This window comes from Musca domestica, unplaced genomic scaffold (assembly GCF_030504385.1).
Source record: "Musca domestica strain aabys unplaced genomic scaffold, Musca_domestica.polishedcontigs.V.1.1 309, whole genome shotgun sequence".
In the NCBI taxonomy this organism is placed as follows: Eukaryota; Metazoa; Arthropoda; class Insecta; order Diptera; family Muscidae; genus Musca; species Musca domestica.
The window spans coordinates 162192-286752 of record NW_026712308.1 but is presented as its reverse complement, the minus strand read 5'-3'; the positions used below and the strand labels follow the sequence as shown (position 1 = coordinate 286752).

Here is a 124561-nt window from a genome sequence, read left to right as displayed (position 1 = left end):
GATTATGGATGTGAAGGAGGCAGGAGCGTACGCAGAATGGTGGTACTGTCCCTCTAAAATGACCGACTTTTCTGACTAAATTTTGAAATTTTTGACAAAGGGAACAGGGAACAATAGAACGGAGGATATATTAAGTTTGTCATTCTAGCTTCCGAACGAAATGAAGTAGGTTAATAAAATTATACTCAAATGTATATTATGTGTTCAGGACTTTTGGTATTGAAAATGGACCATGTGGGTCCACATTTTGGTATAGCCCCCATATAATGGACATTATTCACAGAAAATGTTTCAAATTTGGTGTTTGAAGTTCGTAATGCATACTACAGCCTATGACAGAAAATTGTCTGTTCAGGTCCATGTTTTGGTGTAGCCCATATATAATAGTACCTCCTTATATTCAGATTTGATGATTTTAGCTACATTATTCACCGATTTTTTTAAGTTCCGCATTTTAATATTGTAATGACTTATGACAAGAGTTGCCTATGCAGGTCCACTTTGTCTTATAGACCCTAAAATAATGGCTTCATTCGGTATTTCAAGGGAATTTTTAACGGATTTTTTTTTTTTTGAAAATTGCCAAATTCGTTCCAAATGGTGGAGGGTATTAAAAGTTCGGCCCGGCCGAACTCACAGCTTTCTTACTTGTTTTTTGTTATAATTATAAGTACGCCTTCATAACATGTGCTTTACAAACAAACAATTGGTCATAATTATTCTCTTCAAATTAATGAAAGGGACTTCAAGAAATGCTGGTATTCTAAATATACAAGCAATTGTCCTATAAAATGATGTATAAAATAACATAACGTTTTTTCACACCTGTCTCAGAGTTCACGTGTCTGCATGTCTTGCATAATACCACATTGGAAACTCAACTTCCATTTCGTATATATATATTTTTTTTTGTTTTACGACCAGATGTGGAGCTACATAACACAACAGGGGTTATATCAGAAGTATTGCAACCTTCAGAGTTTCTTTTTGTTTGCAAATGAACAGAAAAAAATCTTATTCAGGGCTGATTGGCCCAACTAAAGGTTGAATGAATGAAATATTAAATTAAAAATGGTCTGCTTTTTATTATTTTTGTAGTGGCTATGTTTTGCAAAGAATATTTTCATTTAGTTTAACATAAATGTACAAGAGCAAGGACAAGTTAGCATTTCAAATATCTGGAGAAATACTTTAAATTCTTAAGAAGTACTTTATTCATGTAAAGTATTAATTGCTAAGGATAAATTAGTTTATTTTTTATTTTAAAAGTAATATGTTAAATATGCTACAGTATCATTTAACAAAGTTACCAATTACATATAAGTGAAAAAAGTTTGTGGAATATTTTTGTGTTAAGAAATCAAGGTTATTGCTTGCCATCATAGGTACATTTCTTATGACTAAATTGTCAGCGAAAAAATCTGAATACGTTGTTCCACAAGTTCATAATGAACACTTGTTGAGAAAACGTTAACTATATAGTGGCATCAGTCTTATTATCGCAAAAAGAATTTTACTAATATAATGTATGTTGCAGGCAAAACTACATTCATCCGAAGATCCTATTACAACAGACACAGCCGAAGCAAAGCTTATTTACTACACTTCACGTGAGCGGTCACAAACATAAAAGGAGCTAATTTGAGCATTTGAAATTGGACACATGTCGCCCTTTTGTATCTGAATTACCTTTCATTTTCAAAAGAGTTTTTAGGTAAAGCGTGTAAGTTTTGGTACCACCCTAACATTACTTTTATTTTTATACCCTACAACACCATGTGTTGGGGGTATTATAAGTTTGATTGGACCAAAAATTATGCAACACCTCGAAAAATTGATTTCCTACATAGGAAAGTATATATGGATCTTCCTATCTCGCCGAGCTGGGTCGATCTAGCTATGTATGTATGTTCGTCTGTCCATGTTAATTTGTAATCACCCTACAGGTCGCAATTATGGCCTGATCTTCACGAAATTTAGGATGGAGTTGGGGATAAAGCCAGAATAAAACCCTAACTCTCTTGGAGTTGATCGCATAATTTTTAGGGGTTGAAATGAACCAAAAACATTTCCTGATTTTGAAGTTGTTCTACAGGTCGCAATTATATACCAATCGATGCGAAAGTTTGCATGGGGCTAGAGCTTAGGACTGGACAGAAGCCCATGGTCATCGGGTAATATTTAGTGGGTGAAATAGACCATAACATATGTGTTAAATAAAAGTAAAATTTTCTATTAAACCGCGAATATTTTTAATCCAGGCGAAATCGTAAATAGACGAACAGGTCAACTCTGGCCGTTACGTACATTTCCCGATCACATAATTGAAGAAAATCGACACGCCTGAGAGGAGAGTTAAGGACAGGAAAGAATTCTAGCATTTTGGATGACCATTGGATAATATTTAGCTGTGAAATGGTCCACAACAACTAATAGCACGGCGGAGTGCGTAAATATTGGGCAAATGTCCCTGGTCAAAAAGCTAAGGTTAATATCTGGGCAGTGATCCGAGACATAACTTCAAAAGCGAAATCTTCCAAAATGAATTTGGACATAAGGGGGCTTCTAACATATTGTAGTGTTATAGGTTATCATATTGTCGGCCCCGACAACACTGTGTTGGGGATATTATAAGTTTGATTGGGCCAAAGATATTGGTCTCCGACATAGGAAACTATATATGGATCTTTCAATCTCGCCGAGCTGAGTCGATCTAGCTATGTATGTATGTCCGTCCGTCCGGCTGTCTGGAATGAACCAAAAATAGAAAAAATCTAAGATATCCACTTAAGATGACAAATTGGAAATATATAATCCAAATGGATCCATTATAGCAAGATGAATATTGTTAATGCAAGATGTTTATTAAGACTACCGTGAAATGTGTCAAAAACCCATCGAAATACCAATTGACTCAACTCGGCTGGCTTTTATTAGGAAAATCAAAATGTTGAATATCGAGGAGGACGAGAGGTTGAACGTGGACCTACATAGACAAATTTCTGCTAAAACCATGAAAATACCGAATGTCTGTAGGTAATTTTATATGGGGTCTATGCGCAATCGTAGGCCTATTACACAATTTTTGTTAGAGTCATAGATACATATTAAGAACTTCTCATATCAAATAATTCTATTGAAAAATCTAGCTAAAATCATCAAAATACCCGAAAATTGAAAGGTACCGTTATATACCGTAAAACTAAGTAGACCAGAGGGTTAAGTTACCGAAATGAACGTAGAATTTTAAACAATTCCATTGAAAAATGTGGCTACAATCACTAAAATACCGAATATCGGGTGGTACCGTTTTATGGGAACTATACCATATCGTGAAGAGATATAGCCTATCTTCGAACTTGACCTGGAGGTTTTAAAAAATACTAGTTATACAATTAGACGCCAGTTTTAATACCTTTAAAAGTTGAATAATAATTTTAATTATTTGGTTATAAATATTACAATTGTTTAAAAAAAAAGTTGTTATATAAAACATTTAACAAAAAAATATTATACCGCAATTCCCATTTCAAATATATTTTTCTCTTCCAGACACAGCTCAGGCAGCATTGCGTGATGTAAATTTATTCATTGAACCACCAGCCGTACGACGCAGTCAATCGGTCACATTACGTTGCCTCTATTCTCTGGAGGGTGCACCGCTGTACTCTGTGAAATTTTATCGTGGCCAATTGGAATTCTTTCGTTACACGCCCGGCGAATATCCCAATACAAAGGTTTTTCATTATCCCGGAATAAAAGTCGATGTAAGTAAAATATAACCGAAGAAAATCCATAACAGACAGAGCAATGTTTAATTCAATTTTTATTCGTGACAAGCCATATTCAATATTCGTTTGCATGTAGTATTTAAGGTATTTCATTAAGAATAACACATAAATATGGGCATTTTCATGTGACAAAAATAATGAAAGGGGATGTTATTAATATTGTAATCTTTCTGACACTTTAAAAATCAATTTTGTACTACTACTAATATAGTTTCTGAAATTGATTTTGAATTTAGCACAACATTCAGGATGAGATAAAGAAACTGCAACAAAGTCAAACGCCATAATTTTTTTAAGGTTATTGAATAAAAGAAAAAAAATGTGGGAAATAGCATTAAATTTTAGAATAAGTTTAGATTTGTTCGAATTGTTCACCTTTGACACGAGTTATGACCTTCAAACGCCCAATGAAACCGTTAAACGCTGCCCGAATGTTGCTCTGCGGTATTTTGGCCCATTCCCGGCGAAGCGCTTGCTTGAGATGATCGACACTTTGGTATTATTATTCCAGACACAATCGTCCAACGCATTGGTATCCGCAGATTTTGGTGGACATTGTGGGCTTGATACGAAGCAAAGAACCTCATTTTTAATCATTCATTTTTTCGCGATAATATTCGGCATTTATTTTGATGCCACGGTCGATAAATGCGAGCGAAGAGCGACCATCGGCTGTTATGGCGGCCCACACCGGCGCTTGAGTTCTGGTGGCCGACCGAAGATGCACATTTTCAGCTGACCTTCTTGGCAAGCAAAAACCATTATTTTGTTTGTTTACAAACTGCTGGACAACGAATGTTTTCTCATCGGAGAACGGCGAATTCGGCAGTTCACCACTTTCGACCAAGCGACGCAACTCTTCAGCTCTTTTGAGTCCATTTTCTCTCTGTTGCGCTGTAAGTTCTTGCACTTTTTGGAATTTCAATGGCTTTACCCCGAGCTCATTTTTCAATATTTGCCGAATGCCGGCCACTGCGACGCGGGTTTCGATCAAGTCGCTTCTTTACTTTCGAAATATTTCTGCTGATGTTGCTGTTTTCTTCCGTCCACTTCTTTGACGTCGGGCTACGCTACCAGTATCACGGTAACGAGCGATGGTACGAAACACAAAAGATTTATTCACATTTAAATGCTGGAGTGCTCTAACGATAGCCACTTGTGGTTTTCTAACCAAATATCACTATCACGCTTGAATAACTTTTTTTCTGGAAAATTCTCACCAAAATGCTTATGTTCGCTTGTAAACAATATAATAAGCTGTCACTGGAATAATTTTAACAGCTATAAGACGAGTGGCTTAGAGATGACGCAGTCTGAAGTTGGTTACAGTTTTTTCATCTCACCCTGTACACTTTAGGGCCTATGGAATACCAGCATAATTCAGTTAGCAGATAAGAAGCCGAATATAGTTTGGAATTCTCAGTCCAAACTTTATGTATGTCTAAAGCTTTAGAATTTGATATGTCATGCATAATTTCTAAAATCAATTTCAAAATCCATCTAAAATACTACGATCTTGCTATGTTTTTGCAGCGAAATTCCTGCTTATGGCCGTACTAAATCGAATATATCATACAAAATTTGTAGAAGTATGTTTCTGTCAGAGATAGAACTAAATATAACCATTTTTCTCAAGTTTAACAATTCTTTTTTTATTTTTTTCATTTAATTTAAAGTCCATGAACATACCTATTTTTTTATTTATATTCACATTAAAAAAAAAAAAAAAAAAAAAAAAAAAACTGTTCCAGGATAATTTTTCATTCCAATTCATTTTCCTTTTTCTCTTTCTCTTTTACTTTCTTCCACAGGAGAGTGTTTCGAATGCCACTCAAGTTGTTATACGCAACGTGAACTTTGGTTTATCTGGAAATTTTTCCTGTGAAGTTACAGCCGATGCTCCATTATTTTCAACCGCCACAGCATATGCTCAGATGCAAGTTGTCGGTAAGTCTTGTCAACCAGCCAGGCTGCCAGCCATCCAGTTTGCTAGCTAGCCAACTTTTCCCAGTGCCATACAATGGAAAAGTTTCTCCTGCGTATTTTTTTTTTTCACCAACGTAGGTTTTATTGTTGTCCGTCCATGCGCCCTTGTGTAGCTTTAAAACTATTCGTTTGTAAACTGTGTGGGCGAACACAGACACGTGATATGTAGGACACACTCAAAGGAAGGGAGTTATTTTCCGGTTCTTAAAGGGCGAAATGGCGTATTCAACCAACTCAAACCAATTATTAAACACTAGAATCTGGCCTACGACCCCATGAATGTAATTGCTAAACGGCTGGAGACAGTGGAGGTGTTGTTGTTGGAGATGGTGCAAATGGTTGTTCTGTTCACTATTACCCTTGCCATTGGTAGGGATCGCCTTTAAGAATGTGCTGGGTAGTTGTGCTCTTCTTTGGCAGCATTTTAGGCAGAAAATAAAACTTTTAATTGAAATACTTTGTACGAACGACGAAAAAAAAACAAAAGGAAAGAACAAAAAATAAAAAGCAATTTTTGTGACACATTTAAAAGATTTCACAGTTTTTGGCTGGTACAGCTGCTTCCATGGCTAGCTACCTTTTGCTGATTGCCTATCCACCTACTATTCTCTTTAATTGTTTTGTATTTGGATGCAACAAATATATACGAAAATTGAATTTAAATAGTTTTCAGATTGTTGCTTTCACTGGGGAATTTAGCAAAAGTGAAGTTTCCTCGAATTGGGTACGGTGATTTTACAAACTTTTACTCCCGGACAGTTAGGTGTTGGCTTGAGTCCTTTGTTGCTTGTCAACTTTGATTGCTTTAAAATTGGTAAATTAAATTATTCACTAACAAGAGAGAGGCTATCGAGGTACTCAATTGATGAAAGTTAATGAAATAAACAAAAAAAAGGACATGGATAATTAAATTTATTAACAAAATGTATTTGATTTCCTTATAATACATAGGTTATCACGATAAAAACCCGGAAACTTCAGTTTTCGAACTAATATTGTAAGGAAAAGTAAAGTAGTGCAAGATCTAATAAACGCTAACAGGAAACTTTCAATAATAAATAAGCCACTATTTTTTAAAAGCTAATTAAAATATAGAGCCGTTCTTTGGAAAAGTGTTATTTAAGGGGTGGCAAGGAAGTATTTTAATTATACGGTCTAGTTACCAGCCAACTACACACCAAGAAAATATAAATTTACTTTTTATATAATAAAAGTTCAAATGAGCCAAAAAGTTTGTAACAAAATATTGGTCCTGGGCATAGGATGTCCTATCCAGCTGTGGTGTCCGTCTGTTAATTTGTAATCACGCGTCAGGTCGCAATTATGGCACCTTTCGCACGAAATTTCTTATTAACTTAGGTACAAGGTCTGAATTGTAGATAGGAAGAGCCACATATACATTCCTATGTGCAGGACCAATATTTCGCGGTGTTTGGACCAATCAAACTTATGACACCACATAGTGTTGAAAGGTTATAAATAGTTAAATTTTTACACTATAATACTGACTCGACATAGTTGCTCTCCTTTTTAATCAATTGGGCGGTGCTGTTATTTTGAAGCTATATCAAAATGACACAATAGTCCAACGGATTGGTACCCGGAGATTTTGGTGGCCATTGCGCGCTGAAAATTAAGCTAGGTACCTCATTTTGTAACCATTCTTAGTGCGATGGTTCTGAGACCTGTTGGAATGTCCAAGGTCTGCGGCCAAAATGTTTGCGGCTGTTATGGCGGCCCACGCCATCACAATGGTCGGCGCTTGAGTTCTGGTGGCCGACCGAAGATGCACATTTTCAGCTGACCTCTTTGACAAGCAAAAACGATCATTTTGTTTGTTTACGAACTGCTGGTCAACGAATGTTTTCTCATCGGAAAAAAACAAATTTATTCACTTACGGCATTTCACCACTTACGGCCAAGCGAAGCAACTCTTTAGCTCTTTTAGGTCTATTTTCTTTCTGTTGCGTTGTATTTTCTTGCACTTTTTGGAATTTCAATGGGCAATTCGGAAAATATTGAAAAATGAGCTCGGGGTAATCATTTTTCAATATTTGCCGAATGGAATATTGCGATATATTCAGCTCACGAACCATTTTCGGCAACTGCCACGCGGGTTTTCTTCCATCCACTTCCATGATGTCGGCCTTCGCCGCCAATATCACGGTTACGAGCGATGGCACGAGACACAAAAGATTTATTTACATTTAAATGCTGGAGTGCTCTCAATATAGCCACTTGTGGCTTTGTGGTTTTCAGCCAAATATAATGAAATCACACTATCAGGCTTGAATTCCATCAGGAATAATTTTTTTTCTGGAGAATTCTCAAAAAAATTCTTTTGTACGCTTGTAAACAATATAATGAGCTGTCCCTGGAATAATTTTAACAGTCTGAAGTTGGTTGCAATTTTTTCATCTAACCCTGTATATGTACCAATTTAAAACTGAGAGACATGTTTAATCCAAATTTGAGGCAAATTAAGCACATATATACTTATATCTGGGGGTTTAAAGTGAGTATATCGAGGAAATACCAAGAGAATGGCAATGTTAATATATTCTCTATATATTCTATATTCTCTACACTTTAGTAATATATTAGACAACTCTAATTCACCATCTTCTTAAATAATCACTTCCATTTTAAACATCGAACGCTATTTTTTACCTTTAAGACCCCAGTTTAGCAACTGCTCTAATAATATTTTAATTGCAATAAACATTTCTATATTTTTTTTTGAACAACTTGATTAAATAACATGAATGACAACACCTTGAAACAACAACAACGACAACAAATTATACATTCTTATGAACTTTACTTATTTCGTGCAATTATTTCCTGTGTTAATAAACAATTCTCTGAAATAATTAATCTCTGTTGACATCCAACCATTCTATGTCATCTCTAGCTTGCTTAAAGTAAAATTGCAATGAAAAACAACAAAAACAACAACATGCTACGAATAACACTGTGCTCTCACACGCACCGTTCGTAATCAACGTGAATCAAGTAGCACCACTCCAAACAACAATTTGCATCATTAGTGTATTTAAGGAGAGCACAAAAATACACACTAAAAAGAGGTCTCACAACAAAATGAGAACAAAAAAATAAAACAAAATAAAAACACTAACAATTATCCTAAATACCAACATGACTGGCAGCAGGAAGTAAGCTTAAAGCTAAAATTATATTTAAGCCAAGGAGAGGCAGAAAAAAACTAAAGTAGTCGACCAAAGGGAAAAGTAAACAGAAACAAGAAAATGTGCTTAGTTGCGTATAAAAGGGTACAGTTAATTAATTCGTATAAAATTGTATTTTGTTAAATGGCACTGTCATTAGAGTCGTGTCAATGTAATTCATAGTTCAGTACACCTGTTGCTCGATGTATGAGTTGTTTCATATATTTCATATCACTCATACGCAGAGTTTTCATACAAACGACCGGTGTCCACGGAACTATGTACATAGCTGTCGGACTAGTGGCTTGGAAATGACAGCAGTCTGAAGTTGGTAGCAGTTTTTTCATCTAACCCTGTATATGTACCATTTTAGGCGGGTATCTCAATACGTTCGGTTGGTGGTTTTTAAAACTGAGAGACATGTTTAAATCCAAATTTGAGGCAAATTAAGCATATATATACTTATATCTGGGGATTTACTTCGATCGAACTAGATTGGCACAACTCCAAGTGTCACACCAAATGGTCAAGTCCAAATCTGTGGGGTGGGAAATTCTGTTTGGGGATGAAAGGTCTTTGTTTTGTCATTAGTCGTACTTCCGCGTTATAGCATTTTTGCCAAGTTAACCAGGAATTTACCCATAGGGTATTTAGTCATCGGTCTAACTTCTATTTATATGAAAGAATTTTTAATTTAGGAATATTTTTAGAGTAATATGTATTTTCTCACATATCGTTTAAATTTCTCTCCTCTTGATTTTATCTGCATTTGTTTATAAAATTCCCCAAATGGCCGAAAAGGCACTGAACGGCAAAAAAGTTTGTCGTATTCGGCAACTGTAATACAGATCGACCCCATGTCTTCCAAAAGGTGGGAAAACCAAAACAATATAATCTAGAAAAAATTAAAAATATTTCAACATAAATGCAGTAAAAATGTGAACCGAATGAATTTACCAATGAAATTCTTACTCGGCTACAAAAACCTCCCTAACTCGAAAGAATAATCACTGTAGTTGCTGGTAAATAAACATTACCAACACGAAAGTGGGGGTGTATGCATTTACTTAGTGTTGAACTGCTTACTCACTGTGTGTGTGTGTGTCACTGCAAGGAAACGAGTAAAACGCCAAAAGGTGTTTGCTCTGTCATCTAAATACAATACCCTTTGAAAACTTCTATGAATAAGCGACAATGGATGAATGCTTAAAAAAAGAAGAAGAAAACATGATAAATAGGGAGGAAACTTAAATGGATGTAGATGATGGGTGGCTGGGTTGTTGGTAGGCAAATTACGTCGAAATACCATGTTCTCGTAGTCACAATTCGTAACGGCGGACATCTCTAGCATAGACTTTGCGGAAATACTACTATTAGCGTGAAGAGCTACAGGTCATTAGATCTGGTATTCGTTAGCAATTTTCCAAAGTCGCAGTGCCAGTGACGGTATTAATTAAATCTCCTACCTATGGAAGATATCCTATTTGTAGGAAATCTGTTAATGAAATACCTATTAGAGAACCGTTGATAGTTCTTATTCTATCTTAAATCTATATGTGGCAGTAGTAGAAGACCTGCTATTGGTTCTATATCCGTAGTAGACCTGTTTATGGTCTTCTGTTTTTAGAAGATCTGTTAGTTTCTATTTATTGAAGACTTGTTTATGATGTTCTATCTGTTAGTTCACAACTGTTTGAGGGAAACCCACTTATCTACCACTTCTTTCTATATAGCACATGTTTATTGTCTTATATACATGGAAAATATATTCTTGGTCACTTTTCTGTAGAATATGTGGTTCATTAGGTTCTGCCAGTAGATTATATAGTAGGGTCTACAGACTGACTTTTTTAATGGTTGTACTTCGTGAAAAATATCAGTTTATGATATTTTATTTATAGACAAAAATATTGGGATATGCTATGATGGAATAGGCATTCGAAAGGTTAATTATACCCTACAACACTATGTGTTGGGGGTATTATAAGTTTGATTGGGCCAAAAATTATGTAACACCTTGAAACAGTGATTTCCCACATAGGAAAGTATATATGGATCTTCCTATCTCGCCGAGCTGAGTCGATATAGCTATGTATGTCCGTCCGTCTGTCCGTCTGTCCATGTTAATTTGTAATCACTCTACAGGTCGCAATTATGGCCCGATCTTCACGAAATTTAGAATGGAGGTGGGGCTAGGGTCAGAATAGAACCCTATTTATTTTGGAGACGATCGCAAAATATGGACCAAAAACTGAAAAAATGTCGGATTTTCCAGTAGCTATACAGGTCGCAATTATAGACCAATCGACGCGGAACTTCGCATGTAGCTAGAGTTTAGGGCGGGGAAGAAGCCTAATAATTTGGGTGGTCATTGGATAATATTTTGCGGGTGAAATAGACCATATCTTTTGTGTTGAAAAAATTCAAAATTTTTCATTAAACCGCGAATATTTTAAATCCCGGCAAAATCACAAAGCCATGACAAGGTTACTTCTGATCTTTACATTGATGTTAACATCCAACAAAACGGATATATAGCAAGATATGTGCGATATATATGTCTATCAAAGAAGATATGCTTGAAAGATCTCTTATATGTCGAGAACGGCGGAACTGATTTCAACAGTTCTCATTAATTCAGAATGGCCTCTTGGCAGGAAAGAAACAACGTCTAAAAAAATCGCATAAAAATATCTCTCTAAAGATGAAAATATAGATTTTTTAAAATTTTCTCATATTTTTTCAATTTTGTCATATTTTTGGCATATTTCCATTTTGAATTAAATATTTGGTAATATTTCTACAGCTAACAAGACTAAGTAGTTAGGATATCAGGATATCATATACAGATCGCATTTATGACCCGATCCTTACGAAATTTTGCATGGGTATAAGATGAGGGTCAGAATAGAAGCCTATTCTTTTTGGAGATGATCGCAATATATCTAGGGGTTGAAATGGACCAAAAAACTGCAAAATTGTCAGCAGGTTGTAATTATAGCCCGATCCTCACGCACATTTGAATTGGGGTTACCGGACATTGCAAAAGCCAAGCAGTTTTTGATGGCCATCCAAAAATATTCAATGTGCGAAATAGTTTGCCAACTTTTGTAGACAAAATACGAAAATGTCCATTCTTTGTAGAATTCACAAATACAGGAAAGAAGCACTTCTGACTATTTCGTTAACGTTGATTTCGTTGAAGAATATAGTCAAATGTCTGTATCTCATATAGATGCGTTTCAGCCAAACACCAATAATAAATGTTAATCTTTTGCCACTTCTGAGAGATTATAGGTCTTTGGGAAATATTGGTTCCAGATCTAGGAAGACCATTTACGTGCAACATCTACCAATAAATTGGAAATGAGCAAATTCGTTTAAGTTGCTATTATTCGAAAATTAGAGAACGAAACCCGATGGTTTTCTTTTATTATTTGTCACAATATCTTGCGGAATTCTTTCGAGTACAGTATATAAACTGTATCGTTTATTATAGTGTTGTAGGGTACTCAACCGTCGGCCCCGCTCGACTGTAGCCTTTGCTTACTTGTTTTTTGATGACTTATTCCGGATTTTTCACCAAAGTACAATCAACATTTATTTTCCGGAGTTCGTAATGGATTCCAGCTCTCATGACAGCAAATCTCTTAAAAAACCCACGTTTTATATATAACTCCCATTTAAGGTAAACATCTGATCTACAAAGATCTACATTTTCACACAGCCCTCATGTTAGAGTACCAGCCGCTATTTTGATGATTTTTGTCACATTTTTAACGGAAGATTTTTAAATTTGGTTCGTAATGGGTGTCACCTCCTAACACAGGAAATTGGTTATATAGATCCATCTCTATGTATAGCACCTATATAATGGTACATCTCAAAATTAATTTTTTAAAGTATTTTTATTTTACAAATTCTTAAGTTTCTCGCTCGAACTTAGCGCCTTTTTAATTGTTCATTTGACATTTTGAAAGGAAATAGTTAGAACTCATTCTTAAAAAAATGTTCGATGTTTGACTAGGCTTTGGAATGCTAAATCCCAATCCTAGTTAGAAATTTTGCTAACTGAAAGGAATATTATTTGGGTAAAGGCACTATTTCGGATTTTCTACACTCTTTAAACCAACATTTAAAACTACTGAGCAAAGCCTACCGTCAGACAGGCCAACTGTGGAATACCGTAGAACACAATAATTCACGTTAAGTTTTCTGTAGACCCATTAGGAACCTCAAATTTCATAATTTAAACATTTCCTGTGAAAAGTGTGACACAACTCATCAGAATATCAAAAAATTACAGGTACAGTGGGGACAATACCAAGACATAGACCTACATTGATAGTTCTATGCAGGAATTTTTCTTATATAATGGAAACGTTTGCTTTCAATTTACAGATAATTCGTGTTAGAAATGTGACTAAAACAGCCAAACAATTTTAAGTCTGTCGGTACAATTATATGGGAGCCTATACGAAAACGTGGAACTACAGGGTTGCCCATATTCGACGGACCCATCTGGCAACGCCATAACTTTTGACAGAGATGTCACATCGCTTAATAACATACCGCGTTTGAAGCGTCAGTCCAAGCAGGTTTTTACCATGAACCAATACACTCCACGCGAGCGCTCTGAAATAGTTGAAATTTACATTCAACAGAAGAAGTCAATTGTGAAAACTCAACGTGCTTTTAAAACATTAAAAATTTGAGAAGTGCGCCTTCTAAGAACACCATTAAGCGTTTATACGAAAAATTTTCGACTGGTAAGGCTCTTTCTAATCCGAAGAGGCCATATAAAAGTCGACCAAGGTTGAGAGGTCCCCAAGAACATCCCAAAAACGCTGTTCTCAGCAGTTGGGCATGGCTCGGTCCACTTACAACGGATTATTCGCATTGATTTGCATTTGTTCCCGTACAAAATTCAATTGACGCAAAGAATGTTGCCTGCGGACAAGCCTCGTCGATTGGAATGGGTCCAAAGAGTCATCGAAATGGCCGAAGATGACGAGCAATTTTGGAACAAAATTATCATGCCCGATGAAGCCCATTTCACATTGAATGGGACCGTAAATAAGCAAAATTGCCGTTTTTACGCCACTGAAAATCCTCAGGAGATTCAACAAGTGCCTCTTCATGACGAAAAAGTCAAAGTTTGGTGCGGCGTTAGTGCGAAAACGGTCATCGGGCCGTTTTTCTTCCAAAGTGAAATTGGCCATGCTGTTACAATCAATCAGGAGCGTTATCGCGACATGATGACCAATTTTGTGATGCCAATTATTCGTCGAAAGCGTATGAGGCAGTTCTGGTTTCAACAAGACGGCGCTCCACAGCACACAAGTCGCATAACAATTGATTTTCTGAAGAATTTGTTTCCGGGCTGTTAGATGTCGAAAAATGGCGATTTGGACTGGCCACCGCGTTCGTCCGATTTGACGCCGCCTGACTTCTTCTTGTGGGGATATTTGAAGTCAAAGGTTTACGTTAACATGCCAAGGACCGTAGAAGAGCTCAAGGACAACATTCGTGACGAAATAGCCGCTATTCCGGCCGAAATGTTGGCAAAAACGATGGAAAATGCAGCAAAAAGGGCACAATACGTAATCAACGCCAGAGGCGGCCATTTGAGAGATATCATATTCAAAAATTGATGTAAACAAATCTACTTGGAACAAATTAAATGATTAACATTACCAACCGCCAAATTTTTATTTTTTTCTTCGATTTAAAAAAAAACATGTGTCCGTCGAATATGGGAAACACTATATATAGACCTATTTCAATCAGACATAAGACTTTTATCAACCTGCTTCGTTTCTTTTGAAAGCTAGAGTTATTTCTACAGACGTACAGGCAGACAAGCATTCAATTGTACAAGGTAAAGAAAGCATTGGTGAATTAATTTCCATTCTATACGGTAAATTATTTGCCTTGAAAGTTTTAACCTCTTGTGGGGAAATACCAGATTTAGGGGCGGTTTCGCTTATTTCCGAAAATTTTATGGATTGACAAATTAGTGTGAAATCGGATACTGATACTTTATACTTTACGGATACTTTAAGGCAGACAGACAAAGAGAGACACAGATAGCTCCATATAGATTCTGAATATCCTGAAAAATAATTTTTTGGAGTCTAAAACCGTTATTTCATTGAGCTACTTATCGCTGGTATCAGTCATATGATAAGGCATATATTTATCTCCTGAAGGACTTATATGTATAGAAGATCTATGAATTCTTTCGTATTTAAAATATCTAGTGATTGTCTTCTACCTCTAGAAACCCCATTGAATATAAAAACAGCTCGACTAATTAAAATAAACATTCTATATTACCACTCAAAGACCAATGGCCATTTTTTTTTGCATTTTGACGAAAAAACAAACGAGTTTGTTTACATCTTTCATCATTTCTGTCTCACCTATTCATAATCCATACCAGTTTTTGCACTATTCTTTTGATACACATTGCTAGCAAGGTGTAAAGAAAATAAATTTCATTCTCCGCTTCGTCATTTCGTTTTCTTTGTAAGCTGTGTGTTTTTGTCTCGCGGCATAATAATACCGCTGACGTTTTTTTTTTTTTTTTTTGCCTCCTTTGTTGAGCTTGACGAGACTATGAGGTAGTATAAGACGTATACCGGCATTTTTTGTGGTGTCTGAAAAGTTTCCTTAGTAATTCCGGCGTTGTACATGCCAGCACACCTTTTGCACCGACATTGGTGATTGTTGTCGGGCATCGTTTTTTGCTCTTGTGTTCCGATCCTTAACGAGGAAAAAACCTCTTACCACAAACAATGCAGAAAGTATATTCACCCGTAAACATAGCGGTATGAATACAGAATGGTATGAACACCTACATACGCACCCAGGTACTGATAGATGTATGACCGCTGGCTAACATTTGGTCTGAAGAGCTTCTGTAGCAATCGTTTTTTTTTTTTCTTTTCTTCCGAGACGTTGCTTATATCCCTTTATTATGAGAAATTGGTCACACTTCTTTTCGAACCGAGATGACAGACGAGAGAATGGATGGATTTGAAAAGAGTACATTGAGAATGTATTCTACGAACACGCTTAATAATGCCTTAAGGTGTTCTATGTACATATACACACACATACAAACTATTTGACACAAATCTACACAAACACTTTGTCATTTATGCAGAATAGGTTTTTTTATTCTATCTTTCTTTACCAGAAAATCCAATTAGTTCTTTGGTAATGTTAGCATTCTAATGCTGTATTTTCCGCCTAAGGAATATTCTCCTTCTCCTTGAACTTTCCTGTAGAGCTTCATATGCAATTCTAATTTATGTAGTTTGTATTCAATTTTATTTTGGGGATTTTCTTTGAATCTCTACCATAAGGTCTAAGTGAAATGTAAACTTGAGTAATTTATTATCTATATATATAAATGAAAGTTGTGTTAGTTACTACGCTTATAACTTAAGAACCGCTGGACTGATTTTAACGATTCACACAAATTCGGAGTTGTCTCCTCTCCGAAAAGGATAATATCCAAAAAAATCGCGTAAAAATGTGATATATTAACATTTTCATTTTGACTTTTGAAATGTACAATAGTAATGTTTTATTTTGCATGATTTTTTCCATTTTGACTTACTTTTTTCTAATGTACATTTGTAGTGTTTTTTATATTTTATTTTTGAATTCGAATATTAATACCAATTTATTTAATTGAATTGATTTCTTGAGAACTGAAATTGATGGCGTGTTACATGGTAGTACCGAATTATGTGGTGGCGAAACGGAATAGATGATACCGAAATAATTTAATGCGGTCACACCAAAGTTAAAAGATAATTACTTTTTCAAAATCGTTAAAAATCACGAAAAAAAGAGATCTCAATGCAACAATTCGAAAAAAAATTCCAATGGAATTGAATTTTAAAATAAAATGTACATTCTATTGACAAACTTTGTAAGGATCTTTAAACAGTTGTTGTAAAAAGTCAGCGAACAAGTTGAAGATTTTTTTTTTCAATTTGTAATATCATATTGAATTCAGTGGATTTTTTGTGAACAAAATAAAGAATAATTTTTCACTATATACAAGTTTTCACCAAAAAAAAAAAAAAAATGAAATAAGTGCGAAATACGATGATAACTGACATCTACCTTTCAACTCCAGAACCTACATCGTGCTTCAGCTGGAAGATGCGCAGACATTTACACAAACAAAAATGACCGAAAAAGACTAATGCCATGTTTACGTTAGAACTTTTTGTAGGGTTAACCTACTTTGAGAGGATTTATTGAAGTAAAAGTAATGGATATGACAATTTAAATCCAAATCCAGTGGGTTAACCCTCATACATATAAACGTACTTTAATGGGGCTTATTTCAAAGCGTGGCCCTACTTCTTTCATGTGACAATAATCCGTCCAATGAGAGCTCAAAATGCAAAAATTTTGGGGGTACAATCAGTAAAATACCAAATATAAAGGGTGCAAAATAGTAGAGCGAATGAGACTTTTAGTAAGAAAAGGATTTCTATTCTTCTAAAAATTCTTCCTGAACATTTAAGATTAAGATCATAAATAACCATCGTATGATTAAGCCATTTTTGGAGTCTTCGCCACTTTCTTCTATTTTTGGCCCTTATTTGGCATCTTTGTTTCTAAGGGGGTAGAGAACTTCTTCGGAGTAGGGCCCATATTGGTCTTGACGACTAAAAAATTGTATTTATGCTACCCTGGGGTAAGGAACCATCGTACAGATAATTGCCACATAGAAATTTATTCATGTGAATTCCCCACATTGGAGTATCCCCAAGTCCACTTTCACATCTAATGTGTGGTCAGAAAAGAACAATTTATATTCTTTTGAATTTGTAACCCCCAAGAGAATATTGGTTGGGAACGTTATTTGGGATATACATCTATGTGAAATAAATTGTGAAAACATGAACAAATTACAAATGTAAGAAAGTAGCACGGAACCGAATATTTGTTGAATCGTCATTGAATTAACCTATGATGAAAAATATGGACTTTATGGGGTCTCCAATTTACAATTTAAATGACAAATAAAATTAGTTCCCATATTACGGTAATGACCTCAATTATGAGGTGGATAAACTAATCTTACTTATTTAAATCACGTGATATTTTTTCACTTTGACATGCTATGTTGTTCTGTTATATTTTCGATTTGGTCTCTATTTGTCATCTTGGATTATAAGGGGTGAAGAAAGTTTTCAATGTAGGTCGATGTTTCGCATTTTACCATATTTCAAAGTATTTGTCTAAAAAGGTGTATTTAAATAAAAATTGTAATAGAACCCCCTCAAGTCCACCTTTTGGCGGACAAACAAACCGACATGGTTAGGGGGACTTATGAGGACTCTAATGCACATACTGAGGTGCTAATGGTTTTAAAAAAGTAATTAACTTTGGCTATTCTTAAATCAATTAGCCCTCAATTATGAGGTGTACAAAGTACAGTAAATTCCAAATCACTGCTCATTTGACTAAAAATTAAAAACTAATCGACCAGTACGTGAACATTTATAACATTAATATTTTTGAATAATTATGCTTTGACAAATATGCATAATAGACAAAAACTACGGGCCGGCAACGCGGACCGGGCCAGCTAGTATTAAATAAATTAATGGACAGAGAGAGAGAGAGAAAGGGAGAAAAACTGAAAAGAATAGAATTCTTTGTTAGGTTGTCTTAAATACGAAACAAAATGTAAATCATTAAAGAATTTGTTTTACTTTAAAGTCATTTTGGCTATTTCCTTGCATGTGCTTTGAAGGATGGATACCTCCTCCTAATATTTAATAATTTTAAACATTAAACTGATTTAAATGCCAGTGGTTTAGCATTTATCATTTCTTAGGACATCTCATTCTAGTGATAATTTAAAATATATTTGTATATGTTTTGCAATATACTTGATATGTAAAAATTCTCATTTTGAGATTTTGTACTAAAAATAATTGGCGGCTAATTTTGTACGCAAAAAGTATGGCTCATTGGCTTTGATTAAAGTAACATGGACAGACGCACGGGCACATATATCAGTATCGACTCGCTCGTCTAGATACACAACATAGTGGGTCTATGACCAATTTTTCGAAATATTGCAAACTGTTTGGTCCAATCAAACTTATGGTACGCTCACAAAATGCTTTTGTACGTCATAAAAATTACTTAATATTATCTACGGCAAAAAAAAAAAGAATTTTATTTTTACACGCCGCTTTAAAAAAACCATTTTAAGCTTTTTTAGAACCGCAATTTAATTTCCTATTAGAAGTTGTAAAATTTCTGTATTTTATTGAGGAATGCTATGCAATCAGCATTGTCTAATTTAAATTAAATACATTATTTCATGATTGCCGTCTTCAAGAGTCAGGCTGGAATCAAGTGGCACCGAAGGATGTTGGAGAGAAACAAGAATAATCATCTCCAGCAAAAAAATGATTTTCTAAAGAAAAGAAAATAAATTAGGTGGGAATATGAATTTTCTGTAGAATAATTTGGAACTCATTTTATATTATTTATGAGAAATCAAGGATTTTGGATTAACCTGGATTAACTGAGGATCGTGGTCATAGTCAGTATTTAATTAACTCTCAGGATCACGTGTACACCCCTCGCATTCAAATGTTATCAGACAAAGTACAACAATTTCATTCTTGTTAACAAGAATCTATTGTTTTTAAGTTGCGAGAATACGTCACAACATATGCTCTCATATAAACAATCGGCAACAATTCATGTACATAGGAAGACATTAGGGGGACTCTCATAGTTTTTATTGTAACGAAAAGGAAATGTTAAAAAAGTAATACTTATAACCTCATATATATATATAAAATATAAATAAATATATAAATAAATCTATAAATCTATTTTTTTTTTTTTTTGAAACATTGTTACTGGAAAACCAGCAAATATACGAAAACACAAAACAATATGGCGTTCCCTTTATAGACTTTTTGCAAAGACATACAATTGTAAAGACTAGAAAAGAGGTATTATTTAAAGCCTATTATTGGGGGAAATGGGCGCAAAATTTTTAGAGTTTAAAATAGAAAAGAATCCTGATTTTGCAGATCTTCTGTAGGTCACAACTATAGATCAATAAACTAGGTATTTTATATTGGACTGGACATTTAACGGGTGAAATAGACCATGACTTGTATGTAAAAAAATTAGGTAATTTCCACTAAAGTCCGTCCGTCTGTTCATGTTAATTTGTTATCACGCTACAGGTCACGACCTTCACGAAATTTTGCATGAAGTTGGGGTTATGGTCAGAATAAAATCCAATTGCTTTTGAAAAGGGATGCTTACTATTTAAGGGCTTAAATGGGCCAAAACATGCAGTTGCTTTACAAATCGCAATTATAGACCAATCGACGCGGAAGTTAGCATGGACTGGAATGGGCAGAAGCGTTCCAATTTGGGTGGTCATTGGGTAATATTTAGCGGGTGAAATAGACCATAAAAATTGAGTTAAATAAAAGTCAAATTTTCCATTAAACCGCGTACATTTTTAATCCTAGCGAAATCACAAATAGGCGAACAGGTCAATTCTGACCGTTACGTAGATTCCGATAGTAAATATATCGGATATATATAGCGAGATATATACAATGTGCTTCTATCCCAAGAATAGCTGGACCGGGTTTGACAAATTTTGTCAATTTAGAATGCCCTCTTGTCATCTTCTAAATATTAGTATAGATTTTGTAGTATTTTGTGGTATTTTTTTATATAATTTTTTCGCGTGCGATTTTTTCAATTTGGTTTTATATTGAAGTATATATTTTGTAATACTTTTTCACACTACAACACAGGTTGGGGTTATTATATACATATTGCAATTATCGTACGATCTTCACGAAAGAGTAGGGTTAGACTCAGAAGGGCTAAGTCTATTGTTTTTAAAGATGTCCGCAATATATTTAGGCATTGAAATGGACTAGCAACTAAAAATGTTCCCGATTTTGCAGCCGTTATAAAGATCACAAATAGAAACAAAAGGACACGAAATCTCGCATGAAGCTAGAATCAAAGACCGCGGGTAGAATGGACCACTACTTTTGTGTGAAAAAATTCCAACATTACTTACAGGCTATATCCGAAATACACAAAAGGCGAACTTCTGGTTTTTTATGCTGGTTTCGTTGATGACTATATTCGTCAAATATCGTATATAAGCTAATCATATAGATGAGTTTAAGTTTGGAGATACAGAGGGGCCTCTTGACTTTGGAGATGGTCGCAAAATATTTGAGGGTTCAAATGGATCAAAATCAGAAAAATTTTCCTAATCACACAATTAAAACCAATTGACACGGAATTGTGCATGAGAAGAGAGTTAAGGACAGGGATTTCAGCATTTTGGATGAAGATTGGATTATAATTTCGCTGTAAAATGACCACAACAACTAACAGCACAACAGAGTGACAATGTCCCTGGTCAAGAAGCTAAGGGTAATACAGGGTTGCCCATATTCGACGGACCCATCCGGCAACGCCATAACTTTTGGCAGAGATGTCACATCGCTTAATGACATACCGCATTTGAAGCGTCAGTCCAAGCAGATTTTTACCATGAACCAATACACGCCACGCGAGCGTTCTGAAATAGTTGAAATTTACATTCAATAGAAGAAATCAATTGTGAAAACTCAACGTGCTTTTAAAACATTAAAAAATGTGAGAAGTGCGCCTTCTAAGAACACCATTAAGCGTTTATACGAAAAATTTTCGATTGGTAAGGCTTTTTCTAATCCGAAGAGGCCATATAAAAGTCGACCAAGGCGATCGGCCGAGAATATCGCTGCCGTACGAGTCAGTGCTGAGAGGTCGCCAAGAACATAAAAAAAAACGCCGTTTCTCAGCAGTTGGGCATGGCTCGGTCCACTTTACAACGGATTATTCACATTGATTTGCATTTGTTCCCGTACAAAATTCAATTGACGCAAAGAATCTTGCCTGCGGACAAGCCTCGTCGATTAGAATGGGCCCAAAAAAACATGGGTCCGTCGAACATGGGCAACCCTGTATCTGGGCAGTGCTCTATGTAATAATTTCGAAAGCAAAATCTTCCAAAATGGATTTGGACATAAGGTGGCTTCTAACATATTGTAGGGTTGTAGTGTATCACATGATCGACTATAGCCTTTGCTTACTTTTATTTTTTATTTTTATACCCACCATCATAATATGGAGGGTATAATAATTTTGTCATTCATTATATTCTTTATCAGCATAATATTCAATATCGATTAAACGATGTCCGTCCACCTGTCTGTCCATCTGCGTAAATCACTCTATCTTCCGAACGGCAAAAAATTAGGTTGATAAAACTTAACCTCGTAAAATTAAAGCTCCATATATTCGATATTTTGTGTCACACTTTTAAACGGAAATCTTTCACATTTAAAATTTTAAGTTCCCAATCGGTCTGTGACCGAAAATGACATATGCAGGTCCACGTCTTCGTGTAGGTCCCATACAACGGTTTCTCCTTATATTCGGCAGTTGATTTTAGTGACATTATTCACCGGAATTTTTTCAAGTTTCGTATTTGAATATAACAGTAACTTCCATTGTTGGAATTTTTATGATTATAGCAGTATTTTTCAACTTTTTTAAATTTTCAAATTCCTTTGGAAGGTTGGAGGTAATTTTTTTTACCTCACAACACTATGTGTTTGGGGTATTATATTCGGGTCGCAATTATGGTCCGTTCTTCAGGAAATTTTGCATGGGTGAAGTGTTAGGATCAAAATAAAAGCCTATTGTTTTAGAAGATATTTGAAAATTGTCTAGGTTGTGCTGTCGTCGCTCCTAAGGGCCAATAGATATGGCCTAGCACTTTGGATGGTCATTGGAAAATATATTTAGCTGGTGAAATATACCACAATTTTAGGCGAAGCAATGCAAAATTCAACGGAATCACAAATACATGAAAGGCTCCCTTAGACCTTAACTTTGATGCTGATTTCTTTGACGAATACAGCCAAATCAAATACCGATGAATTTCTAGAGATTGTATTTTGTTTGGAAAATATTGGTTCCAGATCTATGATGGTGGTTTAACATTTTCCTTTATTGTGTAGTAGATGTAGGAATGTTTCTTAAGGGAAATCTTCATTCTAGTCAAAATTGTTTCAGATCTGCAGAAATTTTAACATAAATTGCCGTCTTGGTGGTCGACCCCGCCCAATTAAAGCCTTTGCTTATTTGTTTCATGTAAATTTAAATGGAAATTTCTTTTTTTTTTTTTTTGTGACTTAGAGTGATATATAATGGAGAATATTCTTATGTTTGACTTCGAATCTCCGATATACGTGTTTTCTATTTTTTAACTCCATTTTCATAATCTAAAAAAAATTTCCTGTTATTATATTTTCTATTGCACAATATTATAAAGAAGCAAGAGGAACAATGTTTTGAATAAACACAAAAATTGAACTCAAAATATTATTTCTGTGAAGTTTCCAATTAATTGGATACTACCGTCGCATATGGTAACTGGTTCCATATGCTACGGTACCAATACCGTACGTATTGGTACGGTATATCATCAAAATGTCAAAATATTGACTCTGTAATACCCTATCTTTGCGTCTATGTCTTTCTTTACACTCGACACCGTCTGAAATGAGGATATAAATGATTACCCCTTATATTTGTGGAATTGGGACATTCAAAGTTTGAAGAAATTTGAAAACTGATTTAATATTTTAGGAGAGTTATTATTATTCAAACAAGTGGACCGATATATTTCATTTTCCCACTAGCTCAAATACAGGCATAAATATAGGGATGAAGAGAATTTAAAAAAAAATCGGATTTTTTTTTTTTTTTTTTTTTTTTTTTGCCAGACCCAGAATTTTTGTTTTATTTGTAAAAAGGCCAAGGAAAGGTTGTATTCTTGTAAAAAATAAGAATACTAAAGGCACCTTATTACCTTCTCTGGCATATGTAAGTGAGCGAGTATTCCTTCAAGATATTCAAATAATTTGATGTTAAACAATGCAAAGGGAAAAACATCAAGGGGAAATTACTGTCATTTACAAGGTTTATATATTTTATTCATTTGTATGTTACGGCAGTCTACAACTTTTCCATTCGAGACAACTCTTACGGTGGTAGGACTGCGGTGATGTTGCTTGTCGTACATCATCATCATCATGAACAGCAGTGGCAGGGACAAAGGAAGACACAGCAGCATAGACGACAACATCAATTGAAATAGCAGAGCACCAAAACAAACATCAAATCAGTCACAATGCTTAGCATACCACCCACTTAATGGCACATTGTTTTCATTGAATGTTGTTGTCGTCGTACAAATTTCTAAAGTTTGTGTATGATATTTTTCTTTGATTCTACTCATACACATCCTCTTCCTTGTCTTTGTCATTGTGAGGAGGATGACACGCTTTCTTAGACTGAATGAATGAATGAATATACTTCATTCAGTGTAAAGTATTTTGTACTTGTACTTCATCCATAAAATGCTCGAATAGAATTGTCATTGCAACACGTCTTACTACATTTCCCGTAAACAAGTCAATGAGATTGTATGTAGGTATGCCTGTGTGTGTGTGACTTTTGCGTGAAAATTAAAGGGTCTTTTGTAACTACGCACATGCACACACCATGGCACGTACCCGACTACAAACACCTTCATTTCCCAATTCAAGTACTTGTTTCCTGTCACACCCATTCACTTCCACACACACATCCATCAGAATTGAAAACATAGACTGCATTATAAGTTATATTTCTTGGAAAAACGTATTTGTTATCCTTAGCTCGTGATGATCCTGTCAAACATTTTATTGTCGTAGTTTAAATGGATAGGCGTATAGAAAATTGAAACTGAAAGTAGAAATGGCTAAGTAGTTAAATTTGATTTGCATTTTTTGTATAGAAAATTTTCAAATGGTCCGTATGGATTTAATGGTTTATCGTACTTTAAGATTTAACAAGTAAGTCGTGCGGAGTCGACCATGTGATACCCTGCAACACTACAATATGTTAGAAGCCCCCTTATGTCCAAATCAGCATAAAAAGGCCAGAAAATCGCCTTTTGTGTATTTTGGATATTGCCTGTAAGTTATTTTCAGTGTTTCGGTAGAATGGAAATCTTGGTATTTCTTCCCACAAAAGTAGTGGTCCATTCTCCCGCTGTCGTAAACTCTAACTTCATGCGAGAGTTCGTGTCCTTTGCTTTATATTTGAGACCTTTATAATGGCTACAAAATCAGGAACATTTTTAGTTGTTGGTCCATTTCAACCTCTAAATATATTGCGGACATCTTAGAAAACAATAGGCCTAGCCCTTGTGAGCCTAACACTACCCTTGTGAAAAATTTAGTGAGGATCGGACGATAATTGCAATCTGTATATATTATCCCAACCTGTGTTGTAAGGTGAACAAATATTACAAAATGTATATTTCAATATTATAAGTCAAATCAAAAAAATCGCATGCGATAAAAAATATGAAAAAATAAAAAAATGTCACAAAATACTACAAAATTTATATTAACATCATTATTCGCACCTTTTTATGCGATTTTTTTAGATTTTATACTTTTATACAGAATGCTTTCTAAATTGACAAAATTTCTAAAAATCGGTCCAGCCATTCATGAGATATATGCATTCTAGCTAACATCCCCTTCCTTTGCATATATACGTTGTATATTTTTCGCTATATATCCGATATATTTACAATCGGCATCTACGTAATGGTCAGAATTGGCCTGTTCTTTTATTTGTGATTCGATGATGAGCCCTAGGCTGTAGCCCCATGCTAACTTTCGCTTCGATTGGTCTATAATTGTGATCTGTAGAGCAACTGTAAAATCTGGAATTTTTTCAGTTTTTGGTCCATTTTAACCCTTAATATTATGTGACCATCTCCAAAAGAAATAGGGTTCTATTCTAACCTTAACCCCATCTCCATTTTCAATTTCGTGAAGATCGAGCCATAATTGCGACCTGTAGAGTGATTACAAATTAACATGGACAGACGGACAGATGGACAGACGGACGGACGGACATACATAGCCAGATCGACTCAGCTCGGCGAGATAGGAAGATCCATATATACTTTCCTATATGGGAAACCAATATTTCGTGGTGTTACATAATTTTTGGCCCAATCAAACTTATAATACCCCCAACACATAGTGTTGTAAGGTATAATGATATAATGTTCATCTTGAAAAGCCTAGACTATAACCAAAACTTAACATATACCTGTAAATAAGGCACCAGTTAAACATGGGAGTAATATCAACCGAATAACCGCTTGAAAATTAAGGTACACTAACTATTTTCTGCATTGCCAATAATGGCTTATTCCTTATTTTCCAAATAACCAAGTAATGAGTATCGTCGGCACAGAATGCATGCATCCGTTACAGGTTGTGATTTTGAAACACGGAACCGGAAAACGAAGGAAAAAAGAATCAGACATAAAACTATAAAGACAGGACAAAATGCATATGGGCTTTAATTTTTCTATCAGGTAATAGATGGCAGGCGACATAACAGAAATGCATTGGAAATTTTAGAAAAATATGTTAGTCCGATATCGCCGAAAAATGGCGGAAATACGCGGAAAAAAATATCAGGTATAATTGACATGCTCTCAAAAATCTATTCCAGAGCATTTCCTTGTAGATTGAATCGATAAAATCAACAAAAACCCTTAAAAAGCGTCAGCTCTATTAAATTATAACATAATGCTATGTCACGATATCGTGTCATAACATATTTTACACTGCCAACGCCATCTATTGAAGAAAAGTAACAATGTAATGTCCCATCTTCTTTGAAATAATAAAATGCGACTAAAAAACTTTAAGTTCTGGCTAGCCGTAAGGTAACGAAAACATTTTTAATACACCTTCTGGATTCAATAAACCCCACTTAAATGAAAATACAATTGAGATCGGTGGGGAATACTATTATAGTTTTCTAAATATCGGATGGTACTGTTACATGGAAACAATGATTTGATACTGGTGATAGAAACCATACGGAATTTTAAAGAAATCCAATATCTGGAGATACTGCTAAATAAGGGCTTTGGAAAAATGTGGACCTCTAAAGACAATATTATGCTACAGCAAATAAAACTCTCTACAAACTCCAAATACTAAATAATATATTGTATTACATTATACTCATTTTTGTGTATTTTTATACCCCCAGACATATGACTATATATCATTTGAGAAGACCAAAAACGTGGTTCATCGAACCAAATCCGTTTCAGGGTATTTGAAGGCGAACTAGGGATGTCCGTCCGTCTGTCCCCTAGCTGGTGCGCACGATTAATCTAAAAGGATGTACACGTATTGCTCCAAACTTGGTACATCGTAAAATTATTATCAGACTTAGATCGAGTTCGGAAATGGACAATATCGGTTCACTCCTTCTGGTACCATCCGCACAAAACGTCAAATTTTTCATTGAAAACAAGATAGGATCACCCAAAACATTGTAAATCAAAATGTTTTATCAGTCCTAGGACAGGTGCAAAAAGTGATAATTTCGCCCAATAAATACACAAAAAAAAAAAAAAAAGTAAGCAAAGGCTATAGTCATGCGGCACCGACCATATGATACGGAGCACTGCCCAGATATTACCCCTAGCATTTTGACCAGGGACATTTGCCCAATATTTACGCACTCCGTCATGCTGTTAGTTGTTATGTTCCATTTTACAGCTAAATAAAATCCAATGTTCATCCAAAATGGTAGAATTCTTCTCTGTTCCTAACTGTCTTTTCAGGCGTGTCGATTGGCTTCAATAGTGTGATCAGATTTTTTTTTTTGATTTTTGGTTTATTTGAACCATTAAATATTTTGCAAGAGGCCACTCTGTATCTCCAAATTTAGACTCATCTATATGATTTGCTTGTCTACGATATTTAACTATATTCGTCAACGAAATCAGCATAAAACAAGTAAGCAAAGGCTACAGTCGAGCGGGCCGACCGTTGAATACCCTACAACACTATAATAAACGATGCAGTTTATATAGGCGAGATACTCGAAAGAATTCCACAAGATATTGTGACAAAAATTAAAAGAAAACCATCAGGTTTCGTTCTCTAATTTTCGAATAACAGCAACTTTAACTAATTTGCTCATTTCCAATTTATTGGTAGATGTTGCACATAAATGGTCTTCCTAGATCTGGAACCAATATTTCCCAAAGACCTATAATCTCTCAGAAGTGGCAAAAGATTAACATTATTATTGGTTTTTGACCTGAAACGCATCTATATGAGATACAAATATTTGACTATATTCTTCAACGAAATCAGCGTTAAAGAAATAGTCAGAAGTGCGTCTTTCCTGTATTTGTGAATTCTCCAAAAAGTCACTGGAATGGACATTTTCGTATTTTGTCTACAAAAGTTGGCAAACTATTTCGCACATTGAATATTTTTGGATGGCCATCCAAAACTGCTTGGCTTTTGCAATGTCCGGTAACCCCCATTCACATGTGCGTGAGGGTCGGGCGATAATTACGACCTGCTGACAATTTTGCAGTTTTTTGGTCCATTTCAACCCCTAAATATATGGCGATCATCTCCAAAAAGAGTAGGCTTCTATTCTGACCCTCTCCATGCAAAATTTCGTAAGGATCGGGCCATAAATGCGATCTGTATATGATATCCTAACTACTTAGTTTTGTTAGCTGTAGAAATATTACCAAATGTTTAATTCAAAATGAAAATATGCCAAAAATATGACAAAATCGAAAAAATATGAGACAATGTTACAAAATCAATATTTTCATCTTTAGAGATATATTTTTATGCGATTTTTTTAGACGTTTTTTCTTTCCTGCTAAGAGGCCATTCTGTATTAATGAGAACTGTCGAAATCAGTTCAGCTGTTCTCGACATATAATAGATTTTTCAAGCATATCTTCTTTGATAAACATATATATCGCACATATTTTGCTATATATCCGTTTTGTTGGATGTTAACATCAATGTAAAGATCAGAATTAACCTTGTCATGGCTTTGTGATTTCACCGGGTTTTAAAATATTCGCGGTTTAATGAAAAATTTTGAATTTTTTCAACACAAAAGATATGGTCTATTTTACCCGCTAAATATTATCCGATGACCACCCAAACTGGTAGGCTTCTTCCCCGCCCTAAACTCTAGCTACATGCGAAAATCCACGACCTGTATATCTACTGCAAAATCCGACATTTTTTCAGTATTTGGTCCATTTCAAACCCTAAACATTTGGCGATCATTTCCAAAAGAAATAGGCTTCTATTCTGACCCTAACCCCACCTTCGTGCAAAATTTCGTAAGGATCGGGCCATAATTGCGACTTGTAGAGTGATTACAAATTAACATGGACAGACGGACGGACGGACATACATAGCTAGATCGACTCAGCTCGGCGAGAGATATAAGCATAAGTCTTCCATAAGATGGGGTACTTTCGATTTCCAAAAATGCTGTTTTATTAATTCAAAGTGATTGTTTTCTAGCTTTAACCGTTCCATCTACTAGTTGATGAATTGGTCAATCAGTCATCGCTTTACTTTTTTATGTAAAATTAAAAGCTGGATAGAGAATATTTTCTACATTTTAGGTAATATTACACCTGAGACCCATCTCTCATGTGATGGATTTCGAATAAGCTAAATGAGTTAAAAATGTCTGAAAATAAGGTTTTACCTATTACTTTCACCTTCCTGTAATTCCATTACATTCATTTCCTTTCGTCCGTCCCTTTTTGTACTTCCATTACCATTCGTAAAACCAATCACGTAAAGGGTACGTATACTTAACAATCGTTCTCATACGCACCCATTACCCCAAGTGTTTTTGAAGGTTTTTTTTTTCTGCCAAGTTAATATTTATGGTTCATTGGATAATTGCTAATCATTTACTCCATATACGCTGCTCTTATCTAAATGCAATGACCCATTAACTGACCAAACTTTTGGGATTTTTTGCAAACAATAAATTTAATTGGGTTAAAAAAGCTGCGATTTAACGACATGCTTTCAAAGGCATTCATTCATTTAGACCATTTAACAAAGCAACAATGTTTTATGTTATCAAATTGCCACAGTTGTCGGTTATAAAAAAAATCAACGACAAACTCCCAACTCGCCGAATGGAGAACAACAAAAAACATAACCTTAGTTCCTGACTTTATGCCAAATTCCTTGGGTCGCCGGTTTAAGATTTTTCTTCTGCACCATTGTATTTACGATAAAGCCGAACCAAACAGAACGGCAAAAGGAAATCATAATTCTTTTTCTTTAATTTCAACAAATAAAAAATGTATTCATTTATTTATGGTTATTATTGTTATTTTTACTCTGGCCTTCTTGTGTTGCTTTTTTTCTTCTTGCAGAATTTCCTGATAAACGACCCCAGCTATTTACGGACCATACACGATATGAGCCGGGTGATGTATTGCGTGCTAACTGTAGTACGCCACCATCTCGGCCAAGAGCTGAATTAAGATTTACGATAAACAATATACCGGTAAGTAACAACAGCTAAACAAAAAAAAATCCGCATTGAAGCTAAAAAAAATGGTTCAGAGAAATATCATACGAGAACACATTAGAGAAAATATTCAATTTTCACGCTGTATTGCATCGAAAGAAATCTTGCATTGTTTCAATCCTTCAAAAGGCGTTCCTTGCTAAAAATATTTAAAAGATGAGTTGATAAAAGTTTCTAAAATTATTTTAATCCCCAATGTTTCCCAAGTCCTCCTACACACTTAGAAATATTTTTCAAGAAAGGCGAAGATTGAAATCCAAGAGTTACGCGATGCTGTAATAGTTGCTGTAGTAGTTAGAAATAATCTTAAGAAAGATGTTTGCAACTACAACGCTACAATATGACTACAACGCTACAATATGTTAGAAGCCCCCTTATGTCCAAATCAATTTTAGAAGATCTGGCGATCTTCTCCAAAACCAAGAGACCCCTCTGTATCTCCAAATTTAGACTCATCTACATGATTTGCTTGTCTACGATATTTGGTTCGCTTTTTGTGTATTTCGGATATCGCCTGTAAGTAATGCTTGTCTTTTTTCACACCAAAGTAGCGGTCCATTCTACCCGCTGTCCTAAACTCAAACTTCATGCTAGATTTCGTGTCCTTTAGTTTCTATTTGTGATCTTTATAACGGCTGGAAAAACAGGTCCATTTCAACCTCTAAATATATTGCGGTCATCTTTGATAACAATAAGCCTAGCCCTTCTGAGCCTAACCCATGGTAGAATTAAGAAGATAAAGTCGTGCAATTATATGTTTACAATTTTTTCAAAATTATTCATTTGACAACATCTCATTGTAAAAATGTTTGTTTATAAATTCATTGTACATACACAAATCAGAGATGGGAACCTGTTTTTTTTACAGTGAAATTTGACAAGGTAAATTACAGAAAATACAAAGATGGGAATGCTTATTTGAAATGACTTTACCTTCTTAATTTTACCATGGCCTAACCCTACCCTTATGAAAATTTTCGTGAGGATCGGACGATAATTGCAATATATATATTATAACCCCAACCTGTGTTGTAAGGTGAAAAATTATTACAAAATATTCAATTCAATATTATAAGTCAAATTGAAAAAATCGCCTGCGATTAAAAATATGAAAAAATAAAAAAAATGTCACAAAATACAACAAATCTATATTAACATCATTATTGGCATCTTTTCATGCGATTTTTTTTCGATTTTACACTTTTATGCCAAGATTTTATGGCATTCTGTATTGAAAAAATTGTCAAAATCGGTCCAGCCATTCTTCAAATATGAGCATTCTAGCTAACATCCCCTTTCTATGTATATATGCATTGTACATATTTTGCTATATATATCCGATATATTTACTATCGGCAACTACGTAACGGTCAGAATTGACCTGTTCGTCGATTTGTGATTTCGCCGGGATTAAAAAAATTGCGGTTTCATGGAAATTTCGTCTTTTATTTAACACAAATGTTATGGTCTATTTCACCCACCCGATGACCCAGCCCTAAGCCCCATACTAGGTTAGGTTGAAAAGAGGGATGAAGCAATTCGCCGCATGCCCTGTTGGGCATACATTTAAGCCAGTATAGGCCTGTTGTGCGCTCTAGACTAAGGGTTTTTTTTTTTTTTTTTTTTTTTTGAAGAAGGCGGGCAGTTTACGGTCTGTTATATTTGAAATTCAGTTGCCTTTATGAAATTTCTTAACTGTCTTATATCATTTACCATGGTCTAATTAAAGTCTGGTATGGAGTCGTTCCCTAAGAATTGGAATCTGAAATTTGCAAACGCTGGGCATTGGTAGAAAAAATCTTCAATGTTTCGTCATCTTCCCCCCATGCCCTGCATATGCTGTTTTCTGCGCATCCTATTCTGTTTTCTGCCCTGCATATGCTGTTTTCTGCACATCGTACAGATGAGCTTGTAGGCCCGGGTGCCCCGTAAGGATGCCTGTTACCTCACTAATCTCTTTTTTACCTAGTAATAAAATTTTTTTCGTTTTTATCTCATCGGGATCACCCCATAAGATTTTTTTTGGTTTTCCCTACACCCTCATTGTTCCATTGGGATATGTGGGCGTTTGTTGCTCATGTCTTTAACACTAGACGTGTCGCATTAAGCGGCACTGGATTGTCTACGTTTATTGTTTTTAATTCCCTGCCTGTTTTGGCGAGAGAGTTTGCTATCTCATTACCCCTAACTCCCGTATGACCTGGTACCCATGTGATGCGTACTGCGCCGTGTTGAGAATAGTTGTTGATTGATACTAATTTTCGCGTCGATTGGTCTATAATTGCGACTTGTCGAGCAACTGCAAAATCACGATTTTTTTTCAGTTTTTGGTGCATTTGAACCCCTAACTACTATGCGATCATCCCCAAAAGCCCTACCACCACCTCCATTCTACGTTTCGGGAAGATCGGTCATAATTCCGACCTGTAGAGTGATTACAAATCAACATGGACAGACGTGTTTTAAAATTACGTCAAAATTTCCCATAATTCGTTGATTTTTGTCGAAAGTGTTTAAGGGAAAAATATTCTATAATCTAGATCAAATTAAACGAAATTTTTAAACTTTCAACAATTTTTATGTTTTATTAATTCCACTTGTATTTATATAGGACCATTTGTTTGTAGAAATTTTCGATTTTTTTCAAAATTTTATTTTCAGTCATTGCCAGTGAGTTTAATAGTTTTCCATTTCCACCCTTCCCCAAGACAAATCTCAAAATTTCTCACCGTGTACGACGACATTTTAAAACCAATTTATGTGTAACTGATATGGGAAAGCTTAAATAAGAGCAATGTGTTGGCACACATTTTAACCGTTGTGTAAAATATTTTTAAGTTATGGAATGGCATTCCTCATAAGAAAAGACGAAATTTGCTAAACATACAATGTATATGCTGTTCGTTGTGTAACTCTGTAAGTTTATGTGTGTGTGTTTTGTCTTGGTACATAATTCTAAATACCCAGTAAACAATTTTTGCCGAATTCTGTCCGAATTCGTTAAGGAAAGATTTTCTGAAAAAAAATCGGAAAAAAATATTAGATTTTCTGGACGAATTCGGTCCGGATTCAGTAAAAAATTCTTGGAAAAATAGGAGAAAAAATTAGATTTTCGGAAAAATCGGTCAGAATTCGGAAGGAAATTCGGCGGAATATTCATATTTTTTATAAAAAAAATTGGCAAGAATTCCAAAGAAAATGAAAAAAAAAAATCGCTCAGAATTCGGGAGAAAATTCCGATTTTCTGAAAGAAACGGTCAGAATTTGGAAGAAAAGTCTGAAAAAACAACAACTACTATGGGAGAGAATGTAGCAAAACACCACCATTCGTTTTCATGTGGGAGAGAACAAGCCAGAGCAATAGACAATCTACTCTCCCTTTGGATATTTTTCGAGTTTTTTTCTCTTAAAAACGCAGGAAAATGTGCAGAAATTCTTAAAAAAACGTTTAGAAAATCGGACCAATTTCTAGCAGAAAATTCTGAAACAAAGCCAGAAATTTCGGAAAAAATCTTAAATCAGAGCAGTCGGAAAAAATTGTTTACTGGGTATGTACAATAATACACACGCACATACGGCGTAAGATTCATATATGCACAAATTTGTGTAAGTGTGTATACAGCATGCTTTACACATACGAAAAATGCTATTACATAATGACAGACTATAAATTTTACAGTTTTAAAATTGTTATTAATTGCTAATTAACGATACGAGACTATGATTAATAGTTGTGTAACATGTTACAAAGTCATGAATAAGAGCAACTATTTACACATGCACACACACATCCACTGCTTTGATTTATACAATGGTAGACGTTTATATAAATTGCATGTGGTGTTGTAGAATGAATACTGAAAGGTAAAATTTGATTCCGGATCTAAAAAGAGGTAGGCATATAGAAAGTTGTACATCCAGTATATTTATAGAAACTTGTCCGTGTCTAAACTTTTTAGTACCCACTTACTGAAAGGCGGGCGAAATTAGGATTATGATTTAAACGTGTGCTAATATTGGCTAAGTACTGTGTCATCGTATTAAACGAATGATAAAGGAATATGTAAATAAATGTCTTGGTTGGTGTGTGGTAGCAGAGTTATAATTCTGTTGAGGTGTGTAGGTTTCCGTTAGAGTGCAGAGGTGAAATACTCGTGTGTCTGGCGCAATGGAAAAAGTCTAGAAGAACGGAGCAGTACTTAAACTTTAGTACTAGGACACTAAAGCATTGCTAATTGGCTTTCGAAACGTACAATGCAGTTGAAATTTGAAATTGTGAAGAAATTGATGCATATATGTAAGGTGAACGGATAAAATGTCGTTATAAGTACTTTAATACCTTTCGTTGATTATGGCAATTATTTTCTAAACCACCTGCTAATCTAAATCGTATACTCCGATAGCTTATGAAACATACGATCCATTGGCAATATGAGAGTATACGAAGTTCCGCCCAATTCCGATGTGCCCATGGAATTATACTGATCCAAGGATATCTCCAGAAATGACCATATACCTCAAATGTACTGGCAAAATTGTCCTGGAAGGCACAGTTTGGTGTAAACTTGTACTGCCACATAGTATTATTGTGCGAGTTAACGGGTGTATGTAGCCTTACAAAATTTGGAACATTAAATAAGTATGATTATATAATGCATTTTGTTAGCCTTTTTATATGAAAAGTAATTAAAAATCAATTCATTTAGGAAAAACTCAACTTTTATGTAGATCTGTTAACGTTATATATATCTATGTTATTTTCTATGTAAAATTTGTGGTATGTAAATTTGTGGTCGAAATTTATCGGACCTCGATAATTTTAAGAGGATAGAAATTTCCCTTAACATTTATGGAAACATTTATTAAAAGTAAACTTTCTATCCCTAATTCTATTCTATTCTGGACCTAATGCAAAATTTCGTGAGGATCGGGTGATAATTGCGACCAGTGTGTCCAGGACCAATATTTCGGGGTATTACATTCCTACTATATGTGTTCGAGTGTGTTTACCAGTAGGCAGGTGCAGTTCGTAAATGGGCCATGTCGCTCCACGTTTTCCTATATCCACCATATAACGGTGCGATATTCCGTATTTTCATGATTTTTTTTAACTAAATTCAGAATTTATCGGAGCGGACCTCAATAATTAAAATGATAGAAATTTTCCAATTTTTTATGGAAACATTTATTAAAAGTAAACTTTCTACCCCTAAGTATTTTGCGAACATTGGACTGACGCTTCAAACGCGGTATGACATTAAGCGATGTGACATCTCTGTCAAAACTTATGGCGTTGTCAGATGGGTCCGTCGAATATGGACAACCTTGTACTATAATTGTACGAAAAATGCTGAATGGTACTATATTTGGTATTGGGTGATAAGATAGAGATAAAATTCTAAAAAGTGATATTTAGATTACTGATAGTATATGGATTTGAGATTTGGAGGTGGTTTGTAAATGCGTCGAACATTCGTACGAAAAGTAAAAATACTAAATGTGGTATTGGGTAAAGGAATAGGGCTGGAATTCTCAATAAAATTGTCAAACTGAACAAATTATGTATTTTGAATACAAAAAAGGTCTAACACGAACTGCTGGAGCGAATATAAAATTTTAAAGTGGACATTCTTTGAAGTTTGATATAACTATTACAACTAATCAAGTTTGATGTATACCGATTTGATCTATATAGTGCATTCGTTTCGCTTAATATGAGATTTTCGCGTTTTTGTTTGTAACTTTTTTGAACTTTTGTGGGGAAGATATCGGAAAGAGTGTACGTATAGATTTCATCTTCACGCTAGCTCTAATGTAGGCAAAGATGTTAGGATCTTCATGGTCCGATTTTCATCAAACTTCGCACTAGCACTTTTTCATATTGTAAAAGAATCACTAAATATTAAACTTTTGCAGGGGTAGCAGGGAAATTAGTTTTCGTTCTTATCTAAATCCTTTCCCAAAATTTTGAACTTTTGGGGAGGTCCCAGAATGGATGAACAGATGTTGTACATATCCGAATTCAATCTTACTTGTGCAAAAATATTATGATGTACAGATAGATATTTTACTTTATCAAATAACTCATACCACACTGCTGAGGGTATAATAATGTTAATTGACAGATTTTCTTCAGATATAAGATCTGGGTTATACGGTCACCCTATCATGACAGTCGGCAGATCAATTTATATTGTCTAATTTGTTTTTATGCTACAATTTCTATACATTAAAAATTACTACAAATCAGGTTAATACTCCAACGTTTCAATACTAAATTCACATTTATTTGTATGTACCTCTAACTTTAATAAGAAACAATTTTATTCGTTTTACCGCACGTAAAGCTAATTTGTCAACACACACATAAACACTTACAAACGTAGGTCTATCGAAAAAACATACAAAAATTATGCCCATACATTTATCATGCCACCCTTACTGACACATTCACTCGGTCTTTCTTTACACAAGGATCCTCAAGTATATTCAGGACATGGTAGTAGACACACACTTCGACCTCGACACACACGTACCCAAGCATATGCCCATTCGCCGTGATAAGTTGCGTTACGTTCTGTTTATGTGCGTGGTTCATGTACTGGTGTTTTCTTTAAGTATCGGTCGTTAGTTTCTCTAAAGTGTGTGTTTAGGGAAGGAAATAGCGCTTACATGGCTGTCAAACTTTGCACGCGTTTCTTGAAGAGGAGTCAGGGTGGGAGGTTACTACAGAGGCCAGAGCGAAAGCACACCAAGTGCGACTATATTCTTTTGAGGATGCTCTACACTACCGTGTTGCTGTGCTGTGTTGTGGCATTCGTTATCGTTTGTATTTCTTTGTTTATTTGGGCAAGCCTATGAAAGTTATGTGAACTGTTTCATTTTCACCATGGCAATCAAACACTTCCGCCCATAGTGGTTAACCTTTGGTAGGCAGTGGCAATGCTGCAAAGCATAGCAACAATGGCATCCATCTAACATTGGCTGTGGCCAAAAACCTGTTGGCATGAGAGTTTGATTGAAAGTCGAGGTTAATATCTTTGTTACTTGAAGATTGCGAACGCAAATTAAGTAGCCTCCAACCAAACTCTTGGCTGGCTGGCTGGCTGGGCGAGTAAACAAATGAAAGACGATAAGACTGCGTACAGAATACCAAATGAACGAAACTTGTGCCTGAAACCACTTGAACTGTTAAAAGAAACTAAATACACAAGAACGGAGCATGCGAAGCTTTGCGGTTTGTAACACTTTAAAAAGTTTCAAAATGGAAACAAAGTTTCGAATTAATTAGAAATTTGCCAAAATAAAAGAACACAACTCTTATATAGACACGCTTTCTCGTAATATTGAAGAATTAAACTTTTCATAATATCTTGAAAATTTCACTAATCTATTCATTGGATTAGTTACAGGTTAACCGTCCTGCATAGGATACTTCAAAGTCATTCTATATTAGAAACAATTTATGCTACTTAAATCAATTAGCCTATGATGGCAACCATGGTTTTCGAAGTTGGAAAACACAGTGTCAATTAAGAGAATTAAATAAAAAAATAATCAAAAAACAAGTTAAAAACAAGTAAGCAAAGGCTACAGTCGAGCGGGGCCGACCGTTGAATACCCTACAACACTATAATAAACGATACAGTTTACAGTTGAGATAATCCAAAGAATTCCACAAGATATTGTGAGAAATAATAAAAGAAAACCATCAGGTTTCGTTCTCTAATTTTCGAATAATAGAAACTTAAGCTAACTTGCTCATTTCCAATTTATTGGTAGATGTTGCACGTAAATGGTCTTCCTAGATCTGGAACCAATATTTCCCAAAGAGGTATAACCTCTCAGAAGTGGAAAAGATTAACATTTATTATTGTTTTTTGACTGAAACGCATCTATATGATATACAGACATTTGACTATATTCTTCAGGTTAACCGTCCTGCATAGGATACTTCAAAGTCATTCTATATTAGAAACAATTTATGCTACTTAAATCAATTAGCCTATGATGGCAACCATGGTTTTCGAAGTTGGAAAACACAGTGTCAATTAAGAGAATTAAATAAAAAAATAATCAAAAAACAAGTTAAAAACAAGTAAGCAAAGGCTACAGTCGAGCGGGGCCGACCGTTGAATACCCTACAACACTATAATAAACGATACAGTTTACAGTTGAGATAATCCAAAGAATTCCACAAGATATTGTGAGAAATAATAAAAGAAAACCATCAGGTTTCGTTCTCTAATTTTCGAATAATAGAAACTTAAGCTAACTTGCTCATTTCCAATTTATTGGTAGATGTTGCACGTAAATGGTCTTCCTAGATCTGGAACCAATATTTCCCAAAGAGGTATAACCTCTCAGAAGTGGAAAAGATTAACATTTATTATTGGTTTTTGACTGAAACGCATCTATATGATATACAGACATTTGACTATATTCTTCAGGTTAACCGTCCTGCATAGGATACTTCAAAGTCATTCTATATTAGAAACAATTTATGCTACTTAAATCAATTAGCCTATGATGGCAACCATGGTTTTCGAAGTTGGAAAACACAGTGTCAATTAAGAGAATTAAATAAAAAAATAATCAAAAAACAAGTTAAAAACAAGTAAGCAAAGGCTACAGTCGAGCGGGGCCGACCGTTGAATACCCTACAACACTATAATAAACGATACAGTTTACAGTTGAGATAATCCAAAGAATTCCACAAGATATTGTGAGAAATAATAAAAGAAAACCATCAGGTTTCGTTCTCTAATTTTCGAATAATAGAAACTTAAGCTAACTTGCTCATTTCCAATTTATTGGTAGATGTTGCACGTAAATGGTCTTCCTAGATCTGGAACCAATATTTCCCAAAGAGGTATAACCTCTCAGAAGTGGAAAAGATTAACATTTATTATTGGTTTTTGACTGAAACGCATCTATATGATATACAGACATTTGACTATATTCTTCAGGTTAACCGTCCTGCATAGGATACTTCAAAGTCATTCTATATTAGAAACAATTTATGCTACTTAAATCAATTAGCCTATGATGGCAACCATGGTTTTCGAAGTTGGAAAACACAGTGTCAATTAAGAGAATTAAATAAAAAAATAATCAAAAAACAAGTTAAAAACAAGTAAGCAAAGGCTACAGTCGAGCGGGGCCGACCGTTGAATACCCTACAACACTATAATAAACGATACAGTTTACAGTTGAGATAATCCAAAGAATTCCACAAGATATTGTGAGAAATAATAAAAGAAAACCATCAGGTTTCGTTCTCTAATTTTCGAATAATAGAAACTTAAGCTAACTTGCTCATTTCCAATTTATTGGTAGATGTTGCACGTAAATGGTCTTCCTAGATCTGGAACCAATATTTCCCAAAGAGGTATAACCTCTCAGAAGTGGAAAAGATTAACATTTATTGTTGGTTTTTGACTGAAACGCATCTATATGATATACAGACATTTGACTATATTCTTCAATTAAATCAGAGTTAACGAAATAGTCAGAAGTGTGTCTTTCCTGTATTTGTGAATTCTCCAAGAAGTCACTGTAATGGACATTTTCGTATTTTGTCTACAAAAGTTGGCAAACTATTTCACACATTGAATATTTTTGGATGGCCATGCAAAACTGCTTGGCTTTTGCAATGTCCGTAACCCCCATTCAAATGTGCGTGAGGATCGGGCGATAATTACAACCTGCTGACAATTTTGCGGTTTTTTGGTCCATTTCAACCCCTAAATATATGGCGATCATCTCCAAGTAGCCTTTATTCTGACCCTCATCTTATCCCCATGCAAAATTTCGTAAGGATTGGGCCGTAAATGCGACCTGTATATGATATCCTGATATCCTAACTACTTAGTTCTGTTAGCTGTAGAAATATTACCAAATGTTTAATTCAAAATGAAAATATGCCAAAAATATGACAAAATTTGAAAAAATATGAGACAATGTTACAAAATCAATATTTTCATCTTTAGAGAGATATTTTTATGCGATTTTTTAGACGTTTTTTTCTTTCCTGCCAAGGGGCCATTCTGAATTAAAGAGAACTGTCGAAATCAGTTCAGCCGTTCTCGACATATAAGAGATCTTTCAAGCATATCTTCTTTGATAGAAATACATATCGCACATATTTTGCTATATATCCGATTTGTTGGATGTTAACATCAATGTAAAGATCAGAAGTAACCTTGTCATGGCTTTGTGATTTCGCCGGGATTTAAAATATTCGCGGTTTAATGAAAAATGTCGAATTTTTTCAATACAAAAGATATGGTCTATTTTACCCGCTAAATATTTCCCGATGACCACCCCAATTGGTAGGCTTCTTCCCCGCTTCGATCGGTCTATAATTGCGACCTGTATAGCTACTGCAAAATCCGACACTTTTTCAATATTTGGTCCATTTCGACCCCTAATCATCTCTAAAAGAAATAGGGTTCTATTCTCACCCTAGCCCCACCTCCATTCTAAATTTCGTAAAGATCGGGCCATAATTGCGACCTGTAGAGTGATTACTAATTAACATGGACAGACGGACATACGGAAGTACGGACATACATAGCTAGATCGACTCAGCTCGGCGAGATAGGAAGATCCATATATACTTTCCTATGTGGGAAACCAATATTTCGTGGTGTTACATAATTTTTTGCCCAATCAAACTTATAATACCCCCAACACATAGTGTTGTAGGGTATAACTATCAGTCGGTTTTGTCGACAGATACATACCCTCAGTTTACGTCTGATAATAAAATATATTTGGACTTGATTATTCAAAATGTCTAAACTTTATTGGGATGGTACCGAAGGAGTGGGCCAATATTTTCTATTTCGCATATGGTTTAAGTCTGAAATAATTATTGCGACGTGGAAGGTTTGGACTATATTAACTACTTCCTCTCTGTTATTTGAGATAGTTGCACTTTTTTGGAAAATATTGAACTTTGGTGGAGAATGTAGGGGAAAGAGTGGGGGTAGTAAAACAGATAATACTAATAGCCTTCTTACAGAACTTTTGTTTAAGGCAGACAAGAAATTGCTACCCAGACAATCATGTTTTTATTTTAGTTTATTTTTTTCTTCTGAGAGTAAAAGCTCATTTCACCTATTGCAATACTGTCAAAAATTTGTTTATGTTTCCAAAAATTAAAATTGTTTATTTTTTTAAAAAATGATTGCGTCCGATAATTTTTGGAGGTGCCATGTCGGTGCCCAAATATAATCCCCATTGCAATTATGGCGATTATGTCCGGTTTGTTTTTGGTCATAACCCCTATAATAACATGGGGATTATGTATGTTTCCAATACTGACACAATCCCCATTGGGAGTATCACCGTTTGCTGTGTGGACTACTCACAAAAAAAATTATTTTAAAAATCTTTTATTCGCGGTATCCGGTGAGGGACATACTCAAAGGAGAAAATTTCAAGCCCCGGCCAAATAAAACGGTCATAAACTCCAGAAAGTAGCGGACATAACCTCATAATAATGGGTATGTCCAAAGAGGCTCTTTTCTGTTCTATAACGTAAATTATCTTTTATGAAAATTTTGACCTTTTTGGGGGTAGTATCACAAGGAGTGGACCGATACTTCCTTCGGCTACTTCCTTCGAAAGTTATCATGAACACCAGCTAGACCGACAGAAGGACACCCCAACATCGACTCCAAATGTCCTAAAACAGATTTGGTCCAGAGAGACCTATGGTCTGAACCCGTTACCATCTGTAGTCATATGGCTTAGGGTATCTTTGGAAATATGGGAAATCGTCCTGTAAAATTTGTTACAGTATCATAACCACAATACGAATTGACTAGCGAGCAAGAACAACTTTCACGTTCATTATGCTATTGGGAGAGTTGCTACTTCGAGGGGGCATTGCCTACTTAGCAGGTTTATATAAGAATTTGCTGAACTTTTAGCTGGAAACCAATTTTGGAACTGGCTCTATTTAATTTGAGTGGCCACTAATTGTCACAGGAGCTTCACTTTCTTTACCAACTTCGACTCACTATTTCGACAGTAAAATAGTATGGTAGATATAATCGTGCCAATTCGTTATCCACCCGATCTCCGAACTGTATACCTGTGGTTCGATATAACAAGTCTCCGGTTAACTATCCACAAAAACACGAGCTGAGCACACTTGTACCTAACTCCGCTCAACAATTTACGAAGCCAACAAATCGTCTGAAACCCGAACATCAACACTGTAATCAACGATTACCTTCAATCGTAAATACCCAAAATTCATTAATCAGATTTCCCGATCATCGATTTCCAAATCGTCGTAAGCCTTGAATTTCCGCATATTTTTAAAGTCTGATAATCTATTCCAAAAAAAGGGTGGGGAGTTCAAAAATTGGGATATAGCATTTAAAATGGCCATATTTAGGGATACAATTATATGTGGCATATTCCAAAATCTGGACCTCTATGGAGCAAATAACAATCGCTTGGGATGAAAATTGTAAGCAGGATAAAAGTTCTTTAAATCGGCCAGAACCGCTAGAACACATCAACATCCCTTCGGGTTACAGGTTTTAGGGTCGAGTTCGAGTAGATGAACTGGAACTCGTATCGACGCTCGGTGTATGCTTCGGTCTACGACTACCTCTACGTTACTACTATAGAGTTCGTTAGTGGAAGCTCCTGGTAGAACTGAAAGTCTGAAGCTCCAGAAGAGACAGAGAGCCCGAAGCTCCAGGCCACTCAAGATAGTGAGAGCCAGTCAAATAAAAAATCTCAGCTAACAGTTGATTTTAGTCGTAGGGCAGATTTTAAAATCATCACAGGCAAGCCTCCTGCAGTAGCGAGTCTGATTCTTCAGCCATAATCAAAACTATATATGTAGCCTCCATAGTTAGGTCAATGAGAATTATTCATATTCATTTCATTTTATATTTTTTTATTATAAAATATATTTTTTGGTAATAAAAGCCATAATTGAACCCAAAAACAATATATTGATATATTTTTAAATTTAATATTTCTAAAACGTGCTCTCAGGAAAGTTTCATTTTGGCATTGATTCGAATGCTTTTGTTTTTTCGATAAACCATCATCCATGTATGTTTGTATAAATTTTGGGATCATCTATATTTCATTTAAATTGGGAAAGTGTACTTCATTTTGAATACAATACAAATGTTTTATTTACACTGTGCTTGCTTTAATCTAAACCATATTGTGTCAAGTGTCATTGTCAAAGGACCTCTGCTAGTACATCGCATATAGAATGTCAGAGACTACAGACTCTGACACAGACATCAGTCTCGAATCTGTCTCCAACAGAAAACGTTTCCATGCACACACACACGTAACTATACATATGTATAAATGGCAAAAACAAAAACAACGCTATATAAATGGTCACATATGTTAAACTTTACAACCAACAACAAGAATATATGTATGGTAATATGTCAGAGTGTTGGATTTTTTTATATTTTTCTAAATTGGGTTCTGGTGTGAGCTCTGTTATATTCATTTGATGTGTTTGGTATCAGCGTTGACTTATGGTACTAAAGATCTTTGTTAGCTTATCCGCAATCTCAGATTTGACAAATTTGCATGTGGTTTATATTATGGCCTAAACAAATGACTACAGTTTTGAATGTTTTGTGTTTTTTTTCGCCTTCTTGCATCCCACGAATTTTTGTATAAAGGAAAGGTCATAGGAAGCTTAGATAAAAGGAAAAAAAAAACGATGATGAAGTCGACTTTTTGATACTTTATTTTGCTATGAAAATCTATATAAATATTAAGGTACTATATATATGGAACTTCTACTGAAAATCTAAAAAAAAATCAATAACTGCCAATTCGATTCCAATTTTTGTTTGTATTTAAAATCACCTACAGCAAAATCTAAGGAATAGAATGCAGTTACAAATATTTTGTGTTTAGAATTTAATTACTTATTCCCATTTCCCTGTCATTCCACCGTTATTCTTAACGTGTTGCAAGTAACTGTGTCAAAACAATCACCCTATGTAGGGTATAAATAAAAGAACGATCAAAATTCATCCACATAAATAAAATAATAAAGTAGATTTCCTTCGAGTCAATGCTGTGGGGAGTATAACATTCCATTTGAGGAAACAGCAACAACTTAGCATGCCTTAGTTATACCCTACAACACTATGTGTTGGGGGTATTATAAGTTTGATTGGGCCAAAAATTATGTAACACCACGAAATATTGGTTTCCCATATAGGAAAGTATATATGGATCATCCTAGCTCGCCGAGCTGAGTCGATCTAGCTATGTATGTCCGTCCGTCCGTCTGTCCGTCTGTCCGTCTGTCCGTCTGTCCGTCTGTCCATGTTAATTTGTAATCACTCTACAGGTCGCAATTATGGCCCGATCTTCACGAAATTTGGAATGGAGGTCGGGGTTGGGCCAGAATAGAACCCTATTTCTTTTTGAGATGATCGCCAAATGTTTAGGGGTTGAAATGGACCAAATACTGAAAAAATGTCGGATTTTGCAGTAGCTATACAGGTCGCAATTATAGACCAATCGACGCGGAATTTCGCATGTAGCTAGAGTTTAGGACGGGGAAGAAGCCTACCAATTTGGGTGGTCATCGGATAATATTTAGCGGGTAAAATAGACCATATATTTTGTGTTGAAAAAATTCAAAATTTTTCATTAAACCGCGAATATTTTAAATCCCGGCGAAATCCCAAAGCCATGACAAGGTTACTTCTGACCTTTACATTGATGTTAACATCCAACAAATCGGATATATAGCAAAATATGTGCGATATATATGTCTATCAAAGAAGATATGCTTGGAAAATCTCTCATATGTCGAGAACGGCTGAACTGATTTCGACAGTTCTCATTAATTCAGAATGGCCTCTTGGCTGGAAAGAAAAAACGTCTAAAAAAATCGCATAAAAATATCTCTCTAAAGATGAAAATATTGATTTTCTAAAATTTTCTCATATTTTTTCAATTTTGTCATATTTTTGGCATATTTTCATTTTGAATTAAACATTTGGTAATATTTCTACAGCTAACAAAACTAAGTAGTTATGACATCAGAATATCATATACAGATCGCATTTATGGCCCGATCCTTACGAAATTTTGCATGGGGATAAAATGAGGGTCAGAATAGAAGCCTATTCTTTTTGGAGATGATCGCCATATATACGAAAATGTCGATTCCAGTGACTTTTTGGAGAATTCACAAATACAGGAAAGACGCACTTCTGACTATTTCGTTAACGCTGATTTCGTTGAAGAATATAGTCAAATGTCTGTATCTCATATAGATGCGTTTCAGTCAAAAACCAATAATAAATGTTAATCTTTTGCCACTTCTAGGAGATTATAGGTCTTTGAGAAATATTGGTTCCAGATCTAGGAAGACCATTTAAGTGCAACATTAGTTGCTATTATTCGAAAATTAGAGAACGAAACCTGATGGTTTTCTTTTATAATTTGTCACAATATCTTGTGGAATTCTTTCGAGTATCTCGCCTATATAAACTGTATCGTTTATTATAGTGTTGTAGGGTATTCAACGGTCGGCCCCGCTCGACTGTAGCCTTTGCTTACTTGTTTTTAATATATAATGTAAATTCGCCTACGTTTTTTTTTTCGTCTTTCAGTTGGAAAATAAAAATTTATGGTCCCCCAAAAAAGACGAACATGGCAGGCCAAAGGAAAAACTATAGACATATTGTGTCTGTCCAGTTGATGGGTTCACCCAAAGGCAATTTGCAAAAAGGCATTGTTATAAGTTTAAAATAACAAAGGACATGTATTTTGTTGGTGGTGGTGGTAGTCTTGCATACACACACTACGCTACCCATAAGAACTCCCTCCATACACAAATTCTCATATGTTAGATAGTTTTTTTTTTTTGTTATTGTTATGTGACGTCTAATACGAAACGAAACACATTTTCTTTAAGTCACAACAAACTAGTGACACATGTGAAAGATATATTAGCACGTGTGTCACCCAAAAGACAAAGACTAATGGATACGAATTTGAGTGAATTGGGTCGAGTTGATGTGACCACAAAAATCTCAATATCCCTTGGTTAATTTGGACAAAGGACAATGATTCAAAACATCTGCAGAAAAAAAGTAACATAAAAAACTTATATACGAATATAAATTCTAAATTTATTATTTTATTTTATTGTAAAGAACTAAAATCATTGGATCATTTTTTGCTGTCAAGTAGTAAACAGTTTTATATGTCTGCAACAAATCAATTTAATATATTGTTTTGTATTGAAAATTAAAATCACTGAATAATGCATATATTTTGGGCGACAATGTATTGTAAAAGGATGTGTTTTCATTCTAGTGCAAAATAAAAACCAGTAAAGAAAGTCCTAAAGTCGGGCGGGGCCGATTTTATGATACCCTACACCACTTTGCTAATTTAGTTGAGCTCCACTTAATAATTAAAAGTTTTTATGGGAGAATTCAAAATCATACACGCTATTATAATTATAATTTAAAATTCAAAGAACTAAATATGCCAAAGCATTTGTATCTTTTAAATTCGGACTTGTATTGCCCATTTGGTGCAAAATTAATTTGAAATCAGATAAAGATATATATGGGAACTATATCCAAATCTGAACCGATCTCGATAAAATTTAGCAAAGGTATTTCTGAGCTGCATTTGATATATTTCCCTGAATATCGTTGTTACGGAGTGCAAATTACGGCTGTAGGTAACAAATACAACAAATCGAATGAACAATATATATGGGAGCTATAGCTATATCTGAACCGATCTTCACCAAATTTGGCATACTACCTTCTAGACTAAATTCGGTCGTATGTGCCAAATTTCATCCAATTTGGGCAAATATTAGACGTTTGGTGCACAATAAAAGGTAAATCGGACGAAGTTATATATGGGAGCTATATTCAAATCAGAACCGATCTCGGTAAAATTTATTGTTGTTACAGAGTGCATATTACGGCTGCGGAAGACAAAAATAACAAATCGGATGAACAATATATATGGGAGCTATAGCTATATCTGAACCGATTTCGATCAAATTTGGCGTACTTATTTTCAGGCCTAATTTGGTTGTATGTGCAAAATTCCATACTATTCGGGCTGATATTACAAGTTTGGTGCACAATAAAAGGCAAATCGGACGAAGATATATATGGGAGCTATATCTAAATTTTTACCGATTATCTCCTTCAATAGGGTTCGTCCTTGGGCAAAACAAATGTTGTTTGCAAAGTTTCATCTCAATCGGATAATAAATGCGACCTGCATTTTGTTCACAAGAATACATGGACAGACGGACGGACGGACGGACAGACGGACTGGCATGCATAAATCAACTCAGAAAGTGATTCTATGCAGATCATCAAAAGGAACTATGGGTCTATCTCGTTTCCTTTTGCCTGTTACAAACAAATGCACAAAGACATAATACCCTGACCACCTTGTGGTGTAGGGTATAAAAATAAAGTTTAACACAAGACAATGGTATTTGGTATATATGTTGGCGACATGAACAACTAAACATGTTCTTATATACAATGTCCCTAAGTACTAAAGCTGGCAGAAATTTTAAAAAAATATTTTCTGACTTTTACATTATCTGTACAAAAAAAGTGCGCTATGAGAACCATGCCAATATTTTATCAACGGAAATAGAACCATTATAAAAATAAATACCGTGTTTTTCTTCCAACATATTGTAGTGTTGTAGGATATCACAAAGTCAGGCCCGCATTAATATAGCCTTTGTTTATTTGTTTCAAATATAATCTATATCTGGGATACCAGCATCAATGTAACGATCAGAAGTAACTTTTTATTCTATTTTTTAATTTTTCTTGATTTAAAAATATTTGCGGATTAATAGAAATGTTTATGTTTTTTGTACATAAAATTAAGGTTAATTTCACCCGCTTAATATTATTTGATGATCATCCAAACTGAGAACATACAAATTTGATTTTATTTCCAATTTGACGCACGGTCTTCCAGACTGAAGTCGGTCATGCGATCTAAAATTTATTCAATTTGGCTTATATTAATTATTTTCTCCACAATAATTTGAAATTAGATAAAGCTATAACTGGGAGCTTTATGCAAATCTGCACTGTTTCCAATACAATTTGGCAAAAATATTTCTGAGCTGTATTTTATACATTTTCTCGAATATCGTTGTAATGTAGTGCATGTTACGGATATAGGGGACAAAAATAACAAGTCGGGTCAACAATACATCCGAACCGATTTTCACAATGTTTTACATATTTTGCCTCTGTCGCATGTGCCAAATTCCATACTATTTGGTCTAATATTATACATTTGATGGAAAAAAAGGAAGGTACAATATCTAAAATTTGACCGATTATTATCACTTTCAATAGGAATCGAAATACAGGGTTGCCCTTATTCGACGGACCTTTGGGCCCATTCCAATCGACAAGGCTTGTCCGCAGGCAACATTCTTTGCGTCAGTTGCATTTTGTACGGAAACAAATGCAAATCAATGCGAATAATCCGTTGTAAAGTGGACCGAGCCATGTCCAACTGCTGAGAACGGCGTTTTTGGGATGTTCTTGGGGACCTCTCAACACTGGCTCGTACGGCAGCGATATTCTCGGCCGATCGCCTTGGTCGATTTTTATATGGCCTCTTCGGATTATAAAGAGCCTTACCAGTCGAAAATTTTTCGTATAAACGCTTAATGGTGTTCTTAGAAGGCGCACTTCTCACATTTTTTAATGTTTTAAAAGCACGTTGAGTTTTCACAATTGACTTCTTGTAAATTTCAACTATTTCAGAGCGCTCGCGGGGCGTGTATTGGTTCATGGTAAAAATCTGCTTGGACTGACGCTTCAAACGTGGACACCGATTTAGATTAAGACATGGGTTCCACATATTAGTTTCATCTGATTTCAATTTTTAACCATCCTAAAATCATAACACGTAATCAATAATTCAAATTTCACATATAAAATTTTTTTTGCTAACACAAGATCTGTTATGAAGTTGATATATATCTGCGAACCCCTTCTGGTACCTCACCCACAAAGGGTCACAATTTTCAATAATTTTATCTGTCATAACTTTCGAAACAATTTAGCAATTCTTTACTACTTGCTATACTCAAATATTTCTCTCAATAAGAAGCCTGATATGAATATGACATTTATCGTAGTTTATGATTTCGCATAAAATTGGACATAAATATCCTTAATTATTATTAATATTTTTTATTTGTATCAGATGAAGTATAAAAATGGAATATTTCGGTAGACTCTATATGGTACTTCAAGCACATTTTAACATTTTCTAAAAATTATTACATATCTCATAAAAAGTGAAGGAGTGAGTCAATATAATCCATACCAGGAACGTTGGAATATATATATCATATTTTTGGGTCTGATACAAAATGGACAATATTGGCCCATTCCTTCGGAACCGGCTCCATAGAGGGTCAAACGTTTGAATAATTGTAACACTAGTCAAATATATTTCGATTATTTAATCGAACATAGGCTGAGGGTATATATCTGTCGACAATACCGACTGATACTTTTTAACTTGTTTTTATACCCTACAACACTATGTGTTGGGGGTATTATAAGTTTGATTGGGCCAAAAATTATGTAACACCACGAAATATTGGTTTCCCATATAGGAAAGTATATATGGATCATCCTAGCTCGCCGAGCTGAGTCGATCTAGCTATGTATGTCCGTCCGTCCGTCTGTCCGTCTGTCCGTCTGTCCATGTTAATTTGTAATCACTCTACAGGTCGCAATTATGGCCCGATCTTCACGAAATTTGGAATGGAGGTCGGGGTTGGGCCAGAATAGAACCCTATTTCTTTTTGAGATGATCGCCAAATGTTTAGGGGTTGAAATGGACCAAATACTGAAAAAATGTCGGATTTTGCAGTAGCTATACAGGTCGCAATTATAGACCAATCGACGCGGAATTTCGCATGTAGCTAGAGTTTAGGACGGGGAAGAAGCCTACCAATTTGGGTGGTCATCGGATAATATTTAGCGGGTAAAATAGACCATATATTTTGTGTTGAAAAAATTCAAAATTTTTCATTAAACCGCGAATATTTTAAATCCCGGCGAAATCCCAAAGCCATGACAAGGTTACTTCTGACCTTTACATTGATGTTAACATCCAACAAATCGGATATATAGCAAAATATGTGCGATATATATGTCTATCAAAGAAGATATGCTTGGAAAATCTCTCATATGTCGAGAACGGCTGAACTGATTTCGACAGTTCTCATTAATTCAGAATGGCCTCTTGGCTGGAAAGAAAAAACGTCTAAAAAAATCGCATAAAAATATCTCTCTAAAGATGAAAATATTGATTTTCTAAAATTTTCTCATATTTTTTCAATTTTGTCATATTTTTGGCATATTTTCATTTTGAATTAAACATTTGGTAATATTTCTACAGCTAACAAAACTAAGTAGTTATGACATCAGAATATCATATACAGATCGCATTTATGGCCCGATCCTTACGAAATTTTGCATGGGGATAAAATGAGGGTCAGAATAGAAGCCTATTCTTTTTGGAGATGATCGCCATATATACGAAAATGTCGATTCCAGTGACTTTTTGGAGAATTCACAAATACAGGAAAGACGCACTTCTGACTATTTCGTTAACGCTGATTTCGTTGAAGAATATAGTCAAATGTCTGTATCTCATATAGATGCGTTTCAGTCAAAAACCAATAATAAATGTTAATCTTTTGCCACTTCTAGGAGATTATAGGTCTTTGAGAAATATTGGTTCCAGATCTAGGAAGACCATTTAAGTGCAACATTAGTTGCTATTATTCGAAAATTAGAGAACGAAACCTGATGGTTTTCTTTTATAATTTGTCACAATATCTTGTGGAATTCTTTCGAGTATCTCGCCTATATAAACTGTATCGTTATTATAGTGTTGTAGGGTATTCAACGGTCGGCCCCGCTCGACTGTAGCCTTTGCTTACTTGTTTTTTTATTATTTTATTTTTATTTTATTTTTTTATTTTTTATTTTTTTTTTGGAATATGCTGCTTCCTATAAAACATTTCTATGTATTTCGATTCAGTTTTACATATATATTTGACGATTTGGCGATACAAACATATTTGTATGACCACAAAAAAAGAAGGAAATTATTGGTTCCCCTTCATTGATGAAGGTTGCCTTGGGTTGAAGAAAATACTCTAGAGGTTTAAAAAAGGTCGTTTTTTCTCACTCTCCCTCAAAAATAAACATGTCCGAAATAATGTGCGAAAAAATCTGTGAATGTGTTTTTGATTGTGTATTTTCTCGTGATTAAACTGCGTCACAGAGGTTATAGAGGCGTGTGCTTGAAAAAAAAAGGAAACTAAAGAAACAAGGGAAACAGAAAAGACAAAACAAATTGTTATGCATTATGAGTGTGTCATACATTTGACTCTTGACAAATGACATTTTATTTACGCTCATACTTAACCAACTGACCTCACTCACTTATGAATACTGAATAATACGTTGGTATGTTTGAGTGTGTATTTTTGTGTTTGCCTTATTTGTTCTTGTATTCTGGTATTCGCTATTCTCCTAGCATCGCAGTCATGTCATGCGTTATATTACTTATCCAGACACACATCAGGCTATTCGCATGCATAGTCATTGTAACGTAAACTAAGCTGCGTATGTGTCATTTCATATTTTCCCAATGGGAATTTTCCAGTTTTCTTAGTTTTATCTCATCTCATTGAATGAAATGATAGTCACGAATGCCGTGTAGTTTGAAGTAATCCAAATGGGAATACGTTTAATAGTTTTCTTTGCATTTAGGCATTTATCAAATTGCAATATCGTGTTTGTAATTTGTAATTGGAAACTCATATAACTTCTTTGGGTTATTTTGGTAACCCACACAATGCAAAAGGAGGGTTTGCTGTGTAACTATCGATTTTTTGTTGCATAATTTTTGTTATAATCTTGGTCTGTTTGGTGCGTAGGTTTGTTCTCGATTCCCGGTTTTATTTTATACAAACTATTGTTATACAACTTACATTGGGCTCGCAGATGGACACAATCAAGCAGCTCCATCTGGTACACCTCCTACAATCAGACAACATTTTGAATGTGAAGATGAATTACTTAGATCTGATTAAAAATTATGTTAATATGATGGACTGGAATTGTTGGGAATAATAAAAGGACTATTCTTGCTAACGGAAGCTTTTTGCCAAAACAAAATATAATTGCTTTTTTTTATATGATTTCTTTTAATTTGTTTCATGTCAAAAGAAATCTGCTTTTTGAGAATACGAGGTCGTTCTTGCAAAATAAAAAATATATTCCGAAAATTAGAGGAGATAAAGCAAAACTAACCAAATATACAGAAAGAACATACTGAAAACTCTTAAAAATAAGACATACCACTTCCATTTTAATTAAAAATGGCTATAGATCTCGATAAAATTTGGCAGTGGTATTTTGAGATATGTGGTATCAAATATCATTGTTGGAGAGTGCATATTACGAATTTAGTAGGAAGTGCCAAAGTACAAACCTATATATATATATATATATATATATATATATATATATAGGAAGTGCCAAAGTACAAACCTATATATATATTCCTACTAAATTCGTAATATGCACTCTCCAACAATGATATTTGGTACCACATATCTCAAAATACCACTGCCATAGCTACCGATGAAACCGATTTTCACCAAATTTCATGTACTTCCTTCTAGGCTGAATTCGGTCGGAAATGCCACTCCATTTGGCTAATATTACCAAATTGGTGCGCAATAAACCTGAAATCGGATAAAGATATGTATGAAACCTACATCTTAATCCGAACCAAGAATTCTAAAACCAAGAATTTCTAGATTGTCTGATACTAAATATAATTGGATGCACAATAAACCTGACATCGGATAAAGATATACATGAAACTTATATCCAAATCGGAGCTGATCTTGATAAAATTCGAAACAGGTTTTACTGGACTGTATCTGATATATAGTAACAAATATCATTGTTCTAGAGTTTATATTACGAATGTGAGGGACTTATACACCAAACCAGAGTAAACATATATATATAAAATATATATATGGGTCTTCCTAGCTCGCCGAGTTGAGTCGATCTAGCTATGTATGTCCGTCTGTCCATGTTAATTTGTAATCAAGCTACAGGTCGCAATTATGAACCGATCCTTACGAAATTGAAGATGGAGGTGGGGTTAGGGTTAGAATAGAACCCTATTGTTTTTGGAGATGATCGCACGATATTAAGGGGTTGAAATGGACCAAAAACAGAAACTTTTCCTGATTTTCCAGTTGCTCTATAGGTCACAATTATGAACCAATCGACGCGAAAATTTACATGGAGTTAGAGTTTGGGACTGGGCAGACACCTACCAATTTGAGCGGCCATCGGACAATAATTAGCGGGGAAAATAGACCCTAACTTTTATGTTAGAAAATAGGAAAATTTCCACTAAACCGCGAATATTTTTAATCCCAGCCAAATCACAAATACATTAAAAGATCACTTCTGACCATTACAGTGATGCTAAAAGCCAAGAAATCGGATATATAACAAAATAGGTACAATACATATGTAAAATAATTGATCTTATTTATTCTGCTTATGAACCAGGAACCGCTGGGCCGATTTTCACAATTCACATCAATATAATATACCAATAAAAAAGTTTTATCTTTTGTTTCATTTTTTTCCATTTTTGTCACATTTTTATCGGATGCGATTTTTCAATTTGACTTACAATTTTGAATTTTAAATTTTCTAAATTTTTACACCCCCTAACACTACGTTTTGAGGGTATTATATGTATGTCGCAATTATCGTCCGATCCTCACGAAATTTTGCATGGGGGTGAGTCGGAATTGAAGCCTATTGTTCTTAGGATGTACATTTAGAGGTATAAATGGCTAAAAACATTAATTTTTTCTACTTTTCTAGTCTTTCTATAGGCCACAATTGAAAACTAATCGACACGGAATTTCGCATCGGAAGAGAGTTAAGGGCAGGGAAGAAGTCTAGCATTTTTAATGACCATTGGATTATATTTAGCTGTAAAATTGACCACAATTTTCGGGTGCAATTATTTTCAATACTTAACAACACTACAGAGTGTTTTGGCCAGGGCTCTCTGGCACTATTTCAAAAACGATATCTTCCAAATGGATTTGGATATAAGGGGACTTCGAACATATTGTAGTGTTGTAGGTCGGCCCGCTTACTTACTTGTTTAACATAATTTTATTTTTCAAATTGTTCCAATTGTAAAATATTCTGTACTTCAAACATATGTTGGTCATCGATTTTTAAGTGAATTTCCCATGGTATATATTATTAAACTATTAATATATTAACTGGAAACTCCTGCAAATTTAGCGACTTTACTATAGCAGATAACGTTGTCTTTAATAAACCCCAATAAATATTTTTCCATTGCTCTATTTATGCAAAAGATTGTCACTAATGTATCACTCGCTTGACATATAACACATAATAGTAGTTTCACAATTTTCCCGCATTCCAATAATGAGGGTCCAACGGAGCGACTATGTAGCAGCTATTCATTACGGCTTATGAATTTTAATTATATTTTATATTACTCTTCACATGCCAAAAAAAATGTTTTTTTAACAACTTTTTTATTTACTACGTAGTATAATATGGAAACACATGTACACATAACACACACACACACACTCTCTAATGTACGCTTTTATATGTGGTATTTAATTAACATTATTATTAACGCAATAAAAATGTGATTCGCATAAAAAGCAAACAAAAACGAATAAATATGAGCGGACGGGTTAGCAAAAAATTAGGATTAATAAATAGACATGTTGAACAATTCTTCATATAATCACCTCAAAATAGTTGTTATAATCTTCATAAAGCACAATGTAAGTTATAAGTTAACATTGGATAATTATAGTAATATTTAAAGTAATACTTGAAATGGTATGGAAATTAATAACATATTGAAACAAGTAAGCAAAGGCTACAGTCGAGCGGGGCCGACCGTTGAATACCCTACAACACAATAATAAATGATACAGTTTATATAGGCGAGATACTCGAAAGAATTCCACAAGACATTGTGACAAATAATAAAAGAAAACCATCAGGTTTCGTTCTCTAATTTTCGAATAATAGCAACTTAAACTAATTTGCTCATTTCCAATTTATTGGTAAATGGTCTTCCTAGATCTGGAACCAATATTTTCCAAAGACCTATAATATCTTAGAAGTGGCAAAAGATTAACATTTATTAATGGTTTTTGACTGAAACGCATCTATATGAGATACAGACATTTGACTATATTCTTCAACGAAATCAGCGTTAACGAAATAGTCAGAAGTGCGTCTTTCCTGTATTTGTGAATTCTCCAAAAAGTCGCTGGAATGTACATTTTCGTATTTTGCCTACAAAAGTTGCAAACTCCTTAACACATTGAATATTTTTGGATGGCCATCCAAAACTGCTTGGCTTTTGCAATGTCCGGTAACCCCCATTCAAATGTGCGTGAGGATCGGGCGATAATTACGACCTGCTGACAATTTTGCAGTTTTTTGGTCCATTTCAACCCCTAAATATATGGCGAGCATCTCCAAAAAGAGTAGGCTTCGATTCTGACCCTCATCTTATCCCCATGCAAAATTTCGTAAGGATCGGGCCATGAATGCGAAAATGTTACAAAATCAATATTTTAATCTTTAGAGAGATATTTTTATGCGATTTTTTAGACGTTTTTTCTTTCCTGCCAAGAGGCCATTCTGAATTAATGAGATCTGTCGAAATCAGTTCAGCCGTTCTCGACATATATGACATCTTTCAAGCATATCTTCTTTGATAGACATATATATCGCACATATTTTGCTATATATCCGATTTGTTGTATGTTAACATCAATGTAAAGATCAGAAGTAACCTTGTCATGGCTTTGTGATTTCGCCGGGATTTAAAATATTCGCGGTTTAATGAAAAATTTTTAATTTTTTCAACAAAAAAGATATGGTCTATTTTACCCGCTAAATATTATCCGATGACCATCAAAATTGGTAGGCTTCTTCTCCGCGCTAAACTCTAGCTTCGTGCGAGTGGTCTATAATTGCGACCTGTATAGCTACTGCAAAATCCGACATTTTTTCAGTATTTGGTCCATTTCAACCCCTAAATATTATGTGATCATCTTCAAAAGAAATAGGGTTCTATTCTGACCTTAACCCCACCTCCATTCTAAATTTCGTGAAGATCGGGCCATAATTGCGACCTGTAGAGTGATTACAAATTAACATGGACAGACGGACAGACAGACAGACAGACAGACGGACGGACATACGTAGCTAGATCGACTCAGCTCGGCTAGCTAGGAAGATCCATATATACTTCCCTATGTGGGAAACCAATATTTCGAGGTGTTACATAAATTCTGGCCCAATCAAACTTATAATACACATAGTGTTGTAGGGTATAAAAAATCACAATTAAATGTTTAGCTGGACAATATTTAATTAAAAATATTTGTTTACTTTACTTTAAATCACGCTTGTATCACGAATAACTTTTTTATGGAAAATTCTCACCAAAATGCTTTTGTACGCTTGTAAAAAATATAATGAGCTGTCACTGGAATAATAATAAGAGTTGTCGCAGGAGTGATTAGAAATGATAGCAGTGTGAAGTTGGTTGTAGTTTTTTCATCTCACCCTGTATATGGGAGATATATCTAAGTTTTGACCGATTATCTCAAATTTCAAGAGGGTTCGTCTTTGGGTAAAATAAATGATTTGTGCAAAATTTCATCTGGATCGGACAATAAATGCGACCTGTAGTTTTTTTTTACAAAAATACATGGACAGATGGACTGTCGGACAGACCGACGGATAGACATGTATAAATCGACTCAGAATGTTATTCTATGCAGATCATCAAAAGGAAGTATGGGTCCATCTCGTTTTCTTTTGTCTGTGACTAACAAATGCACAAAGACATAATACCCTTGTGTGGTGTAGGGTATAGATATTGGTATGGGCAAAATTAAGCAATTTTATGCAATTATAAATTCCATATTCATCTCAGGTTTGTAGTTGAGATAAATATTTAGATATAGATAGTTGTAAAAAATCGATGTTATGTTTCACAAGTAATGACAATTTAAGAGCATTGAAAATTGTGGCCCTTTGTGGGTGAGGTACCAGAAGGGGTTCCCAGATATATAGAATCTTTACAAAAGATTTTGTGTTAGGAAAAATGTTTGTACGTGTGAAATTTGAAGAGTGTTGGATGCTTATTTCGCCTTCTTTGAGCGTTTTGTTTTTCAAAACCTTGAACCCTATATGGGAGAGGTACCAGAAGAAATGGTCCAATCTCTACCATCTTATCAATATTGAGATGTACCAATCGGAATAAATGGAATGGAATCTGATGTTAATTTTGTGTTTTATGAGCTTCATGGATACTCAAAATTTTGAACCTTTGTACCCAGAAGGAGTGCACCGATATATCCCATCTTCACAGAGATAAGATAAAGATAACTTCATGCGGATTTCCGATTTTTTAATCATATTGCTTATTCGAAACTTTGACCCTTTGTGGTGGAGGTACCAGAAGGAATTGTCCGATCTCTACCATCTTCATATCATAGATGTGTTGATAGAAATATTGAGATATGCCAAGAATCTTATTTGAACCGGAATTTAATTTCGTGTTTTATGAGCTCAAAATGTTGACCCTTTGTGGGGAAGGTACTTGATTAAGTGATATTGATGCCCCGATGCAAATATTAGGATATGCAAAGTTGGAGCAGACAGACGAACATCGCTAGATCGACTTCAAATGTTCTGAAACGGATTTGGCCCAAAGAGATATGGGGTATAAAACCGTTATTGCAATGAGACACGTTTTGGCCGTATCAAAAGATATATACCCTCTCCAACCGGAGGGTATAAATATGAACTTTTCTGGAAAATCAAACGAAGCCTTCACGGTATAATATTTTTCCCTTATATATATATTACACCGCGCAATTTTTATGTTAATCTAGCCAAATTTACTTACAACTTTTTTGAGTTAAATTTCGCTATGCCTCATAGTTCAGAAGAAAATGTAAAAGAAAATGGTCTTAAACAATGAACAAACATTTTAACTCTTTATACGTCGAGTATGTAATGAAATTGAATGAATAAAACTGGAGTAAAATACGGACGGCCTACGACAAAAACAAAAATCAATATCAATAAAGAAACTTTTCCGAAAAGAAAACTTTATCTATACCTTGTATGAGAGAAGCAGGCTAATATATGGGTAGAAGAAATACTATTACTAACAAAATTAGCAGATATTTTTTTCTTTTTTCAATAAGACTCCAGAAGTTTTTTACTTGGTTTATTAACACGTTAATAGAGAGTCATTGGAAAAGACAAACCTCAAACTCAACGTTGTCTCGAAAAAAAGTAGAAGAGGAGGATAAAATGTTGATAGTAAACTAAAAAAATAATGAATAACTAAAATGTAATAAAGTAAAGGACATCAACGTTTTTTGTTCTGCATATCTGGATATGTGGACAAGTGAACTGTTTTGAACTTGATGTAAGGACAAAGTAGTGAAGAGATTTATGTATGAATATGAGTATTTTTAATTTAATGTCAATACATAGACGAGACATCTAGTCATAAAATACTGATTAACTATTCCTCATTGTCAACGACTGAGATACTTAGCATTTTATTGTGTCTTTACTCCATAAAAGTACAATAAAAATATTTGTGACAACAAAAAGGTAACTTTTGTAACTTATGCAAATATTAACGACCCTTTGTATGTGTGACTATGCAGTGGCGACAATTCAATGATGTGCGCAGAAAAAAAAAAAACAAATTTATATTTTATACAAATATTCCCTAACAAAAATATTAGAGAATATAAAACGATTTTTTGATATTGAACAGTTTTTCATTTTTGTCGGAAGAAGTAACAATGGTTAGCAAATAAATATGTTTATACACCAGGATTACTGGAGGGATAAGAATTGTCTTTGTAGAAGACTAAAAGTTACTATAACATATGTGCAAGAGGATATCTCATACCAGATTTACAAATAAAATGTTACGCATTACAATTAAAATTTTTCAAATTACATCTGAATAAAGTGTAGTCAGTATTGTCATATAAAACAAGATGATCTTTTCATAGAGGGCTAGACAGATTCGCAGTCATCTTATAGAACACCACAAGCTAAAATTTATGTACTAAAGACAGCTTAACATAAAACGGTACTCAGCCTTCTCATAGACGGTTAGATGGTGTTCACATACAATACCACAACATTGTTTTGTAACAAAGGACCAACAGATATTCTCATAGAGCAAGAGAAGATAATCTTATAGAAGAACTGGCGGTCTTCTTATAGAACAGCAAAAGATCATCTTAAGAAAGAAGAAACGGCCATCTTGTAGAAGAAAAGAAGATTGTCTCACAGAGAAGGCCTCTTCAAGGAATGGTCTTCTCATTAAAGCCCCGAAGTTCTTATAGAGACTAGAAGTTATTCACATCGAAGACCAGAAGGCATTCAAATCAGAAACCAGAAGTTCATCGCATCTACGACCGGAATATATTGAATTCAAAACTGTAAGTTCTTCTTGTCAAAGGCCCGCAGTTCATCAATCGAAGATGTAGAACTTCTCCATAAATTAAGAAGGGTTTCCTAAAGTTAAGTAGTATTTATGAAGGTATTCTGTGGATCCAAGGTAATGTAGGTCGTTACACGGCAGCTAATTATATTTCTTATGGAAGAAGTTCAATAATGAACCAGTAAAGAAAGTCTTAAAGCCGGGCTGATCGACTTTATGATACCCTACACCAGAGTGTTACAGAGTGCATATTACGGCAGCGGAGGACAAAAATAACAAATCGGATGAACAATATAATTTGGCATACTTATTTTCAGGTCCAATCTGATCGAACGTGCATAATTCCATACTATTCGGACTGATATTACACGTTTGGTGCACAATAAAAGCCAAATCGATATGTGGGAGCTATATCTTAATTTTGACCGATAATCTCCAATTTCAATAGGGTTCGTCCTTGGGCCAAACAATTGATTTGTGCAAAATTTCATTTGGATAGGGCAATAAATGCGAACTGTACTTTGGTTACAAAAATACATGGACAGACGGATCATCAAAAGGAACAATGGGTGTATCTCGTTTCCTTTTGCCTGTTACAAACAAATGCACAAAGACATAATACCCTGACCACCTTGTGGTGTGGGGTATATAAGATAACAGCTTAAGACAATTTTCCCTTTTTTACGTTGTTGCTGCCAGTGGTCAGTAAGTTGACCCCAATCAACATTGAGAAATCTTGATTGGAATAATCCTATCCTTTTAATTCCCTTTCCTCCAAAAAATTAATGAGAAAGAGGACTCCAATAACTAACACACTGACCGCAACAAGAAAACTATATTAAGAAACTGTATTAACAGAGTTCTTAATTGAGAATGTTACTCATGTGGCCACTTCGAACTCTTAATTATAGTCCCATCCAAATTTAATCATCTTATAAAAGGCACTCTCTAAAATTGACGCAACTATTTAAATGAAGTCCAAGAACCAGCTAAATGAAGTTGTCCAGAATATATTGACCATTATAGGAAATTTGAATAGTTTTAAAATGTATACATCCTTTGCCAATTAGCCCTTCTAAATTAAGATTGTGAAAGTAAGCAAAGAAAAATGCTAAGAGAATTTATAAAACAAACAAGTAAGCAAAGGCTACAGTCGAGCGGGGCCGACCGTTGAATACCCTACAACACTACAATAAACGATACAGTTTATATAGGCGAGATACTCGAAAGAATTCCACAAGATATTGTGACAAATAATAAAAGAAAACCATCAGGTTTCGTTCTCTAATTTTCGAATAATAGCAACATAAACTAATTTGCTCATTTCCAAATTATTTTTAGATGTTGCACGTAAACGGTCTTCCTAGATCTGGAACCAATATTTCCCAAAGACCTATAATCTCTCAGAACTGGCAAAAGATGGACATTTATTATTGGTTTTTGACTGAAACGCATCTGTATGAGATACAGACATCCGATTCCGATTCGATTGGTCTATAATTGCGACCTGTACAGCTACTGCAAAATCCGACATTTTTCAGTATTTGGTCCATTTCAACCCCTAAACATTTGGCGATCATCTCCAAAAGAAATAGGGTTCTATTCTGACCTTAACCCCACCTACATTTTAAATTTCGTGAAGATCGGGCCATAATTGCGACCTGTAGAGTGATTACAAATTAACATGGACAGACGGACAGACGGACGGACGGACATACATAGCTAGATCGACTCAGCTCGGCGAGCTAGGAAGATCCATATATACTTTCCTATATGGGAAACCAATATTTCGAGGTGTTACATAATTTTTGGCCCAATCAAACTTATAATACCCCCAACACATAGTGTTGTAGGGTATAACCATCAGGTTTCGTTCTCTAATTTTCGAACAATAGCAACTTTAACTAATTTGCTCATTTCCAATTTATTGGTAGATGTTGCACGAGACCCATAATCTCTCAGAAGTGGCAAAAGATTAACGTTTATTATTGGTTTTTGACTGAAACACATCTATATGAGATACAGCCATTTGACTATATTCTTCAACGAAATCAGCGTTAACGAAGTAGTCAGAAGTGCGTCTTTCCTATTTGTGAATTCTCCAAAAAGTCACTGGAATGGACATTTTCGTATTTTGTCTACAAAAGTTGGCAAACTATTTCACACATTGAATAATTTTGGATGGCCATCCAAAACTTCTTGGTTTTTTCAATGTCCGGTAACCCCCATTCAAATGTGCGTGAGGATCGGGCGATAATTACGACCTGACGACAATTTTGCAGTTTTTTGGTCCATTGCAACCCCTAAATATACGGCGATCATCTCCAAAAAGAGTAGGCTTCTATTCTGACCCTCATCTTATCCCCATGCAAAATTTCGTAAGGATCGGGCCATAAGTGCGATCTGTATATGATATCCTGATATCTCAACTACTTAGTTTTGTTAGCTGTAGAAATATTACCAAATGTTTAATTCAAAATGAAAATATGCCAAAAATATGACAAAATTGAAAAAAATATGAGAAAATTTACAAAATCAATTTTTTCATCTTTAGAGAGATATTTTTATGCGATTTTTTAGGTGTTTTTTCTTTTCTGCCAAGAGGCCATTCTGAATTAATGAGAACTGTCGAAATCAGTTCAGCCGTTCTCGACATAAAATAGATCTTTCAAACATATCTTCTTTGATAGACATATATATCGCACATATTTTGCTATATATTCGATTTGTTGGATCTTAACATCAATGTAAAGATCAGAAGTAACCTTGTCATGGCTTTGTGATTTCGCCGGGATTTAAAATATTCGCGGTTTAATGAAAAAATTTGAATTTTTTCAACAAAAAAGATATGGTCTATTTTAGCCGCTAAATATTATCCGATGACCACCCAAATTGGTAGGCTTCTTCCCCGCCCTAAACTCTAGCTACATGCGAAATTCCGCGTCGATTGGTCTATAATTGCGACCTGTATAGCTATTGCAAAATCCGACATTTTTTCAGTATTTGGTCCATTTCAACCCCTAAACATTTGGCGATCATCTCCAAAAGAAATAGGGTTCTATTCTGACATTAACCCCACCTCCATTCTAAATTTCGTGAAGATCGGGCCATAATTGCGACCTGTAGAGTGATTACAAATTAACATGGACAGACGGACAGACGGACAGACGGACAGACGGACGGACGGACATACATAGCTAGATCGACTCAGCTCGGCGAGCTAGGAAGATCCATATATACTTTCCTATGTGGGAAACCAATATTTCGAGGTGTTACATAATTTTTGGCCCAATCAAACTTATAATACCCCCAACACATAGTGTTGTAGGGTATAAAAATACCCTTTCGTTTCTAACTTCTAACTAAAGTTCAAACTATCATCCCTTTCTGTAAATAGGCCAACCTTTATGACAAGACATTTTTATGGGGTGTCTATAAGCAAAAGTTGGAGCGTGTGTATGTGTATGAGTAAAAAGTTTTCCAAAAGAAAAATAAACCAAGAAGTGGAGGAAAAAAGCTAAACTTTCTTCGTTATCCAAATTATGTTGGTGTTTGTTAAAGTTTTGTTGCCTTACTCGTTCAATTTTTTTCTTAGATATTTATTTTACGTTGTAGTCGTTGTTTTTGTTCAAACTACATATAGAAAGACCAACAACTAAAAGGGATATCAATAAGAAATGTAGAGTATCCATTGGTGTGTTTGTTCTCAAAGTTCTCTGTTTTTTTTTTTTTTGTGCTTATTCCTATTAACAATCAATGTCAATTCTCTTTAAGAACAACACTTTCCATTTCCAGAACAAAATAACAAAAACAAAACAATCAAGTTTGCAAAAAGTTTGCCATGTTTCGATGAAATAAAAATACCATTTGAATTGTTGATGTTGTTGTGTCCAATTTTTTGTCTTCATCATTATTGAGGGATTCATTGATGGAAATTAACCCTGTTTTTTGTTGAAAAGATGTCTGGGCCGTATGGTCTCAATGTAGTCTATATCCACATAAACAACTTCCATCAAGGAGAAATCTGCGACAATTGGATTGACATGTCTTTCCCAGCTAACGTCTATTAAACAAACTGCTGTCTAAAAAGTTTTAGCAAAATTGTCAATTCATATTTGTCTTAAATGACAACTTAATTTTATTCTATTTTTCAATAAACATATAATTGAGTTCAAAACAAAATTTGTTAAGAATCAGAAATATATAATCTTGGACTAGACAGTACTAGTGGTTGCATACATTGCAAAAACAATTTATGTTATCATTCTGGAACCAATTAGATCTTAATTTTTTAAAGGCTACTAGCATTCATGGTACGCAGAGAGATCCAGTTAAACTTGGAATAAATTAGGAAAAATTCAACTCTGTAGCTTTGGATGACCTGTCCTTTCTTTACTGGTTATTTTCGAACGTTGAATGTTGTCTAAGAAAATGTATGATAAAATACCATGCATCATGTGTTTGCTAGAGAAATTACCTTGTATAAATGTTCAATTCAAAATTTAAAAAAAATGTATGCCCTGATTTTTAAGACGTAGGATAGAAGATGAAAACAAAGCGATAGATAGGTAGACAAAGGGTGAGATAAAAAAAAACTGCAACAAAATCAAACTCCATAATTTTATACATTTTTATTGAATCAAAGCAAAATTTGTCGGAAATGGCATTAATTTTTGGAATATGATTAGATTTGTTCGAATTGGTCACCTTCGGCAAGAATTATGGCCTTCAAACGTCTAACGAAACCGTCACACACTGCCCGAATTTTTCTCTGCGGTATTTTGGACCATTCCCGGCGAAGCTCTTTCCTGAGGTGATCGACACTTTGGTATTTTCTACTGCCAACATTGCATTCCTGATTACTACAGACACAATAGTCCAACGGATTGGTATCCGGAGATTTTGGTGGCCATTGTGCGCTGGAAATGAAGTGAGGAACCTCATTTTGGAAATAATGTTGTGTGGCGCGTGCTGAGTGCGATGGTGCTGAGTCCTGTTGTAACGTCCAAGGCCTGCGGCCAAAATGTTTGGCTTTAATCCACACTCCAGAATATTTTCGCGATAATATTCGGCACTTATTAATACGAGCAAAGTGCGACCATGGCGGCACTTGAGTTCCAGTGGCCAACCGAAGGTGCACATTTTCAGCTGACCCCTTTGGCAAGTAAACACCATCATTTGTTTGTTTACAAATTACTGGACAACAAATGTTTTCACATGGGAGAAAAATCAATTCGGCAGTTAACCACTTTCGGCCAAGCGAAGCAACTTTTTAGCTCTTCTGAGTTTATTTTCTTCCTGTTGCGGTATAAGTTCTTGCATTTTTTGGAATTTCAATGGCTTTACCCCGAGCTCATTTTTCAATATTTGCCGAATGGAATATTCCGATATGTTCAGCTCGCGAGCCATTTTTCGGCCACTACGACGCGGGTTTCCATTAAATTGCTTCTTTATTTTTCAAACCATTCTTGCTGATGTTGCTGTTTTCTTCCGTCCACTTCCTTGAAGTTGGGCTACGCTACCAGTATCTCGGTAACTAGCGATGGTACGAGACACAAAATATTTATTCACATTTAAATGCTGGAGTACTCTAACGATAGCCACTTGTGGTTTTCCAGCCAAATATAAAGAAATCACACTATCACTCTTTAATTCCATCACGAATAACTTTTTTCTGGAAAATTCTCAACAGAATTCTTATGTACGCTTGTAAACAAATAATAAGCTGTCACTGTAATAGTTTTAACAGCTTTCGGACGAGTGGCTTAGAAATGACAGCAGTCTGAAATTGTTTGCAGTTTTTTCATCTCACCCTGTAGATAGATGGATTTCAACTAGCTCTACCATGTTGAAATATAAAGGAAAATTAAAGCTTTCAGCTGGTTACAATTTTCTTTGAGTGTGCACGACTTCTTTCAAAGAACAAAGGCTATAGTTGGATCATTTGATACCATACAAAACGACAATTTGCGGCAAAATTTCTACAAATCTGAAAGCTTTTTGACTGCATTTCGAATATTATATTATACGATGACCAACCAAAGTGCTATGCTTCAGTGCAGTCCTAAACACCTACAGCATAAGAAATTCCATGTCTATTTATCCTTAGTTTAGAACTGTAGTGCGACTGCCAAATCTGGACAAATGTTGGGTTTTCGGTTCATTTAAATTCCGAACATCTTCCAAAACAATATTCTTCTATTCCGACCCTAACCCGGCCCCCAGCCAAAATTTCTTGATGATCGAAAGAAACTATAGTGATTAAAGGTGAAAAGATATAAGATATTACAGAATGTACAATATTGTAAGTCGAATTGAAAAAAAAAAATCTAATGCGATAAAAAATATGACAAAAAATAAAAAGTATCACAAAATATTACATAAATATATTCAAATGTTTTTCTATGCGATTTTTCTACGTTTTTTTCTATTCTGCCAAAAAGTCATTATGGCCGAAGAGAGAGTTGTCAAAATCCGTCCAACCATTCTCGAGTTATAAGCGGTCTAACTAACAGCTTCATTGATATGTGAGATTATATGTGATATCTTGCATTCCAAGCATTTTTCCTTCTAGGTTCATTTCGTGTTTGAAATTGTCTTCTTATACCAATTTTCGTATTTAGGAAACAATAAAGATACCTGTTGATTTAAAATTAAATTAGTTTAGTTATATTATTCCATGATTATCCAACTTGGAAGGTTTCGGTCCAACCTTAAAATCTAGTCTCATGCTAAATTCCGAGTCGATTGGTCCATAATTGAGACATCTGGAGCAACTGCAAGATCGAAAAATATTTCTGTTTTTGATCCATTTCAACCACCATGAACAGACGGATGGAGGGACATGCGTAGCTTGATCGCATTAATTGTTTGATAACGATGAAATTTTGCATCTTTCATTTGTTTGGCCCAAGGATGAACCCTATTGAAATTGGTAATAATGGGTCCAATTAAATTTATTGTGAACCTTGTTTGTAAAATTAGTCTAATTACGACCGAATTCAAGCTAGAAGCAAGCATGTCAAATTTGGTACAAATCGGTTCGCTTTGGCTCTTTGTATGATTTATGTTACCGATTTCATATTTAAAGAATCCTCAGCCGTAATATGTACTCCATAACAACAACATCTGCCCAAATTGATCGAGATCGTATCCGGTTTTATGTCTATTTACAGTATCTCATTATTAGTCCGGTTGGAATTAGTCCGAATTGAATGGATTTTGACACATCAGATTCAGCTTACCTCTGTTAAATTTCGGTTCAAATCTTAAAATATAGCTCCCATATCGGTGCAGATATATATCAGAGGATTTAGCTCCATACATACTTTCGTACGATTTCACTTATATTGTGCACCAAATGTGTAATATCAGTCCAATAGGATGGTTATATCATAGCAATGGTATTCGGTACGAGAGGTTAAAAAGTATACGTCAAATCAGGTGGAAATCGACTCAGAGCAAAATATACCTACCGAATGTTACTTCCAGTTGTTTTCAAGGTATTCCTGCTCTAAAGCCATAATACGCATTCAAAAACTGTCACAGTTGGTACATAATACAGGAAAAATTTCATTACCAAGAGGATATGTTGTTGTCGATAATAATCCCACTTATCCCACTAGTAATGAAGATAATATAGGGTTTGAAGTTTTGTCCCTTTTTCTGGACGTTTATCCATTTATGTTGATCAAATTCTGCAAATTTTTTGAGCCAAATTCAGATTCATATATAGCTGTAGCTCCTATATTTGTATCACATGATTTTATTTAGAGCTTTTTATTTAAGAACATTAAAAATGCATACCCCCACCAATTAATCTAAATGCATATCACATTTGTTTCTTCTAATATATACATTTTTTTTAATTTTCTAATGCCTCAATAAAAATATTTTCAACAGACATTCCATAACTCCATTCCCACAACCAAACACAATAGCAATGTTGATGAAGATGAGAATCAATAGTCTCGCAATTCCTAATAGTATTACATTTTCTTTAGTCAATATAAAGCAATTGCATACCACAATCTTATTTCGAAATAAAACTGTTACCATATTTCCATAAAATCGCATCACAGACTTTTCTCTTTTTTTTTTCTGTGTTGTTGTTGTTGTATTCTGCACACCGACGCTTTATTATACGACACAAATTGATTTTGGAATTGAATTCCATCACCGCAGAGGAAATTTACCACGAAACACAATTGCCGGGCAAAATAACAATCCAACCAGGAGCAGCAATAGTGGCAGTGGTAGTAGCAACCGACTATAACACGAGCAGCAAAAAGGGATGAGAACAGCCGCATCACAACGGGTGTAATAATGGGTAACAGTGGGAGGGCGGAATACGGTAACACCAGCAGCAATCATCCGGCAATACTCTATGAATTTGTTGTATCCAATTCAATACAGGAACGGAAATACAATACGAATCCAAAGCCAGCTCCAACAAAAAGACGGGAAATGCGGTTGTAAAGTAGAACAGGAAGGTGGCGGAGTAGGTTTTGCTGTGTGAACGGAAGGAGAAAACGAAAAAGCATAACGATTGAAATGAATTGAATGAAATCATATTTTATGGCAGCGCCAAGCAACCAACCAGCCAGCCAGCCAACCAACCAAACAATGATGAGAAGAAAAGAAAGCTGTCGGATAAAGGACACTGAACCTAATGGGAACGATAAGCTCAAGGTGTTGAAGAAAATATGGAATCATTGTTTGTTGTTATTCACCGGGGATAAGGAACACTCATATATACACACATACACATCCAGGGAAAAGTACAAGTGTACATCTGCATTTGCAGGTAGTAGTGACCAAGAGTACAACAAAGGATTGTTTTATTCAATACTCTTGTGTACACAACAAAACGACAAAACAAAATAAGAAAAATAAACAACAACAAAAAACAGAAAAAGAAAAAGAAAAATAAATGAAAAAATGACTCTGTGATTGCATTGCTCCCGCTTATTTGCGGTAGCTTAAACATCATGAAGCATATAAAATATCAAAACATATGATGACGTTTCATTTATTGAATTGCCCCAGCGACCAACAACTGGTCTTGTCACATTTTAAGTAAAGAAGAAATCGGAGAAAAAAACCCAAAATTGATAAAGCATAAATAACCGATTTAAATGGTTAATGGCAAAAATGGAGTGGAAGAAGAAGTGGGGATATTAACCTTTTTTCTTTTTGTATGAGAGTTCTAACCATTCAAAAGTTTGTAGGAGAGGCACCAGAAACAATAAGTTCCACATTCACACTAGGTCTATAGTATGTTGAAATAGGAAGATATATGAAAGAAAAAGAAAAACAAGACAAAAAGTACCCACCGGTTTTGCCGACAGTTGTATTTTAAAATATATTTCGGTTTACTGCTGTGATTATTCAAAATGTTGACATTTATGGAGGAGGTATCGAAGGAGTCCACTTTTCGACTGAACTAACTCGGATATAAATATTACAACATACTCGATTTTGACTACATCGACTAGTTCCTTTACTACTTATACCCTAAAATACTATGCGTTGGGGGTTTTATAAGTTTGATTGGGCCAACAATTATGAAACACTTCTAAATATTGGTTCCCGACTACATAGGGATCTTCCTATCTCGCCGAGTTAAGCCGAACTACCTATATACGTCCGTCTGTCCATGTTAATTTGTAATAACGATACAGGTCGCAATTATAACCCGATAATCTTCACGAAATTGAAAATGAAGGTGAAATTAGTTTCAGAATAGAAACCTTTTCTCTATTTTGCAGTTCCTTTACAGACCACAAATATAGACCAATCGTCGCGATATTTAGCATGGAGTTAGAGGTTAGCCTACCAATTTGGATTGTCATCGGACAATATTTAGCGGATAAAATTTTATGGCATACTAGCTGAACCCGGTGCGCTTCGCTACCCCTTTTGATTTTATATGCATTCAAAATTTTATTTACGAATATATGTTGGTTAAAAAAAAAAAACAAATTTAAAAATTAAAAAAAAAATTGTTGCACTACTTTAATGCGTAAATAACCAAAACAATTAGAAAAGCAGTAACATGACATACATATACGAAGGGTTTGTTCTTCGGATTTATTTATTTCATAGCAAATACCAAGCGTGCAGTGAACTGCAATCTTTTAAAGTTGAGTGGCATTTCTATTGCAATTAGTGAATTCGAGATAGCAACATACTTCGCCGTAATAAGCGTATTTCAAATCAATTGTTGTGTTGTTTTTTTTTTAGTGTTAGCCTAAGGCGTTGTGGGTCAATGGTTCTTATCCCAATCTGACCCGGTTTAAACATAATTTTAAAAAAAATTATTTTTACACCGAATTCCGCCACACCTTTCATATTTCATTGAAATTCGTGCGTCAAATATGTGAAATCGGCCGACAATATATATATGGGAGCTATATCCAAATCTTAACTTTGTCACATTTATTATTTTAACCAAATTCCGCCACACATTCTGAATTTCATTGGTATCGGTTATATATATCATGTTTGGTGCATAACATGTATGAAATCGGCCGAAATATATATGTTAGCTATACCCAAACCTCAACTGATTTCAATATAATTTGGCAATTCTTTTCTGGTGCTAGATTTTGTCTCTCTCGCTTTGGGTGCATCAAATATGTGAAATCGGCTGAGTATATATATGGGAGCTATAATCAAATCTGAACCGATTTTAATATAATTTGACTAATACTTTACTTTCTAATCAAAATCCCGTTACATATTCCAAATTTCTTTGGAATCGAACATACATATCGTGTATGGTGCATAAAATACATGAAATAGGTCGAAAATATATATGAGAGCTATATCCAAATCTGAACCGATTTTAATATAATTTGACAAATGTATATTTCTTTTAATTTCCGCTACACATTCCAAATTTCATTGAAATTAGAGTTACATAGCGTGTTTGGTGCATCAAATACATGAAATCGGTCGAAAATATATATGGGAGCTATATCCAAATCTGAACCGATTTCAATTTAATTTGACAAATTAATTTTGGCTCCCAATTCCGTTACTTATTTTAAATTTCATTGGAATCAAACATTCATATTGTGTTTGAGGCATCAAATGAACGAAATCGGTCGAAAATATATATGGGAGCTATATCCAAATCTGAACCGATTACAATATAATTTTTCAAACTTATTTTTGTTCCAAATTCCGTTACGCATTCCAAATTTGGAATGTATCTTTAACCGATCAATATATATGTGCATATAAAATCTAAATTTTTGGGAGGTACCTCCGATTCTGATGCTATATCTGCAGTTCCAAGTGGAAATTCAAAAATGCCTATGTTACTTTCAGGCGATGTTGCAGTATATATGGAAATTTTCAGGAAAATCTATTCAGCGGTTTTCGAGTCCATAAATAACAAACAAACATACAAACATTTTCCTCTTTTATAGATATAGAAGAAGATAGACGCGATATTTAGCATGGAGTTAGAGGTTAGCGTACCAATTTGGATTTTCATCGGACAATATTTAGCGGGTAAAATTTTATGGTATATGGTTTTGTATGAAAAAATGCGAACATTTACATAAAACTACAAATATTTTTAATCCTGGCGAAACCAAAAATACACGAACAGGTCACTTTTGACCATTATAGTGATGTTGAGAAACAAGTAGCTCTTTGTAATTCAAGAATTGTTGGGATGATTTTCACAATTCTCATCAATTTGGAATGGTCTCTTGCCGTAAGAATATGACAATAAAAAATATATATGTTTTTTTAAATTTTTGTCATATTTTTTATCGGAGTGAATAGATATTATCCATGGCACTGATACACCAGACTTAGCTCTGATATATATATTGAAAATTGCAACGTTTGCATATAATTGGGAGATCCTTTCTTTCTATTTTCTGTAAAAATATTGACCTTTTGTGGAGGAGGTACCAGAAGGAGTGGCACCAATATTCAGACGGACACCCCTGGATCGACTCCAAATGTCTTGAAACGAATTTGGTCCAAATATGAGGCGCGATTTGGTCTTAGATATTAGCTGTAATCTAACGAACTCTCAGTGGGTAGTTAAACTTCTCTCAAAAAAGAGTCAATATAAGAGAATATGCACATTTTGGTTATTTTGGGTATAGTCGATTTGGTCATAAATTTAGAGGGTATAAAAAGTTCGGGATATTCTATAAATTCAAAAACTTTTATGCCAGGTTTCAAATGACTTCATCTAATATCTTAATTTCCACAGACGGAGAGGCGGATTTGGATGAGTTGCAAACGGAACGATACGTTTAATGTAACCTCATTTCCATTGTGGAGGATATAAAACTAAACTAATGAGAAAAAAATTTTAGGCGTCAGCATATCCGGCAAATTGGATGTAATTTCATAAATTTCTCTTAAATTGGAATTTTATTAAAATAAAGAAAACAAGTAAAAATAAAATCAGCTCATCCCGAGAAAACTCTACAGTACATATAACGGTACCCACATATTCAGTATTTAAATGATTTTAGGCATTATTCCCGGAATTACTTCAAATTTCGTATTTGAAGTTCATAATGTGTACTTCAATTTATGACGGTAAATTGTCTATGGATGATTGATGGTTTAGGGACATTATTAACCAGAATTGTTACCAATTTCGTATTGGGTACTATAGCCAATGACGGAAAATTGTCTACGCAGGCCCACGTCTTTTCCATCGTCGATTTCTAAAGAAATCCGTTGAGATCTCCCATACATTGTTGTGTTCGATTTCACACATTGATGCACCAAACACGATATGTTCCAATCCGATTCCAATAAAGTTCGGAATGAATGACGGAATCCGGTACAAAAATAATTTTGCCAAATTATATTGAAATCGGTTCAGATGTTGATATAGCTCCCATATAAATTTTCGCAGATTTCGTGATGCAGCACGATTGTATTGCTACCGGTTGTATTGCTACCTCGGATCCCTCTAATAACAGCAGAAATGTCGTTCAACTTTAAAATAATGCAGTTTCATGTATGATTGGCGTTTGCTATGACAATAAATACCAAGAACAAACTCTTTGTGTATGTGGACTAAATTTGTCATGTTCCTGCTTTTCTGACGATTTAGCCATGCCTTTCTGTGTGTCTGTCTGTCTGTTGTAATCACGCTATCTTTCGAACAAATTGAGATAGAAGGCTAAAATTTTGCACACATGTATATTTTGCCAGTATGCAGGGTAAGTTCGGAAATGGGCCATGTAGGTCCACGTTATCATATAGCCCCCATATAACGGTACCTCCCGATATTCGGTATTTTGATGATTTTAGCGACATTATTCACCGGAATTGTTTAAAATTTGGCATTTGAAGTTCGTAATGGATACTACAGCGTAAGACAGAAAATTATCTGTGCAGGTCCACGTCTTCGTGTAGCCCCCATATAACGGTACCCCCCGATATTCGGTATTTTGATGATTTTAGCGACATTATTTACCAGAATCGTTTCAAATTTGGTATTTGAAGTCCGTAATGGATACTACATCCTAAGTCAAAAAATGAGCCATGTAGGTCCACGTCTTCATATAGTCCCCATATAACGGTACCCCCGATATTCGGTATTTTGATGATTTTAGCGACATTATTTAGCGGAATTGTTCCAAATTTGGTATTTGAAATTCGTAATAGATACTGCAGCATAAAACAGAAAATTGGCCATGTAGGTCCACGTCTTCATATAGCCCCCATATACCGTACCCCCCGATTTTCGGTATTTTGATGATTTTAGCGATACTATTTACCGGGATTGTTTCAAATTTCGCATGTGAAGTTCGTAACGGATACTTCAGCCCATGCCAGAAAATTGTCTGTGCAGGTCCACGTCTACGTATAGCCCCCCATATTCGGAATTTTGATGATTTTGGCTACATTATAAACAGATTTTTCTTCAAGTTTCGCATTTAAATATTGTAATAACTTATGACAAAAGTTGCCAATACAGGTCCACGTCGTCGTATAAGCATTCGGTATTTTTAAGATTTTAACAGAATTTTTAACGGATTTTATTTATTTATTATTTATTTTTTTTTTTTTTGGAAATTGCCAAATTTGTACCAAATGGTGGAGGATATTAAAAGTTCGACCAGGCCGAACTTACAGCTTTTTTACTTGTTTTATTTAAAAACCACAATTTGAATACAATTTCGAATGCATATAAAATACAAAAGAGTAGTAAAGCGCACAGGGTTCAGCTAGTATTATATATAATTTAAGAATAGGATCCTGCCAAGAACATTCTAAATCTACAGAAAAAAAATCTGAAATTCTTCTATTCATTGAAACGAATTAAATGTCAGACATTAATAAAAATCAATACTGTCTACCTACATATTTTCTTTACTTATGCGTTGATGTTGTTGTTATGTAACATATTCTGAACGACATCCCATGAATTCAGACTGCGTTCAAAATGAGCTCGTAAATGAATTTGTGGAAAACGTTATTTACATAAACAATGCCCGATGGAGAGGCAAAACAATAAGAATGTTTCCTTATTGTTTCCTTCACTCCTTTCACATCCGTTCCCTTGCTGTCTTAAATTAAAAATAATTAAATTTAAAGCACTAATTAAGTTCTCTAGTTTATGTCTGTGGATGACATAAACATACTCCTGGAGAGTGTACATCCCCAGACAAAGTGGCGTTCCTGCTTCTTCCAAGACTACTGTTCTCCTTCTCTGTGCTTTGGAGTATAGCCATCACTTGACAGTGTTGATGTTGGAAAGAACTTTTGTTGTGTTCCTATTCATTACCAAGTGTTTGTAAACGTTCGTTTATGACCATAACGTAGAGAAGGGTGGAGGAACAAAAACGAAGAAGAAAAAGAATAAAGAAATTTCTAAAATATTTTAATATCTTGCACATGATATGTGTAGAATGAGAAGCTGGAAGCTTATTTGCTTCAGTGGTATTATTTTTTTCAGAACAGACAAGTCAATTTCGAGAGGTTTGAGGTAAAGTCGAATCATGTTGGCCCTAAAGCTCATACATTCTTACATATGCCAACGGAGTGTGAAGGGCCAACAAGGACATATGAAATTGCAACATTTATTGTTTTATCTCTGGAGCCCTTGAAATACATTTGTTGTAGTACAGTAATTTTATGTTACTTTCTAAAAATGAATCACATAGAAATAGACATAATTACACTTGGGCTGGCACATGTGTAAATACATATGCACATTTACATCAAAACCAAAATAATAACACAAGAAAAAATACACCAGTGGCTGCAAATTGTTGCAAGCCAAGTCAAGGACTTGGCATGAGACAAAGCATTAAATTACCTTAAGGTTTACAATGAAATAATACAAGTGTAGGGAGGTGTTGTGTGCCGGAATGCATCGTCCCTCTTCCACTCAGTCTTTCTGTCTTTTTTCCAAGTGTTATGTTTTCAAGCTAAAATATTTTCATTTGCAACAATTCGTTCTTCGGCATTAGCTACATAAAGTACAGTGATGGTGGTAACTAAGATGATGACGTTGATGACAACAAAAACAGCGACAAGGATAACAAGGACAAAGACAACAAAAGTTTAAAGAAAAACATAAAAAATAAAGGCGAAGAATAGAAGGAATCATTAGACATAAGCATGTTAATATACCAAAGGATTATGCAAATTAAATACATACTCTAACACATATACACATAGAAGGATATAAACTCACAGGCACACATTCTTGCAGACACTTAAGCGACTATAAAATAAGCTCATCGTCATTGTTTCAAAGTAGACATGCACACATTCACATTGTCAACAATGTGAAATTAAACAATGTGTATTAGAGTGCGAACTTTAAGAATAAAGTTAAAGGATTTTGATGCTGGGAATAACGATTTTCCCACGGAAACCCTGCTCACGCCTTGGATTTAAATCCACATAGTTAGGATTAATACGGAAAAAAGTAATTTATAATTTAAACCCTTTAAGAAATCTTGAATTTCAGTTAAATCAAAAAATCTTAAGTTTTAGGGTCAAAATTAATAGTATGAAAAATCAGAGACTATAAAAATTCTGAAAGATAATTTTATATAGTAGAAAAATGACACAAAAAACACCACATTTAAAATATTATCTAGGCCATTTTTTTAAAGTTACCTATATTATGTATAAACATCCTTATGGAGTCTTAGACGTGTATTTCGAATTGTTGCACACAGAAGAAAAAACTGCAACAAAGTCAAACGCCATAATTTTTAATGCTTTTTTTTTGTCGGAAATAACATAAACTTTTAGAATAAGTTTAGATTTGTTCGAATTGGTCACCTTTGGCACGAATTATGGCCTTCTAACGCCCAATAAAAATAAAACCGTCACGTCACACGCTACCCGAATATTGCTCTGCGGTATTTTGGCCCATTCCCGCCGAAGCGCTTGCTTGAGGTGATCGACACTTTGGTATTTTTTAGTGCCAACCTTGCTTTCCAAAATACTCCAGACACAATAGTCCAACGGATAGGTATCCAGAGATTTTGGTGGCCATTGTGCACTGAAAATAAAGCGAGGAAGCTCATTTTGTAACCATTCTTGAGTAGTGCGTGCTGAGTGCAATGGGGCTGAGTCCTGTTGGAATGTCCAAGGTCTGCGGCCAAAATTTTTATGTGCCCAAAGCTTTAATACACTCTCCAGAATATTTCCGAGATAATATTCGGCATTTGTTCTGATGCCACGGTCAATTAATACGAGCGGAGAACGACCATCGGCTGTAATGGCGGCCCACACCATCACCATGGCTGGCGCATGAGTTCTGTTGGCCAACCGAAGGTGCAAATTTTCAGCTGACCTCTTTGGCAAGTAAACACGATAACTTTGTTTGTTTACAAACTGATGGACAACGTATGTTTTCTCATCGGAGCAACACAAATTCGGCGGTTCACCACTTTCGGCCAAGTGAAGCAACTTTTTATCTCTTTTGAGTCTATTTTCTTTCTGATGCGGTGTAAGTTCTTGCACTTTTTGGAATTTTAATGGCTTTACCCCGAGCTCATTTTTAATATTTGCGGAATGGAATATTGCGATATGTTCGGATCACGAGCCATTTTTTGGCCACTGCGACGCGGATTTCGATCAGTTCGCTTCTTTACTTTTCGAACCATTTCTGCTGATATCGCAGTTTTTTCGTCCATTTCTGCTGATATCGCAGTTTTTTCGTCCATTTCCTTGACGTCGGGTTACGCTACCAGTATCACGGTTACGAGCGATGATACAAGACACAAAAGAATTATTCACATTTAAATGATTTAGTGCTCTAACGATAGCCACTTGTGGTTTCCCATACAAATATAAAGAAATCATACTATCACGCTTGAATTCCATCACGAATAATGTAAACAATATACTAAGCTGTCGCTGGCATAATTTTAACAGCTGTCGGCCGAGTGACATGGAAATGGCAGCAGTCTGAAGTTTGTTGCAGTTTTCCATTTCACCCTGTATATTAATTATAAATATTGCTAATATTTATAATGGATGACAGAATAAACGCCAGACTAGAATCTCGAAATTTTTCACGTGGGTTTGTCTTGGCACGTAGGCGTTTGATAAAGGGTAAAAAAGTACTAAAATGTACTGAAAATTGAATTCTTAGTATTGGACACACAGAATGAGGTAGAATTAGAAAATTAGGAATGGGAGTCACTCATGGCGTGCGGGATAGATGCACCAAAGAGTTTTTGGAAATTTGAACTGTAAGTATTTGAATACCATTTGATATTATGTGAACGGATAGAGCTGAAAACATGGAATTTAGTATGAAAATCTTGGTTGGAAAGTAAGTTTGATATAAGAAGGTGGTTTTGGAAATATGGAACAGTTTGGTTTAGGTGGAAATTTGAATTTTGTATTGAGGTCCCCGTTGGTGGTACGTTTTTGATATGCAAATACTAAATAGTACTATATTTGGAAAAAATTTCGTATTGGGTAAAGAGATAGTGCTTGAAATCAGAAATTTGGTATTAAGGTATTTATGGGGTCTACGATGAATATTTAAGGATGTTACAAACGGAATGACAAAGTTAATATACCCTCCTTTCCAAGGTGAAAGGTATGAAAATACTAAATGTTTCTAAATTTGGTATTAGGTGTGAATGTGTGCATGTCTACTTTAAAACAATTAGGTGATGGGATGGTAATAAAATTCTGTGATTTGATGTTAAAATTACATATGGTATCTGTCCATGAGATTGTTTGAAAAGTACTAAATTTAACTGAACTTGTTGTTGAGTGAAGAGCTGATAGAGCTAAAACGATGAAATTTTATTGTTGGTGTGTAGAATTCAGATGTAGAATTTTTTAGCAAATTAGTAGTAAAATTATATATATACTAAATATTACAAAACTTGGTATTGAGTGAGTGTATAGAGCCGGAATATCGAAATTTTATATTCAGGTCTCTGTTCCTGGTGGTGGTATAGCAACTACCTATTAAAATTGTTCGAAAAGTACTAAATGGTTATAATTTTAGATCACTGCTGGTGTCTATTGATTGTATATTGTTTTGGATATGCGTACTAAATTTTAGTATTAGATAAAGCTGAAATTCTAAAATTTGAATTGAGATCACTGTTGGTTTCTAGGTTTTACATATGGAGACGTTGAAAATAGTTTGAACAGAAAAATAGGATGTGGATCCATAGTGCAAAGGTTTTACTAATATCCTCAGCGGTAAACTTAAAAATGAAATACTTGGAAGATTTTTTGGTATAAAAGTAAACATTTTTCTATTTTATTTTTCAAAAAAGGAAAAGCTTGAATGATATATAAATGTTGATAAAAATAATTGGTGGAACTGGTTTTGTGACCTTTTATTGGGGAGGTACCAGGTCTGTACCAAATCTCGCTTCAACCAGGCAAACAGACGGATTGACTGCGAATGCCCTGAAACGGATTTCGTCCACAGAAACTTAGGATTGAAAACTGTTGTTTCGATGAGTCACATTTTGCTCATATCAGGCACAAGGTTGAGCCGAAGCACAGATTTGCTAAGATGTACTATCGAGTGAGAAATACTTGCTAGCGGGAGTGCTCGAAGAGTACTAGTTTACTTCCCACTTTCCACTATACCAAGCCAACAATTTAATTTTTGTTGTCCATGTTCCCATCCATTGCAGGACCCTAATACATCAAACACCTAAATCCTTCACCCTCTTGAAACGGTATACATTTCATAAATAGCTGTTGAATTCGTTTTGTTGTTGTTGTTGTTGCTGTTGTTTTTTGTTTTGTTTCAAAAGTAAAAGAATGCTAAGACAACATACTTTTAGGCTGTAAACAATGACAACAAGTATGTTCAACTATGATGTGTGATGTCTTTGTTTCCTGTCATGTTTTATGTCTTAATATGACGTAAATATTTTATTCAGCAGTAGATATTAAAATGTCATCTTCTTAATCCAAGAGATATATGTAAAGTTTTTTTTTTTTTGTGACAAAAAAAAAACGAACCCTTTAAAGGCAAATTTAGATGTTGTTTTTTATATTTATTGTTGTTGAGAATTAATATATTCTACGATATTGCAATCATTTTTTTTTATTATCTGAAAATTCAACCATAATATTTATTTCACACATGTGAAGTTCACAAAGTGTATTGCCTATTGTACCCCTAGTAATGTAATTACTTCAGAGCAACAAACATTTTTAATTTTTTCCTTGTCATTTAAATGTCAAAGCAAAGTAATAAACCTCTAAAGAAAGGACAAACATCGGACGAGACCGACAACATGCTATTAAACATACATTTATATCAGGAAAAACACTATAGCGAAGAACACTAAATCAGAAGAAAACTGTTTCCGAATCGATTTCCTCTAAATTTTTACAGAGGTATTTGCATGTTGTGTGTGACCTCTTATACGAAATATCATGGCTATATAGTACATGTTATGACTCTAAGAAGGCTTAACCCACGTAGACCAATTTTAACTCAATTCCTTAAACAAATAAAGGCCAAAACAACCAACAGGTGTAAAGTCAATGTAAAAGAAAACCATTTTTTATACCCTCCATAAGAGGAATTATCAAGATTGTCATTCGGTTTGTAACACCTCGAAACATAATTTTTTTTTTTTTTTAAATTTTTTTCTCAGATGTGTGTTTGATCTGTATGACTTTGGCATTAAAATTGGTATAACTACCATATACCGGCATTTATGGCCTTTTGGTAATTTTAGTCACAATTGTAGCCCGAATTCGCGGCAGTTTGAGTTTGCAGTATATAGGAACTCTCTATATAAGTCCACGTTTTGAATTAGTCCCCATATAACCGTACCCCCATAAACCTGTAATTGAAGCTAGAGGTCCACGTTTTCGTAAAACCGCATATAATCGTAACACAAGGTATTTGAAATTGTTTAAAATTTTAACGGCTTTTTATACCCTCCACCATACTATGGAGGGTATATTAATTTTGTCATTCCGTTTGTAACTCCTCGAAATACTCATGTCAGACCCAACAAAGTATATATATTCTTGATCAGCGTAAAATTCTAAGACGATTTAGCCATGTCCGTCTGTCTGTCTGTCTGTTGTAATCACGCTATCTTTCGAATAAATTGAGATAGAAGGCTAAAATTTTGCACACATGTATATTTTGTCAGTAGGCAGGTTAAGTTCGTAAATGGGCCATGTATGTCCAATTTATCATATAGCCCCCATACAACGGTACATCCCGATATTCGGTATTTTGATGATTTGACATTATTTACCGGAATTCTTTCCAATTTTGCATTTGAAGTTTGCAATGGATACTACAGGCTAAGACAGAAAATTGTCTGTGCAGGTCCACGTCTTCGTGTAGCCCCCATATAACGGTACCCCCTGATATTCGGTATTTTGATGATTTTAGCGACATTGTTTACCGGAATCGTTTCAAATTTGGTACTTGAAGTTCGTAATGGATACTACATCCTCAGTCAAAAAATGAGCTATGTAGGTCCACGTCTTCATATAGCCCCCATATAACGGTACCCCCCGATATGCGGTATTTTGATGATTTTAGCGACATTATTTAATGGAATCGTTCCAAGTTTGGTATTTGAAGTTCGTAATAGATACTGCAGCATAAAACAGAAAATGGGCCATGTAGGTGCACGTCTTCGTATAGCCCCCATATGCCGTACCCCTCGATATTCGGTATTTTGATGATTTTAGCGACATTATTTACCGGGATTGTTTCAAATCTTGCATGTGAAGTTCGAAATGGATACTTCAGCCCATGCCAGAAAATTGTCTGTGCAGGTCCACGTCTTCGTATAGCCCCCATATAACGGTACCCCCCATATTCGGTATTTTGATGATTTTAGCTACATTATAAACAGATTTTTCGCATTTAAATATTGAAATAACTTATGACAAAAGTTGCTTATGCAGGCCCAAGTCTTCGTATAGGCATTCCGTATTTTTAAAATTTTATATGAATTTTTAACCGATTTTATTTATTTATTTATTTTTTTTTTTTTGGGAATTGCCAAATTTGTACCAAATGGTGGAGGGTATTAAAAGTACGGCCCGGTCGAACTTACAGCTTTTTTACTTGTTAATCTTATTTTTTACATTTTGTAATTTCTTCGAAATGAAGGAGTGTATTAAAAGTTCCGGCCGGCCGAACTTAGCTGCTTGTTTACTTGTTTTATACCCTTCACCATACATGTTATTGTAATCACGGTAGAGTAAAAACGAATAAAAATAGAAAGTTAAAATTTTGGCCAGATCAGACTTTTGTCTGCAGGTAGGTTAAGTTCGAAGGTGAGCTATATTGGTCCACGATATCGTATATCCTCATATAACGGAACCGCCCGATATTCGATATTTTGATGACTGTAGCCAAAATTTTTAATGAAATTGTCTGAAAATTTTAATTATTTTAGCTATATTTCTCAATAGAATTGTCTAAAAATCCATACTAGAAGTTATTTCCAAGAACTTTACCCCTGGAAGAGAAATGCCTATATAGGTCCACGATATCGTATAGCCCACATACAACGGTATCCACCGATATTCGATATTTTTATGATTTATCGGGCATCATCCGGTGGAGTTGTTTCAAACTTCGTACCTAGAATTCTTATTAAGTGCTACAGCCTATGACAAAAAATTGCGTATTCAGGTCCAAGTCTTCGTATAACCTCCATATAACAGTACCTCCCAATATTCGGTAATTTGATGATTTTAGCGGCATGGTTCACCGGTGTTGTTTCAAATTTCGTATTTAGCATTCGTAATGGGTACTACAGTCTATGACAGAAAATTGTCTATGCAGGTCCAGGTCTTTGTATAGACCCCAATATAACGGCTATATCAAATTTTGAAAGAATTTTTAACGAATTTAACGAAAATTAACGAAAATTTCCAAATTCTAACCAAATGGTGGTGGTTATTGAAAATAACAGAATGTAATATTAGTATTTTAACCCCCGGCGAAATCACACAGGCAAAGTCACTTCTGATAGCCAAGAAATCGGAATGTATAATATAATAAAAATTTGCCAAAAAAAATATATATTTTTTTACATTTTGTGTGTTTGGGTTTTTTTTTTTTTTTTGACTTGAAAAATTGAGTTGTACATTTATCATTTATTATATTATATTTTTATAGCCTACATCACTTTTTGCCGGTCGTTCAGATTAAATGAGTTTCAGATATATAGAAACTTTACGGATAATTGTGGTGTTGTAGGATAGCCCGACTGTAGCCTTTGCTTACATGTATTTTATATGAAATTATTTACTGCGCTATAAATATAGAAAAAAATAAACAAATTATGTTTTTTTTTTATGTATTTTTTTAATTCTAAAACATATATATACATATATATACTTTTTCGTACGTTTTATATAGAGCTTGGCCAACTTTATTCAAACAAATATAACTGTTGTGTTTCCATATCAACAACAATATTACAAATAATAATTCTTAAAATAGAAACAATAAAAACAATGGAATATGTCTTACTATTCTATTTGTGTTGGACTTTATATTCTACTTCTTTTTCTATTTTCCTCAAATAAAATTTCATTTAATATTTCTAAAGCACTTAGAAGACGAAGTTATGTATATAATATCCTTAAAAGGATTTTCCATTGTTATGTGTTTCTATTCGTTGTTTTTTTTTTTTTTCTTCTTTAACATTCAAATAAGATAAACAAATACAATAAAGGAATAAAAATGCCAAAAATATATATGGTCATATTTTTAAATATTTCTTGGAATAGTTTGAACAACATCTACAAAAATTTGAAAAAATAAATTTTATATTTGAAACAATTAAAAATATAAATAAATCCTAACTTATTTCTACAAATTAAGCAATGCATCACCGCACAGTGATTCGGAATTTAATTTCTCTGGTCGACTTTTCAAGTTTCGTTGTCATATATTTCTTGATTATATATTAAATTCGATTGCAGGCATATACTGGGACATCTCGAAAAATGGGTTAAAAATTGAGAAAATAATGTGTGACTTGCCTCCAAAAACAAATATTTTTTTCCTTTTTCTGAAAATAGGGTTTTACAAATAACAAAAAATAAAATAACTATTACAAAAACAGCTTACATTTTTAAGTTTCAAGTACATGGTTTATTTTTCCCAGATAATATTCCATCCAAATTCAAAATGTACATTTAGTATCCACCAATTAAATGTTAAGTACCAAATTACAGAATCGTGTTTATTTGCCAAAGAGGTCAGGTGAAAATGGGCACCTTCAGTTGGCCATCAGAACTCAAGCGTCGGCCATGTTGAAGGTGTGGCCCGCCATAACAGCCTATGGTCGCTCTGCGCTCGTATTAATCGACCGTGGTATCAGAATAAATGCCGAATATTATCGCGAAAATGTTCTGAAGGGTGTATTAAAGCCTTGGGCACTCAAACATTTTGACCCCATACCTTGGACAATCCTACAGGACTCAGCGCCATCGCCCTCAACACGCGCCACCCAAGAATGGTGACAAAACTAGGTTCCTCGCTTCATTTCCAACGCACAATAGCCACCAAAATCTCCGAATACCAATCTGTTGGACTATTGTGTCTGGAGTATTTTGGAAAGCAAGGTTGGCACTAAAAATACCAAAGTGTCGATCACCTCAAGCAAGCGCTTCATATGGCATTGGCCTAAATACCCAGAGCAACATTCGGGCAGCGTGTAACGGTTTCATTGGCAGTTTAAAGGCCATAATTCATGCCAAAGGTGACCAATTTGAACAAATCTAAACTTATTCTAAAATTTGATGATATTTCCTACATTTTTTGCTTTCATTCAATAAAATTTAAAAAAGTGTACAAATTATGACATTTGACTTTGTTGCAGTTTTTTTCTCACCCTGTATTGTGCACCCAATGTGTAATGTCAGTCCGATTCGATTGAATTTTAGCACACACGAAACATGTTTTTTAGATGAATAAATTAGAGACATGTTTAAAATTTTACCCTCCTCTTACTTTGTTCGAAAGATAACGTAATTAGAACAGACAGGTGAAAGGACATAGAATTTTACGATGATCAATAATATGTATACTTCGTAAAATCACTCGAAATTTTTTGGAGGATTTGCAAACGGAATGACAAAGTTAAAATTTCTGCATATACAAATATCGCTAATCGTTAAAAAGTTAAAATATTTTGACGAAAAGCGATTTTGAATCAGCGCCAAGCTTTTATATTTTTCATATGGTTTTTTGTTTAATATTTCATTTAATTCCGAAGAATGTAAAGACGCAAGGATTTTTTTTAGAATTTAGCTGTTTACTCAAGGTGAACATTTAAAAATGCATCTCCCCTATAATTCGAATATTTCTTGATAAGTTATTATCCCCAAAAGAAATGACCCACCTTCAAACGTATGTAGAACGTCGTTATGTACAGTTTAATAAAATATACGTTTGGTTTTTATTTCGTTTTCACCTATTCAAGTGGTGACAACATAAGGAGAGGTACAAAAATCCCGCGTTTGATCTGCAAGATATATCACTATTTTTCTTTTTTTCATTGGATAATACATCTTTTTCAGATGCAATTTTAAACATTCTAAGTGTAATTTGTGAATTCTATTTGTTAATCGAAAATTACAATTGTAATTCGAATTATATCAGTGAAAAGTTCGAGAATTCAAATTTTTATTCGCATTAATCTAATTGTAATTCGAATTATTTCATTTAAAAATCGAAGAAAAAATTAAATAATTTGAATTTTAAATGAAACAATTTGAGTTACTATTGGAATAATTCGAATTACAATTGGAATTCTCGAATTACAAATTTTACAAATTAAACCAAAAATTATTCGAATTACAACTGAAAAGGGTGTAGTATATTTTTAAAATATTTCACATAACAAAAAATTATTATTATTGATATATGTAACCAATAAAAATAATTTTATTTACATTCCATTTTGTAACGCTATTTATTCTGCGTATACATATCAACCTCGTTACACATCCACTCAAAAAGAAAAACGCCTATTACACAATAAATTTCTCCATCATTTTTCTCACTTACCAATAAACAGATATCTTAAGGCAATGGCACTTTGAGTTTTCAAAAAGACAAAGAAGAAGAAGGAAAAAAAAAACAAATATTTCTACACGCAATGCCGCCTTAAAATGAATTACATTCCTAACCATATATCTTGTTATCGTTACTCTTGCAGGTATCTTCCGAGGAAACACAATACATTAGAACAGTTGACAATTTAATTGCGTCGAGACTGAGTCTAAAAGTGCAATTGCAGTCGGTACACTTTGCTGCTGCATCAGCCTCTGGCTCCAATGCTGGCAGCAGTAGTAATTCACACATGATAAATGCCTTGGGTCCTGGCGGAACAACGTATTCCGGTGGCTCTAATGCCGGCGCCACAGGGGGTGCTTTGCTGCTGCGTTGTACAGCACAAATTGGTGATTTGTATCAGGAATATAAAGAAATTGAATTAGGAACACCACAAAAGGATCCAATACCAGCCAGAGGTAAGTAATGTTCGTACAAAGTAGTCCGGGATGGTTTTTCATGTGCTTGTAAGTAACACTATTTATGTACCAAACTTGTCGCCGAGATATGTCCAACAACAGCACCATATGTGTTACCAAGCTAAGTATGTGGGTGTAAATGTGTATAACTATGAACGTACAACCTACAATTGGGAATTGCAACACTTATAATTCGATCTCCTGGGTAGATGAAGTTGGTGTTTATTTTTATACCCTCAGCCATATGGCTACAGAGGGTATATATCATTTGATACGGTCAAAACGTGCCTAGTCGAAATAACGGTTTTAGACCCTAGCTCTCTTTGGACCAAATCCGTTTCAGAACATTTGGAGTCGATCTGCCGATGTCCGTCCGTCCGTCCGTCCGTCTGTCTGTCTGTCTGTCTGGCTGGCTGGTGCGCACGATAACTCTCGAAGGAAGTATCCGATTTGATCTAAACTTGGTACATCGTAATATTTTTGTCAAACTTAGATCGAGTTCGGAGATGGGCGATATCGGTCCACTCCTTCTGGTACCTCCCACACAAAATGTCAACATTTTCAAAGAAACGAATTTATTGCACAGAAAGAAAAAGGATAATGCGATTTTGCTCGAACTTTGCGAATCCTAATATTTTCATCAGTGCTAGACCAGGTGTGAAAATGGACAATATCGGTCCACTCCATCAAGTACCTCCCCCACAAATGGTCAAAATTTTGAATAATTACAACTCTTATAAAATGTGATTTAAGAGTCCGATAGTCTTTAAATTTCACACATCCTATTAGTTTTATTAGACCAAGGTCTGGGGTGAAAATGGAATGTATCGGTCCACCCCTTCTGGTACCTCCCCCCAAAAGGTAGACGTTTTCAAAAAATATTTTCTGCACAGAAAGAGAAACGATAATCTGATTTTGCTCGAACTTTGCAATCCTAATATTTTCATCAGTGCTATGTCAGGTGCGAAAATGGACAATATTGGTCCACTCCATCAAGTACCTCCCTCACAAAAGGTCAAAATTTTTAATAATTACAATTCTTATAAAATGTCATGTAAGAGTCCGATTGTCTTCAAATTTCACACATTCCAATATTTTTATAAACCCAAGATCTGGTGTTGACATGGAATGTATCGGTCCACTCCTTCTGGTACCTCCCCCACAAAGTGTCGAAATTTTGAATACCCATGAAGCTAATAAAACGCCAAATTAACATCCGATTCCATTTAGACTTGGCACATCTAAACATTTCTATCAACACAAGATCTGTTATAAAGGTGGTATAGATCGAACCATTACTTCTCCCCCATAGGGTTCAAATTTCACACATACAAACATTTTTGCTAACACAAGATCTGTTGTGAAGTTGATATATATCTGCCAACCCCTTCTGGGGTCACAATTTTCAATAATTTTATCTGTCATAACTTTCGAAACAATTTAGCAATTCTTTACTACTTGCTATGCTCAAATATTTCTCTAAACAAGAAGCATGATATGAATATGAAAATTATCGGAATTTATGATTTCGTATAAATTTGGAAATAAATATCTTTTCTTGTAAGTTTGCCCAATATTTCGCTCAATATTTTTTATTTGTATCAGATGAAGTATAATAATGGAATATTTCGGTAGACTCTATCTGGTACATCACGCACATTTTAACATTTTCTAAAAATTATTACATATCTCATATAAAGTGAAGGAGTTAGTCGATATAATCCATACCAGAAACGTCGGAATATTTATATATATGATATGGAATGGACAATATTGGTCCATTCCTTCGGAACCTGCTCCATAGAGGGCCAAACGTTTGAATAATTGTAACACTAGTCAAATATATTTTGATTATTTAATCGAACATAGGCTGAGGGTATATATCTGTCGGCAATACTGACTGATACTTTTTAACTTGTTATTTCCAATTTCAAGTGTCCAATGCGATTTAGTACCGGTGTAAGTTACAGTTGTTGTTATTTTTGTCAAAGCAGTTTTTTCTGGTAGACATAAAATACAATTTATTACCATGAAAATATGTATATTTAATTATTCCAGAAAATGTATAGAATGACCTATATACAAAAGAATATTGTCTTTGTGTTGAAACCTATATATATTGACCCTTCTACAACGGCAGAAGAAATTTAACTTCCATACCTAGACTTGGGTGATTTGAGGTAAGGGAACAATAACATCCACATTGCATCATTGATATGCTCCATAAGTATTCCATACGTCCTTTACCTTGGAGAAAAAATTAATTTTGATGTTTTCATTTTGAATTGCTTAAACAAAAATTATACAAACACTGTCCTCGGAAAATTTAGCCAAGTTTCTGTTGGAAAAAAAAAAAACAAATATATAGAGTATTTTTATTCCTAATTATTTTCCATATCCACACTTTTGGAATAAAAGTATAATATATAAACTATTATTATAATAATTGTAAACTCCTGCAAATTTAGCGAATTTCTGTTTGTATCACCAAAACTAGAGAAGGTCTCAGAAAACTGACAATTAATGCAGATAATTAATTCTTAAAAAGTTTAAAATGACATATGGAACTCTTAAGATATCGACGTATATTAACTACATTGGTTAATGTTCATTTATAGCTGAATATACCTGTTATTATAGTATTATAGGTTATTTTGAGGAGTTATAACTGGATGACAAAGGTCACAATACTTCATACATACAGTGTATACCCTTAGCCATATGGCTACAGTGGGTATATATCATTTGATACGGCCAAATTGTGTCTCATTGAAACAACCGTTTTAGACCTCTTTGGGCCAAATCCGTTTCAGAACATTTGCAGTCAATTTAAGGGTGACCGTCCCTCCGTTTGTCTAGCTGGCTGGTCCGCAAGACAACTCTCGAAGGGAGTGTCCGATTTGGTTCAAACTTGGTACATCGTAATAATGCTAAAAACTTAGATCAATTTAGGAGATGAGCACTATCGGTTCACTCCTTTTTGTATTTCTCTCACAAAATTTCAAAAATTTCACAGAAAATTTGTCTTTATATTTCACATATCCCAATATTTTTAACAACTCCAGGTCTGGTATGCAGATGGGACAGGACAGATGTTTATTCTGGTACCTTACTACAAGGTATGCAGTCAAATCATAGGTTTATCTTGTTTTTTTTTTGTCCGAACCCACAGGAACATGCAAAATTCATATATGATTTTGACAGAAAGAGATATTCAGCATCAAAAATATTCACACAAAAGTTATGGTCCATTTCACCCACTAAATATTAACTTATGCCTATCCAATACGAGTCTGTCCTGTCTAAAACTTTAACCCCATTGTCTTGTGCACTGTAAAACTGGTGCCAAACCTGAAAAAAAATTGTTGCTGCAGGGTTGCCCACATTCGACGAACCCATCTGGCAACGCCATAACTTTTAACAGAGATGTCACATCGCTTAATGACATACCGCGTTTGAAGCGTCAGTCCAAGCAGATTTTTACTATGAACCAATACACGTCACGCCAGCGCTCTGAAATAGTTGAAATTTACATTCAACAGAAGAAGTCAGTTGTGAAAACTCAACGTGCTTTTAAAACATTAGAAAATGTGAGAAGTGCGCCTTCTAAGAACACCATAAAGCGTTTATACGTAAGGCTCTTTCTAATCCGAAGCGGCCATTAAAAAGTCGACCAAGGCGATCGGCCGAGAATATCGAAAGAATGTTGCCTGCGGACAAGCCTCGTCGATTGGAATGGGCCCAAAGAGTCATCGACATGGCCGAAGATGACGAGCAATTTTGGAACAAAATTATCATGTCCGATGAAGCCCATTTCACATTGAATGGGACCGTAAATAAGCGAAATTGCCGTTTTTACGCCACTGAAAATCCTCAGGAGATTCAAGAAGTGCCTCTTCATTCCAAAATGAAAATGGCCATGCTGTTACCATCAATCAGGAGCTTTATCGCGACATGATGACTAATTTTGTAATGCCAATTATTCGTCGAAAGCGTATGAGGCAGTTCTGGTTTCAACAAGACGGCACTCCACCGCACACAAGTCGCATAACAATCGATTTTCTGAAGAATTTGATTCCGGGCCGTTTGATGTCGAAAAGTGGTGATTTGGACTGGCCACCGCGTTCGCCCGATTTGACTCCGCCTGACTTCTTCTTATGGGGATATTTGAAGTCAAAGGTTTACGTTAACAAGCCAAGGACCGTAGAACAGCTCAAGGACAACATTCGTGAAGAAATAGCCGCTATTCCCGCCGAAATGTTGGCAAAAACGATGGAAAATGCAGCAAAGAGGGCACAATACGTCATCAACGGCAGATGCGACCATTTGAGAGATATCATATTCAAAAATTGATGTAAACAAATCTACTTGGAACAAATTAAATGATTAACACTGCCAACCGCCAATTTTTTATTTTTTTCTTTGATTTAAAAAAAAAAAAACATGGTCCGTCGAATATGGGCAACCCTGTATGTGAATGTGAATTAAAAAAAATTAAATTATTTTAATTTGCATAGGGGATTACACCTACCTACACTAAAACGAACATTGATAACTTCCATGAGACTGGTAAATGGACAGACAAGATATGCAATAGATTACATATGGGGGTTCATTAGTTTTGAGTATTGTATGGGATGTCGTTAAGCATAAAGATTTAATCCCTTAAGTAATTTATAAAATAGCATGTAAAGTTACAACTACAAAAAAGTTTTAAGTATAGGAGAAAATAGCAGAGTGTATCTTAAATGGTGAACGCTGATCTGAGGCTGAATGAGACAAAACTAAGATTTTTCCCTTATCGAATAATCAACTATCAAAAAACAACAAATTAAGAATCACATTCACTATAAATAATATTTTATATTGCAATAATAGATATTTGAAATCGTCAAAGAGTAAAATTGTAGGTCGATTTAACGATGTGAACTTACAATAGTAAATATTCAAATCAGAGATGCCTTAATGCCCTAATTGGAAACAAAAATGGATTGGAAACGTTATAGAGTCGGCCAGCGAAATATCTTAAATCGTATTTCGCTGGCCGACTCTATAACGTTTCCAATCCATTTTTGTTTCCAATTACACTAGGTAAATTTTAATGTCAACAACTGAAAAACCAGTAAGTTTGGCAGGGCCGAACTTGGAAAGAACCCTCCACAATTTGGACCATTTAAAAAAAAATAAAATAAAATAAAATAAATGAAAGGTAGAATTCGTTATAAATTCTGTTAAATCTTACAAATACCGTATAGGGAGCTACCGTTATTTTGGGGTCTATACGAAGACGTGGACGTGCAATTTTCTGTCACAGGCTGTAGTACCCATTACGAAGTGAAAATACGAAATTTTAACGATTCTGGTGAATAATGTAGCTAAAATCATCAAAATACCGAATATAGGAATGTACCGATATTTATTGGCTATACGAAGAACTGCTTAGACAATTTTCTTTCACAGGCTGTATTTCTCATTAGGAACATCAAACACGAAATGTGAAACAATTCCCCTGAATAAAGTCGCTAAAATCATTAAAGTACCGAATATCGAGAGGTACCGATATTTAGGGGCTATACGAAAACCTGGACCTGCATAGACAATAATTAATAAATTCAGGTATTAAAAATTAACAATACTTCGAGGTATTGTCAGAGTTTTCAAAATTCATAAACCATATACAATGTAGACGGCATCCATGAGGAACCCCAAGCACTGCATATAATAATAACAAAATTAGGTCATGTGCGAAAATGAAAATACTGATCTGCTCCTTCTGGTACCATCGCAACAAAATGGCAAAAAGTTAAATAAACACAATTCTCATAAATTGCAAATATATATTAGATTTTCCTGAAACCCCATTCACAACAAAAAATTGGAAAAATTCTGAATCCGAATGGGTTATTCGTACAGATCTAAAGTTTGGACATCGTAAAGTTGTTATTACATTTAGAGTAGTAGCGTCTGCTATCTACTTCGCAGAGTCTAAACACAAGCACAAAATTCGGGTTGGGTTGGTGTATACGGCAGCTATATTCAAATCTCATCCGATTGACACCAATTTCAATGTCGTTCTTCCATATGCCAACAAATGCATAGTTTTGTCAATCGGACAATAAATGCAACATGAAATGAATGAAAACCTGGACCTGCATAGACAGTTTTCTGTCATACACTGTAGTACCTATTAAAATCCCAACACGAAATATGAAAGAATCCCGCTGAATAATGTAGCTAAAATCAGCCAAATACCGATTATAATGAGGTACCATTTAATGGAGGCTATACGAAGACGTGGATCTGCATAGCCAATTGTCTGTCACAGCCTGTAGTACCCACTACGAACAATCATAACGAAATTTTAAACAATTCCGGTAAACAATGTCGCCAAAAAAAAAAAAAAAAAAAAAAAAAAAAAACAAAACTTCACAATACAATACCGAATATAGGTATAGTCCCCATATAACCGTACCTATATGGGGACTATACGTAAACATGGGCCTATATATTTCAATACCAAACGTCCTGTAGACCAAACACACATTTGAGTCAAATTTGATCAACCTACTTCAATTCGTTCGGAAGCTAGAGTATTTTCCACAGACGGACAGACAGACATTTGGACGGACATCGTTAAATCGACATAGAATTTTATGCTGATCAAGAATATTTCGAGGTGTTACAAACGGAATGACATACTTAATATACCCTCCATACTATAGTGGGGGATATAAAAATCAGGAAGGATATGAGCGATAATAAAACTTTGTCCAAGGCTAACAAATGTTGTGCATCATATTAAACTAAAATTTTTGGGAGAAATTATATATTTAGATTTAATATATTTTAATATTGTTTTGTTTTGCACCGACATTTGAAGAAGAATGTATATCAAAGCAATTTGCCTCAGCGGAAAGTTCACAAATTTCACATTACAGACACAGACATTTCAGTGTGGAAATAATATCATAAAGGCCTATCTTGGGTTTCGACAAGCTCATCCGAAATTTCGCAATTGCTTTATATTTACTTCTCCAAATCCTGCATATAATTTTCGATCAGAGTCCATGTAAAGGTTGAGGTGGGTGTTTTTCACACAAAAGATGCGGTTATGTTATCTAAACCGGTAAGCTTCTGTGTTGTCCTAAACTCTAGTCTTATGCAAAAGTCTTCGTCGATTGCTCTTTAATTGTAACATGTAGAGTGACTGCAAAATCAGTAACAAAATACAGTTATTGGACCATTTCATACCCTTAATATTTTGGTATCATCTTCAAAAACAATAGGCTAATATTCTGACCCTATCCTAAACCCTATGATAGGGTCTGATTACAAAATTGACGTGGATGGACAAACCGAAGGGCATACATAGCTAAATCGAATCTCAATAAATCGATACACAACGTGGGCCTATAACCAATATTTCGAGGTGTTGCAAACTTTTTGGACCAATTAAAGTTATGATACCCCCCACAAATATTTGTGGTAGGGTATAAAACCCCTTAATTTACGATATTTTCTGTTTTTGCGTAATTAGTGGCTATTTTCCTATTAATTTGGAAAAAATTGTTGTACACTGTTACCAAGGCTTTTTACAAAACAAGTTAAATAGTATCGGCCGGTATGCACCCAGCCTTGCCTTATAATTGTTCAAACTGTTGACGCTTTATGGGGGAAATTTGGAAGAAGTCAGTCAATATTGTCCATTTCGTATCTGACTTAAGCCTGATATAAATGTTACAATGTACCAAATTTGGGCTATATCGACTACATTCTTCACATTTTATGAGGTATGTGATATTTCTTGGAAAAATGGTGACAATGTGAACCTATGAGAGGTAACAGACGGGTGGAACGACACTATCATCTTCACACCTGATCTTGTGTTAGTAGAAATATTGGAAAGTGCGAAATTTAGAAAGAGTTTAAATATAACTTGTTCGCATTTTATGACAGACTAGCTGAACCCGGTGTGCTTCGCTACTGTTAGCCCAATACTACAATCCAATCTGAACCGATCGTGATATCCCAATCTGAACCGATTTCAATATAATTTGACAAAATTTACTTTTACACCAAATTCCGTCACACCTTCCATATTTCATTGAAATTGGAGGTACATGCCGTGTTTGGTGAGTCAAATATGTGAAATCGGCCGAGAATATATATAGGGGCTATATTAAAATCTTATCAATTTGTCAAATTTATTATTATAAACAATTTCATTGGAATCGGGAATTCATATCGTGTTTGTTGCATCACATACATGAAATCGGCCGAAATATATACTGCATCACATGTTCACACCAGATATTTTTTTACAAAAAAATTGGGGTGTGTAAAATTTGAACAGAATCGGGTGTTTTATTGCATTTTCTGAGAGATATAATTATTCAAAATTTTAACCCATTGTGGGGAGGTAAAAGAAGTAGTGGTCCGATATATTTCATTTTCATACCAAATCTTGATTAGGTTTAAATATTGGGATTTGCAAAGTTTACTCAAAATTGGGCGATTCTTTCTTGTTGTACAAGGAAAAATATTTTCTGTGAAAATCTTGACCTTTTTGTGGGGAAGAATCAGAACGAGTGGGTCGATATTTTTCATGTCCAAACATCCCTAGATAGACTCCTAATGTCCTGAAACGGATGAGGAAGTTTTGGCCGTTTCAAATGATACATGTCTTCTATAGAGAAATGGTTTACGATATGAAAATTAATCTTTATAGTTTGGATATGACATTGAAATTTTTCTGAATCAGGATACGGAGTCGAGTCAATTTTATACAGACTCCAATTGCCACGCTATAATTTCGAACGACTTTCGGCCAGATTGTTGATAACATTGAGTCACAAAGTTTGAAAAAAGAGTAATAAAAAAATAGGGGTCAGTTCCCCCATAATTATACCCTACAACACTATGTGTTGGGGGTATTATAAGTTTGATTGGGCCAAAAATTATGTAACACCACGAAATATTGATTTCTCACATAGGAAAGTATATATGGATCTTCCTAGCTCGCCGAGCTAAGTCGATCTAGCTATGTATGTCCGTCCGTCCGTCTGTCCATGTTAATTTGTAATCACTCTACAGGTCGCAATTATGGCCCGATCTTCACGAAATTTAAAATGTGGGTGGGTGTGATCGCCAAATGTTTAGTGTGGTGATCGCCAAATGTTTAGGGGTTAAAATGGACCAAATACTGAAAAAATGTCGGATTTTGCAGTAGCTATACAGTTATACAATTATAGACCAATCGACGCGGAATTTCGCATGTAGCTAGAGTTTAGGGCAGGGAAGAAGCCTACCAATTTGGGTGGTCATCAGATAATATTTAGCGGCTAAAATAGACCATATCTTTTTTGTTGAAAAAAATCAAAATTTTTCATTAAAACGCGAATATTTTAAATCCCGGAGAAATCACAAAGCCATGACAAGGTTACTTCTGATCTTTACATTGATGTTAAGATCCAACAAATCGAATATATAGCAAAATATGTGCTTGAAAGATCTATTTTAAGTCGAGAACGGCTGAACTGATTTCGACAGTTCTCATTAATTCTGAATGGCCTCTTGTCAGAAAAGAAAAAACGCATAAAAAGTCGCATAAAAATATATTTCTAAAGATGAAAATATTGATTTTGTAAATTTTCTCATATTTTTTCAATTTTGTCATATTTTTTAATGTGTGAAATAGTTTGCCAACTTTTGTAGACAAAATGCGAAAATGTCCATTCAAGTGACTTTTTGGAGAATTCACAAATACAGGAAAGACACACTTCTGATAATGTCGTTAACGCTGATTTCGTTGAAGAATATAGTCAAATGTCTGTATCTCATATAGATGCGTTTCAGTCAAAAACCAATAATAAATGTTAATCTTTTGCCACTTCTGAGAGATTATAGGTCTTTGGGAAATATTGGTTCCAGATCTAGGAAGACCATTCACGTGCAACATCTTCCAATAAATTGGAAATGAGCAAATTAGTTAAAGTTGCTATTATTCGAAAATTAGAGAACGAAACCTGATGGTTTTCTTTTATTATTTGTCACAATATCTTGTGGAATTCTTTCGAGTTTCTCGCCTATATAAACTGTATCGTTATTATAGTGTTGTAGGGTATTCAACGGTCGGCCCCGCTCGACTGTAGCCTTTGCTTACTTGTTTTTTCATAATTTTTCAGACTGATATTACATGGATTCTAACATTTTAATATTACTGGTAATACTACGGATAACAAACAAGGATTTCTTTCTTTTTACGGATTTTTTCGTTTAAGAATTAAAAAAAATAAAATTGATTTATTTAATTATTTTTGTCGATAATTTTAACCCTCAAGAGAACCACCAAAAGGGGTCTTTTTGTTCCATTTCTAAAAACTCACTTCTAAATCGTTAAAGGCTTGATTGTCAATTTAAAATCAATAAACACCTTTTTGACTTTTTATCAGATAGAGACGTTATCATATAAATATTTTCAATATAGAACAGTGTTGGCTTGTTTTTCGGGATACCGTAGTATTTTGTTGTTGCAAAATAGCTTAATCCCTTTATTGTTGTTTTTATAAAAACAACGTTTGTTTATTAGTGGAGAAGGATGGTAATGTTTGCCAGGGGGTAGGGCAGGGAATACCTAGGTTTCGGAAAGAGCCACCAATCCTCATCAGTTCCCTTGTTTTTAGTCTGGGATAACCTCCCCAGAAGTGATATAAAAAATAACTTCTATGACAAAAAACTTTTTTACCCAAGTGACGAGATCGTAAGCTCAAAAGATGAGAAACCAAAGAATTACATAAAACTAAAATTATTTTGGAATATCTTTTAAATCTTGCAACCGCAAGATATTTTAAGCTCATTTATGGTAAAAAGTCAGAATGCGTGTATCTGTCGGCAAACTTTCTTATATCTTCGTTATACAGTGTTTATACCCTACACCACAAGGTGGTCAGGGTATTATGTCTTTGTGCATTTGTTTGTAACAGGCAAAAGGAAACGAGATAGACCCATAGTTTCTTTTGATGATCTGCATAGAATCACTTTCTGAGTTGATTTATGCATGTCAGTCCGTCTGTCCGTCCGTCCGTCCGTCTGTCCATGTATTCTTGTGAACACAATGCAGGTCGTATTTATTATCCGATCGAGATGAAATTTTGTAAACAACATTTGTTTGGCCCAAGGACGAACCCTATTGAAATTGGAGATAATCGGTCAAAATTTAGATATAGCTCCCATATATATCTTCGTCCGATTTGCCTTTTATTGTGCACCAAACGTGTAATATCAGCCCGAATAGTATGGAATTTCGCACATACAACCAAATTAGGTCTGAAAATATGTATGCCAAATTTGATCGAAATCGGTCCAGATATAGCTATAGCTCCCATATATATTGTTCATCCGATTTTTTATTTTTGTCCTCCGCAGCCGTAATATGTACTCTGTAACAACAATATTTGGGGAAATATATCAAATGCAGCTCAGAAATACCTTTGCTAAATTTTATCGAGATCGGTTCAGATTTGGATATAGCTCCCATATATAACTTCGTCCGATTTACCATTTATTGTGCACCAAACGTCTAATATTTGTCCAAATGGGATGGAATTTGGCACATACGACCGAATTCAGTCTACAAGGTAGTAAGCCAAATTTGGTGAAGATCGGTTCAGATATAGTTATAGCTCCCATATATATTGTTCATCCGATTCATTGTATTTGTTACCCACAGCCGTAATATGCACTCCGTAACAACGATATTCAGGGAAATATATCAAATATAGCTCAGAAATATCTTTGCCAAATTTTATCGAGATCGGTTCAGATTTGGATATAGTTCCCATATATATTTTTTTCCGATTTCAAATTAATTTCGCACCAAATGGGCAATACAAGTCCGAATTTAAAAAATACAAATGCTTCGGCATATTTAGTCCTTTGAATTTTAAATTATAATTATAATCATAGCGTGTATGATTGAATTCTCACATAAAAACTTTTAATTATTAAGTGGAGCTCAACTAAATTAGCAAAGTGGTGTAGGGTATCATAAAATCGGCCCCGCCCGACTTTAGGACTTTCTTTACTGTTTTTTTTTTTTTTTTTTTTTCTTTTTACCATTTATTATTCTATATTAAATTTTTTGTCAATTTCTCAGAGTACTTTCTACTAAAAATTAATATTTAATGCATCTTAAACTCTAAAGGACTTTCATCTTAAATTCTAAAGGAAAAGAATGAAGTTTCCTTCTATAATCTATATGATTTTGAGTGCCTTGACCTCATGTTGCTAGAAGCTAACTACTATTCGTGGGGAACCATCATTACTTTGTTACAATTCTAAGTAAACTTGTGTTTTTTTATTAATTTGTTAAATATGTATTATTTATTTTCTGTTCCCTCTCTTATTACACTTTTGTAAGCTCGTTACACATAGCTTTTGGATAACACAAACTGTTGCTGACTGTAACTTGGTTATCATTTGAAGTACAAAAATAGGCCATAGGCTGGCTGGGTAATAACAATAAGTGGCATTTTCCGGCCATCATCATCATCACAGGGCCTTTGTTATTTTTGCCATTTATTTTACTCCTCCTAGCATTTCCTTGTGGTCTATTATAATTTTGTTTTTGCTGTGGTAAAGTTCTAGGTTTTTGGACTGCTCTTTGATTCGCGTTGTCTGTTATCAGTACCCTCTGAGTGGGTAAACTATGGTGATATTTTCTTTTGTTCAACAAATCCATAGTCTATGATGTTTATTCTTTTTTTTTTTTTTTTTTTGATTGTTTTCACTTTTTGTCCTTGTTATTTGGACCAGTTTGCAGATTTGGTATTGTAGCTTTTATGTTTCCTAATAATTCATGTGAATTAAGCAAAAAACAGCAAAGATAATTGAGACTTTTTTTGGAAAATTGTTATTATAAACTCAAATATAATGTTTATCTCTTTTAATAAAATAAATTTTAATTTCAGTGGAAAACTGAAATAAAATCACTACGAATTTTTGTACTATTGTTAAATTTCTAAAAGTACCGCCAAGTTTCTATTAAGAACTAGAAAAAAAAAACAAGTTAGCAAAGGATATAGTCGTACGGGGCCGACCATTTGTTAGAAGCCCCCTTATGTCCAAATCCATTTTGGAAGATTTCGCTTTTGAAATTATGTCACGAAGCACTGCCCAGATATTACCCTTGGCATTTTGACCAGGAACATTTGCACAATATTTACGCACTCCGTCGTGCTGTTAGTTTTTGTGGTCCATTTTACAGCAAAATTTAATCCAATGGTCATCCAAAATGCTAGAATTCTTCCCTGTCTTTAACTCTCTTCTCAGGCGTGCCGATTGGCTTCAATTCATTTGAACCCCTTAATATTTTGCGCTATCTCCAAAAGCAAGAGGCCATCTGTATCTCCGAATTTAGACTCATCCATATGATTTGCTTGTCTACGACATTTGGCTATATTCGTCAACGAAATCAGCATAAAAAGGATATCGCCTGTAAAAGTAGTGGTCCATTCTACCCGCTGTCCTAAACTCTAACTTCGTGCGAGATTTCGTGTTCTTTGGTTTCTATTTGTGACCTTTATAAAGGCTACAAAATCAGGAAAAGTTTTAGATGTTGGTCCATTTCAATCCCGTAAATATATTGCGGACCTACTTGAAGCCTTTCAGAGCCTAACCATACCCTTGTAAATATTTTCGTGAGAATGGGACGATAATTGCAATCTGTATATAATGACCCAACCTCTGTTGTAAGGTGTAAAAATGTTACAAAATATACACTTCATTATTATAAGTCAAATTGAAAGAATCGCATGCGATAAAAAAATATGAAAAAATAAAAAAAATCCACAAAATACTACAAAATCTATATTGACATGATTGTTGGCATCTTCTTATGCGATTTTTTTTTAGATTTTATATTTTTATGTCAAGAGAGCATTCTAAATTGATAAAATTTATCAAAAAAAGGTCCAGCCATTTTTGAGACATAAGCATTCTAGCAAACATCCCCTTCCTTTGTTTATATACATTGTATGTATTTCGCTATATATATCCGATATATTTACTATTGGCATCTACGTAAACGGTTGGAACGGTGATCTGCGCGTCTATTTGTGATTTCGTCGGGATTAAAATATTCGCGGTTAAATGGAAAATTTGACTTTATTTAACACAAATGTTATGGTCTATTTCAACCACTATATATTACCCGATGACTACGAAACTTGGGAGGCCTCTGCCCAGCCCTAAGCTCTAGCCCCATGCTAACTTCCGCTTCGATTGGTCTATAATTGCGACCTGTAGAGCAACTGCAAAATCCGGAAATTTTTCAGTTTTTGGTCCAATTTCAACCCCTAAATATTATGCGATCATCTCCAAAAGCAATAGGCTTCTATTCTGGCCTTTCGTAAAGATCAGGCCATAATTGCAACCTGTAGAGTGATTACAAATTAACATGGCAGACGGACGGATGGACATACATAACTAAATCGACTCAGCTCAGCGAGATAGGAACTTCCATATATACTTTCCTATATGGGAAACCAATATTTTAACAGCCTGTTCCACGATCTCGAAAGAAAATTTGTGCGAACGAAGGCTACTCACTCACTTTCGTATAAGAATGCGTTCCACTAACTTTCGTTCTTTCTTTCGCATAGCCTTACGTGATTCAGTGTTGCTAAATATTTTTTTGGAAAAATTAATCGCGAAATAAGGCAAAAAAAGCGCCAAATGTCTAATTTAAACGCGAAAAAGCAGCAGTGGCTCTGTCTCAACTGACATTTCAGTTGTAAACAAACAAATTGTAAATAAACAAACAAAATAAAATTTCTAGTGATTGTGTTCAAACTATTTGTGCTCTTAGAAAATAAAAAAAAAGAATATTTCCGTAGCCCTATTTTTTATGGATGATGTGGAGGAGGTTCAAAATGTGCCACGGAGGCATTTAAGAGATGCTTCGAATTTATTTGAAGTACCTAACAACCAGTAAGTATGATTGTATTTTTACATTTTTGAAATAATAAAAATGATTTTTTCTAGGTTTGTGGCCAATTTTCGTGTGTCGAAGCAAGTTTTCGGGCTCTTTTGGATATGATGGAAGAGAAGTGGGTGCCCGGTTGCAGAACTACCCAAATCCGCCCCGATTTAAAACTTCTTCTGCTGCTTCCAAAAATTGGCACTCCTCTGGCGAACACAGGATTCTCCTCCATATACCCGCAGCTGTGTAGTTGATGATTTTTTCGTGCTGGAATTGAGAAAATAAAAAATATATATTTGTTGTTCACATATTAAATTGCATTTATTATTTTTACTTACCTTTTTGTTTCTATTTTGAATCAAGCAATGTTTATGTTAAAACAATTTTCCTTAATTGTTATTATACGATAGCAAACACACAAGTGACTGATTTTGACATTTGTGTTCGCATGCGTACGAAAGAAAAAAGATAGTGGAACGCAAAATTACACTGAAATGCTTACGTTTTCGTTCGCTTTGATTTTCGTGCAAATTTTCGTTCTGATGGATTTTAGTGGAACGGAAATCAGCTGTTTGTCGTGTAAAAGTTGTGCGAACGTGTTCTTTCGATATCGTGGAACTGGCTGTAAGTTGTTACTAATTTTTGGCCCAATCAAACTTATAGTACCCCCAACACATAGTGTTGTAGGGTATAAAATTTTTCTAATTTTTATAACCTACACCACAAGGTGGTCAGGGTAACAGGCAAAAGGAAACGATATAGACCCATAGTTCATTTTGATGATCTGCATAGAATCACATTCTGAGTCGATTTGTACATGTCCGTCCGTCCGTCTGTCCATGTATTTTTGTAAACAAAGTACAGTACAAAAACAAAGTAAAGTACAAATTTAGCACAAATCATTTGTTTGGCCCAAGGACGAACCCTATTGAAATTGGAGATACTAGGTCAAAATTTAGATATAGCTCCCATATATATCTTCGTCCGATTTGCTTTTTATTGTGCACCAAACGTGTAATATCAGTCCGAATAGTATGGAATTATGCACGTACGATCAGATTGGACCTGAAAATAAGTATGCCAAATTTGATCGAAATCGGTTCTGATATAGCTATAGCTCCCATATATATTGTTCATCCGATTTTTTATTTTTGTCCTCCGCAGCCGTAATATGCACTCTGTAACAACAATATTTGGGGAAATATATCAAATGCAGCTCAGAAATACCTTTGCTAAATTTTATCGAGATCGGTTCAGATTTGGATATAGCTCCCATATATAACTTCGTCCGATATACCTTTGATTGTGGACCAAACGTCTAATATTTGCCCAAATTTGATAAAATTTGGCACTTACGACCGAATTGAGTCTAGAAGCTGGTATGTCAAATTTGGTGAAGATCGGTTCAGATATAGCTATAGCTCCCATATATACTGTTTATCCGATTTGTCAGGAAAATATATTAAATACAACTCAGAAATATCATTGCCAAATTTTATCGAGATCGGTTCCGATTTGGATATAGCTCCCATATATATTTTTTATTCGATTTTAAATTAATTGTGCACCAAATGGGCAATACAAGTCCGCATTTAAAAGATACAAATGCTTCGGCATATTTAGTCCTTTGAACTTTAAATTATAATAATAATCATAGCGTGTATGATTGAATTCTCCCATAAAAACTTTTAATTGTTATGCGCAGCTCTGCTAAATTAGCAAAGTGGTGGAGGGTATCATAAAGTCGGCCCCGACCGACTTTAAGACCTTCTTTACTGGTTAATAATAAGAAATTAAATTTTAAAATATTATATTTCTATAAGTACTACGAAAATAAAAATAATTTGTAATTGTTATTATGTTTTCATTGCAGTAACGTCATCCGGTGGAGGCTTTCGTGGATTTTTGGAAACTTATTTTGGGCCGAACTCAGCTGCTATGCCCAAAATAAATTCCCATCACTATAAAATGTTACTCGCAAATTGCATTCTGATATTGTGTCTCACAGCTGGCTATCAAAGATAGTTTATTAATTGAAAAAAAAAAAAAATACATAAACAAATGTTTAAAATAAAGCCATTAAGTTTTATTGTAAAATAATATTATTTTTAATGTTAAGGTAATTTTACATAAACAAAAAACAAATAATAAAATATAAAATCAGCCTAATTAGATTTAGCATAGATTGAAATATTGTATAAGCAAATCGAGTGCAGTGCAAAGCAGCAACAAAAAACCTTTATAATTTAATTAAAATATATTAATTTAAATTTCCTCTTCAACAAAAATAACAGAATCATAAAAAAAATCGTTCATGCTATGCTTGTTTAGATAATATTACTATTTAATGAATTAAAATAAAGAGTTATTTACCTGGAAAAAAATAGTAGATAATTCGAACAAAAAACCCTTTAAAGTGCAGATTAAAGTCAGTGAAAATAGTCCATTGTATATACGGTGAGGAGTGTGGTATACTTTATCAATATATTATTGTTTTGTTTTATTTCCAATTTTAAATATATATTTGTTAATTTACACATGATTAATGGTCAAATATTATCATTGACATTTTGTAAATAATTGCCATTTTCAAATGAAATGAAAAAAAAAAACCGAACATGCACTTTAACGTCTATACTAAACACTCTATTATTGATAACATTAATAATGTTTAATGCTTTAAAAATACTTTGTATCCCAGCAAATATAATTTTTATCATTCCCAAGTAATTAATCCACACGGATGCCAGTACTCCAGGTTAATTTCAAATGAATTAAAAAGAATAGATGAAAACGAACAATATCATGAGAACCGTTTTTTTTATAAATCAAGTCGTCATCGGTGATCCAAAGAAGCAAAAATTATTTACCATCATTTAGTTATGCCCTTCTCTTGAAAGTCAGATGTATTCGCCGGCATATTGGAAAAGCCATCATTAGAAACGCACACGAAATGATTTTTTTTTTTAATTTTTCCAATTATTATTGAAAATATGTTAATCATACTTTTTGTTCAATTTACCTTTTTGTCGTGAGATCCATTTTTCGAGAATTCTTTATAGTTTTATGCAAACAGTGATATCCTAGAAACCCTTTTGACTAGAATGAACGAATCCCATAAAAAACAACACTCCTTGAAAAAATATTTCATCATGTACTGATGCAAAGTTAATCTCTTTGGTTTTGACCAGAGGCACCAGACCATGCAAAGCTTCTTGGAAATTGCCCGTTATTTACGTCCTCTTTCGTGTCAATGGGTATTCAAAACAAAGTTTCACAATTTATATTCCTGTATATATTTTGCTATTTGAGATAGAAAAAAACTGCAACAAAGTCAAACGCCATAATGTTTACATTTTTTTTTAATTTTATTGAATGAAAGCAAAAAAAAAATGTAGGAAATAGCATCAAATTTTAGAATAAGTTTAGATTTGTTCGAATTGGTCACCTTTGGCACGAATTATGGCCTTCAAACGGCCAATGAAACCGTCGCACGCTGCCGAATGTTGCTCTGCGGTATTTTGGCCCATTCCCGGCGAAATGCTTTAGATTTTGTAGTGCCAACCTTGCTTTCAAAAATACTCCAGACACAATAGTCCAACGGATTGGTATCCGGAGATTTTGGTGGCCATTGTGCGCTGGAAATTAAGCGAGGAACCTTATTTTGTAACCATTCTTGGGTGATACGCGCTGAGTGCGATGTTGATGAGTCCTGCTGGAATGCCTAAGGTCTGCGGCCAAAATGTTTGTGTACCCAAGGCTATAATACACCCTCCAGAATATTTTCACGATAATATTCGGCATTTATTCTGATGCGACGATTAATACGAGCGGAGAGCTGCCATCGGCTGTTATGGTGGCCCACAAAGGTGCACATTTTCAGCTGATCTCTTTGGCAAGTAAACACGATAATTTTGTTTGTTTTCAAACTGTTGGACAACGAATGTTTTCTCATCGGAGAAAATCAAATTCGGCAATTCACCACTTTCGGCCAAGCTAAGCAACTCTTTAGATCTTTAGAGTCTATTTTCTTTCTGTTGCGGTGTAAGTTCTTGGACTTTTTGGAATTTCAATGGCTTTACCCCGAGCTCATTTTTCAATATTTGCGGAATGGAATATTGCGATATGTTCAGCTCACGAGCCATTTTTCGGCCACTACGACGCGGGTTGCGATCAAGTCGCTTCTTTACTTTTCGAACCTTTTTTTGGTGATGTTGCTGTTTTATTCCGTCCACTTCCTTAACATCGGGCTACGATACCAGTATCACGGTAACGAGCGATGGTACGAGACATAAAATATTTATTCACATTTAAATGCTGGAGTGCTCTAACGATAGCCACTTGTGGTTTTTCAGCCAAATATAAAGAAATCACACTATCACGCTTGAATCCCATCACAAATAACTTATTTTCTGGAAAATTCTCACCAAAATGCTTTTGTACGCTTATAAACAATATAATGAGCTGTCACTGGAATAATTTTAACAGCTTTGGGACGAGTGGCTTTGAAATGACAGCAATCTGAAGTTGGTTGCAATTTTTTCATCTCACCCTGCATATGTCAACGAAATCAGCATCAATTCCTTTCATCCGACAAATGTTTTGCGATCTCCTCCGAACATGGTAGGCTTCTTTTGTGAACCTCACCATGACTGGTGGGTAAATTTAGACGCAAATTTGAATCTAGAAATCCGAAGATGTACAATATCGGTCTACTCCTTCTGGAACATATCCCACAATAAATTAAAATTTTCAAAACCATTGGCCGATGTTTCTTTTAACTTCGCACAAAGAAATACATCCAACTTCATGGGACTTATCGATCTGCTTCATCCCCGCAAAGGGTAACAATTTTTAATAAAATTAATTCTCTTAAAATGTAAATCCAGTATCCAAGTTTCTAAAAATGTTGCACTTTTCAATATTATTGTCTATGTTAGAGCAAGTGCGAAAGTTGAACATTTTGCCCTATTCTTCATACCATACAAATTCCAATATTTCTTTCACTACCATATTTGACAATTTCAGAAAACCCAAAAAATTATGATTTTTAAATAAATCGTACGATGTTTCAGATGTGATCGCTATTTTGAAAAATCTAATGTTATGATTTAAAAAAAATTTAAAGCCTCTTAAGAAAATTATTTCTTATAGCAAATATAATCCAGTTCGAAATAGCTTATATAAGTATAGTTTGAGCGCTATTTAAAAATTTTAATTTTTCTATAATGTAACCATGTAATTGAAAGTGAATTTATTCTTTATATGAATTTCGTTATGAAAAAAGTGACAATGTTGGTAAATTTTGATGTGCAGGCCACATTTAAGGTTGTTTATAAAAAATGGCACAAAACATTGTACGTATTGCTCCACATTTTCTACCCCCATATAATGGGACCACCTTGTGCAATAAATTGTAACGGTTTTGGTAAACATTAGTTTACCTCTGAGTCCTAGTATTTTTATAGTAGAAGGCTATTTTTTAAAAAGGTTTCTCTGTAGTTTGGCATTTAAATTACTACTACTTAAAAACACAAAGTTTTAGATAGTTTCAAGTAACCTGAAATTTCGAGCTCGCAAATAATCCGTTTCTGATGAATCCCTCATTTGATAATATTGTAATTAAATACCAATATCATAATATTTGAATCTATATATACAAAAAATATACAGTTTTTTGTAAATATGTATGTATATTTTGTACTAATTTTATTTCATTTAGTAAACAAGCATTGAAGGTGTTTTATTTATTAATAAACACATTCATTCATCACTTGTCCTTTCACAAATTATAAAACAAAAACAAAACAAATAAAGTATTTGCTGGGTACAGATTTAATGCATTTCATTTAAAACGAAACATAAGCAAATATGAATTAAATATAATACATAATTACCAAACGAAAAAACAACATAAACAAAACCTTAATAAATACCCATGCGCCCTAACTATTAAAAACAAAAACAACAAAGAACAATCTCGTGTAATTAATGTTCATTTTGTAAACAAACCCCCTCCGTTTTTTATACATCAGCAGCAGCAGCATCATCATCATTACAAACAAATTAATCACATACGATGCAGTAAAAAAACACACACACAATTACAATGAATAGCAAAATTATATATAGTATATTCATATAATTCCCATGTATAATTATATCCATTTAATTATGTTGTTCCATTGAAGTGAAAGCAGAAAAATAAGAACAAAACCAAAAAAAGAATTAAAAAATAAATAATTGAAAAATAAACCAAAAACCGAACAAACAAATAAAAAAGAGATAAAAGCAAATACTTAATGAAACACTTACATAGATACACAATGGCAGAACTGTCGAAGCTACAAGCGATTTTTTGTTGTTTTTTGAAACGGCTTAAAAGAACTTAATCACCATTATTATCGCATTATTGTTTTTGTAAGGATTTTCTACATATTCATGGACATTACAAATATTAACACTCACGCAAACATATACACCCACACACACACACAAATATTTCACAATTAAGTTGATAAGGCCAAATATTTACACCAATACACTCGCAGCAGCATCAGCTTCATTTAAAAAGAGTCCTCTTTGAAAACACGATACAAGAATTAAGTGTTTGTTAATAAATGTCTACTGAATATTTAATAATGATCTGTGTTTGATTGTTTTCATGGTTCATACATATATATATATATGCACACTCACGAGCGATATATTGACATTTGGAAAAAGTTTTTATTCATGTCGATTTTGTTTTCGTGAGAATTTCGAGGTAGGTATATGGAATGTATGAAAAATGTTGGTAAGTACAGATAACTTTTGAGTGGATTAAAAAAAATTAGCAGAGAGAATTCAGATATTTTCGTTTATAGATGATCTAAAAAATTTAGTTTTTATAAAAATTAAAAACCATGTACAGATTATAGATCCTGGAATGTATTAGGTTATTAATAACTAAAAACATTAACATCTGAAATGGCTTCGAATGAAACTTGACCTGTGCCCGTTATTCCCTTGTGCATTTGAGCATATTGGTGATTTTGTTAAAGAAGGCATTACTATTTAATTTAGTAATGCCTTCTTTAACAACATCGCCAATATCCTCAAATGCACAAGGGAATAAGGGGCACGGGTCAAGTTTCATTCGAAGCCATTTCAGATGTTAATGTTTTTAGTTCCTTCCCTCAGCCATAAAGCTGCAGAGGGTATATATCATGTGATACATGCAAAACGTTCCCCATGAAAAAACGTGGACCAAATCCGTTTTAGGGGTGTCCGTCCGCCCGTCTGTCTGGCTAATGTGCACGATAACTCTCGAAGTGAGTATACAATTTGATACAATCTTAGTATATCTTAATATTATTGTCAAGCTTAGATCGAGTTCGGAGATGGGTAATATCGGTCCACTCCTTCTGGTACATCCCTTAGGGGTCAAAATTTCCACAGAGAATAATTTACCGTATAGAACCCGAGAGGACCAACCAAGTTAGTGCTATGCGAAAATAAACAATATCAGTTATATTATATCGAGTGTGTGTTTATTTGCCTCCCTGTGTTTATTTAGAATAATTACAGGGTGAGATGAATAAACTGCAACCAACTTCAGACTGCTGTCATTTCTAAGCCACTCCGACAGCTGTTAAAATTGTTCCAGTGACAGCTCACTATGTTGTTTAGAAGCGTACAAAAGCATTTTGGTGAGAATTTTCCAGAAAAAAGTTATTTGTGATGGAATTTAAGCGTGATAGTGTTATTTCTTTATATCTTGAAAAGCTCAAGTGGCTATCGTTAGAGCACTTCAGAATTTAAATGTGAATAAATCTTTTGTGTCTCGTACCATCGCTCGTTACCGTGATACTGGTATCGCAGCCCGATGTTAAGGAAGTGGACGGAAGAAAACAGCAACATCAGCAGAAATGGTACATTCGTTGTCCAGCAGCTTGTAAACAAACAAAATGATCATGTTTACTTGCCAAAGAGGTCAGCTGAAAATGTGCACCTTCGTTTGGCCACCAGAACTTAAGCGCCGGCCATGGTGATGGTGTGGGTCGCAATAAAAGCCGATGGTCGCTCTCCGCTCGTATTAATCGACCGTGGCATCCGAATAAATGCCGAATATTATCGCGAAAATATTCTGGAGGGTGTATTAAAGCCTTGGGCACGCAAACATTTGAACATTCCAGCAGGACTCAGCAACATCGCACTCAGCGCGCGTCACTCAAGAATGTTTACAAAATGAGGTTCCTCGCTTCATTTCCAGCGCACAATGGCCACCAAAATCTCCGGATACCAATCCGTTGGACTATCGTGTCTGGAGTATTTTGGAAAGCAATGTTGGCGCTAAAAAATACCAAAGTGTCGATTACCTCAAGCAAGCGCTTCGCAGAGCAACATTCGAGTAGCTTGTGACGGTTTCATTGGCCGTTTGAAGGCCATAATTCGCCCCAAAGGTGACCAATTCGAGCAAATCCAAACTTATTCTAAAATTTGATGCTGTTTCCGAAATTTTTTGCTCTTATTCAATAAAATTAAAAAAAAATTATGTCGTTTGACTTTGTTGCAGTTTTTTATTTCAGTCTGCATATTCCAAATTATTTATAATTATATTGGAATACTTATATTATAGAATGTGATTGTTCCAATTGCATTCATATTTCACACATCCCAATTCCTTTAGTAACACAAATTTAGTGTGAAGATGGGATATATCGATTTTACTCCTTCTTGTACCTCCCACACAACGGATCCGAATTTTGAACAGCCTTGTATAATGCGAAATTTGCATCCGATTTCTTTCATTCTCGCCACATCTCAATATTTCTATCAAAACAATATCTAATGTGAAGATCGTAGATATTGGACCACACCTTTTGGTGCCTCTATAACATGTCAAAATTTTGAATAACCATAAAGCTCATAAAATGCGAGACGACTGTCCTCAAATTTCACACATCCCAATATTTCTATCAGTCCTAGCTCTGATGTGAAGACGGCGAAATAAGCTCCCAATTCTCTCAAAATTTACACATCTTAATATTTCTACTAACACAAGATTTAGTGTTAAAATGGAATATACCAGCCCACTGTTTCTAGTACCTCCCACAGAAAGGGGTCAAAATTGTTGAATATATTCCAAACAATTTTGCACGAAAGTTGAGGTCTATTTTAAGCACTAGATATAATCCAATTGTCATCTAAAATGCTTGATTTCTGTCCTATCCATAACTCTCTCCACATGCAAAAAATATGACAAAATATAAAAAAACTGTGACAAAAAATATTCATGCTTTTACATATCGAGTGTACCTCAGCATTATTGTAATCTGACCATTACATGATGTGGTGTCCGTTGGGACTGCAATATTTCGAATTTCAAAAAAGGAATGTTGTGCTAGGTTTGTGCTCAATTGTGCCGAATCATTTTTTTTTTTCGAAAATATCTGAGAAAAATAAAGTTGTGCTGAATTGTGCTTGACTAGTGCTAACTTGTGCTTTTTACTTTTTTTCTCAATATCTTTAACAGTTTTCGAGTTTTTGAAAATTGCAAATCGGGCATACTTTTGAAATTGTCGTTTTTCGAATTTGGTAAAAGATATCGAAAAAAATTTAACGGCACAACAGAGCACAAACCGAATACAATTCAGCACAACATAAATTTTTTCGAAATTCGAAAATTGCAATTCCAATTATGTTATTCCAATTTCAAAGTTATGGTCTATTTTACCCGCAAAATATTGTCCAATGACCATCCAAGGTTTTTGCCCAGCTCTAAACTCAAATTCCATGCAAAATTCCATTCCATTTTCGGTCCATTTCAACATCGATCATCTCCAATAACAGTAGGCTTCTATTCTGACATTGCAACCTGTAGCGTAATTACAAATAAACATGGACAGATGGACATATATAGGAGATCGACTCGGCTCGGGGGCTATGTTCAGGTTTCTATGTTCAGGGCCAATATTTCATGGTGTTATATAATTGTCGAACCAATCAAATCTATAATACCACTAACAAATATCGACAAAACCTATTGTCACTTTTTCATAAATAGGTTTCTATGTTCAGGGCCAATATTTCATGGTGTTATATAATTGTCGAACCAATCAAATCTATAATACCACTAACAAATATCGGCAAAACCTATTGTCACTTTTTAACTTGTTTCTAACGGAATTGTGTAACATTTGGTATTGGGAGTTTGTAGGGGCAACTTACCTACTCATTCTGTTAAAAATTTGTAACATTTTTTTCAAGTTCAAGTAGCCGCTCATATAACGCCTCTGAATATTTCACATGCTAACAATTTCAGCTACATTTCCAAAGGAATCGTATGCAATTTGAGATTTTTGTGGGTTTCTTGCGATTTCATTGCTGGCGATTTCACTGGAGATTTCAAGTTTCAAATGGAAATTGGCCGAAGCTAATTTTTATCAATTTTTTTTAATTTTATAACTCACTTTCCTCACTCAAATTTTCAAGCATTAGGGATTTATGGTCCCATGACATGGATTTGCCCCAATTATAAAGTCATGTAAAAAACTCAGTAATTTTAATTTCCCTAATGTTTTTAATTGGCACCCTTAGGCCACAAGCGACCAGATACAGATGTGGCTGCGGTACCATGGTGGGAGTTTGAGATGGGTAATTTTATTGGTCTAGAACCAGTAATGCGAAATCTGGTGCAAATTTATTGTTATGTTTCAAATGTCTATTGTGCAGACATTTTTTTTTTTTATAAAATCATAAGTAATGTCAATTTTGTATAAAACTCCTCTTATCCATGTACGACATTTGTCAGACCATTTGCTATATTGAACCATAAAAGATAGATTGAAAATAATAAACACTGCAGATATCACTCAATAATCCCAAACAAACAAAATGATTAAATAAAAAAAAATATGCATGGATAGTCACACAAACATGGAATTTATACGTACACAAATAAATCATTATGGAAATATTTTATTTATTAATTTATTGACACATTATATTGATATGCAGATTTATGGAATATTTATGTAATTCCAATTGATTGCAAACACAAAAAAATGGCTAACGATATTATTAATAAAGTCATTGGATGAGGAAGTGCATTTTCGTTAGTTAATGAAGTATTTTATTGTGCGTTTTACTACCTCAAACATCCACAGAAATTGGAATTTAATTCACAATGTATAGTTTGTTGTAACCAGTTCCAGCCGGATCATTCGTTACGCTGTTAATGAGTATATACGATTGTCCGTAATCATTACAATTGTTGAATAAATTAGCTAACACATTAAATTAGATATTTTTAATAATCTATTAATAATGCACAGGATAAAAATCGAACATCACAAATATTATGTTACATGAATTTTGTACAAAATGAAATTATAATATTTAAAACCTACACCACAAGGTGGTCAGGTCTTTGTGCATTTGCTTGTAACAGGCAAAAGGAAACGAGATAGACCCATAGTTCCTTTTGATGATTTGAATAGAATCACATTCTGAGTCGATTTATGCATGCCCTCCGTCCGTCTGTCCGTCCGTCTGTCCATGTTTTTTTGTAAACAAAGTACAGTATGGAATTTTGCACGTTCAATCAGATTGGACCTGGAAATAAGTATGACAAACTTGATCGAAATCGGATCAGATATAGCTATAGCTCCCATATATATTGTTCATCGGATTTGTTAGTTTTGTCCTCCGCAGCCGTAATATGCACTCTGTAACAACAATATTTGGGGAAATATATCAAATACAGCTCAGAAATACATTTGCTAAATTTTATCGAGATCGGTTCAGATTTGGATATAGCTCCCATATATAACTTCGCCCGATTTACCTTTGATTGTGCATCAAACGTCTAATATTTGCCCAAATGGGATGAAATTTGGCACCTATGACCGAATTGAGTCTAGAAGCTAGTATGTCAAATTTGGGGAAGATCGGTTCAGATATAGCTGTAGCTCCCATATATACTGTTCATCCGATTTGCTATATTTGTTACCCACAGCCATAATATGCACTCCGTAACAACGATATTCAGGGAAATATATCAAATACGGCTCAGAAATATCTTTGCCAGATTTTATCGAGATCGGTTCCGATTTGGATATAGCTCCCATATATATTTTTATCCGATTTCAAATTATTGTGCACCAAATGGGCAATACAAGTCCAAATTAAAAAGATACAAATGCTTCGGCATATTTTGTCCTTTGAACTTTAAATTATAATTATAATCATGGCGTGTATGATTGAATTCTCCCATTAAAACGTTTAATTGTTATGCGGAGCTCTGCTAAATTAGCAAAGTGGTGTAGGGTATCATAAAGTCGGCCCGTCCAACTTTAAGGCTATCTTTACTGGTGGTTAAATGTAAATTAACCAATTTGACCTTAAATATCATATTAAAAAGTTAAAATCTCTAAATAGATGGCGCTGTATTTTTGGTGTTGCCAATTCATCCGTTATATTACGAATATTTCATATAATGTAGCATACCTTTGGGCACAAGTAAAGAAACATTCCTTTACTGCTCATGAGACTAGAGTTAACGGCAGAAGCCTACCAATTTAGATGATTATTGAATAATATTTAGTGTGTGAAATAGACCATAAATTTTATATAAAACTACGAACATTTCCATTAAACTGCGTATATTTTTAGTCAAAGCGAGATCACAAATAAACGAAAAGGTCCCTTCTGACAGTTATATTGATACTGATAGCTAAGATATCGCATGTATAGCTCATATATCGAAGAAGAGGGTCAAAAACGGCTGGACGGACTTAGAGAGTTCTCATCAATAGGATCAGAATAGAAGCCTATTGTTTTTGACCAATGTTCGTAAAATATATAGGGCTTAAAATGGGCCCTACACTTCTCAACTAAGAACCAATAAACTGGAATTTCTTAGAAGGTTAGAGTTTAGAACAGCGCTGAAGCTTAGCATTTTGGATAGTCATCGGTTGCTAAAATGGATCACACATCTCACGGTACATCTCTGACCTGAACATTGATGCTGCTATCGTTGACGAATATAACCAAATATCGGAGATAAATGAAATCATATAGAGGAATCTAAATCTCCAAATATACTTTTGAATACAAATTAACATGACATAGGGTAATAATATAAGGCAAGTGCTACGAAGATTTGCATGACTTCGTGATTTAAGTCAAAAGACATGATAAAACATTTGCAGAATTATGTGATATTATTTCAGCAAGGAAATGAAAATAAAATATGTATCAAATTGTATGGAAAAAATTTTTGGAATCCGGAATTTGTGTTCTTTCCGAAATATAGTAGTAGTAGAATCATCTGATTCTTCAAATACCAATGCTCTTTTAAAAACATATGTTTTTGGGAAAATTTTGTTTCCCGATCAAAGATGATTATACGAAACCGGATTGTGTCGGTTAAACATTTGCGTTTCAGATCTGCAGAGAGTTTACGACAAACTATAGTGTTGTAGGGTTGTAAATGGTCAGCCTCGCCCGAATATAGCCTTTACTCACTTGTTTAATAATATACACACGATAATAATATACACAAAACTTTTTCATTTATTAAGATATTTCTCATGATTCTTCAATTCCAAAAAATGGTAAATGACAGATTGACTACGAAAACATATGCCGAAGGAAATTTCAACTAAACAAAAGAATAAAACGTTAAATAATTAATGCAAAATATTTCCTTTTAATTCACATTTCAAATATGTCATCTATATGTGAAATTCGCTAATTTTAGGAATATCCCTTTACTTTAATGTAGGAGTTGTTATATACAGGGTGAGATAAAAAACTGCTACAAAGTCAAACGCCATAATTTTTAAATTTTTTTTAAATTCTTTCAATGAAAGCAAAACATGTCGGAAATAGCATACAATTTTAGAATAAGTTTAGATTTGTTCAAAATTGTCACCTTTCACACGAATCATAGTCTTCAAATGGCCAATGAAACCGTCACATTCTGCTGAATGTTGCTTTGTGGTATTATGGCCCATTCCCGGCGAAGCGCTTGATGATCGACACTTTGGTATTTTTTAGTGCCAACTATGCTTTCTAAAATACTTCAGACACTATAGTCCAACAGATTGGTATCCGTAGATTTTGGTGGCCATTGTGCGCTGGAAATGATGCTAGGCACCTCATTTTGTAACCATTCTTGTTGTAAACATAAGTAAGTAAGTTCTTGCACTTTTTGGAATTTCAATGGCTTTACCCCGAGGTCATTTTTCCAATATTTGTCAAATGGAATATTGCGATATGTTCAGCTCACGAGCCATTTTTCGGCCACTGCGACGCGGATTTTGATCAAGTCTTTACTTTTCAAATCATTTCTGCTGATGTCGCTGTTTTTTTTCGATAGCCACTTGTGGTTTTCCAGCCAAATATAAAGAAACCACATTTTCAAGCTTAAATTCCATAACGAATAACCTTTTTTCTGGAAAATTCTCACTAAAATGCTTCTGTACGCTTGTAAACAATATAATGAGCTGTCAGTGGAATAATTTTAACAGCTGTCGGACGAGTGGCTTAGAAATGACAGCAGTCTGAATTTTGTTGCAGTTTTTTCATCTCACCCTGTATGTTGGTTGAATTTTACGAACAGTGTATATGAAATTAAAGATAAATATCAAAAAAGCTTCCGGCATTTTTTCATTTTTTTCGATATTCTTCCACACATAGAACTCAATTTACATTTTTTCTCCATAACACACTTTTTTCAAGTGAGATAATGGAAGCGTCAGACCCTTTGGAGCAATAGTTTTATTTACATGGGACATCTGTCTATTTATCTCTAACCATGTAATTAAAAGCATTGATGTAGTATGTAAAATAAGTTTGTTACTTTATTGGGCAAATCGAAAATGTCTGATAAATGATTTATTAGATTTCAAATTCAAATTTCACTGAGAAGGCATTCAATGACGATTATAGTTGGTATTATTTACTCTAATCAAATCCCCGGTAAGCTCTGCAGAGTGATGTAGAGTATCATATAATCGAATCGTTCTTTACTGCTCCTTGCTATATTTTTATTGTAATTTTATATATTAACCTTTTTTCAAATTTATTCGCATGGATTCTTAAATATCCCTTCAAGGGCGTTCAATACCCAGAAAGGAATTTCATCCCGTCCTCGATAGCATTCGCTCAGTTCCATTCAAAATCAACAACGATATCAAATATTACTTTTAATAGTATGCATGGCCAATACAATCATATTCGATACTCAAAGTTCTGAAAGCTTCATACCTGTCTACAATGATAGTTATATGCAAATGGTATGTGTGAATGCATAAACATTTTGGCACAATACGACAAAAATTGAATGCATATTCAAAATGTTCAGATGTATGCGTGTGTGTTCATACTGGCAACTACCTATACATCTGTAGCAAAAGAAATAAGAACAAGAAAAAAATACAAAGTTCGGTCCAGCCGAACTTTTGATACCCTCCACCATGGTATATGGAAAGGCAAAATGAGGACCCATATAAACAATTTTTTGTAAAACTGGGAAAAGGTCCACAATGTAGACCTATATAAACTGTTTTTTTTTTTTTGCAAGGTTGTTAGGAACCATTAGCAATCCTCAAATTCCAATCTCCACAAAATTCCGATTAAAAATTTGAAGGGCTATATGAAAACTTGATCTAACTTCAGACCCAAAATGAGTGTGTATCAAATTTCAGCAACCTATCCCAATTCCTTCGGGAAATGGATTAGCATTTTACGCTAATCATAAATATAAATATTTTGTTGGGTCTAAAATGACAACTTCTAAAAAATACCAATGGAATGACGAAATAAATATACGCTCCATATTATGGCGGAAATTTTTAAAACCATGAACACAGTAAAAGGCTATTAATTTAAGGAAATTTCAAAATATGTACGAAGAGTAATCACACCGCGTAGGCCGGGTAACAGCCCTCCATATCGTTGTAAGTACCTGGTTGATAGTACACTATTGAGATCAATGGAGATCGAGTAAAAGGGATATAATCTGTTACAGACTAACGTATTTTTCAAACAGAATAATAAAATCGGAACCCCCTTTTTATCCCCTTAAATACCCGAATTACTTAACTGCCGCCCTTGCAAAATATATTCTCGACCAACAAAAACAACACTGACCATTGTAATTTCAAGTTTCCAGAAACTATTTCCGGTTTTGAAAGTTTCCTCCTGTTGTATTTGTGATACTTGCTATGGCTCCTGCTGTTCCTACTTCATTTCTTCCTGTTATTGCAGTTTCTTCTCTGTCAGTGCTGTTGCCGTTAGTATGCCAATGCTATTGGTAACAGCGTTCAATTTAAATAGTCGAGCTCTCATTGAATTACAGTTTGAATATCAACACAGACCGGCATGAATATTCATGAATTCCATGTGTATATATGTATGCATGTAGACATACAGGATGCATGAAAATGACTAAGGAATTTCTTAAGCTCCAATAGATAGAATGCATTCAAATGCCGAATATAATGTTTGGTTCACTTAATTGAGCTGAAACATTTTACTGAGAAAAAATCTTTCTTTGTTGAAGAAAAGCAAAATATATATACATGTATGTTGTATCATGTGTTCAGTTATGGCAGTAAGGAAAGAATTGAAGCCGGACCGTTCCTCATTTATAAGACCCCAAAAGATTATTTGGATTAAATGATTTTAATCAAAAATGAATGTTTTTAATGGAATTTTTTGAATGTTCGAGGTAACAAGTAATCCAATAGTTTTCAATTTGAATGTGAGATGTTGTCATTATAAAATTTCTCCTTTCGAACAAAACCTCTATAGGTCTGAACCCTTATTGAAAAAATATCCATTTTAGTAAATTTCATTTTTGAAATAATGCCATGTATTCCTGCACAAAAATTCGGTGTAGGCTAGAATCTGTAACTTACTGGGATTCACCTCTATACCAGTAAGTATTCAAAATACCGAATTTTAAAACATACCGTTAGAAAATGTGGCATAAATTGTTAAAATGGAGAATATTGGGGCTACCCTATATCGTGAGCCGATGCATCCATCTCCGAAACACCATACGGATAAAATGCATCTTTGTGAAAAATCTCAACTTCTTAGCGCAAGCTGTTTGGACAAGACGGTCGGACATGGCTAAATCAAGTCCGAAATTTCCTATTGTCAAGAATATATACACCTGTTGGCTCTAAAATTAATATTTTGATGTCTTAAAAATGGAATGACAAACTACTATGCATTGTGAAGGGAACAACTACTTTTTTGACGAGTCCAAGTATTTCACTGAAATTTAAATGTTCAGTATTCGTTGTTTCTGTTCGTTCATCCATTGTCAATAGTGAAGCATACTTTCAGGCATTGCATATATATGGTTTTAGTTAATCATCGGTGGTTTGTTGCCATGCTAAATGTAAAAGGTATAGGGTAGTTTGTAATAAGCGGCACACTTTTAATGCCCTACACCGAATAGTGGTAAGGGTATTATGTTTTTGTGCATTTGTTTGTAACAGGGAGAAGAAAGCGAGATAGGCCCATAATTGTTTTTGAGGCATCTTCATGGAATCACTTTTTGAGTCGATTTATGCATGTCAGTCCGTCGGTCAATCTTGTGAACAATCAATTCTTGTGAACAAAATGCAGGTCGCATTTATTATCCGGTTGAGATAAAATTTAGCAAACAATATTTGTTTAGCCCAAGGACGAACTCTATTGAAATTGGTGATAATCGGATCAGATTTAGTTATAGCTCCCATATATTTCTTCAAACGATTTCGGGTTAATTGGGCATCAAATGGCCAATATCTGTCAGAGAATCTCTACATTTTGTTACATCTGACTGAATTCAGTCTAGAAGCAAGTACATCACATTTCGAGAAAATCGGTTCACATATAGCTATAGCTCTCAAATATATGTTTCATCCGATTTGGCTTTTAAGTCCCTAAAATACGTAATATGCATTCGACAACAATGATATTTGGTGCGAGATATCTTAAATCAACAAATTTTATCAAGATTAGATCATATTTAGATATAGGTCCCACATAAATGTTCAACCGATTTCGGGTTAATTGTGCACCAAATGGCCAATATCTGTAAAAAATTCCTAAATTTTGGTATATCCGACCGAATTCAGTCTAGAAGTGAGTACATCAAATTTGGAGAAAATCCGTTCATATATAGCTATAGCTCTCACATATATGTTTCATCCGATTTGGTGTTTAAGTCCCTCATATTCGTTATATGCATTCGACAACAATGATTTTTGGTGCCAGATACCTCTGCAATATTTTATCAAAATTGGATCAGATTTGGATATAGGTCCCACATATATCTTCAATCATACCTATGCCAAATTTTATCCAGAACGGCTAAGAATTGGATATAGCTCCCATCCGATATCATCTTTAATCCGATTCCAGGTTTATTGTGCAAATAATGGTAAATATCAACGCAAATAGAGTGAATTTACGTATTACGTACGTTTCCATTTTGCGGAACTCGACTTCTCGAAGTGATATTCTGCACCCTATAGCAATGTTATTTGGTATAAAAAATTAAAATGTCTCCGTCAAATTTTGTGAAAATCGATTCAGAAATGGATATGCCTCCTATATATTAGTTCCCTCTGAAACCAAACTATAACTGCTCTAAAGCCAAATGTTGATAGTTGGCATGATCTACTTTAAATAAATTCTTTTGTTACGGGAGCTCTACTAAATATGCATAGTGGTGTAGGTTATCAAATAGTCGGCCCCAACCGACTTTTGATTTTCCTTACTGGTTTTTAAAAAAATATGTGTTTTGATTACTCCTCATGAGGACCCCAAAAATATATAACTACACTTTTCTGTGTATCGTTCTTCTCTAATTCTTACACGTTTTGAGGAAAACTTGACTGAGATTTTCTAAATATATTTAAATTAGACGTTATTATAAAAGATTTTACATTATTTACTAAAATTTGCCAAACTTCAAGAGCGTTTAGATCTTGGGGATGTGAATATTGCAACATACGTAGAAAGAGTTTAAATACAAATTTCTACCTCTATAGTCTAGTCACTTTCCCATTCCTTTGCATTTAATGACAAAGTTAACAACTGCTCAAGTTCTTTTGTTCCATACAATGTTAAAACATAATAAATTTTAAGGACTTTCAATTAAAGTCCAACATAAATCTACATTGACCAATTATGCAAAACAAAAACAACTATCAATTAAACATTTTAACTTGCATTTTCAAATAGACAATATAGAAATGTGTTCCAGCAACAATTGTAACAACTCCAATACAAATATATAAATAAATATGTACACATAATAATAATGGCCATGGCAACAAATTTTAAACACTCCCCTGAGTTTTCTCTTGAATGACCTTTTGTGTGTTATATTGTTGCTTGCTTGCCAGCCTGCCTGCCTGCCAATGACATTAATATTAAAACAATTTTGTTGTAATATGTTCAACAAAGGTCATAAAATATTTTTACAATGTTATATTAAAAAACATTTCTTTGTAATGGCTGCAAAATGTTAAGTTTATTGCAATCGACAGACGACATTGTAATCAGAACATTTTTGGGTTCTGCCTCTTTGTGCTTTCAATAAAATTCAAATGCATTTGAAAACAAAAAAAAGTAAAAAAATGCAAGTTCAGAAACGCAAGAGTTTACATAGTAAATTTATGGACAAATACAGTGTTGTCGTGTTGAATTATTTTTCATAAAATTGGTCGGGATCTAATCAGATTTTTTTTTTGAAAATTACAAAAAAAAACTATTTTAATCGGCAGTTTATAGTAACCACATCATCTTCCTAACGAATTAAGATAGTTATTTTAACAGGTAGCCCAAGTTTATACATAGAATATATAAGCCAATTTTTGAGTCAAGCCCCAAAATTATTGTTCTCTCCAATATGGCCCCATTTACGACGTCAGGCCCATTTTACCACCACCCTCCACCATAGTATGGAGGGTTTGTTAAGTTTATCTTTTCAGACCCCACAAATTATATATTCTTGATCAGCATACAATTCTAAGTCGATTTAGCTATGCCCGTCTGTGGAAATCTCTCTAGCTTCCGAACGAAATAAAGTAGATTGATAAAAATTTTACTCGGACGTGTTATACAACAGAATTATCTCAAACGTGGTATTTAGAGTTTGTAATAGTCGCCGATTTCCCTAGAAGATAACTTGCTATATGAAAATGAAAAAAAAGTGGTATATCAAAAATATTTTTGTGATATATACAGGGTGAGATAAAAAAAACTGCAACAAAGTCTAACGCCATAGTTTTTTACATTTTTTTTTTTTAATTTTATTGAATGAAAGCTAAAAAAAGTCGGAAATAGCATACAATTTAAGAATAAGTTTAGATTTGTTCGAAATGGTCACTTATATTATGGCCTTCAAACGGCCTATGAAACCTTCACACGTTGCCCGAATGTTGCTCTGCGGTATTTTGGTCCTTTTCCGGCGAAGCGCTTGCTTGAGGTGATCGACACTTTTGTATTTTTTAGTACCGACCTTCAATGAAGATATTTACAATGTGAGATGAAAAACTTCAGACTTTCATTTCTAAGCCACCTGTCTGTTAAAATTATTCCAGTGACAGCTGATTATATTGTTTTAGGTGCTATAATCCATTTAATTCGGGCTTATATTAACCATTTGGTGCACAAAAATGTGTGTGAGTTATATCCAAATATGAAAGGAGCTCGATAAAATTTGGCAAAGGTATTTCTGAGCTGTATTTGATATATTCCCCGAATATCGTTGTAACGGAGTGCATATTACGTCTGTGAAGAACAATAATAACAAATCGTATGAACAATATATATGGGGCTGTAGCTATATCAGAAGCGATTTCCACCACATGATTCTAGGCTCAATGTGTTCGTTTGTGCCAAGTTTCATCTTATTTTGACTAATATTACACATTTGGTGCACAATAAAAAGCTAATCGGAAAAAGATATATATGGGAGATTTATCCGATTATCTCCAATTTCAATAGGGTTCATCTTTGGGCTAAACATGGACATGCATAAATCGACTCAAAATGTGATTCTATGCAGATAATCAAAATGACTTACGGGTCTATCTTACTTCCTTCTCTGTATTACAAAAAAGAACAAATACATAATACCCTGACCACAGTATGGTGTAGGGTATAAAAACATAGACTACGCTCAAACGCTATGGTAAGGGGTGTAAAAGATAATTTAAAATTAGTTATTTTGAAATCATTCTGCCCTCAATTATGGAGTGAACGCAACTAAATGTCATGCATGATTTTCTAAACATTGCAAAATCCAAATTGCAGCTCAATTGAATACTAAGCTCTATACAATGCTAAGAACTATGCTGAACTCTTACATGGGGCCATTATTATAGTCAGTTGTTATATAATTTTAAAAAGATGAGCTATATCAATTAGATTTCTAACTCTCAAATTAAAGCCTACAGGTTGGTGGACATGTATAGAAATTTGGGATATGGGCTTTTTTTATTTAGTCGAGCCTTTATTTATAAAAAAGTTTCACTTATATGAGCCAGACTGTAAATTTAAAAATATACATTAAATAATTAAATCCACATTGTAGTATTTCTATGAAAATAAAATATAGGATATAATGGCTAATTTCTTTTGGGTCCTTCTTTTCCTTATAAAATAGCAAAGTAAATTAAAAACAAAATTGAACTTTGTATATAATAAGGAATATTAAAATGTATTATTATTATTAAGCCTATAGTAAAATTTTCTATATGGATTTACTTAGATAAAGATTTGATGATTTATTAATATTTACACGTTCTTTCATATTTCTTCTATGTTTTAATCTGTAACGAATCACATTTATTTTTATATTTCTGGTCGTTTTTTATTTCAATAAATGTGTTGGTAAGAATATCTTCAATTCGATTTGTCAACATTGAATAGTTTTTAAATCTGTGGGTGTGCATCTGTGAAAAGGAAACAATTAAAAGTGTTTTTAATTTGAAATGAAAAGAGATATAATCGTTTTTGGGGTTTGTTCAAAAATCTTGAATAAATTAGAAACTGTAATGCTCGTTGTCAACATTCTATCTAATCTAAGGGCATTTTAAACAAAGACATATATATTTTAAAAAAGTTACTTTGGTCATAGTTTAGGAATTACTACAAGTTTCTAATAAAATTTCCAATGCTATGAAAATTTTTCACAGATACAGAAATAAAGTAGAAACGGAAGTAAAATAATAACATTTAAACATAATATAATAAAATAATGTTTTCCTTTCATCCATTAAAATATATTTATAGTTTCAAGTCAATGTATACCGAATATGAATGTACAGTTCATGACAAATATTTCGTGCTGCACACGTGACGAGTAAGAAAACGACAAATTTGGGCATGGCTGATTATGTGATTTCCTACACCAGAACAGGTATTTAGTAGTGCAACTTGTAACAAATACCCGTTACATGGGGATTCTGCGTAAAGTAAATCATTCAAGCGATGATTGCTCTTGAATTGAATTCGTATTATGGTTTTATAGCGGTGGAACTTTGAAATCCGATGGAACGAATATATGGGACCTATATATTAATATGAATTTATTTCGAAACAAGTAAAAAAGCTGTAAGTTCGGCTGGGCCGAACTTTTAATACCCTCCACCATTTGGGACAAATTTGGCAATTTCCAAAAATAAAATCCGTTAAAAATTCTGTTAAAATCTTAAAAATACCGAATGCCTATACGACGACGTGGACCTACATAGGCAACTTTTGTCATAATTTATTACAATATTTAAATGCGAAACTTGAAGAAAAATCTGTTTATAATGTCGCTAAAATCATCAAAATATCGAATATCGGGAGGTACGGCATATGGGGGCTATACGAAGACGTGGACCTACATGGCCCATTTTCTGTTTTGTGCTGCAGTATCTATTACGAACTTCAAATACTAGATTTAAAACAACTCCGTAAAATTATGTAGCTAGAATCATCAAAATAACGAATATCGGGTGGTACCGTTATGTGGGGACTATATAAAGGCGTGGACCTACATGGCTCATTTTTTGACTTAGGATGTAGTATCCATTACGAACTTCAAATACCAAATTTCAAACGATTCCGGTAAATAATGTGGCTAAAATCATCAAAATACCGAATATCGGGGGGTACCGTTATATGGGGGCTATACGAAGTCGTGAACCTGCACAGATAATTTTCTGTCTTAGGCTATAGTATCCATTGCGACCTTGAAATGCCAAATTCGAAACCATTCCGGTGAATAATATCGCTAAAATCATCAAAATACCGAATATCGGGAGGTACCG

The 124561-nt window shown here is 34.4% G+C and overlaps 1 protein-coding gene across 1 annotated transcript; it reads left to right on the top strand.

The window, feature by feature from the left end:
• Nucleotides 1-3013: 3013 nt before the first annotated feature.
• LOC101891409 (uncharacterized) lies at nt 3014-104558 on the top strand. The gene is made up of 6 exons (XM_059124900.1): nt 3014-3032; nt 3553-3767; nt 5603-5738; nt 30399-30532; nt 85945-86257; nt 103111-104558. The coding sequence occupies exons 1-6, from the start codon at nt 3014-3016 to the stop codon at nt 103260-103262; spliced, it is 969 nt and encodes a 322-aa protein (XP_058980883.1). The 3' UTR covers nt 103263-104558.
• The last annotated feature ends 20003 nt before the right edge of the window (nt 104559-124561 follow it).

Excerpts from the sequence above, each read along its gene's own strand:
- LOC101891409 (XM_059124900.1), top strand. Across the intron at positions 5,739-30,398 it reads TGCTCAGATGCAAGTTGTCG|AATTTCCTGATAAACGACCC; the intron begins GTAAGTCTTGTC and ends TTCTTCTTGCAG. Across the intron at positions 86,258-103,110 it reads GGATCCAATACCAGCCAGAG|TAACGTCATCCGGTGGAGGC; the intron begins GTAAGTAATGTT and ends TTTTCATTGCAG.